Source organism: Halictus rubicundus, chromosome 15 (genome assembly GCF_050948215.1).
Source record: "Halictus rubicundus isolate RS-2024b chromosome 15, iyHalRubi1_principal, whole genome shotgun sequence".
In the NCBI taxonomy this organism is placed as follows: domain Eukaryota; kingdom Metazoa; phylum Arthropoda; class Insecta; order Hymenoptera; family Halictidae; genus Halictus; species Halictus rubicundus.
Window position 1 is genome coordinate 3,968,211 of NC_135163.1, and position 121,896 is coordinate 4,090,106.

General features: G+C 43.3%; 1 protein-coding gene across 2 annotated transcripts; it reads left to right on the top strand.

The window, feature by feature from the left end:
- Positions 1 to 4,841: 4,841 nt before the first annotated feature.
- On the top strand, positions 4,842 to 118,103 carry LOC143361522 (limbic system-associated membrane protein). Of its 2 annotated transcripts, XM_076800992.1 has the most exons (7): positions 4,842 to 4,866; positions 8,022 to 8,230; positions 62,141 to 62,251; positions 82,600 to 82,748; positions 115,341 to 115,496; positions 115,997 to 116,330; positions 117,739 to 118,103. In XM_076800992.1, the coding sequence occupies exons 3-7, from the start codon at positions 62,188 to 62,190 to the stop codon at positions 117,882 to 117,884; spliced, it is 849 nt and encodes a 282-aa protein (XP_076657107.1). In that variant the 5' UTR covers positions 4,842 to 4,866; positions 8,022 to 8,230; positions 62,141 to 62,187; the 3' UTR covers positions 117,885 to 118,103. The 2 variants fall into 2 exon arrangements, with proteins under 2 accessions (XP_076657107.1, XP_076657108.1); XM_076800993.1 differs by lacking the exons at positions 4,842 to 4,866; positions 8,022 to 8,230 and adding an exon at positions 36,196 to 36,262.
- Positions 118,104 to 121,896: the final 3,793 nt, after the last annotated feature.

The following is a 121,896-nucleotide window of genomic DNA, read 5'->3' on the forward strand; positions in this document are numbered from 1 at the left end:
TTTTCTGGAGGGGGTCGTTTCGCCGCAATTTAAACAACCGACCGCCCCCGTTGCAACCTCATTGAACGCGTAAGTTCCCACACGCAAAAAGAAACAGTGCCCGGCGGAACACCGGCTGCGAGCTAAAAGCGCGGGGAAGAAACATTTACAACCGTGACGTCCGTCGCCCGGTTTTTTTTTTTTCGTGCTTTATTAAACGTCCGAAGGCCATGCGACGAAACGAACGGGGCTTCGTTTGGCAAAATAATAAACGACAGGCCCGGCGACAACCTGGCGACTGTGTCAAGTGCTCGTGGCGTTGAAACACTTTTTCGCTTTGACGTTTGCGTTTCCGCGTGAGAGCACCCTTGTGATCCTTTGCGTCGCTCTTGTTATTATTTTCGTTGAACGTATCGAGGGATTATTCTTCGGCTACGCTGCACCTTGAAATCTTAGGCGATTGCAAAAGTTCGCGCACGATTTGAAAAATTATTTCTCCATATATGTCGCCAAGCTCTGGACGATAAACGTCGCTGAGTTATCCCCACTACCGCGGGGTATACCCCGTGAGGGGCAACGAAGCTTGAAAGGCCTCGGACGCCGAGGAGTGCAAACATAACACGGTTCGGGTATGCCTCCTGGACGATATATGTCACTGGCAAGGCCCGCGTTGTTGACATATATCGAGAATCCACTATGAAACACGAACGGTTACTACTGCTTTTATTTTTTAAAAATCTAGTCACAACGTTCGGTGTGTTATAACGGAATCGCGTTATTTCATATTAACATTTATGAAGTCTAATAAATCAATGAATTTGATCATATACATTGAAATAATGAAATTATACTATAGTCTAAATAAATAATTAGTGTCTTGTAATCGCGAGAGGTTGTCGGACAGAACGGCGAGCGTATCATCCGATCAAGATTATTTTTATAAAAAGTAGTATGCTTTTCATTTTGGTAGAAAAATCCGAGTTTGTTCTGGGTCGTGCAGCTCAACAATACACTCTTCCCTTGGTCTACCACTCTAATCTGACCTACTGCCCCATTACTGTTTTGTTGCTCCTTTTACGTGCAGAATCTACCTTGCAAAACATGGCCTGGTTAGTTTAAAACACTTTTTACGAGTTCGTTGTCGGCCCTGCTATTTTCCTGCACGAGACGGAACAGGCCAAATAGTGGAACAATACCAGAATCACGTGCTCCGTTCTCTGGCGATCGCATCGCCAATTCAGGAAGTTGTAACTGTAAAAACGCAAACGATTATACGTCGAGTCGCCTGAGTGCGACATAGTTGAAATTACGTTTCTCGGACGGTTAACGAAAGAGGCGCGCTTGCATTTTGCTTATTTGAATAGTTTCGTTGGACGGCGAACATGTGTACTGCAATCGAAATCAAGTGTCTGACAGATCGCGTTACATTGAAATCGCCGACACAGGTTTCACCGAGGGAAAGTCATCAATAACAGTTGCGAGGAACAACAGGTTCGATCGGCAACAGTTTTGGACGACGCACATTCGGTCACAATCGCAAAAAGCTGGGCAAAATTCCTGTATCCGTTAATCATACACTATCGATTACGGACAGAATGGTTTTCTGGGCTCGTACAATATATTTCTGTTATTACTCGTTTGCTGGAATGAGAAACTATCTTTTTCAAACTACAAAATTACAAAAATTTGTGCGAAATGCGGAAGAATGCAAGGATTGTCGCCCCTTCGGCTCACTAACCCCAAACAACTTGAACTATACAGTGAATTCGCGATATATGTCGCCGAGGTCTGGATGATAAATGTCGCAGAAATATCCCCACTACCGCGAAGTATAGCCCGTGAGGAGCCAAGAAGCTTGAGAAGCCTCGGTCGCCGAGGAGTGTAACATAATAGAAAGAATAGTAGGATCTCGTGGGCAGCATTTGTCGCTCTGACTTTGACTAATAAAATATAGGACGAATGTATCTACACTCCTCGGCAACTGAGGCCTCGGCGACCATCGCTGTCCTTTTCTACGTTCGGCACGGATCGAAAAATGGATCTCGTGGAGAATAAACGCCATCAAGACCCGTGTTACCGACATATATCCTGAATTCACAGTAATGGACATAAAATATCAATTATCTCGTGCAGGATTGACATTTCGATCAGCAAGTATTTTTATACGCAGGATAAGACAAGGGATCGATTAGTGCAACACAAAAATTGGGTTGCAGTAACGAATACAGCGCAATTGCACCTCTCGTGTGCATCGGTGCATCGACATACAAAATGAGGTCATAGGAAATTTTCCTCGATTTACATTTTCTATTTTTACTTAAAGAATAGCATTAACCTGTCCCAGTTATTGCTACCCTGTCCAATAACTCCTTATTAATATTCGGACACTCTTTAGAAGACCTTATAACCTTATAACCTTATAACCTTTTTAATATTGGAACATACGACTCGGATTCTTTTCTTTTTTTTTTTTGAAAAGTCAGAATAATTAGTTTACTAGATGACAATTGGTAGGAATTACTAAGAAAGTACTAAACGTTGATTGTTTACAACTTTTTCATGTGGGCCTACATTGAAAATTTAAAAAATTCATTTTTTAGTCCTTTATGAATTATACATATTCTGAATATTCATCACACGTATTGTCGTCCTTGGCTAAAGACAGCAGATTATATTATATTAAATATTATATGTTATATTATTTATTATTTATTATATGATTATGTTATACATTACTCGAAAGCAGATTAGGTGGAGATCGAGCGAAATAGCCGATTGGCTCGAGACAAATTACAATTTTTCTCCCCACTCCGGTCCGTTTTAATTCAAATGACGTCATTTCCCCGTAACTCTGATCTCACCTATGCCCGCCGCAAGGGTTGCGGAACAGCACTGTGTAAGAGAGTTATAGCAATTCGTCGCATGTTCATCGAGATTTAGCAACATCCCGTGGCGTTCCACGTTAGCTCCGTTTGGCCAATGAGGAAAGGTCGAAATCAAAACAGCAAAGTTAAACAAGCAGAACAATGAGTAGGAAGTACGTTGAATCCCGCGACGATGTTTCGCAACGGAGCGGCGTAACGCGGCGCGAATCCCGAAACGCGGCAAGCATAACGTTAATTTTCTTGCGGTAACGTTCCTACACGGACTCGTAGCTGCAGGTATTATTTGTGCAGAACATATTTGAGTAAAATCAGCAGGATACGATTCGGGAAGGCGAATTACAGTGAGTAACTTCAACATTCAGACACCGCCAAATTTTTACTCTGCGGCGTTTGTTCGTAACGAAAAGATAACGCGCATGTTCAGGTGCTCGGTCCAGTTAACAATGGTAACACAATTTATTTGCACGATATATATACACAGGGTATTAATAGAATGTCGACGAGTAGGGGTCATCGGTGAAAACACGTGTCACTGAAATATCGTCGATGTAAACATTGTCGAGCAAGTCTGTGTTGGTCATGTCATGCGGGCCTGTATTTTCATACGTGAACATACATAATTGATGTTATTCGGCATTCAAAAACAAAACTGAAGAAATATGAGGATTCCAATGCCGATGAAACACGATGGGAAGAAATTGTTGCTGAAATTCGGTATTGGTAGGTAAACACAGAATCAATGTCGGTGAATTCACCATGTCGATGAATTAATATTGTCGGCGAAATCGATGTCGGTGAAACAAGTGTCGATGTAAACATTGTCGTTGCGTGAATATTGTCGGCGAAAGTCATTGTTGGTCAAATGTTGTCGATTAAAGCATTGTGGGTGAACTGATTGTCGGTAATTCGAGACAAGTCCGTTTACCTCGGTGTTTACAAACCGCGTTCTAAATACTCGATATATGTCAACAACACGGGTCTTCCCGGCGTCATGTATCGTCTAGAAGACATACACGAGCCGTGTTATATTCACACTCCTCGGCGTCCGAGGCCTCTCGAGCTTTGTGGCCACGGTAGTGGGGATAATTCCGCGACATCTATCATCCAGGCCTTGGCGACATATATAGAGGAATCACTGTATCCTGATCCTCCGCTCAGTTCGAGGCACTGTCAAAGAGAGAAGGACCAAAGGTGGTCGTCTTTGATTTCACTGTACTTTTGCACGGTGGTACAGTCTTTTCTCGATATATGTCGCAAATACGAGGTTGATAAAAGTCGCAGAACTATCCCCACTACCGCGGGCTATACCCCGTGAGGAGCCTCGGACTCCGAGCATTGTAAGGTCGCGTGGAATAGTATCTCCTGGACGATATATGTCGCTGGCAAGACCCGTGTCGTTGACATATATCGGGAGAACACTGTAGCACAGTTTTCTTTCGGCGTAAGTATTAATTGGCACAAAAATTAGAGCTGAATTCGAGGGACCCACAGGAGATGACATAAACTATTATCTGGCAGAGAATTTGGAGGTAAATTCGAGGGACCCAAAAGGGGTAAAGAAACCCCTAATTCTCGGGTGACTCTTCCGTGGTGTCCTAATGTTAAGTTTACTCGGTGTAGAATCCGGATGCACGCGGAGCGGTCCGTGATGCGCGCACCGGTCTCGCGGAGGCGTCGGGACGCAGGCGTCGAGCCCAGGAGCGTTCGTCAGTCGTCGGCCGAACTTGAAACAAGCGGCTTCGCGGCCTGTTCCCACGCGACGCGACGCCCGCGTCCGTTCCTACGCGCCAAAACGCCGACACACCTGCGTATCTGGAGCCAAACGCGCATCCGCCGATTCCAAAGTGACTCGCGACCTATCTTTTTATCTCGTACAATACACACACGCACACACACACACACACCGCAGCTACCTGGGAATCTTATGCCCGCGGAATTTATTTCTCGGTCGGATGCGTGTCCTCGGCTCGTGTACGTCCGGCTTACAGCCCATCAATCCACGGTAATAGACATCTCGTGTGACATCTTCTCGTGCAGCTCGCATTGTTTTCGAGGAAACGATACCGTTGCTCCATTAACTAAGGAAATTGAACGTGCTCGGTGTCGCCAGCCAGAGATCTGTGGATCGTGGATCTCCGGCGATAAAAGTTGAGAATATTAGAGCTCTCGTACACCTTGGTTCGTTTAGGATGGTCACGGGGAACGGTTCGACGGTTCTTTTGTTTGCGATCGAGACAACGCGGCGCGATTTTGAGTGCGAATGCACTGTACAGTCGACCCTTCTATACCGTGATCCCATTTATTTCGATTAAATGGTTCCGATTGGACACGGTGGAAAAATTGCGACGGTTCTCTTTAACGCGTTTGCTATCAGCGTGGCACACGTGCGACGATCAGGATTTCGCGTATCACGTAAATTAAATTGACTTTCTCGTTGTTTAAAATTGTGACGAACGACACGATGTTCGGGGAATTTATAACCTTTTTGTAACAATTTTTCATATTCTACTAGCGGATACATTGCGTTCGACAGAACATTGTAACAATGAAAGCACGTCGATGAAATAAATGCTGGTAACGAACGCGTTAACGCGATACTCTTATAGTGCGATTCACCACCACCACCCCCCACCCCCTTCGACTACCCTCGTATAATACGAATATTTTCACCACACTGTTTCGTTGACAGAAACAGAGAATTCCGTGCGCACAATAATGCAAATGTCGTGCATCGCTGTTCTTACTGAAAATCAATTCTATTGTCTGCTGACAGTATCTCATTCAGGGCGCACTGATGTAATTATAATAATGCATTCTGCAAAATACATTTCCGTTGTTCATATTACTTTTAGATCACGTTCAACGCTGTTCGATGCAACACGGTCTGGATATAACGCGAGACATATTTCTGCGATTTGCATTAATTCTACACGTTTTGTTTAACGCGGTTTCAATGCAACGCGCAACGAATTAACCGTGTTATGTCGCGGTTGTAACTGTACATAGTAGCGCTCTCGCTGAAGCAGATATTGCGAATACTCAAAATTACAATGGACGATTAGGGAATCACCGGAATTGCAAGTTAATGTACAGGGTGTCCCAGTATCGATGGTAGAACCGTGGAGGGGGCCGATTCTACACGAGAAAATAAGTCGAAAGTAAAGGAATACAATGTTTTCACGATATATGTCAACAACACGGGTCTTGCCAGCGACATATATCGTCTAGGAGATACTATTCTTTTATCCACACTGAACGTCGTACCCGTATTATGTTTACACTCCTCAGCGTCTGAAGCCTCTCGATCTTCGAGACCCCTCATGGGGTATACTCCGCGGTAGTGGGGATAGTTCTGCGACTTTTATCTGCCAGGTATTTGCGACAAATATCGAGAAACATTGTAACATGTAACATTTTTTCCTTTGTGGCTTCGTTTTCGAGAAAATCGAGTTTAAAGATCCATCGGGTTTGCGTGCTCTAGTACACGCAGTAAGTAGAATTGGTTGGTCATGGTCAGACGCGAAAACGTAGCTTCGGATGAAAAAATTTTATTCTACACTTCCGAGATATTACACCCTCTCTAAAATTCTACCAGGACACCCTGTATACTCAACTACCAGCGTTACGTGAACAACGTTAGTAGCTTCCTCAAATGCAACACAACTTCTCATGAAATATAAAAACAATGCCACGGATAAATTGGAACTTCTCTGAATAGAATGCGTCATATTAACCATGGATGTAACTTTTGTAAAAATTTCTGACTTTTTCGAAGTCCAATTTGAACCCCTCTGTATTTCTTACAGTTCGCGCATTCTCAATTGTCTAATCTCGTAGTTCCTACCCCTATGCAAAATCTGGAGAACAACAATTGTCATTCTCCCGCGTTGCGTTATAAAACGCGTTCCGTGCCATCGTTAAAAATAGAACCACTCGATGCAGAACGCACTGTGAGGACTACGTCGTCAAACATAATCTTATCATTTCGTTAGTCCTGTTGATGAGAGCAAATTACGTTTCGCGGGTACGTCGTCCAATCATCAGACACGCGTTTCGCCCATGCGCGCGCCGCCGTAGAAATTTATTCCCGTAATTACAGACTAATTGTCTCATCTCCACAGCGGCGCGCAACCGTTCCCACGCATACACCGTTAAAGTGAAATCCATCTGACCATAATTATCTTAGAATTGCCGTGCAGCTTGCAGGCGCGTTGCACGGCGCAAAGTTCCTAACGAGCGTCTCTCGCTGCGTCCTCGTCACTCTTTCGAGCGAGGACACCCGAACAATTTCCGATCGAGCTACCTTGTTGCGGAACTCCCTAACTTCTGCAACCCGCTTCGGGATGGTATAACCGAAGCGTAATCGAGACGTGATCTACCATGGAAAAATGAATTAAGAGCCGCCATGCACATTCTGTTCGTAATATACACGCCATTCGGTAGATGAACATTCGGCGGTTCCTGTCTGATCATCGCGGGACTATTCTACTTGCGACGCGAAATCACAGATTTTTCTGTAACAAATATTTAAAATATTTTTTTTTGGAATATTTTCCTGACCCCTAGACTATGGATTTTATTATGAAATATCGAAGAGTTTATTTAGAGAAGAAATAAATTTTTATATATCTTTCATTTCCAATAGTTGATACTTTTATAGTTGATCAAACAGCTTCGTCCTTTTATAGCATTATTCTGCAAGTCTCGAGTCTGATCATTACTGGACGCTTTCGCTCGGGATATAAAGGTTTACAGCTTTAAAACATGGTTTAGTGATTTTTACGGCTGACCGTTAATAGAGATTTCTACTTGAGACACAGCCCATTTGATCGTGCCACTTGAGTACTCCTGTGTCTGAACATTACGATCGATAATTTATAACGCAATTTGCGATTCAGACTTTAATAGCCGGGAAACTATAGCCATGCAACCGTGCACTATGCTGTCGCCAATATTTATCCTAAGTAGAAATAGTGTTCTAGGGTCAGACACATCAATCGATCCCGCTAAACACAGTATTACACACCGCCGTTTGTAACGCTTGTGTTACCTCTATTTACCTATTCATTTATTGAGTATTTTCGCGTTATCATTCTTCGCGGAACACGATCCACAAGAACCACTTAATCGCTATCTTCCGTGAAATCGCGTTCGCAGCCGATGGTAGTCGCATCGACGCTGAGATCGGATTTCGATCGACACGTTTGTGGACTGTAAAGCCTCGATTGTCTTCGCAAAAGACACTGGGACAGTGTGCGCATACCGTTCGTCTGAAGAAACAAGCTGTGACACGTGGAATGGACTAACGAAGGGAAGAATAGCAACCGACTGGACGCACGGGTCACGATTTCGCCGAGCGATAACCGGTAAGAAATCATTCCGCCCAGTCATCGCATAACCCGCTCGGCTCGTTTGCGTCGTTCGTAAAAGGCACGGAATGCTCCTTGTTTTTCAACGGCGAGGCCGAAAATTTTTCATCCTGAAAGGGGCCGACGTTCGAGCGCGTGCTTGGCCGAGCGAAACAAATTCGAGGAACCTTTTTTTCCCCGAGAAAAAAAAAAAAGAAATTAATCCGCGCACCGTAATTAGCCACGAAAAGTGCCTTTCCCTTGACGCGTTCCGACCACCTTATCGCGCCGCTTACGCCACTAGTTACCCCCTTCAGGCGTTATGACACTGCAATTACATGGAGAGCAAACTTCTCGCCACAAATTACAACAGCCCCGGAACACATGGGACAAATCCGATATAACCGCGTTCCACAGATAATAAAGAAAAACTTTTCCACGGGGTTCCTTTAACCGCGTGTTGCCTGCACCGCTCGCTTGCGATGGTTTTATCAATTTATAGATATCGGGAACTACGTAGAATCGAGTGTGTGTGTGAATTTCGAACCAGTGATGGTCACGGTCGAACGCTTTTGTAATTGAAGTACGCGTAAAATACCGAATACAGTGTTTTCTCGATTTATGTCAACAATACTGGTCTTGCCAGCGACATATATCGTCTAGGAGACACTATTCTTCGATCCACGCTAAACGTCGTACCCGACCCGTATTATGTTTACACTCCTCCGCGTCCGAGGACTCTCGGGCTTCGAGACCCCCTACGGGGTATGCCCCGCAACAGTGGGGATAGTTCTGGGACTCTTATCGGCTAGGCATTTGGGACATATATCGAGAAAAGACTGTACTTGTAACGCGGAGTAGGGATATCAAGTAGTGGAGTGTAGATACCTCAAGTTCCTCTGTGTCATCTTCCCGTGGACGAGAAATACTTGTATAATGTTTATTCGATATATGTCCAAAACTCGGGTCTCGTCAGGGACATACATCGTCTAGGAGATACTATTCTTTGATCCACGCCGAAAGTAGAAAAGGACAGCGAAGGTTTGTCTTGCTATTCGATAGAAATGACAAATGTTTTCAACACTTTCTAATGACATAATAATACTTTTTGTAAAAATAATTTTTAATTTATTCTATATAATTAAATTTTTCTAAGTCATTTTTTTTTATACTTGCATACATCTCGAATTCGAGAAAGAAATAAATGACAAGTTGATGATGTATTTGTCATATGAATATTTTTTAAATGCGCTTTGCCGATCACAGGTTGAAAGGATGACGAAGCGATCGCAGACGAATCGGAGGAAGCCAACTGATTGCACATATCGATTCGATGCTATCAAAACCGATATCTTCTTCTCCGATGGTTGATCATTGTTGCTCGGTACCCCGAATTCCCGATTTATTTCCGATAGCTCTTTCGCGTAATGGAGAACCATTTATCTCGCGATGCATCTCGACTGTAGCTAGCAATTCGACCGTAATCGATGCCATCTGCCATTATCGCGCGTTAACCGTGGCCTCGGTAAATCACCGGATAAAATATTAACGTTTACCACTGTATCCTTGCCGCGTGGGTAGCTCGCCGCACGAATCCGAGGGAGCAGTACGATTCGATCCTGAAGTATTCACCACTGTCGTCGCCAAACCATTATTAGTGTCAATTTCGTATTTACGATTCTATCGAAATTCTATTCCCCCGATTTCCATCGACACCCGCAACCGTGCGACACCTACCGACACGAACGAAACATACTGTGCTTCGCTTTTTCAGCTGTAATTGCACACTGTCAGCTTTATTGTTGCAAAAGTTCGCGTCCGATTTGAAAATAAAATGCAAGTGGTTACACATTTACGCGATAGATTTGTTCGGCAAGTACAGTATTGTCTCGGTATACGTCAACAACACGGGTCTTGCCTGCGACATATATCGTCAAGGAGATACCTTCGCGACGAACCCCTCACGAGGTATACCTCTCGGTAGTGGGGATAGTTTTGCGACTTTTATCAGCCAGGTACTTGCGACATATATCGAGAAAAGACTGTACACAAAGTCCCAGAACTATCCCCGTGAAGGACAAAGAAGCTCGAGAGACCTCGGTCGCCTTGGAGTTCGCGCGAATCAAAGAATAGTATCTCCTGACCGATATATGTCCATGGCTAGACCCGTACTTTGGACATATAACGAGCAAACACTATACATGGTACCTGGTAAACGTTATTGTAGTGTAGCTCTGTTGTTATTGCAGATAGGAAACAATTGTGGAAGCAGGTTTTAATAATGCGTGCGAAAAGTTAGTATTACACTTTCGATCGCCATGAAAAAAGTTTCATAGTGAAACCCACTTTCAGATCCAATTAATTCGGGGTAACTTTGACTATCCGTAGAACGAAAGTTTTCTACTTAAAAATTTGAAATTTCACCCGACCGACAAGAGTTTCATTAATAGCTCGTGTTGCTCTATAAACAAAATAGTTCGGTGTCCGGTCGTGTTCGAAACGGTCCAGAATTTCATAAAATTCTTCTCTAAAGTCTACGTAAAAATTTGAAAAATTAACTTTATTTTGTAACTTAACCCACAGTTGGTTTCGTTGGATGATCCGTAACAGATTGACGATCAGAAAATTTGCTGTACTTTTTGGACATAAAACATAGCTCTATGTGCTGTATACAAATGTTACTTCTGTTTCAAATTCTGAGCATTCATTAAATTGTCAACTTGTTCATACCAACTAAGGGTTAATACGTGTTCCTGGCGAATGGGAACGCGAGAAGCAGAAGACAGCATAGCACACTTTCGATTCCGCATCGTATAATATATTTAGCACCGTTCGCCATTTTCAGGATCACAAGCGTCACGTGACTTTCGGAAGCGAAGGTTCGTCTGCTCGCGGAAAGTAAAATGCATTATGCAGGCTTCGGTACATGTTTCGGCCATTTTCTATGGCGTTACGGGTTTCTGTATTTTCTCTCTCTCTCTCTCTCTCTCTCTCTCTCTCTCTCTCTCTCTCTTTCTCTCTCCTGCACCGTTGACTTCCTCCGCAGTTGCACACCGCTCGTATTCTTTCCTTCTTACGCCCGCGTTCCGGAAGTAAACGTTCCGCACACATTCGACCTCCACGATTTTACGCGGGCCTAAAAAACCGGCTAACCCCCACCTCCCTCTCCCCCAGGGGACACGATTTAGCTTCCTGTCTCTCGGAAGGGAAAGAGAGGGATCGGCTCGGGTTTCCCCGTACTTCCGTCACTCGGGGATGAAAATAACAGACGTTACGCGCAGCGATTAGAGGGGTGGATCATCCCCTTTTTCCGGGACGGAGCAAACAAAACCCTATGGCTGAACGCGGACGCGTTTTTGCTACGGGGACCACGGTTTCGGTCAGAACGATTCCCCGAGTCCGTGAACGGCGAGATCCCGTTGGAACTCCCCCGGGAATGAAATTAATTTCATTCGAAGAACCGTCTTTCGGATGCTGATCAAATCTTTCGAATTAGTTCAGTCTCTCCCGTTAATTCCACGCTTACAGAAAAGAGAAACATGAGAGTATGATCAGGTTTTGATTCTGGTCTACATAATTTGTAAGCCACTGGAAGGGTGTAGCCGGATAAGGTCAGTAGTGCCCTCAAAAGGATAAAAAAATAAATTACAAGTTGATAATATACGTGTCGTATATTTTCCGCAATGCTTTTCTGTTTTAAACAAAGTAAAGATCACCGGTCCCGTGTGCCGATTAGAATTAGCCTAACAGATTCGAGCGGCGTTAAGCGCAAAATCACCGCCGAACGGAGTTCTCGTGGCGAAGACAAATTACGATCGGGAAGAATGGTCGAGGGTCGCGCGGCCCGACACGATTTTTCACGTTATCTCATCGGGCGAGAGTTCTATTAAGAACTTGTCACCCCGAAGAATCTTGAATGCATCGTCAGGACTCCCCGCAGTTAGGTATTACTCGAGCCATCCGCGGATTAATGAAACGACGAGGAGAACTGTTCGCCGTTGGAACTCGCCGGCGAAAGTTTACCACCCCCCGAGCCCTGCCCGCCCTCCGGAACTTATAGAATAGAAATCCGGTCACGTAGAGGACATCGGGCGGGCATTATTAAATTGTACGACACCCCCGCGTCACGAAATTATGTATTTCCCAGCCGCCTTCGCGCGAGCCGTCGCTGTAAAAATGCAATTGCACGCCGCTTGCAACGATTTCTCCCGCTAGTAAACTTCGCCTCGAACATTCCTGCAACGTCCGTGCCAGGGGGGGGGGACGGATGCGAACCAAACTCGCGTGTTTATTGTAACTAGGGGCCGCCTGTCGATAAGTTGCAACCGGGTCACTCGTGGCGAACGATTTATTTTATATGTTTTTTTTTTCTTGTTGAAACCCCTTACGTGCGACTTCGTCCTAAATCTTTGCGCAACCATAGTGTGAACAATTTTCGTTCCCGTGCAATACGATTCGATCGCTTACGACGGATGTTTCGCCGAGAATTATTCTATCGCGGGTTTTTATGCGAAGTAAAAATGGTTCGAGCCGATTGCGAGCAATGAGAGCAGATTAGATGAAAATTGCTTTCTTTAAACATTATAACGAGTTCTGAAATTCATTTAATGCCTTTTCCTTCCCTCGTCCATGTTTGCCACAAACGCTTCAAATCACCAATCTATTTATTACTAACTTTCGTCTTATATGTTATGTTCTTTATTCCGAAGGGACAATTTTCGTTTTGGTGATTGTTTTTACGGACGTTTCCGTGGATCTTATCCATTCAAGAAATTTACCACAGCTTTTACATTTCATCATGCAAGTGTCGCATGGTGGTGCATTGTCAAATGCAAATTATCCAAAATTTTCGTTGACCGTCATCTGCTCAACTAATTCTTCTAGAATTGCAGAAAAATTGAAGTCGTTTTGTTCATTTGCGACAAAGTTATACTGACTTGATAACTGAGGTCTCACTATATTTCCAAAATATCCGCGGAAACGAAGACGAGTGTATACAAATTTCCACGGAGCCCGTCAAAATGGCGGATCTCAGACTTTTTCGTTCACAATGCCTGAAGTTACAGATGCATTTTCTTGAGAAATTTTTTAGTACACTTCTACATTTAAGTACACAATAACGAGATCTAAATAAATGCAATCCCATCGTTATTATTACAAAGGGAATCAGTCTCGTTTAGGGCTCGGTAGTTCCAACGTTAAAAGAATCGTCTCTGAAACCTGGATCACATTTACAAATAATGAAACTTGGCGAAGCGATGAATGAGGACAAAATGTAAAAGCAGAAGAAGGGAGCCGAGCGAATATTCGCGATTTAGGGAAAATATTTAATTAGTTATCCGTGAAAGGCGCGCCGGCATTTGCCGGGTTCTCCATTAAAACGGCGGCTGCACGTCTCTCTGTGGGGGACGGGAACGGAACCGCGGAAGGCATTCACAAAGAGGCAGAAACCCGAAAACTAGGGACAAAAGGAGAAGTATTCGCGGCTGAAAAAGAACAAAATAGAGGCGGGACGCGTCCGTCTCCGGCGTCGACGCCGTGTTTTCGCCCGGATCGGACCGCTTGGAACGCGAAAGAGCGAGGCCGCGCGAAGGAAGACTAGGAAAAGCTCGAAGGAAGCGGATTCTGCAGGAAAATTTGAATAAAACCAGGGGACGAGGCGGGGGACGGCGTAGCCCTTCCTTCCTCGTCTGCCACTCGTCCTTCCAACCCCTTGCGTCCAAGAAGTAATGCAAGTTCCGCGCTGGAAACTCGTAAAAAGCCGTGGCTAGCTAAAACCGGCGGCGGCTACTAGCTCCACGACATCCCGACATCTGTGGTCCGAAATGGAGCTCCTCTTCTCGCCCTCTTCGTCCGCTTGGAATTCAACTACTCCGACCAACAGACTTCCGCCTTTCCCTTGTCCGTTCGCGTCATCGGACCGGCACGTTGCACACACTCCACCCTGTGTTTCGCAAGAGCCGACGCGACGCCACAGTGCGCATAATCGTCAAAACGCGGACAAATTTTCAACATCGCTAAAAATCGACGAATTTTAACCCCTTTCCGTGCCATTTAGTTCGACGAAATCCGGGCCCAAACGGTAGGGCTCAATGCGCGGTAAACAGACCAGAGTGATGCTCGAAAACAGTAGCAACACTAGCCGAAATGTAAATACCTGTGATACAGTCATTTGTAAATCATTCCACGACTCTGACTCGTGACGTTTACATTTGGCAGATTTTCAGTCCACGAGTCGTACTCGTGATGTTTACGTTTGTGCCGAAATCTTCATCACGAGTCAGACTCGTTAAAGTACGGGAAGGCGTTAAAGTACACGTTTCTGAATGTAATTGCATTTTGGCATAAAGATAGGCTACCGTAGGCTATCCAGAATTTTTTATGAGAGCTCAAAATACAAATGGAAATGTACGTCTTACATTGATCGCATTCGCTTCTCGAAGTTACAGTGTGCACTCTATACGGGATGTGGCCGATGGTACAACCGGGCAGGGGATGATTCTACATATAAAACTAAGGCGAAAAAAAGGAATAACATTTTTTCATTTGACGCCTGGTTTTCGAGGAAATTGAGTTTAAAGATTCTGTCGGTTTCGCGTGCTTTAGTATATGCAGGAAGTAGAATTGGTTGGCCATGGTCAGACGCGTCAGACGATTCCTGGCTAATAACATGCGTATTTCCTGCATTTTCAAAATCGGTTTTCTCGAAAACGAGGCGTCGAACGAAAAATTGTTATTCGTTTTTTCCGACTTATGTTTACATGTAGAATCATTCCCTGCCCGGTTGTACCACCCGTCCGGCCACATCCTGTAATATGTCCCAAATGCCTAGCCGATAAAAGTCCCAGAACTATCCCCACTGCCGCGGGGTATACTCCGAGAGGGGCCAAGAAGCTCGAGAGACCTCGGTCGCCTAGCAACTGTAACTTCGAATTTATCCAGTGGATCAAAGAATAGTATCTCCCGATGTATGTCAGTGGCTGGATTGCCACAAGACTGACTGCATAGTGTTGAAGAACGTTCTTCGAGTCACAAATGTAATAGTTATGAGGGTACAATATTTTAACGTTTTCAGAAACGTTTCGAAGAAAGATGAAACAGTTTCTTTCGTGATGAATAATGCATAAATAACAATTTTATGAATTTGTTCTGACGATGTCGGTCCGTTGTGGTGACGTTTTCGTTGCACCAACCGGGGTCGCCCTCGGGTGCTCGTTCTCTCGACAGACATGTCGCGAAAAACTGACGGAATATTTGCGACCTAACTTTGTAATGGTGGATGCTTCGGCGAGCTCGACGCGACGCGAAGTTCCCGGTTCCAAGGTTTTTCCAGCGATCGATCGGCGGAACGATAACAATTGGAACGTGTTCCCTCGGTTTATGCGAGCGACAGCCGACACGGAGACTTTTCTTCCGCTCCTGACGACGTTTACACGTTCCACCACTTGTTTTACAGCGAGCCATTCGTTGGCGGTGGAATCATTTACTTGTGTGTCCTCGATGGTTGGAATCCGAGCATGCTTCGTGTCGTAGTTTTTTTTCAGACGACTGTGGTCTACACTACTCCAGGAGATAAATTTCAAAATATTTTCCGAGAAATTCGCGTTGTCTTTGAACGTCGAAACTAATTCTGAAATTAATTCGGCTAGAATTTTGTGGAATTTTTATGGAAGATATAATTAAAGATGATCACCAGAAAAACACAAAAGAGGTAAATGCTGGTCTAAATAAATTATACCTTCTGCTTGAAGTTAAGATATATGATCGAGAAATTTTCTTGAATGAACTATACCGTTTACGGTACAGTTAAACGCATATTGCGGTCGATCGTCCGTTGTACAGTATAACCTCGATCTAAGCGCAACTGGGCTACGCGATCTTAGTCGCTTCGCGTATCCCCTCCACTGGGAGCATACAAACATCAAAGCAACTACTAGTAACCAACGTGTTCAACATGATTCCTAACACCAGGTTTGCTAATATTTTTAATTTACGATTATTGCAAAGATACATCCACTATTCAAAACATTTATTTCTTCCTGTATATATTATATAAAATATGGCTGAAAATTTGTCAAATAAAAAAAATTGTAAAACAGTCACTCTCAGTGCACCGTAGACCCAGTGTTGAAACTGAACCGGTGGACCCAATAATAAACGAAATACAAACAATAAGAAATAAACTTCCGTTCACGAGTCTCTCGCAAATCAAGATCAGTTCTCCTTTCCATCGGCGAACCTACCTGAACGTGAAACATTCAAAATACGTTAGGCCCGACATGTGAAACCAAAGCCGCAATTTGAATAAATTCTTCGGGCCACGGAAGCCGGGATGAATAAAGTAATTTCAAGAATTTCGGCGACGTCGTTGCGGTTGATTTAGCGGTCCGTTTCGCGGGTCAAGCACGCGATTACTATCCCCCGGCCGTTCGAGCGGTTAGGTTCGAGGGGGGGGGGGAGGAGGGGGCTGCATACGCGGACTCGAAAATAGGATTGCAGCTATTAGGTCTGTAAGATTCCAGGGTACGGAGCTCGGCCAGAAAGAGTTTCCCTGTATTTTCTATTTGCGCGAGAAGGCCATAGTCGTAAGGAAGGACCGTGCGTGGCGAACGGTCTCTCGGCTCACCGTGGTACCGTCCCGACATTCCCGGTTATCGTTTCCCTCGAACGGTCTAGCCTCGTTTATCCGTTATTCGAAGTGGAATATTCTGTTCGGCCGCGATGTCCATAGATTTCGCCCAGCCACTTTCTACGACCGCGGCCGAAAATCCTACGGTACACAGAGTGGCCTAACGTCGTCGTCGAAACGCGGAATAATTCATGGTGTTGTTGTTGGTTATGCATTTTTCATTACGAAAGAAACACCCGACGATGACGTTGCAATGCTGCCTCAATCGTGCCAAACTTTTAAATATCCCAATTCAAATTTTCCATTCGAACAGTTGCTTATCAATTGTTAACACGTTAACTGCCACGTCAGTCACATGCTACTGACAGTGGTTTTTCACTAGGTTTAGAAATTCATTTTCATTGTGACATATCCAGATAAACCTTTAGAATTCAAAAGGGTTAAGACTTCATCCCCTATAATACACTTTAAATTTCTAGTTTCGGTTTCATTAATTAAATTACACTGATTTCGCGAGATTCTCTGGGATTGATTTTTGGCACTTAACGTGTGAATAGTATTTATTAAGTTTGAAATTACACAGAATCGGAAAACCAGGTTGGAAAACAGTCGAAAATAATACAGTCCTGAATAAAAAGTCAAGTTTAAAATCACACAGAATCGGAAAACCAGGTTGGAGAATATAGTCGAAAATAATACAGTCCTGAATAAAAAGTCAAGTTTAAAATTACACAGAATCGGAAAACGAAGATGCAAGATATAGTCGAAAATAATACGGTCCTAAATCAAAAATCAATCTCCGTGCATACTGTATCTATTATGACGGACGGAGTTCAATACGCTGCAATGGCGACCATTATTATTCAATGCTGTGGTCCAACGGAGAAATCCACCTGTCAATTTTACTATTAATTCGAAATGTCCCGGAACATTCGCAGAGACCTGTCATTACTGGCGAAACATAGTTGAGACAGAACGGAAAGTTCCGCGACAGGAAATTAACTGTGAAACTCCTAATGGAGCGAAATTGGTCTAGCTCGTATCTGATGCGTAATCTTTATCTATCCTTTCACTTCGATTCAATCAATTGTCTTACCGTTTCGTGCGAGCGTCACAATGTCACGCGACTTATCCGATACTGGTTTTTTCCCCTCGATTCGAGTCAATTCCCCTGATCCGACGACTCTGGTTCGAGCACGTCTCCAGATAGTGGCTGCGTATTGAAAATGATTTCGATAATATCTCGTTAACTATAGGACATACGAAGGTCAATACATTTGCACGCAGAATTTGATACTCTATCGATCGACGATACAAAAGATGGGCCATTCTGTTTGGAAAATCATTACTGTTCGGAAGATCTCACAAAATGTGACTTTGAGATGACCTTCACCCACAGAGACTTCTGTCCCCCTCCAAATACGATAACTTTCTCTGCAAACATTTTTTTCTATCTGTATAAACGGCAGAGTTAGGTGAGGACAATCTGTATACAGTGTTTACTCTATATATGTCCCAAATGCCTAGCCGATAAAAGTCCCAAAACTATCCCCACCGCGGGGTATACCCCGTGAGGGGTCAAGAAGCTCGAAGACCTCGGTCGCCGAGGAGTGTAAGGTCAAAGGGATCAAAGGATAGTATCTCCTAGCCGCTATATGTCCGTGGCAAGACCCTTATTTTGGACATGTATCGAGTAAAAACCGTATAGAGTAGTTTTGAACCGTTTTTTGACACGTTATGCGACAGTTTGCTGGTAATCCTTTCGTTTGTTTTGCGAGAGCCATCTCGATGATTCCGAAAATGGTTTGGGCGAAGTTTGACCGAGTTTCCGCGGAATCAGTGTCGCGGCTGGAGCAGCGACGAGACCATAAGCGTGACAGTTGCGAACAGGCGGCCGGCAATCGTTTTCTCCGGAGGATTCGTTGTCCGTCCAATATCCAAGCTGGAATATTCCATTTCCTAGGGTTTCGCACTTCCGTTCTCGATTCAGCTCGGTCATCGTTTAAGTCAGCCACTCGATGGCCACCCATACGAGGATCGTATCCCGCACACGGTCCGGATCATCTTCCAAGCTGTCCGCTCCAGTCGCCATTCGAGGCAAGGAACCCGCGAAAAAATTGCGGCAGTGGCTGCGCCATGGGTTCCGGGATTCGAGCAAGCGGACCACCGCCTCGAACGACCCGTTCGAATCTAATAGACTACGAGTTTCATTCGACCCGGTTCTGTCTCTGCGCCGTGTTAGCGGGATCGCGTTTCCTTCTCGGTGACCCTTTTCGCGAGAAAACTCGAGACGCTACATCTTCCATTCCAGGATGAAGAGCAGGATAAGCCCGGATAGGATAGTCGTGTCAGTCTCGTGTTCGCGATCCCGAGATTCGCTGACTATTAAATTTTATGGTAATAACTAGACTGCGGGTTTCGTGCATGTAGTAGTGTAAGACGGAAAGTGGGTACGTGCGCAGCGAACAGATTAACGCTAAACCTGCCACGGTCAAACTCACCGGTTTCATACTTTACGATTATTGAAACGGTAAAAATTCGCTTATGGAAAATAGTGGAATAAATTTCCTTGTCCAAGCGTTTATTCTATTGAAAATTACGGACGATCTTAATAAATTTAGTTGATCAGCGTGGATCAAAGAATAGCGGGGCGACATTTGTAGCCGTGCACGCGACGCACCGACACGCAGCGGTCGATGAATTAACGCGAAATAGGATTTCGGCGATGTCACAGGCCGAAAGAACGATCTTTGTTAACGCACGATTGAATCATTCCCGTTTATCAACCGGCCATTTATAACGCCGTCGCAGCATAGATCAACCGATTAAACAGAGTCAGGCGAAATTCGAGGGGCGGGATGGGCCGAGCGCAGTGTTATTATGTTGCTGCGCGTCAAACAGCCGAGTTTTTAATAATGATATATAACACGCTGACCTTCCAGCAAATATCGTCGGCTGAAATTGCTTGCGGGAAGCATTTTGTTGAATTCGCGCAAATACAGACTCCTCTGGGGGCTAATTTGCAGAAACTGGAATCGGGGAACGCGTTGACTACCTAACTGGCCGCTATAAAAGTTCCATAACGCGAAGTAATTTTACCAATGGTACGAAAATTAATTTTTCGATCTGACCGAACAATTACGTCGCTCGGGTATAGGTCAAGTGGGTTAAACGTTCGTAATGTGGAGCGCTCGATTTCAAAAACTTGCTGAGTGCAGCGGAGTTTATATTTTTTTATGGGAACACAGTACAGTTACACGATTCCGACGAAACTCGTGCGAGGAGAGTAAACGGTGAAAAGAATAAAAAAGAAAGTGAAAATTGATAGCTGGAAAAAATAAAATCTAATAGAAACGGCTAAAAAATCTCCACAAAGTTTGACAATATTTGTAGAGCGTACACGATTCTCTTTCAATAACAGATTCTCAATGCTGAATCACCGGCATCTGCCCAGGGGCCGATTGTTCCCAGGGTCTAAATGCCCTCGGGGGCGGTCATTTAAAAAAGTCCGCAGAAAAGAATTGATTTTTTAAAAGTTCCAAAGAACAGGACACCCACCGTTCAAACGGGCAGAGCTGCTTGTATCGACCACTCTGATCTCGAGGAACGCTTGTCGGGGTTCTAACAAGGGGTCACGTGGCGCGCGTACGTAAACTTGCAACCCTCCCGCGATCGGTATCCGAGCAGCGATTATCATAAATAGCATCTCGGGCCCGTGAGAATCGGTGTTTGAACTGGCAGCCGGGTCATAGGCCGAGCACGATAACGGCGGGAGATATCGATAGGGAGGGGTACATCGGTCTTACCGTGAAAGATTTCATTTCGAGATAACACCGGCTCTCCTCGTAATCCCCGCGAAGTCGCAGGAAAGAACGACCTCTGCTAGTTTCCGGAAGATTTTTCCACGGCATTCCGCCCCTCTAACAGGGAAATCCCATCGGGGGCCGCTCGCGAAACTTTTCGCAACGTCCCGCTCGCGCCGATTCGATTCGATCGCGGACATCGCGTCCACGACACTCGGTATCGATCGCGCCCGTGGATCCTTAAAACTGAAACGGAACGTCGTGCACAAAGCCAAGCCGTTACATAAAGCCGAACGAACGAACGAACGGGGGGTGAGTCGTAGTGTGTAGCCGGTTAAATGGGTCACGGGCCACTTGCCCACGGGATTTCAATGACGACCGAGAACTGGAAAAGTCGGGGCTTTTCCTTTAAGAGAATACGCGGCGAGCGAACGCCGAGTTGGCACGTTCGGCGAGGACGTGTCCCCTCCCTCTCTCCTCCTACACCCACCGGATAACACGCGAATATTTTATTAGGCCGATGATCGGCCAGAATCGTCTTCCGCAGTTTCGATTCGGGAGAATGATAGCTCCCGCATACCGGACACTGTTTAATAATATTGGCCCCTCCGCTTCGGTCCTTGCATTTTCTCAACTTAAGGGCCCGGAATAGTCACGCGACTTTTTAATTAAGAATATCCATTCACAGACTCTTGATCCGTCTTGGTCCTGATCCGACGGCTCTTAATGACTAAACTTGTCACATTTTTTGCTCTATATTATCGATATTATGAATTCTGACGCAAGACAAAATGTAGCTTAATTTGTAGCTGGAGATATTTTCTAGTGCCCGCTGCTCTCGATTTTATCGAGAAAATTCCATGGCATGCACATCGTTAATTTTTGGCCTACTTCTAACGCTTATATTATCAAATACCCGCATAATCTCGGCAGCTCCTGACCAGCGCGCACTAGATTGAACCTTCCTCTTTCGAATGAGCCCTTCACCAGCGACAAAATATTCTTGTATAAGGACGAAAACTTGAGGCACGTAAAACCATTTTTTGACGGTAATGTAGTCACTCTACCTTATCGCGAATCTACCAAGACCGAGCCCTTAACCGCTTATACAAGTGTGCCCAAAAAAAAAACTGATTCTATCGGTTTCCTTGTAAAGGTACGCATTACATATAGTTTGACAACCTTTCTGATCGCTTCTCCGTAATCTTGTGCATCAGTTTGTCGAATTGCATCGACCTGTGAATGCCTCATTATGCGTTATTAGCAAAATAAAAATTGTCCAATTGTCGGAAGCAGAATGTGAACAAAAGTGTATTTCCTCTTCTAATAATTTGAAAAATTCCAGAATAATTTGCCATCATCAATCAATTCTAGTAATATCCTTTCAGTTTTACATTTGACCAATCCATTTTTGTCATAAATGCATAACATCCTCAGTCCAGTTATTAGCGTGCCGGTGATCATGAAACTGGTGTAAGTCAAAATTCCGAATAAATTGATCTGTTTAATTGTCATGTATAGACAGATGTTTATGCAATTTGCAATTTTCTTAGAGGTACTTTAAGAAAGTGGAGTCGAATAAAATTTTATTTTCAGTGGTAGTAACCTTTGCAGACCAGAAATAAATAAAAATTCTACTAGATTCTGTGGAATGTTATATTTTAGCATTCTTTGAACATTTTCAGAAGCCATAAATGCATAAAGATCCGCAGTATAGTCACGTATTATGTTCATTGATTTTACTAACAATTATATATTCTATCGAAAAATCATGTATTTATGTATATATCAAACCAGTCTCAAAGGCCCAAATATTATTCTAAATTTAAAGTCCAAATATTGTAATATATTGTGTATAAATGTTCTAAATCCTTGTGAATGTTTTAATATTATTTTTGGAACTTATAATTATTGGTCTTTCAGCACCGACGAAAACTTTAATTTAAAATGGCTCTAAACTAGTCCCACCTGATAGGATCTATTAACGCGCGTTGGCTCAAAGTCGACAATTAAATTTTCTTCCGTGTTGCTGTTCCCAGGTTCGTTTACATCGACAGACAGCCGGATCTGTTCCGCGGCTAGTGCAATCAACGAGATACAGGACACACACGAAAAAAAAGAGTGATCACGGGCGTAGGAGTGCAATCAAGAGCACGAAACAATGGACAAGTTGAACGTTTAATAAACCGCGTGAAGCCTTGACCGCAGAAGTAAATTTTGGTTACTGAAACATGAAACGAAGCAATCACTGCTAACAAGTATTTCGACACTGAATCATTACCAAGTGGCTGAAACTCTATCCTCCTCCGATCGACCGACTTTACCAAATAAACCGCGGGATCTGTCGAAATCCGTCGGGTCAGAAAGTTTAAAAAAGAAATGGTCTCGACAATCTTCTTCCATCTTTGTTTCTCGATTTATCCTCATCCTTTAATATTCACGGATTTAATAGCACGCAGAGTACAAGTTTCTAATCAAATTTCTAAGAATTGACTCGCAACTAGTAATTTCTACTTTTTAGCCTTTCACATTATCAATAAAATGTTCCTTAACAATTTCTGGTAAACAGTAAATCGTTCTTAATAATATCACTTCTAAACAGCAATTTTTTATGCAAAAATAAAAATTTTCTCTGGCAACAACCCAGGAGCTACATGGACATTCATTCCATTTGTTAGGGTTATGAATAAACTAAAAATAATACAATATGTATAAACTCTTTAAATGTTTCTACTGGCTCAGTAAATCGAATTGTACCGTACAGTAATATTGTTGCAATAATTTCCCATGCAACACAGTAAATCCCTAATTTCGTCCGCAGAGAGCAGAACGGCCGGGAATAAAATTCTGTTTATAAGAATGTTATCAGATGACTGCAGCCGCGTCTAATCGGAGCACCACTAAAATTTGATACAGCAAATTTCCACCAATTTCTTCTTTCACGCCGGCATAGCGCGACACAATTATCCCCCGAATGGGACGACCCCCCGGGTTTTCTCTCTGGCCTCGGCTATCTCTGGTTTCGCGGGAGCATTCAGTTTCGCGACAGTTGGCTGGCCGTGGTCCCGCGTTAGTACATCGCTGTGCCGTTGTTATTCCAAGTTATCAGAAACACCGTGCTTATCGTCATGGCCTGTTAGCCGCGCCGGAGTGGGCAAATCTAGGTGCGCGGCTTTAATAAAACGGCCCGATGGACTGCACGCTCCCGATGCCCACTGGCCACCGTATCTCGCCCTTTATTTTCCGGCGAGCTCTTTCGCGAATTCATTTCCCCCGTTTTTAGAACTCGGGCGTCCGTCTTCTGCTCCCGTTCGCATAATTAGGCTACGCGGGGCGCTTTAATTTCTCCCTACCCCCGAAAGAAATCCGCCATCACAGTGATTTCTCTATATATGTCGCGGAGGCCTGGATTATAAACGTCGCGGAATTATCCCCACTACCCTACGCGGACTTTAATTCCCCCCTACGGAAAGAAATCCGCCATCACAGTGATTTCTCTATATATGTCGCCCAGGCCTGGACGATAAACGTCGCGGAATTATCCCCACTACCCAACGCGGGCTTTAATTGCCCCCTACTCCCGAAAGAAATCCGCCATCACAGTGATTTCTCTATATATGACGCGGAGGCCTGGATTATAAACGTCGCGGAATTATCCCCACTACCCTACGCGGGCTTTAATTGCCCCCTACCGAAAGAAATCGGCCATCACAGTGATTTTTCTATATATGTCGCGGAGGCCTGGATTATAAACGTCGCGGAATTATCCCCACTACCCTACGCGGACTTTAATTCCCCCTACGGAAAGAAATCCGCCATCACAGTGATTTCTCTATATATGTCGCCCAGGCCTGGACGATAAACGTCGCGGAATTATCCCCACTACCCAACGCGGGCTTTAATTGTCCCCTACTCCCGAAAGAAATCCGCCATCACAGTGATTTCTCTATATATGACGCGGAGGCCTGGATTATAAACGTCGCGGAATTATCCCCACTACCCTACGCGGGCTTTAATTGCCCCCTACCGAAAGAAATCGGCCATCACAGTGATTTTTCTATATATGTCGCGGAGGCCTGGATTATAAACGTCGCGGAATTATCCCCACTACCCTACGCGGGCTTTAATTGCCCCCTACCCCCGAAAGAAATCAGCCATCACAGTGATTTCTCTATATATGTCGCGGAGGCCTGGATTATAAACGTCGCGGAATTATCCCCACTACCGCGGGGTATACCTCGTGAGGGGATTCGGACGGCGAGGAGTGTAAACATAACACGGCAAAAACCGTGTTGTTGACATATATCGAGAATTCACTGCACAAAAAAGCAAAGCCGGGGAGTGGGTTGGGGAAGGAACGGATTAAAAATTAATTTTCATTTAATGAGCGGTGATATTTCTCTTCGCCCTCAACCGATACCGAATTTCGCTTCCACCGTGATACAGATTTATTATCTCGGCGAATCGGGATAGAATTTCTCTGTTATTTTATTCGAACGCCGCTGGTGCACACCCGCCGACAACATAAATTCCGAAACGCCGCCACGGTGACAGGCTTCCTCTAACTCCGTAATATAAAACTTCGTTACCGCGGACAAAAATGGTGGCCACGTTGTTTCCATTTGTCGGGGCCGAGCCTGCGTAATGTTTCCGGACTCGTTGTCAAATGGGTAGGATCCTAACGCTGACGCAGGCGGTTCTAGAACCGCCGTCGTGAATAGCGAATAAGTCTCGGAGAAACTAATAGAATCGAATGGATTTTGCCTTAGCGTCACGGGAATTATTTGACCGGACAGTCTAAAGTTCAGTTCCCAGTTGAAAAATTGATCGAGAGATGTTTCGTTTTCCTCCGAAGACATTTATTATCCACACCTCGGCGACATACATCGCGAATTCACTGTATAGTCCAAGTTGGTTGGGGTTAGTGAAACGACGGGGCGACTAGAATGTTACTCAGGAGGGTGACCTTGACTACATATGTCGAGATCATTGGTCACTGAGTCTTATTATTCGAGAACTATATCTGCTCCCGGCGCTTTACAGTTTACGTACCACTGTGTAAGTGGCTTCAATAATTCGCTAGTAGTCTTACAGTGGGCGTAACGGATAAATTCATTAGTTTACAAATTCCACCGTGCCGTAATAGTTCGAAATGTTCATCTCCCCCTATCCAGTGAGTGCTCTATTATCTATGGAGGCCGTCTCACCTCTATTATCCGATCAAATGTGTGTTCCCCGTCTGGCTCTATCGAATCCAACGCCGATTGAACGGAAGTCGAAATGACCATGAGGCGGGGGTGCGCTCGGACAGCCGACCATCCCCGTTTTTCGGCGGAACTCAAGTAACGGGTGTTCGTTGTGTTCGCGACTTGATATCCATTATCAAAGTTCCGAATGTTTGGTTTACGAGTGTTTACCGGCCGGATTTCGATGGCCGGGCTCGTCCGTTAATGGGGAGCTAACGATTTTCTGCAACGCCATTATTCATCGTCGTTAGTACCATAAAGTTCGGCCACGGTCGGCCGGGCTAATGGCGGGGTTGCGCCCAAGTAACCGGCCTTCCCTAAATCGAGTATTATATCGTTCTGCTAACGTACGACGATAATTTGTCGTCAGTGGTCACATGGGAGGGTGTGGCGGCAAGTGTTAAGTCCTGCTGGACTTACGGTCGGCATCCTCTGTTTGTCTTTGCCTCCTGAAAACTTTATATCGACGCAGCGCCCGCGACCGAGGATTGACGATCTAGAGCCGATCCAAGGAAGAGCAGACTCCCAGTCGAACTGCATGGTGGAATAGCGTCGTAGAAGGGGAAGGATAGAATAGGGAGACAAGATGATTGGATTGTCGATGAGGTCAGGGTAATTCTGGTGGGAGCAATCAGTTGTCCAGACCTATGCATGATCAGTGGATCGTTGAAAGTATTGACAAAAATAATAGAAAGAATGCGCTCGAGTTTACGAATGTTCACAGTACTGTGCGCGTTCCTCTCTTCGATGTTGAACTTCCTACTCGGCAACCATTTAAGCGTAGTAACACCGGCTACCCTGTGCATCCAGGAGATAACAGGCTCCCGCAGCTCATCAACCGGCGAAATCTGCGGCGCGTTACGTAAGCCGCATCCAATTCGTGCCAACGAGAATTTGATTTCCGAATGATCTCGCTAACAACGGCGTAAGACTGAAGTAGACGGATAGAATGTTCTCGGCGGGATGCCGGCGGGAATAAACCATCGGTAATATCGCGGTAACGCTGGCAAGCTGATCGGTGTGCGGACGCGCGACGCGGAAAGCGGAAGTCCGCGGTTACCAATCGCGGTTATGCCGGAAGGTAAAATCGAACGCAAACATGGGGGCGCAGTACCTCGTCAAAATTTGCTCACCGCATATTTGTCTTGACGTGGCCGGTTATTATAGGATGATCGAACCATTGGGCAAGTCGTACCCGCCCGACCCGACCCGACTCGACCCGACTCCGGTCCAGGACTGGTCCGAGACCAAAGAAGTGTCGAACATGAACCGTGATCCCACGCCGCGAGCACGTACCCCGCGCCGCATACGCGTGACATAACCGCGCGTCCAGCAATTTCCCTGCAACTCCGCCGATTGCAATTTAAGGCCGATTCAATTAACCCAGTCGCCGCGCCGATTATAATTGCACGGATTCCCTGCCGTTTGTCCGCCACCTTCCCCCCCCCCCCGCTATTTGCATCCCCTGCTCCATCGAGCCTCGAATTTTCCGCGCGCTGAAAAGAGCACAATTAGCGGCGCTGGCTTCGCCTGTCTACAACCCCACGTCGATACCATTGGAAAGATGTGATTTTTTTTGCTGAACTGAGTGGAGCTAACTCGTGTAAATTTAACCGTGCACTACGAAAAAACGGCGCGAGTTAATGTAACCACCTAGTAACTAATAGAAAGATAGTCGAGTGAGAAACGGTCACGGTCACGGTTCCGTGGCGGAATTATCGTCGTCGTGGTCGGAGGGGTTCCGCGCGGAGAACAAACCGCAACAGACGGGACGGTTAGAAGAGAAAAAAAAAAGAAGCGGAATGAAAAACGCCGGCAAAGAAAGCAATCGTTCCGCGAATCAGTTCATGCCGGTGGTAGGAAACGCCGGAAGGGGCAGGTCGCTCGTTTCCGGCACGTGCTGCCGAGAAAAATTTCCAGCCGGGCTTTCCGCCTTCCAGCGATCCGACGTTAAGTTCAATCAAGAAAATTGCTACGAATCCAATTTGGTGACTAGGGCCATTTTTATTGTTCTTGTCTGCCTATGTCTGGCTTCCGTAACGAGCGAGCTTCCCTAGCTGTTCGGTTGTATTTAACGGAAAATAAAAAGGTGATTCGGTAATTATCCCCAGCGGAATTATGAACTCCGTTACAGTCACCGGTCGCGTATTCATGATACAGTCGGTGATGAAATTATCAGAGCCACAGAAAAAAAAAACGTGTTTTTCTCCGTGTGATGGATAATGCAGCTTGCAGTATTATTAAACATATGTACACTTGCAGTACCTCGTAATGTGCTTCATGATAATAATAAGAATCCAATGTGGCTGTCCTTCGTTTAAAAATGGATTACTTTACCGTACACTCGTCGATCCTCGTAAGTGACATTAATATTTCATCGCCTAATGTATGAAATATACTGTTTACTGTAAATTCATCACAGTATTGTTTGTACATAGTATACCTGACATAGATCTACAAGACACATATTTTAAATTTTCACTACGGGCTCGAATAAAAGTTCTTTATTTTCTCATGTAATTCCTATCAATTTTCAAAAAAATTTTTTGCACATCATCTAGTAAATCAAATGGTTTGGTTCAATTTTGAAAAAGTTATTCTGATTTCCAGGACGTTCGAATACTCTCGTGGGCCATTGTAGATACATAGAACAATGTAGTTGCAATGTACATAGTACAACGCAACTACACGCTGCAGATAATTGATTGACTCGTCCTGGTGAGAGCAATCAATTCCCTCAGAATTAACCGAACAAGTTTCGAATCCGTCGGAAAAATGTTTTTTTTTTCCATGAAGCATTGCGTACATGGTGAATACGTTTTTGCATTTTCATAACGGGCAAGAGCGCAGCGGCTGCTCACTATTTTACCCATGCGCGTGCATTTTATTATTCAGCGCAGGCTGCCTAAGCAGGAGCTAACTCCCGCCTTCGGGCTTTCATAAGACGGTGGCGACGAGAGAGATTTTCATGGTTCCTGAAAAGTGTCTGCAATAATAATTTGCCCTTCGAAACGTTCGACGAAGTACTCCTTGGAATGTTGAACGCGAGCAACGACAATCGTGTTTACCAAAGAGAAGAGATTGTGTTTTAGTCGGGATCCGTTGTTGATTTCGTGAAAAAATTTCACGAATTTCTGCCCGGACTGGCGAGGTCCGCCCTCGCGCAATTATTTCAGAACGCAATTTTACTTAATTATAATAAGCGCGATGCACTGCAATGTCAGCCGCAGGATTCCGCCTCTTATTTACGGCGCGCTTCTCCCGAATAATTTGTATTTGTTGCCCTTCCCTCTGTCCTGCTACCCCCTGTTTTTCGCTTCTCCGCCGAGCTTTCTTCGCGTAAATTGCGTTTCACGATTTTCGAGCACCGCCGAGTGCATCATTCCCTCTAAATATTCCGCTATCCTATCAATTTAAACACTCCGCTCCGCTCCTTTTTCCAATTTTTTGGAATTATTTCCAGAAAAGACGATAACTTTGTTAATATTGGACCTTACAACTTGTATTTGTTTTGTTTTTTTGAGCAGTTAGTAATTTACTACATGACGCGAAGGTGAAAAATATTCTTTCCATTCATTCCAGCATCGTTCGATGGCAGGATGAATCAGTCCCCGAGGTTTGACGATCCGAGGATTCTTATTGGTAGTTCATTTTCATGGCGCACCCGTCTTGCCGATCTTATGCAAATCGGATCCCTTCAAAATTTATCGCCCCGTTATTACCAGGACGGAGATGAAGTGGGAGCAGCGTAAATGAGCCGTAAAAAACCGAGCTTCTGGTTTACATATTCACGGATGAAGAATGGAGTCGATTATCAGAATCCGAGTAGGCGGGGAGGACAACGTGGGTCATCGGTGACCCCTCCTCTAAGTTACTGTTCAAAGTTTTGACTTGAAAAGAAAGTGAAACGCTTCAACCGAATTTCGTCCTCAAATATTATGAATATTTAAGACTATACATACAGGGTGACTCGCCTGATTTTTACAGTTGGTTTACGGTCGCCATTACGTAGCAAAAATATTTTTACTGATTTCTTAATGACCCCGAGATGGGGCACATTATTAGTTTGTTTGTAGGTGACATAAAAGTTAATGTGCGTTTAACTTTGTTACCTTGTATTACGTCACTTTTTGAACGAAACACGACAATGTCGTTGACAAAAGCGTGCCAATAATTCCCTAAGGCAACAATCATCACAGCCGAGATAATTACGACGGCAGAGAAATATTATGAAGGTACGACAGAGTTTAGATCCACGTAGGAACAAGTCCATAACTGGAAAGAAACGGTGAGCTATTCATTATTTCGCAGCCGGCATTCGTTGACCTACTTGCTATTAAGTATCACGACCAGACTTCTCAATTAGTTTCCACTCCGCAATCAGAAACTTGAAATTTTAACCATGACGAGACAAGCGAACGTTCCGCTTGCTATGAAATGCATGCCGGTGCCATTCGACCGAAATGATTAAGCAGTTCTTCTTGTTTCGAAAGGTGGACGATTGCGTCGTTCCGACACCGTTAACGTGCTTAACCTCGTAAAAACAACGAGACTCGACTTAATTGGATGTCTAATTATTTATCTCGCTACTGGAAATTAACCTTTGGGCGCCGGGTCGAGTGCCGACCGAATATCGACAGCTGCGGAAATGAAATGGGTCGAGTAAAGTTCTCCAGGAATCTGAAAATAAAAGAGCCGACCACTTTTCCCCAGATTTAGGCGGGTGTTCTGGCTTTGAAGTTTCAAAAGATCAATTTCTTTGCACCCCGTACAATAAACCTGAAAATTACAACAGTATTTCTTGTTGAAAACACTTCCATAAAATTTACATTCTGAAATCGGACGTTTCATCATATGCAATGATCTAATATCATTTAGAATTATTAATCGGGGAATCTTAGCTACAGAGGTACGTATGCAAAACGGAAACAATTGAAAGACTTTTATATGCTTGCATATGTAGATATTCGCGCCGGGAAACAAAAGAAATTAAACGTTACGATTAATGTACTCTCGTGTCACAAAATATGGCGCGTCTAGCGTTAAGAACGTTGAGGATTTGAAAACATGCGCCGAAGGAAAATGAATATCTATAAAGTAAGAAACAATAGAAAAATACAAATTACTCACGAAAAGACTACTGGAGGTCGAAGAAACTCGGATACTAGCCATCCACGGACAGATTAGAGCACACTTTTAATAAATAAAAACAAAGCACAAAGGAGAAAGAACATTTACTTAAAAATAAGGACAAGAAAGGCAAGAAGAACTAGACCACGAAACAACGGCAAGCAACAGAGACGCGCGACTCCAGCGCCACCTGTCGACGTCTTGAACATACAGTCCACCATCTACACATTAGCTAAAATAAAATTCATGATTTGATTTCTATAATGACATGTCCTATGGTATTGTCGCGGGCTGTAGCAAGCGTGCGATGCGTATTTGTGGTGGAGAACCGAGTTCGCGGAAATTCTTAAACGCCGCAACGGTAACAGGAAAAGTCCAGTGCATCTTGATTGCGGTTAATTTGACTTGGTAATTCTCGGTCAGCGGAAACATTTTAACGTGTGCCGAGGGGGTCTTGTTTGCGGCGAGCTGTTGATACTTTGCACGGTCGCCGGGAACTTCTCGGCCGATTGCGCGGCCCGGAAATCACAGGCGGCTGGTATTCGTCGTCGAACAAACGCAATATCCGGAAAAGAACATAAGTAATGGTTATTGCAGCTGCGAGGACTCGGAGGCGGGTACGACGACGCGACGCGACGCGGTGCGGCGAAGAGAAAAAGTTTTAATCGTTCCGGCACCACGGCCGGAGCAGAGGTATGGAAATCAGGGAAAGAAGCGAAGGAATTTCAAGACTGTCGTTTATTGTGCTTCACGGGTACGCGGCCCGTGAAATCGAGAGAGGAACAATGTCTCGGGTTACTCCTAGATTTTACCGAGGGCACCGGCCAAGCAGAAAATTACCGCGTGATATTGAATTCACGCTCGCGCGTCATGAAAAGAAATTCATTGAAGGATTCGTTTCCAAGATGGCGTCCGCCCGCGCGTAACACGTCGCACAGTGGTATCAAATGGCCAAAAACCGGCAAAAAATCTGTAAAAACGAAACTATCCAACGAATTTGGTTGAAAATTTGTATAGAGATTGCCACAGGTGCAACGCTCATTTGGCAATATAATTTTTTTAAAATAGTTGTTAAACATTAAGGGCTAATCGGAAATCTCTGTTTTCTGCTCATTTTGGCTCGTTTTGGGTAGGTATAATATTGAACTATCTTTGTGTAAAAAATCTTGAGACCCTTTGGCCGCAATTTACTTAAATTTAAATATCAAAGGGTCTGGAAGGGTCTCAAGATTTTTTACACAAAGTTCGATCAATATTACACCTTGCCAAAGCGATTAGTTCCAGATCGAAGCTTTTCAAAGTATTTTTTGTATTCCTCCATAAATAAAAAGTGAGCGTAACGCAAAGAGGCTTCAGGTTAGTCCATATTACTTAATGTTAAACAATTTTTTTTGCCACTTGATAGTTGAAGCTATTTGTAATAACCCATATGATTTTTAGACCACGAAGTATTCAATTATAGGCGGAGTAATTACATAACCGTCGCACTGGAAACTGGTGGAATTCCCAGGAGAGAAGAAAGGGTATTTACCATGGGTATATCTCCGTAAAAAAATTTTTTTATACATTATTTTATACATTTATTTTAATTTTTTTTTTTAATCGAAAATTTATAAAATGGATTTTTTGCCGCCTTGCATCACTGTGCGCCGCACTAGTGAACACCGAATTTTCGGGATTCTGTTAACGCCCGAAATTTCAGCACCCGGGAACGGCCAACACTCTTCTACGAGCATCGAGGTACGTTTAATTGAATATCGATATTTTATTCCATTAACTAAATGGAAACCGTCCTCCCCGTAGTTTCTCCAGTCTGATAATTTCATACAATTCACTTTCGTCACTTTTATATCGGTTTTTATTCGATTGCCTTTTTAACCAATCAACGCATTTATTTCGGTAATTTCGTAGGATTCGTTTATTTCTTACTGTCTCGACCGTTCCGAACTTTTCATCGATATTAATTGTTCCAGCAATTCATCAAGCTTCATTGTTCGTTCTCTCTGTCGAGTCGAGTTCGCTCGCACTGATTGTTTCGTTTAATGCGTCCGTTTTGAGTAAATTGTCCCATTTGCCTGCTCCGAGAACTTAATCAACCTGTCTATTCCGCTAGTTCGTCTATAACACTTGGTCCCCGTTTCCCGTCTTCCTCTCTCGATCAATTTCTAAATTGATAAAGATGAAGAGCGATACTATTTTTAGAACTGCTGCAACATTGAAGGTACACTCTCGTCCTTCCTTCGTAATCTAAAAACCTTGGATCGCCGAATAAACTGCGGATTTGCGCAATTCCTCCCGCAATCGTCACGATTCGCGTCGGGTTGTGTGTTTACGCTGTCTGTACAGTGACGTCATCCTCGCATAGGTTTCCTAGAATTCAACCGTTCGAGCGTGCCTAGGCCGTAACTTTCAAGAGAAACATAAACTTGGGGCGGCGTTAGCGGCCCGGTTTAAGGAAATCCATTCCGGTCGTTTTGTCAAAGTTACCCGATAGCTAAGTTTCCCCGCATTGGCTGCTAATAAACCGCACGGCAGCTTGTATCGAGCGCGACCGGATTCAGGAACGTGTTGTGGAAACAAGATAATCCGCGTTGCACATTGCCGCGTTTTCTCGAAAAGCTGGCCAAAATTCAATTTTCCAAGTACGGTAATTCCGGGGAAGATGCCAAGCAACTGTAACCTCGAATTTATCCAGTGGACCAAAGAATAGTATCGCCTGGACGATATATGTCCGCGGCTGGACCCGTGTTTTGGACATACATCGAGTAAACACTGTACATCTTTTTTTCCACGAAGAGGAATAATTTTAGGAGGCTGCGTGCTCAAAAGTTCAATTCACCCTAATATACACAGCGTCCAGATAATTTCGTTGCATCTACTGTGCTTTATCTCTGTCGATTCTCGAATCAACTCGATTATTTCGGATATTAGCAGCTTAAGAGCCGCGAGACTTTTGATTGCCCATCGTTATTAATCCTCCACGAACCAAATTCACGCTACAATTGCTATGTCGATGCACAATGGACTCGATAGCGAAAATAAATTTTGCCTCGTCGCGAGATACCAACAGCAAAAGATTATTCGGTGTAACGTTGGCTTCGAATCGTTTACATAAGAGTTATCCGTACCGGGATTTATTGATCGATACGGTGCAGTCCCACGACCCAACCGGATTCGCATGGGATTTCAACGACGGACTCTCTCTCGTCTTCCGTCCTGCACGCCCTCCCAGCCGACTGGCTCTGTTTCCGTTTCTTCTCTCGCGTGGCTCTCTGTTTCCCGCGCAAGTCGACCATTCGATTGGGGTCAGACACTCGGATTTCACACGATCTATAATGCAGACCTTTCGAACGGGATAGAATACGAAAGAGGCTGAAATGAGCACGGGCGCGAAAAATGGCGAGCCGGTACGCGCCACGGGCCGAACGGCCGACGCTGAAAAGCGTGAAAAGTCCGACGTACCCACTTCTATTCTAATTTCGCGAATGCTCCCACTGTAAAACTCCGGAGTTACGGGATCTTCGGCTATTTGCGCACTTCTCATTTCGAGTACAATAAAACCGCGACAAAAAATCGCAGATCAGCCTTTCAGAGGTGATCGCAGGCGAGAGACTTCCCTTTATAAGGTCACGTTGAAACGAACGTGGATGAAAATTGTTTAAACTCCGTACTTTAAACGCGTTCAATTTTAAAAGGAGAAAAGCGATCTTAGTTTCCCGTTGTTTTTCGCAAGATCGGTCAAATCGTGTGGAGTATACAGGGTGGCTCAGCTATTGTTGACCACGTAAATATCTCCTAGGATATACACCCGAGTATCCTGAAAAACAAAATTTTTCATCGGCACATTTTATCCGTGAAACGTGTATTTTCCATAATTAATCTCCATCCAAATATTTCTCGCAACGAATAATAATAATGACGTAGATCAAGGTGGTGAAACGCTCTGTAAAGTAACTCGCGATCGCCGAACGTTGTCAAAAAGCGCCGACGAAAAAAAAAAAACAGATCAATAAATAAAACCAATTTGCCGTACGTACCAATTTAGCACACAAGGAATCGTCGAATTTGCGGTAGCATATCACGCGGTACCAAGCCTGCAACCGAGCCCGGTGCATCATTCAATCGGGTCACGTCCGACTCGACAAGAATTTAGATGCGATTGGTGAAAAAAAAGCTGTCATTGATATCTCGGAAACGAGCGTACGCGCGACGCGCGCGCGATATTTTCACGCGGATTCGACCGTCATCGTCGTAACTGCACCCCCCACCCCGCCCCCGGGCCTCGCGGACAGCCGCGATTTTTCCCCAGCAATTTTCTATAAAAGCGCGTTAAACACTCCAACCGGCCGCCACCACAATACCGGCGAAAAATTTCTATTCGCTCGATTTCGATTCGATTCGAAGTGGTTCCACTGTACCGAACGAGACCGGTTGTTACACTTTGTACGACCATCACTTGCCCTATCCCCTCTCTCCCTCGCCCGTCCCCGCACCCGCGGAAATCTGCGTTAACTAACGCTTTATTCCACGGAAACTGAATAGAGAATAACACTCCACGCCGAAACTTTGTCGCCGTCATCGATGCGGCCGCATAGTTTCGGTCCGTGTAAAGGTTTCGATGGTCCCATTCACCGATCCAACACACCCGACCGATTCGCGAATTCATAGTTGCCGTAAAACCTGCGAACATTTATCAGAACCATCGAGACGAAGGAATATATTGACATTTTTCTAGAATTAGAATGTGATCTAAATAATTGAATAAAAATAATGACTTTTCCGTACTTACTGCTCAACAATGGCTCGCCGAATAGATGCGGCTGCTTCCACTATGTTCACTCCGACTTTTCCTTCGGCACGTACGTGTACAGGAGAGCGTAGGAATAGTGACTGACCGGTGCAGCGATCGTGGGCCTCGTGCCGAAGGAAAGGGTCGGAGTGGGCATGGTGGGGACTGACTCGCCGCGCAGGCGCAGAAGAGAACCAGCCACAGCTGTTCCGCGGGCCATTGTTGAGCAGGCCTCCTTACAAGAAGTCTCGCGAGGCGGTACAGGGTGGGGGTCCCCTCCCTCGCTCTGCCTATCACCACCGTTGACCTTCCCGCGATTCCAATGTTTAGTCTTTGACGTCACACAGTACAGAGTACACCCGAGGTCAGTGCGGATCCCATTGAAATCACCGACATTTCGTCGTCTCCAGATTTGGCGAAAACGGATTTCAATCGACAACTGCTTCAGTCGATGTGAGTATTAACCAACAATTTTTCTTATGGCGATTGGTATACAGTGAGGTATAAAAATATAATATAGCAATGCAGAAATAAAAATAGCTCGTGTTTTCTAAATTATTGATCACTAGACTGCGGATTTTTATACGAAATGAAAATTGCAACAAACTGCAGTGAAATAGAAATTTATTTTCTTTAGTATATTGAATATTTTTAAATTGTTCTGAGTGAAATAGAAATTTACTTTCTTTAGTATATTTAATATTTTTAAATTCTTCTGAGCGAAATAGAAATTTATTTTCTTTAGTATATTTAATATTTTTAAATTCTTCTGAGTGACATAGAAATTTACTTTCTTTAGTGTATTTAATATTTTTAAATTCTTCTGAGCGAAATAGAAATTTATTTTCTTTAGTATATTTAATATTTTTAAATTCTTCTGAGTGAAATAGAAATTTACTTTCTTTAGTATATTTAATATTTTTAAATTGTTCTGAGTGAAATAGAAATTTACTTTCTTTAGTATATTTAATATTTTTAAATTCTTCTAATGTTTTCACCGTTTTAAATCACACCTGTCCATTTGTGTCACAAATGCATAAAATCCGCAGTCTATTGATCACATTGACATAAATTTAAATGTGCATTGTACAGTAACATTAATAATAGCAAATATAGGAAAACAAAATTCAACTGTAAGCCTGTCCTCTGCAACTCATTACATAATAATCGTATTAATGCTAACAATTCGTCGGGACAAAAGTATTCGTACGCTACAAGTAATGGTTGTTAATCTTTTGATCAATACTTCGTAATATAGCCATTTGCACGAACAGCTTGTAACATGTTTCGCATTGAACGTGTGAAATTTTGTATTTCAATCTCTTGATATTTGACTGCATTGCTCTTTCAAAATCCTTTGAAGTTGCTCTCTTTTGTCGTAATACGGTGTTTTCGTAATTGGTGAGTTTGCGCTGTATGTGTTCTATCGGATTTAAATCCGGCGATTGCGGGAGAGTGGGTAATTTGCGAGGGGTATTACATAAAATCCATCGACGCGCTATACGGGCAGTGCGCTTGGGATCCTGATCCTAAAGCAAAATGTGTTTCCCTACTAAACTAACTAACTACTATGTCAGCACCTTGTTGTAAATCGACATAATATGCTCGATAAATAACTCCTTAATAAAGCCGCGGAGAACATTTTCGCAAAGGGAAAAGTTACTTCAAATGATCTCTGGAATTATTTCCTTGAAGGGAGTAATTCCTGAGGTCATTCGAAGAAACTTTTTCCTTCGAGAAAATATTCTCCGCGGCTTTGTTAAGGAATTATTAACGAAAAACACGGACCAATCAGGGCGCGGCGACAGCGAACGAATTCCGGCTCGGCCAATGGCAACGTCGCGCTCAGCGGGACCTGCCGCGCTCTGAATGGTCCGTGTTTTTGGTGAATAACTCCTGAACGAAGCCGCGGAGAAAATTTTCGCAAAGGAAAAAGTAACTTCAAATGATCTCGGGAGTTATTTCCTTCAAGGAAGTATAGTATAACATTTTTGTATTACCTACGCGCACGTTGGTAGCCAACGACGTTTCTGGAAACGCGACGACGGCGAAACGGCGGCGGAAAGAAAAATTCATTAGAGAGCGGGGAAACGCTTTGACAGGTAACGCGCGTTCTAGTGTACACTCATCAGAATGTATTGCCGCCATAAATCTATTTACTCTCGGGGCACGTAATAATTTTTCATAAACGAACGCAACCGTGTTTCTGCGCTGCCACTTTCTTCTCGAACATTACATTCTGCTTTTTATTACCGGCGCACGATTCAACGCGTCTGAAAACGTATTCGTGTGCAGAAAAACGTATGTGGAGGATTATTTAACGAAATTGTCGCTGATAAAATTCATATAAAGTCGCGCACGGTACTTCATGTGCCACGGCTGGGAAATACGTATTTGGTCACCGATATCATTCGCCGCGCATGCACCCGGTAAAATGAAAAAGCAAAACGTTGACTATATCATATTGGCTGCTTTGCCATTCCGCTCTAGTTGCACGTATTAAGTTGAACCATCGCTGAAAAATATTTAAAATCGCCGTCATCATTTTTGCATATTTTCTGCTGGAAAATACCGGTCCGTTTGTCCGTATGCAAATAATACCGAGTACGATTACGTGTATGTTAACGTTTTTCGATACGCAAAGAAACGAAGGCTGAGCAAAATTTCAATAATCGTACAAACATCAGACGTGGAATAAAAATCTCGTACGTTTCCAATTTAATTGAAGTTTCCGTACTCCTAAAGATTAGACTGCCGATTTTATGAATTTATGACCAAAATGGATAAGCGCAATTTATGGCAGTTATTTATAGCAGTTATTTACAGATTAAAAGAATTTAGAGTATTAATTTATTAGTATCAGCTTGTCGAAATGAATGAAGCAAGAAAAATATTTCTATTTGGCCCTCGTTTCTGGTAAATGATGCAACAAAATCCGCAGTCTATTGATGACTTTTTGTCCGAATTCTGCCGACAGAATTTGTTTACCCTGTTTTTGTGTCGAGCGTTTATTCACCCTCGGCGTCTGACCTGCGTAGTATAATCCGACCCTCATTCGCTTTTGTCTCTACGTAACAGCTGTTATTTCGGAGCCATTAAAATTGAATGCTGCAAATCGGTTAGGAAGCGCTGCGCCGATTTATAGTATTACGGAACAAGTACGTGACAAGTTGAAAATTGACTTTCATCGTTTCGGTTCGACGACAGCAGTTTATATGTATAATACGTATTGCTAATCCGTGTGTTACTTGACGACAGCTAGGGCGGTTCCTCCGAGTTACGTAGTACACGTATAAGAGGTTTTAATGCGTTTAGGAGGGATTCGCGCAGCGTAACTTTCAAAATGTCGCGCAGTTTAGAACGGGCCCGTGTTTACCCCACCTCCATAATCCAGCCGACCCTACCCTAATACGTCGGCCAAAGCCGACCGCAACACCAGACGTCGAGTTTGCCATTACAAGCACTAAATCCCGTCAAACCTATCGGGCTTTGGCTCCGCTTTGCTCTACGCCCTTTGCTACTTCCTCGCCCTAAGAATTTCCATCCTGCACGTCGCCCGCGCGCGAACCATTTAGGCTGTTAACGAGAGAAGGACAGTAGGCTTATAATCTCTCTGAATCTGTTTTCAGAACGTCTCAAGTAGAAACTCGTTTTTGTTTTAGTGTTGGTGATTTTATTACACAGAGAATGTAGGACCGTTCGCAGTAAACATTTCTGAGGATATCTATATACATTTCAGTACCCTTCCTAATTTTTTTTTTGTCGAGAAAGAATCGAAATTCATGGCAGTTCATGCTTACAAAAAAGGGTCGTCCCTTGGAGACCGCGATCCTGACCGCCCTACTTATCTCAAATAAAAGAGAACTATGGAAGTGAATCACGTGGAAGTATATTAATCATCGTGAATGTGCCTATAGTCTGAACCCAAATAAGTAAAAAATTTTAATTACATACAAAATGGAGCCTCAGATCGATTCTGTAAACATTTTTCCGCTTTTGGTACGTTGAACGAATAGAACAGTGTTCTTACATTTCTTCTGCTAATAATAACCATAAAATAAACTTGTTAAAGAGTTCGAAAGAGGTCATTCGGATTCAGTCGGAATACGCGTTCTATTCTACACCACAGAATTAAAACAGCGGTGTTCCATTCCTTCTTCGGAGACCACAAATTCACTTACAATACAGTAGCAAATCCGTTCTAATATTATCTCGAAAAATCCGAGAAGAATAAACGAAGAGAGCTGGCGGGATTTAAGTCGGTCTATCCCGCAATCTCGGAGGACGAGGATCTGGACCGCGTAACAAAGGAATGGGGGAAAAGGTTGCCCCGTGTCTATTAGAAGGCAGCGAGGGTTTTATTAGTCAGCCGATAACAAACGGGGAGTTTTACGTCGAAGTGCGCGCCCATGATTCATGAGCCCTTCAGGAATGATGAAGAGAGGATTTCAGGTTTCCCGTACGTACCCCCTGCGAACGGGTTCCAGGTCCTATGTATGTATACCTTCGACGAGGAAACCTCGGGCAACGTATACGTGTCGGGCTGGGCTTTCGGCGGAGCGTGTTCAGTTTCTTGTACGATAAAATTAGACAACGTCTAAATATATGAAAAACGCTTTGCAAAATGGTACTTTCTGTCTAATGGAACTTATTAGACACATTTTTTTTTGAGCCATCGTTTATATTCATGGGGTGAAAACAGCCCCCGAAGTTTGGGGTTGCAGCAAACATTTGGTCGAAATTATTAGAATCAGAGAAGAGTTTCAGATATCAAAGTTCTATATTTTTTAATAAGGAGTCCGACTGTAGATATCGTAATTTGTTAATCTGTTCTGTTAATTTTCCCAATCAAATGTTAATCCATTTTCTCGAATATTTGTGTGCGAGACGTGCAACCCTAAATACAAAATACTTTTTTTTAGAAAACTTGGTTCCTCTAACAAATTTGGCCCCCAGCAGTAAGTAGAGAGTGAAAAGCAACGATAAAAAGATTTGACCTCAAAAATCATAGTCGAGGTCAATTTGCGCGGGTAACTTTCTTCGACAAATCTCCTCCGATCGGGAGGTGTTAGAGTGACGCTATAGTGGTCGTGACGTATAATTTTGGTACACCCTCTACTTCCAATCTATACGAAAGAAACACCGCGATGGTACCATCGATTGAATAGTGTTCCTCGCGAGTTCCCCGCGCCGTTCGTTCGTCGATTCGACGTTCCGCAATCTCGAGGATTCTCTTTGCCGCGTCTGACACTGATAGGGTGCGCATCCCTTCGAACCCGCGACTCGAGGAATTTAAGAAAGCAGAGTACAGGTCCCGGGACCGGAGGGTGCGAAAGCATGGCAACGGTCGGGGAGCGCAGCATCCTTAACGAGATGTCGCTTGTCAAATAAAATGCCGACTCCCTGGGAGGATTGGAACTACGAGGCGCGACGCGTCGCCGCGCGAGAATATACGTGTCGCGAAAGCAGACCGAGCTATAGAAATAAACACTCCGACAACCGGAATAGAGAGGATGAATATTGTTCCGTGTAGAATATCCACTCCCACGGCGAAGAACGCGATCGACGATCCATATTGTCGATCGCGAGTGGCTGTGTTGATCGAGGGACGTCGATGAAATCAGGTCAAACCCGATTGGACTGAAATTTGACAAGGTTCTGGATTAGGTCTGGGTTATAGTCTTGCTAGATGTGTAGATGAGTCTCTGAGCTGCTCGATCCCCAATATGGGGGATACAGGGTGGAATTGCACGGACCATGAGGATACCGGTTGGCATAACCTCAAATTTCGAAAGTAGGTGGTATGGCTCGGTCCCAATGATTGGTATCCCTTACACTGTCGGCCATTTGACCCGCGTCGCCAGATCAGGGGAATTGACTCGATTCGAGGGGAATACAGTAACCCCCTCTCTGCCAGTACCGGATTAGTCACGTGACGTATGCAGGACAGAAACGCGTCACGTGACCGGGCAGTGGCGGAGGCGTTATAATTAGTATACTAGGAAATAGGAATAATTATACCCAAAGGCAACAAGTTATAAATAATTGTAGCATGATCTTACTCTTTAATGGTCACTTACCAGTACATTCGCCATACTACCATTCTTTGGTACACTGAATAAATCAGCGTATGCATTCAGTTTTATATCTCGACGCGGTGCTTAAAGTATTAATTGTTGGTATACGGTCTTCCTACGCGTAAAGTAGATTTATTTATACACGCGTGTTCGGAGTAACGCGAATAGAAAGTTGGTCACTTCGTACGTGATAGTGGATTAAGACTGACAGATGTAATTGGTTTTGAATCTTATGTTTAAAGAAATTCTACTGCTACGATCTCGCTCGCGTATATTTCCGGTGACACGTGTGTATCTTTATTATTTCCGTTGAAAAATGTCTAGGACTGACTGTCCACTTTTAATGCGACAGATAAAATGCATGCGACCCAGATAAGCGGGACAATTTTTATAGAGGTTTAAAAGTAATCATCTGAACAAGATTCGCACACTAAAAATAAAACATATAATAAATGTTGACTTGAAAGTTGAAACGACAGCAGAGTACACGTAATTTATCTGCAACCTTTCACATACGTAACAATTCGACAATGTAAAGATAATTATTCAGTAAAAGCAGAAATATACGGTTACAACTGGTCAACAATTCAGAGTATAGATAATCATTTCAAAGGCTACTGTATCAAAAACTCAAAGCCGTGCTCGGCCAATTACAATCGTCAACATGAGTTCATCGTTATTATTATTATTATTCCGCATAAAGCAGAGCATTGCAATTTTAATTACAATTTAAGCACATCAAATACAAATTGATAATGACTTAACATGCGACTGTAATAATACCATTCAAAATATTAATTACCGTCGTTGGACGGTATCGTGTTTATAATTCACAGCGCGTTAAGTGAATCGAGCAGAAACATTATGCCGCCGTCGAATGTAGACGAGCAAAATGCACGAGAAAAGATATTTGAATTGCGTCTCGTTCGACGCCTGAAAGTAAAACAATTCTGGATCGACGATAATCAATGAATAATTAATGATTTCGTCGGGGGAATAGCGATTCCGGTGTGCCCGTCGATTCTGCCGCGGAAAAGGAATTCGTTATTCGCGCAATCGATTTAACAACGTACAGACTCGGTTTCAGTTGGCCGGCGTTCTCGATTCGATCGTAAAACTAATCTGCCGCGTCCTCGATTAAAAAGCAACGCCGCGCCGATGCCCGGGCGAATTTAACGTGGAGACGTTAGCGCGAGAGTCGATTCGATTAACGTGTACAGAAGAGCGCCGAACGAAATTTCGGCTGTGCCATGCTTACCGAGTGCGCCGGCGATACGGTCCATTAATTTCTTTTTCCGGCGTCGAATGAATTCTGACTACAAAAGAAACAGAGCGCACCGACACGGCGCCCGGCGCCCGGCGCATGGTCATTCAAACGTAATCTCCTGGCAGCGACGCGAAACAAAGCAAGACTAATATAAATTGTTTCAGCGAGCTCAAAGTCGCTAGAATCGCTAGGAGTTTCCGATTTACAATGGTCGCTCAACGCCGAAATATTCCTTGTTCCGAGAAATTACTTGTGACTGCGAACACCGAAAACGACGATTCCCTTGTCCAATTTGATTCTCTAGTTAGTTGAAACGATTCGAGGAAAAACGGTTCAGCGACGATAGCAATTTTGGCGATGATCCAACAAGTCACTCTCGAGAACGTGAATCGATCATTCTGGGATTATTTTTTAGAGGGGAATTATACATATCGATAACTCTTTCTCGTCCTCGCGAGAAATAAAAATGTCCCGAATCGGTTGTTGGAAGCACCGGGGTCGAATAAAAATGTTTTCCCTCACTCTCGCGAAGCCTCTCGCTAATCCCGGCCCCTATGTCTGCGACTATCGAACGTGTACCACCCGTTGCGAAAGACACCGAAAACATTTGGTAAGAGGGGGGAAGTGATAAAACTTGGTCGACGAAAGTTTCCTCGATACGATGTAAAAGTTCCGCGGCGGAACGAGCGTCGGCTTGCACGTGAGCGATTGTAATTGCGCGACGTGATCTCCGACGGCGCGGCGTCGAGTCGTTCGTCTGGATTGCGATCGCCGCGAGAGCCAACGGTGTAATCAAATTCCACGGATTTGCAATTACTTCGAAAATTCATGGCGAACGCCCGAGTTTAACGGCGACGCGTGACGACGACGAATCAAAGACCTTTCTTTATTCAGTCGTACCATCCCCACTTCTCTCCGGCTTCGGCAAAGCAGAGTCGGCTGCTAAACGGAGGTGGAAGAGTGGGGCATCATGCCCATTACTTTGGCACAGGGGTTGGGTCGGAAGTGGGGGAACCTGCTCCCTCCCCTAATAGGAGAACCGTCGCATTGGTAGCGGGGGTTCTCTGGCTCCCAAAGGAGGAGAAGTTAGCCACCCCTGGTCTATATCAGGCCTGGGCACTTGTCTCCCACTTTGCCCTTCCCCTTCTACGACGCCATTCCCCCACGCTTCCGACCTGGTCACGTGACATCCTGGCAGAGAGGGGGTAACTGTATCCCCTCAATTCGTGCTCCCTCCCCTCATCTGGCGACACTGCACGTTTCAGTGGCACGAGGTAGAGGTCTCCCACTCTAACCTTCCCCTTCTACGACGCTATTCCCCCACGCTTCCGACTCGGCCCAATCACGCGACGTGTTTCGTCGTGCATGCCTCACAATGTCACGTGACAATTCCGGTACTGGCAGAGAGGGGGTAATTGTATTCTCCTCAATTCGAGTCAAGTCCCCTGATCTGGAGATACTGGGTCGGCTATCGCGGTACAGTGTTTACTCGATATACGTCCAAAACACGGGTGTAACCCTATATCGGTCAGGAGATACTATTTTGATCCACGCCGAACGTAGAGAAGGACAGTGAAGCTCTAGAGGCCTCGATTCGTGGCCCTCGTGGGACTTTTATCGACTAGGCATTTAGGACATATATAGAGTACACACTGTAATGGGAAAATGAACAGTATGTACTGATCTTTTGTTGTGTACATAAATAAATTACGTGCAGAGAAGTGCAGAAATTTAGAAGTATACAGTAAACACTGTACAGTACCGGCCAAATCTAGATCTCGTAAGGGAATCGTAAGGGCTACTATAGTGAGAGCAGAGAATGACGTAGCTAGAGTAAGGTCCGAGGCTAAAGAAGTCTGGGATGAGAAAAGTTTGCAGATGAGTAATTCAAGGATGAAATGGTGGTAAAATGTTTGTTTTTTTTTCACTCTTCATGTTTTAATAACGTTGTTGGACGTCCACACAAAATTCGGTGGAGAAACGGCGGGCGCATTGCGATCGATGAAGACGGACTCTAGACGCATCGATGGCTCGATCAGGCGAGCGAAGTATAGGCTGCCGATACGGGGGCATTGGTAACTTAATATAAAAGATTGCGACCGTCCATCGGCCGCGGGACGTAACAGCGCAATTACAGCGACCCGGCCTGGTACGGCTGATCGATAAAGTCCTTACCTAACAATTGTACATTTCAGTGAAATTGCTACTTGAGAGCTGCTTTGATTTCTGCTGTTCGCGAGACGCGTTGCAACACATTGTCCGCGAGACGGCTTTATTCCGCGACGTTAATATCTGGGTCAAGGATGCGCCGAGGAAAATGGTTCCGATGCGAAGAAGCAGCGCGCTAAGGAGGAACGGATAGATAATGAAAGCATCGTAGAGTCGTGTATTAGCTAGAAGTAGCAGTCGCTTCGTTCTCGATTTAAAATTCTATTTGAACGTGCGCGGCTCGAGTCTCAGACCTTCAGTTGTCCAAGCATACTCGCCGTGAATTTCCCTTGTACCTTATTCTACGGTTTCGTAATCGGGGATTTTCATGTACCACGGCGTAGCAATAGGAAATAGCAATTTACGCTTTCGTGACAGAAGCGAGTGAACGAAACTCGAAAAACGTTGGAAAAAATTAGAAACCGTCGCTATATTATTTCGAACACGCTAAAACGATTTATAGGAGAATTAATACAGTATAACTTCCGTTTCCCGAAATTGGTACAGAAAATTTTGATGTCGCATAAAATATTTGCATCTCTAATTAGGAGAGCAATTTATTCGAACTGCGCGGAACATAATGTGCATCGCGTTTTTAGTACTCTCGTGTTTTCCAGTCTTATCCGGGGGGGAAAAAAGAGCGTACAGCATATGGCATAGATATGCAGCGCGAAATAGAATTAAAATCAGTGCACCCGCGATCGAGGCCAAACGAACGAGGAGCGGATAATTATCCGCGTGACGCGTACTGGTTCATTAATATGAAAATACGAGTGGCACAAGCGACCGGGACTCGCCCGATTCCGAAATCCCCTCGATACTCGCACGTTTTAATTACCTATTATTTGCAAAATCCGATTCTCGCGTAACGAGACCGGTTCGCTCGCCGAAAAATCTCGGAAAAATCAAGGAACCTCGTAACGACGGGTACTCTACGATCGGCTTCCTAATGAAAACGAGCCCGGCGATCGTGCCGGGAACCTCCCGGAAAGTAATTGTATCGACTAGCCGATACCGCGCATGCCCCACACCGTCGAAGATAAACCGGAAACGACTGCTCTCCAAAATCGTTCGACAAGGAGTGTCGAAACTACATTCGTAAAATTTATACCGTTTCGCTCTGATTTCGACGATCTATATACTGTGCGTGACTCGGAAGAAGTCCCGTGAAACGCGGAGCTGATTGGTCAGAGTGGAAGGGGCACGCCTCCAGCTGCTCTATTGGTTAAAGCGGTTGCACATACTATGCAGCGTGTGACGTCAGAGCCTAAGCATTGGCCTACTGGAGCATCAGTGGTGGGGATAGGCGGAGCGAGCGAGGGTGGACCTTGTGCCGTTTCGCGAAACTTGTGAGACACGGACGGTACTGATGACTCACAAGAAGTCCCATGAAAGAAACGCTGAGCTGATTGGTCAGAGTGGAAGGGGCACGCCTCCAGCTGCTCTATTGGCTAAGACGGTTGCACATACTATACAGCGTATGACGTCAGAGCCTAAGCATTGGTTTACTGGAGCATCAGTGGTGGGGATGGAGACTTGTGAGGCACGGACAGCACAAGTGACTCGCGCTTATACAACAAAGTTTTCCGCGCTTATACAACAAAATTGGGTGTAACAGAATTAACGTGTTACTCGGAGCGTAATTATTGCGAAACATTGAACAGCACTCGAAAGAACCCTGTCCGATCCCGAAGCTATACAAGGATCGCGTGGTGCGCAGCGGCCATCAAATCGCATAACTCGATCCCTCACCCTCGTGCAAAGTAATAACCCGTTGACATACGAGGGTGCGCGAACTCTCGGACTAGATGAAGAGATCCGAATCGCGGATCGCACGGTGTCGAGGGGGCTAACGGCGCGAACAAGCATCCTCTTTCGTTATGACGTGCCGATAAATTCCGCCTCGGCAAGGGTTGCCGCCCCCGTTCGTTGCCTTGACATCGACAGCTCGTTACACCGTCAAGACGCTCGGCTGACGGCGTTGTATACATAATTCAAGTGTCCCCATGTGCGGCTTCGCCGCCACGTGCAGACGTTTTCACCCGGAAGGGCTTCCCCGCTCGCCGAGGAAACCTAATTTTCTCCTCGAGTAACCCGTTAACACCCCTGTTCGAATCCCACTTTGCTATTCCCGCCGCGTGACTGTACTAATTACTGAATCTCTGCCTTGAGGTTTGATTCGCCGGATCTTGATGGACTCCCAACCCTCTAAGAAAGCTATTGCACAGACGTCCCTGCTCTTCCTGGGCTGCCTCGAGGTTTTCGGTTGAAGTGTCCGTCACCGGGCTCTAATTAACGCTGGTGTCGTTTGGTAAAAAAACAACTTGCTCGTATCGATATTTATCGAATGCATATTGCTCTCTAAATTAATGAGATTTACTAAAAATGGCTTATTCTCTAAAAATTAATTACTCCTTTTCTCATCGATACCCTGTAGAATATTAACACCGTGTGCCTTAATCCCTATTGCATCGATTAATATCGCTATACACGATTGAAAACGGTAAAAATTGCAGTTACAGCACAAAGATCATGAAAACGGTAATTCTCAGTATTTTTAATTGTCAACAGCTCCGTACTTGATTCTTTTTTGACGAAATTATAATAGCTTGAAATTATAACAGATTAATGTTGAAATATTTTTTAGAGCCACTGTATTTTCCAGTGAGAATATTTTTCACAATTACACGAATACACGGTTGTCTATCGTATAAATCACACGTAATCCGAATGCATCACATTATTTTTATTTTGTCCCGTTTATCTCAGTTGCATGGGATGGATGAAATATGCGAAAATATTGCGAGAATTCATTATACCCGCAAACATGAATGCATATAATAAAACCTCCGGTTTTGACGCCTAAATACGGTATCTCCGAATGCTGGAATTATTTCGCAGTATCTCGAAAGACTTCCGCAGGAGAATTACATTCCCTGGTAGAGGTTCTAAGCATTTTTAATCCACGGTAGCGTTCTAAAATAAATATTTTAGCATTTCACGTACCAGTCTTAGGCAGAGCTCGCTCTGTACAATAAGAACCGTATGCGCTTCATAACAAATTTATTGCCGTGTGCTGTTATAAATTCATCTTCTCCAGAATTTCACCCGCGATAAAATAAAAACCTGCGTATCGCGAGACGAAATTTATGCATGTCACGTGTTATTTGAAGAATCCACGAAGAAAAATGAAACAGACAGACTTTCCAATCGCTTTACACGTCGAATTAAAGCTGGACGGATCCACTTTACGAAATTACGCTTTGAAATTGCCGTACGCCACGGAATCACCTGGTAATTAAATAAAAAAATGATTTTCCAAAATACTCAAATGCCTGGCCGACAAAAGTCCCAGTACTATCCGCACTGCCGTATGCCCCGTGAGGGACCCAGAAGCTCGAGAGAGAAAGTATAGTATCTCCTGGCCGATGCTTGTCAGTGGCTAGACCCACTTTTGGACTTACATCGAGTAAACACATTTCGTCGAGTGTTCTAGCTAGCTATCAGATAGAAGCCTGTGTTCCTGGAGCGGAAATGCGTATGATATATCGTTTCCATCAAGGGAAATGCAACAAATAGCTCCGGAGCGGAGAAGCTAAGTAGCCAGGAGGCGCAGGCCTGATCAAGAATTTAAACGGTCGATGCGCCGGAAAATTTCAAGAAATCGAAATAATTCAGCGGCAGTGCATTGAACGTGCACGAAAATCTCCATCGTTCCCATTTGGTTCGTCCGCGTTATTTAAAATTAAACGAGTGTTGGATGCACGGGAGGCCATTTGTTACCGTGCCAGTTTCCATCCCGGGCGCAGCTCGCGTACAGAGCGAACGAAAGTTAAAAGAAGAAAAATCCCTCCATACGTTACGGAACGGTGCGGCGCGGCAAGGAAAACGAAACGAAACCGTGCGCATGTAGGATATTATAGGAAGGACCCCCCCGTAACAATGGTATCAGCCGCGTCGCGAGAATGTATCGCAGTTAATATATCGGCCGGTGCTGCAATCGATAATTCGACCCGCTCGACGGTAAATCACGATTCCGCGTAAGGCTGCTCGTTCTTTCCGCGAGAAAAACTGCGAAAGGGATTAAATATTATATCGACGGTGCTCCGCGACGTGTGCAGCGGACCGTGCGCCAACGCTGTCTATCCTAGCTTCGCGCACTGCCACAGAAGTGCGCCTGCAAACCTCGATCACTGTGACATTATTCGCGAACCGTTTTATCAACGGAACGACCACTGTAACAAACGCAATCGAAACGCCCGCCGACCGAGAACTGTTCGTCAATTATCGAACAGACGAGCCGTTCATTTTGAAACTAAGTCCATTTATACTTGAATTGAGACATTTATGGGTTTGTGTTTCAATAACATTAGAAATATAGGACACGTGTCACACTGCTTAAGCGTATCTTAAAGAGTTAACCCTTTGCACTCGAGTGGTGACTCTGAAGCACCACTAGAAATTGTTGTGGCATTGTTTCAAAGAAATTACAACAAATATTACAATGTATTTGCGAAATTACAAAATTTGTATTTAACAGATTACTAAACATTTACATATTATATGTGGAAATCGGATCAGTTTCGTATGAATAAAATGAAAATATTCTAAGACGAAGGAAAAATTTAGTTTTAGAATGAAAATACCGCCGAGTGCAAAGTTTACAGTTCCTATTGAAATGATAGCAATTATTAAGTGAATAATAGGTGTTTTCTTAACACAAATCGAGTTAAGCCACTTTCAAAGTTAACAACCAGATTCGTTATAAAATTTGAGAGAGCCAAAGTCCATTCGACGTAATTTAGAATGCTTCAAATTGAGAAAACAATACTCAATTTACTTTATACAGGGCGGTCCACGCAACTTGCACACCTATATAACTTCCAAAGGATGCGTTGCACGAAAAAGTTTTGTATACAGAAGTTGCATGGTCTACAAGGGTACACAATTTAGTGTATTTTTTTACAGGTGGAAGTGTTTCGGAGATTTGAAGGTCGACTTTGTCTTTTTAAATGAAATACTATATTTTTTATACCAAAATATGAAAGAATGTGGAATTCTGATTAAAAAAGTATTGACCTTCATTAGCCCTAAACCTAATAATTAATTGATTAAGTAATTTCACTTTATTTCCTGAAAATTTCCTTCGCGTAATATCAGGTTAGAAAAATAAAAAGAAAATTAAATGATTTTTTTTTCTTTGTAAGAAAATTTTCAATTTACAATTTACTGCTCATCCACATTTTAGTAGAAACTGCAATTAGAAGTTTGTGCGCGTTTCTATCGCAAAATGCAAGCGCTTGAGTTCGTAAGATATAGAAACGATAGAAATTAAAATTTTCTCCACGATTCTGACCGATTGCAATTTTTTCAAAAAATTTTGTTCACCTCGGAAACTAATCCATCTAACATCTCGAAAGAATTAGTCGGTGCGGTCCAATCTTAAGAAAGCTATGGTCGTTTAAAAAGTGTCGGAATATCACTGTGACGGACTGTACGTTTTACTTGTCATAATGTATTACCGTGCAGCGAAGCCATAAAATTGTTTTCCGAAAAAATGGAGCACCGTGTGCGAGAACTAGTTTTCGTTTTACATATAATATTTATTGCCGTCCAGAAAATACGCCCCGGTCGGACAATGCATAAAGCCGACTCGAATTTTATTCATACAATATTTTATATTTAATAACCGTATCTGGAATCGTAAATAATCTGCGCGCTTCTTCGTCAGTTTTAGACGAGCAATGGATGGTATCCACGGCAGACCGCAACAGTGCAACGTACAATGCCATTTACAAATAGATAAAAAGAGAAACCCGTTAGAAATCACTGGCAACAAAAAGTTCATATTTTATTCAATCTGAATACAACTCCGTACGACACTCGGCATTTTATCGCGACATAAATCACGTTAGATAGAATCACGAAAATAGAAGCATTTTTGTTTTCTTCAGTTCGCTGTTGAATCGACGAGAACAAACAGCCCGACAAAATAAATCATTAAATATAACCGCTTTAGATGCGCCGGCGAAAGCGAAATATAAATCTCTCTATGCTAATACGTGCCAATATTGCGAGCACGGTTAATACGTGGAAACATGTTTCCCCGTATCCTCGGAATCACGGGCATGCAGTTTCGATCGTAATCAACCGGGAACCGTCACGCTGAGATGATACAACTTATTAATTAAAAACAACTTGTACTCAATCGTATCATTTTCATAACCTCGCGAGACGATCAATTCAATATACAGGCTGTCCCAAAAATGTACTTCCTCGAAACGGGACATTCCTGGGGTTATTTGAAGTTGAACTTCTTCCTTTGCGAAAATGTTCTCCGCCGCTTTCTTAAGGAGTTATTAACGAAAAACACGGACCAATCACAGCGCGTCCACAACGGCCACTCCCTCCTTTATAGCCGCGCTCTGATTGGTCTCGCCAAGCATCTCCTACACTCCTCCTTGTCGCGGTAGTGGGGATAATTCCGCGACGTTTATCGTCCAAGCCTTGGCGACATATATAGAGAAATCAGTGTATCTCGTTCTACTCTCGAATATTCCTGAACTTTCGAATAAACAAGACACGAAGATTCTGCAGAGACATCTAGGCGATTCACAATTCCCCGAACGATCTAGCAGCATCTTCGAAATAAATCCTCGGAGATCGTGTAAGCACGATAAGAATAAAACGTTGCCGAGATCAGTCTGTGTAATCCGACAAACGCACCTAATTGTCGTCGTCGAGACGTTAGCTACTTCTGCAACCTCCTCAATTTCCTTCCCCTTTGGCGACGAGAGTTCTTCTTGAAGACGCGCAGGCACGTTTCACCGAAAAGGCCACGTACCTCTTCGACGTCTTTCCTTTTTTCTCATTCTCTCTCTCTCTCTCTTTCTCATTCTCTCTCTCTCTCTCGCTCTGTCCCGCGTCTTTCGCATCCCCGGCAGCGACGAAAAGCGCGACAAATGCAAGAAAGAAAAGTACGTGACCCGCGATGGGAGTGTCCACATTTATATTTCCTCCTCTCGAGGTTTTCGGGCTCCTGCTTTCTGCGCTGACACTAATTTGCCCCGTTCCTCGTGTCTCCCGGTTTCTCTCGAGCCCGTCGTAAAATTCTAGCTCCCATCCCCCCCCCCGGTCCACCCGCCATCCTGCTCAAAGGAACTACGTGTTTTACATCCCGGCGTCGGAACCCGCCGCCGAATAAATGTCTAATGAAATTTAAATATTTCCAGCAAGAGGCCGCGAACCGCGTGAGAAATTCTTCCCATTCGTCTTTCCGCGGTGTTGCTGCGGTTACGCACCACTCGTACGGAACTTGTCCCGGATTGTTCTTTTTCCAGCGGACCGCTTCGACACTTAATTCCACCGCAGTCGTCTATCGCTTCTCTCTCTCTCTCTCTCTCTCTCTCTCTCTCTCTCTCTCTCTCTTTCTCTCTCTTTCTATACAACATCGTGGAAACGGTGGTGGCTAGGTTTTGTACACGCTCGTACGATTTGATTTCAAGTCTCGCTACACTTGGTGGCACGTCCACTGCTGCACCGTCCCGGTGGCCGTAACAATTCCCGAGAACGAAAACAGTTTATTTAATGAAACGCGAATTGAGCTGCTTGGATTTCGTGTAATCGTCGCTCTCTCGATCTCTTCTGTCTTGTAAATTTTTTTCTGGGAATGACTAGTTACAGTGATTTCTCTATATATGTCGCCAAGGCCTGGATGATAAACGTCGCGAAATTATCCCCACTACCGCGGGGTATGCCCCGTGAGGGGCCCCGAATCTCGAGAGACCTCGGATATCGAGTAGTGTAAACATAACAGGGCTAGGGTATGTCTCCTGCACGATACTTGACGCTGACAAGACCCGTATTGTTGACATATATCGAGAATTCACTGTACCTCGTCGTCATTTGTGTTTGCTATCGCCTATCGAAAATTTCTCATTTTCTTGCGCTCAAATTACGTACTACACACGTCGAAAATTAGTTTCCCCATTTGTTTTAATTCTTTCGTCTTTCCTGAAAAAAAATGTTTATTGTACACTGTTTGGTTACGCGTATCCGCGTGAAACAATTACCAGTATAAGAGGTTAGTTTAACAAGTAATTGTAAAGAAATATTAGAAAATGTCTTTCTTCTCTAGTACATAATTTCAATAAGTTAAGTTAAATTAAATTTGACTTAAATTCTTTTAGTCATTTTACTGTCTTTAATGGCATCGACTCAATCTTGATATGCTTCTCTAGTGCACAATATAGAAGTTAACGTTATATGCAGGTGTCGAAATAATAATGAAATAACGCGAATTGTAGTCAGATTAGTAGAATGCAGGTCGAACAAGTAGTGCAGGGAGGTCTATGGGCAAACAAGTAGATTGGGGCGGTGCATGGTCAGACAATTGGAATACAACGCGTAGCAATAGGATAAGTGGTACATGGCGACCTATGGCCCGACAAACGGACTAGAAGTCTGACATGATTGCACGTCGTCGTATTGGTCTGAAACGAACGAATTCAGTATCATTTTAATTAGTATGTGTACGAATGTAGCTACGGCGTGAACCAAAAGAAATAAAAGATCTCATTATTAAACGAAATAGTGAATGTATACGAACGATTAATGATCGAACGATTAACATTTGTGTACTTAAGGGTAGTTGTGCTCTTATAAACGAAGTAAAAAGTTTTAATTTGTATTTCAGAGTTTAGTTATTTTAATCTCTTTTCAGTTTATTTTTTATAAGTATGTTTTACCTTGGTATATTTTTCCAGTAGTTCCATAAATATTGGATAAACTGAAACATTGCACGGATTTCCACGGATTACATTTGTTTAAATTTTTCCTTATTAGATACGTTTTCGTAGTTCAACAAATATTAAATGAACTGGCAAAATAAGTATAAATATTTTTTACTGCTCTAATTACATTTCGTTTTCTCTTTGTATATTCGAAAACCAGCTTAACTAAAGTTGGTTTACATACTGCAATTCGCAACACGATTGTTCCAAAAGTTGGCTTTTGTGTAAATTACATCGATTATTCAGTAACTAATTCTGATAAATATTCGCACATATTTGCTGTTAAATAATAACTTTTTTGACAACGTGCAAACTCAATTTAATCAATTTACAAATACATAAATAAAATTCTTAAAAAATTATTTCATTATACCAATCATCAAAAAAATTCAAATACAGTATGGAAGCATTAAATGCTTCAAAGGCAAAACAGAAATTCAATACCGGAGAAGCGGGGATCGTAAAATAAATTCATCATCTACCGATAAAATAAAATTGGGAATAAAATTACGTTCGTAATCAATGATGATTCCGCTGGTGGTCGTATCTTTCCCATTATGTTTCGCATTTGCATTTTCAGAACTTTTGTTTGAGCGGCGCAAAAAACGCAGAATGCGAATGGCGTGTTTATTCCAAGCCATACCGTATTAAAATTTACCGAGAAACAACAGATTACCGTTATTCCCCTTCTCGTCGGAAATATTTGAAATTTACATTTCCGATTGCCGATCGATAAGTTTTATTCGCAGAAAGGTCGGGACGGTTCGCTGAAATTATGGAGATAATGCACAAACGATTCCGTATCGGGCAGGGGATTACTATAATAGATTAGGTAACAAACGACTAATAAACGAAGGGTTCGTGATAAACTGACGGTATATTACATCGAGTTTCGAAAATTTTTCAATCGGTGCACTCACCTCGAGAACCTTTTAATATTTTTTACGGTTTATATCTGTTCTCAACCTTTTTACTGATACAGATAAATATAAATATTTCAGAGATAAATATTTTTTCTCTTCAATTTTTCTGCTCTACCTTACATTTTCTCTGAATTATTTTAATTTGTGATGGCAGACGGTGCATCAAATATTTCAATTAATAAATTAAATTTAATTTCGTGTATTCGGCCAGGAAATACTATTCTTTGATTCTTGGCCCCTCACGGGGTATACCCCGCGGTAGTGGGGATAATTGCGCGACATTTATCGGCCATGCCTCGGCGACATATATAGAGAATCATCGTGGTATACTTTGATGTACGAACAGCTGTTTAATAAGCAGATTTTTCTTTGAAAACATGGCATTCAACGAAAAGGTTTCCTTCGCTTCGTTAAGTGTGTGAATTGCATAACAAACTTTGGGATTAACAAGGTGCACCCTTGTCGCTCGGCGACGCAATGGACGTCTCTTTAACGGTTGCAACGTAGACGACGGTGTCATTCTCTGCTTGAACGATGGTGCTGCGGTGTCATAGATCGCCAAAGCACGCAAACACTTTCGCGAAAACTTAACCAAAACTTAATGGAAAGTGTTGGGTAACTTGTGATAATCGGATTATACCGATACGAGGCAGTGAACCGTCCCGGTGCGCAACAACCGATTTGGAACTTCGTGGTGCTTGCATTATTTCAGTCCTGTGAAAATTACACGGGGAACAACAGTCTTAACAACAAATAATATTGCCGGAGTTTATACAGAGTGATCTTGTTTTTCATTTTGTAATCTTTCGAGACCTATCTTCAGTTTCCATTTATATGTCCAATGATGCTTACTTTAATCAATAAGTTTTATTTAGAGAAAATTAGGTTTGCTTAATGTTACTGCCATCAATCGGACATTTCATGTATTAAATTTAGTTTCAATAAAATAAACAACAATTAGCTTTTGATCAATTGTGCAACTCGCCAGTATTTGTAATGACATATTTCTATTTGTTTGATGGATCAAACGCATTGTTACTATTTGTTTCCAGGAACGAAAATTATTCATGACCTGGTCAAGTGTTTACTGTACTGTGTTAACTAATTAAATGTAGGATATTTTCGAGGATTGTTGGTTTAATAACACAGTACCGAAAACAGTTGCAATTATTCATTCATTATTCGCTTGTCTGACCATAGACCTATTCTACTTGTCCAGTAACTAGACTGCAAATTTTATTTAATGGTAACAAAGGTGAATAGATGAGATCCAAAGTTGAAGACAATAGAATTAGACTATTACACTATTTTTCATCAAAATTACTAAAAGAAATATTCTTTTTTAGTTGCTTCTCCTGACAATTAACATAGACAGTTTTTATTTTACATAAAGATCTGCAGATGACTAACAACATGTTGCCCCCATACCACTTGTCACAATTCAAGTCCGTTTGTCTGATCCTAGATTGACCTATGCCACTTATCCTTTTGCTACGCGTTGTATTTCACTTGCCTGACTATGTATCGTCCTATTCTACTTGTTTGCCTGTAGATCTCCCTACACTACCTATATCTGACCCCATTCTACTAATCTGACTATAATTCACCTTATCTTACTATCGTCTTGACATGTTGCCCCCATTGTTAACTTCTATTTATCATGCAATCATCTAAAATAACTAATATTTTGGACTTCCTACTTTTAAAGGTTTCTCAGTTGACATAAAACCTTCGAAATATTAAATTTGAGAAATTGAATTTTGCTGTGCGCTAGCGACAAAAGATCAAGGTTAACGTTTCGACCCCGGGGTCTTCACATACAGTCTTTTCTCGATACTTGTCGCAAATACCTGGTTGACAAAAGTCGCAGAACTATCCCCACTACCGCGGGGTACGACGTTCAGCGTGGATCAAAGAATAGTATCTCCTGAACGATATATGTCGCAGGAAAGACCCGTGTTGTTGACATAAATCGAGAAAACACTGTATGTGCATCGCGGCACCACTGTGCAATGCTTTAATATCGTTCAACCTTGGTCAGAAAGTCAGACCTGCACGTTTTTGTCCAGGCAGCTTGTTAACTCCACGCAATATTGCAATCTTCGTCGTCCAATAAAAACGCGTTAATGTAATCTTTAACGTTCTCGTCGGCTTAAAGGAATTGTTCAGGAACTCTAAATGCAATTACAAGTAACTAGCAAAGTGTTCCGACAAAGCCAACTGAAAGAGATTGTCAGAGGATTAGCCTCGTCAGATGGATTAGCAGCGGGGTCGACCCAGTGCAAAGAGCAAGTTTCAACACAAAGGACAAACTGTGTCGCGACGGTGTCGTTTCGTAGCCCCGGCCACGTCCGCCAATCGATAAAGGAGACACTGATAAACACCAGCCATCGAAGAAATTTATTTCCAACTCGGCAGGAGTTTATATCAATGAATGGGTGAGCGACGAGCATCGTACCGAGACAGCAGAACTCGCCGATAAGGTAAAGCTGGTCGCTTCTTCACTTTGCTTGTGTCCATCTACACCGGCGAGAGCAACCCTGACGGTTGTTTTCAGCTCGGGTGCTCGCGCCGCTGTAACGAACATAACTACCAGTTAAAGGACCGTCTAATTAAGTGCGGAAATTACGAGCACGTATGCGAACTCGGGGGAATTGGCCGGACTACGCGTCGCTTCAATCCAACCTGCGAAACTGTGAAACTCGAAACAACCGAGAAGGAAACGTACGGTGGAACCAAAAAGTATTTGATCACTAAATTTCCCAGTCCAGAGAAATTGTCCATGTTTGAACAGTGATGATTTCGTGGAAACAAATGATACAGTTATAATCCTGGTGTCATTTTGAAGCTTGGAGCTTCTACTTGTTACTAGCCCTCACTCATTTTTGCCTAAGACAATCTTGCACGACGTGACCGGTGGAGAACTGAAGATACGTTTTCTCTCGAAAATACTGCCAATTTTAAGCGTTCCTGAACACATTAATAATAAACAGATCCCTAAAGAGTCATAAGTTTTAATATAAAACAGGAGAGTATAACTCCAGATTGTTATCACTATATCTATAGGTTCGCAGTGAATTATATATGTCGCCGAGGCGTGGCTGATAAATGTCGCGGAATTATCCCCACTACCGCGAGATATACACCGTGAGGGGTCATGAAACTCGAGAGACCTCGAGGTGTGTAACATAATACGGGTCGGGTATATCGGTGTGAGACCAGGAGACCACTACTAATCCGATAACAAAACTTCTTCATTTTTCACTATTTTATTATAGGACTTTCACCAACACATTCGTGGCATTTTTCCAATGAAAATGATACCAAACATGATATAATTCCGATGATCGTTACACGTGTAAATAACGATGAAGATAGTGTCTCCTGGGCGATAAACGACATCAAGACCAGTGTTGCCGACAAATATCGAGAATTCACTGTGTACGAAAATCGGGACGCTCAAGCCCGGAGTACCGTAGCATAATCGAGACTGAACACAATAACCACGACGATCCAAGTCCTTGCATTCCCGCAGCCGGTGAATTAATTAGGAGATAGATCGGCGATCTGCAGAATAAAGCGTCGGTAGCTTGGATCGGCTGAACAACATGGGAACGACGCGCCTCTCCTCCCCGAAATTCCTAATTAATCCGCGATACGCGTATCCGTGATCGCGGAGCCTTATCGCGAACGAAAGCTGCCCGTACATTGTTAATGCCGATCGATGACTACGATTCGCATAGATCCGGCGTCGTGCAGCCATTCATCCGTTCGGGCCTATAGCGGGACAAGCGGGCCGTTCGTTCGGAAAATGTGTGTTCGGGATTTCGCGGTGATGTGCCGGGTATCTCGAATAAGCCAGGTAGACACCGGAGAGTGCCGCCTCCGCCTCTTCGTGTACCCGGTTTCACCGGCCAGCGGCACGGACTACGGATCAACCCGTGTTGCGAAGCCACTCGACCGATCACCTAACAGCCCCACCCGCTCTTAAGAGGGTGGTGCAAACCGTCATTTTGCAACCCTTGTTCCTACATTTTTCTAAAGAAATCGGACCACCATTTTGCATCGAGCACACATGTTTTCTATTATTTCAACTACACAATATACAGTGAATTCTCGATATATGTCAACAACACGGGTCTTCCCAGCGTCAAGTATCGTGCAGGAGACATACCCTAGCCCTGTTATGTTTACACTCCTCGATGTCCAAGGCCTCTCGAGCTTCGTGACCCCTCACGGGGTGTGGGTATACGCGGGGTTGCGGTAGTGGGGATAATTCCGCGACGTTTATCATCCAGACCTTGGCGACATATATAGAGAAATCCCTGTAATTTTTTGTAGTCGAAACACTTAACACTAGGTTTACGGAACATTAAAAGTGAGTATTTTACATTACTTTATGAAAATAAGAAGAATGTGTCTATCCAAGTTTTCAGCCATTTTTTCAATAATATACACCTAAGGAAATAAGTTTGTTGAATAATTCCACATGGATGGATCTTCACAATCTCAATAATCGTAAATTAAAAATATTAGAACCCGTCATTTTGACGGGTCCCGTAAACCTAGTGTTAAAATTGTGGGATCTATAATTCCTTGAAGGGATTCCTGTCGTTCTATTGGTCCGCAACAAAAGAAACGATGTAGCCTTTTTATTGGTATGAATTTAGTTATGTCATATTTTTTTCTGTCGTTTCTGATGCAGCAGTGGTTCATTTGATGAGTTCGCCAGAAATTGTAGGACGACCTTGATATTCTGGGTCAAGACGAACTCAGCCGTCGCGTCGGGGGGTTATGAAAATGCGAGAAAAGAAAAATCGGTTTTTTTTTAAGTTTTAGACAGAGAAGACGCTTTCCCGCTTGGTTATTGCTATTCATTGAAACAGCTGTGCAACCACCGCACCGGTTTCCGTTTTGTCGCCCACCTATCATATTCCTTTGTCACTGTATATCACCGGACAGATTATCCGATTTGTGAATTATCGGGAACCGATTCGCGCAGATTACGCGACCGGCAACCTCCATGCGCTGCGTCACGCCTCCCTGCGCTTCGTTCGAACGCAGACATTTCGAGTGTGGAGCTCGGAAACTGTCCAGATGCTCGGATTATTGCGTGCACTTCGTGTTACATCGGGGATTGCGTTGTCCTACCTCGTTACGTTTCTCATATTTTGCGAGCGTGTTTGCCATTTATCGAGATCGCGTTAGAAACCCGCGAATTTAGTCATCATTTGCCATACGGACGGCGCATTGTTCCGAAATCGCCAAATTATTTTAAAAAGAAACAATTTTTTGTACAGCTTCTGTATCTTGCAGAGAATGCAGAGAATTTTTATTTTCCATACAAATCCACAGTCTATTTATGATTCGCGGTTAGAATAATTGTTAAGAGACGACAAATTGGAAATAGTATTTATCGCTTGTTACGTATAAAATTGCTTGTACCTTCCGAGAGCTATTTTGTAGTAGCAGTATTAAGTTCCAGGTATCGGGCTACGGTCTGGCTAGATTAGCTTCCAATGGACAGGTAATAAACTTTATCGTGTGTTGGAACCGGCCCAGCTCCGCCTTTTATTTGACTGTCTAACGTTCCGCCATGCGACAGCTAATCGAAACACCATTCCACAGTTTCAGTTTACCGGTGATCCTCCACATTGTACATTCTTTTGCCACCGTATCAACTTCTCCATTATTCAATTTGCGAATTATCGAGGAACCACGAGAGACACGAACACTGCCGGGTTAGCTTCACCTTGGCAACCCAGAAATTTTTAACTTGTTGTTACATAATCCTGTAGATTTTGTCGAGAAAATGCCAAAAATCCAAGTTTTAATGTTAGGAATTCACTGGTTCAAAAGTTGTACGTGTGTAAAGTTGAGCGATTTTAAGTGTTTCTGGCAGCTAAGGGCGCCGCCATGTTGGTATGTACTCTACAGGTTCTAGAGAAGGATCGCTTAACTTTAAACACGCGTAACTTTTTAACCAGCGAATTTCTAACACTACAGCTTAAATTTTTAGCATTTTCTTGTCAAAATCTACTGGATTATATAAAAGCAAGTTAAAAATTTCCGGGTTGCCAAGGTGAAGTTTAACCGAACTACCTCTTTTTACATTTCAGCGTTTCAGGTGTAGCGACTTTCAGAACTTAATCGTGATTAATTAACGTAATGATGTATTGGCGCTCCGTTCATCTTCCTTAGAATGATCAATTAATTTTCTCTCGTCTTCCCGTTCGAACGTCTCGAAATCTACGAGCTCCGGAGCATTCAATTCCGAATACGACCACAATATCCGTGAAAACGTCTCGCAACGATCGAAATTTATATTCCGGGTCGATCTCGTTACGCGCAGATAATTGGCAATTAACGAATTCATAATCGTGCAGCTCGCGAATTGATGAAACGGGCCGCGCGAGAAAAATAAAACTCCGCTAGCTGCGTCACTCGTTTCGCGAGATATGATTAATTTCTATAAACTGATGCGTTTATGAATATTTATTTTCGCGTAAACGTCAACAGCGAGATACCTCTCGGTATCCTGATTTCTCTTTAACGACGAGCTTGATTAAAATATCTAATAATTCCTGTATCATTGTTCAAAATATTTTTCGCATTATCAAATTTGTTTGTATTTAATAAATTACTAAACATTTCAGTACTGTACAAGTGAATTGCACCATTTTCGTATGTACAGCATGCAAAAATATATATAGAAGGGAAATATTCTAGGTCGGAAGAAATGTTTCGTTTTAGAGTTAAAATGGCTTCGAGTGCAAAGGGTTAAAACATTCGCTTCGTACCTAATCGAGCCTCGGTAATTCAACATTTGGACACTCTATGTGTGAGTAGGTGTACATGAAAATAGGCGTTACGATGGCCCAGTTTCGGAAAAGGTCGATCGCAACATCGTTTTGAAATGCTCGTAAGAAAATGATGCGCGTGAATCGCGAATAATTCAGTTTCCGCGAGCCCTCGATTTCGAGAAGGATTCCGCGTTCGAGTAGCAGTCGGATTTCGCCAATAGATGCAACGATCGCACACTCATACAGATTTTTCTATTATAGGAGGGTTCATGGATGAACGCACGATGGATACATGAATCGAAGCCATCATGGGCGGACTCGAATTGATCCTCCTGCTGCTGGCATCATCGCGCTACCTCGTTCATCCGATCGGTGAGTCGAGCTTCCATTTAATGAATGCGCATACTCAAAGAAGAATTTACGCTCCGGGCCATTTTGTCTTTTTTTTTTTTTTTTTTTTTTAGTTTTTTCAAGCGACTCTACATAGAAACGCTTTGAAAAAAAGTGACATGGATTTTCGAAATTTTTCGTAATACCGTCGCTTGTTCCGCTTTTTTTTTTCTTTTTTTTTTTGCCTTGTTCTACAACCTGTCAGAATCGTCAATTCTCGACGGTATTAATTGTCGAGACATTTTAGTTGCGGGAGAAACCAACGGGAATTCTTAAGTATTATTTAACTCCCGGATTTCGAGGCAGAGTTGGGCAAAATTTTAGATGACTAACGAATAAAATGTTATTCGACACTATCGAATAAATGTCCAATCGAATAGAAATTTATTTCGATAAAAATGTATCCGAATAAGTATTTATTCGCACAGGAATTCGGAGAAATGATAGAATACAAAGCGTTTCTGTCGTAGCGTATCGACTAATTTCTTCCATATTAATTTTTACAATTAACTTCTCTTCAGTTTAACAGAGCCGCCAGAAATCCTTTTGGGAAACATGTTTTTAATGCAAAATGAACTTATTTACCAAATTTCAGCTCGATCGGATAGGACCGGTTTTCGGAACTATCGCCTTGATCCTTTTATTTTCCGATATTTTTTCAAATAAAATATTCAAATAAAGGGAATAACTTGTTACGGATACTGAATAACTATTTTCCGAATAAAATATTCGACCAGAAAGGGTTTATTCGAATAATTATTTTCGACGAATATTTATTCGGAACAATTCGAACAATGCTCAACTCTGGTTCAAGGACTGTCTCGCGTAATCTAGATAACAGTTAATACCAAAAACTCCGATGAGACTTGGAAGATCCAGGCGAACTATCTACCCTGTGACCATAATCGCGTGGTATTACATCGTTAGAAGATCTGTATCAATTCCTCCCTCGATCCACGTTCCTACAGATGTTCCATAATTTCGTATAAGTTCCACAATTCTATCGCCTAATTAACGACGAAAACAACTACAATCAGACTACTATTAGCCTGCCGACGGTCAACGAGAGCTTCCGAAAGGAGAACGTAACGCGGAGAAATTGGCGAAAGTTTTAAATTCGAGCGGAATAGTCGAAGAGGAAGCCATCAGTCTGGAGAAACTCGCGGCGCAGGGTAATAAACGTTGTCCGTGACGTCGAATAAAACTCGAGTCCACCGAAACGACGGGGAGCTCCCCTTTCGTTCTAAACATCCGCGGTCCGATCCCAAGATACGTCACTTACGAGCAGCTAGATCCAGCAAGGATCGCCGGTTTCCCCGGGCGGTTATCCGCCAGCGGGAAGCCGCCTAAAGAAACAGGCCTTAATCACGAAGAAGAGGAATGGACGAGGAAGAGTTACCCTCTCCCACTCCCCGGAGGTGGTCGGCTATCTTCATCCTGAGGAAACACTAGGCAGCGCACCGCCGCGGAACTTTCTCAATTAGTGCTCGAGAGGCCGATCGACCAGGAGCTCATTCGTATTCAGGATGAACCTGGGACCGTAGATGGAGTAGACCGATAGGCTGTGTCTTCCGCTCTGCACTCGCCCCTCTGTCAACCCTCTCTCTCTCTCTCTCTCACTGTCTCTCTTTCTCTCGACACTTTCTCCGCCGTTACCCCTCTTCATCGTCTACTCTCTTTCGCTTGACTCTCTTCCCGGGGAGTTTCGTCGTGGACAAAGGACCACGTCGCCGTCTAAAAGCGCCGGAGGAGCGTGGCCGGGGGCACCGATTAGAATCGCAGCTTTTAATTACTGTCGTTCGTCTGGATCAGTGAAGGGGTTCGATCGCCGATATCCCCGAATCGTTGCGGATACCGGTACCGAGCGACCGGCCGAAAGGGTTTTCAATAATCTCTTTAAACTGTGAAGGATTTCGGAACACTAATTGCTGCACGTGTGTGCTCGTTTGCACGGATTTGTGGACGCTCTTGGACAGTGACTCGCGTAATTGATCACACACACACACACACACAAGCTTGAAATCAGAGTAACTGTTTTATAATTGGGTCCAACGACTTCGATACCTCTGGAAAGCTAGGATTAGTTTGCTAGATGACGCGTAATGAACATTTTGGAAGCGAGCCACTGTATCTGCGGCGTTATTGGCGTGTAAGTCAGGTTTTCTATCATTTTTTGTATGCTCCATTTTTTTTGTTATTAATACGCTGAATACCGCACAGAATTTTGTGCGTTTCACGGAAGCTTCATCTATTTTATTTATAGAACCGGTCAGCGTTGTTAACTATTATTAGTAGATTGCGGATCTTTATGCATTTATGGCTTCAGAAAATTTTCAAAAAATGCTATAATATAAAGTCCCACAGAATAAAGGTCGCTACTACTGAAAATTAGATTGTATCTGTTTCTACTTTCCTGAAATTTTCCGATAAAAATTGAAAATTGCATAAACATCCGCAGTCTATTATTAGTTACTTGATAATGGAATTTTCACTTCACCCTATAATCCATTTCAGTGTTGACACTGAACCACCTAGCACGGTCAAACTTGACCAGTTTTCTATTTCACAATTATCGAGATTATAAAAAACGTTTTGACAGGAAATTACAAGGTCATCGCAAAGTCAAATGAATATTAGCATCTGCACCTCGAGACCCAACAACACTTGTCTGAAAATTTTCCCCGTAACGTTCATATTTTTCGAGATATTTACACGCGTCCAGATAAATCGCGCACGTCGTGTAAGTCTATGTAACCGTGCAGTACATTCGAAAAGTAATATACTACATGATAATGGAAGAGAAAAATTCCAATTCCGCGTCTGACTCGATACAGAACCGGAAAGGATTAATCGATTTGGCCTGTGCACGGGATTATATGCATATCGACTACACCGAAATAGAATTTGATTTCGTTTTACGGAGAATTAATAACACAAACATGTAGCACTATACGTTCTGTTCAGTATCTTCTGACTCGTTATTATAGCCCAAGGGGTTATAGAAAAGAGCGATGCCTATCAAGAACGTGATATACGGTATATACAGTGATTACTCGATATTTGTCAAAAACATGTGTCTATCGAGGGACATATATCGGCAAGGAGATACTGTTCTTTGATCCACGCCGAACGTAGAAAAGGACAGCAAAGTTCTAGAGGCCCCGGATCATGGCTCCTCACGGGGTATACCCCGCGGTAGTGGGGATAGTCCTGGGACTTTTATCTGCTAGGCATTTGGGACATATATACAGTAAACACTAGGGGCAGGACCTTGGGGTCTCGTTTCTCCGCCGTATTTCATATTCGACCATCTCCTCTTCAATTAAGAGCCCCGAGTGGGTACGTAAACAGTGTAGCGGAGGCTCGAGGAACAATTCTCGCACACCTTTTATTACGCCGTAACTGTCGCCATTAATGCTTATAAACCTTCAGCATCCAGCCAACAACAGATTCCTGATATACTAGCAGCCAGACCGAGCCGACGTCCGGGAGTAGATACAAGCGGTAAAATATGTCGGTTGGGGAGGAGGGGGAGGGGCGCCGAAACGGCGCGAAATAAGCTTAACGAAGATAAAGGTATCGCTTGTCCTGGAACAAGTTGCTGGCCCGGCTAAGAAGCGGAGCTTATTCCCCCGGTGTAACGATGTAGATAAATCTTGCGAAATTATTTCTCCGGGCAGCGCGTTAACGGGCAACAACCGGTTTTTGTCGAGTTTTCGAGCCTGGACGAAAATAAAAGGAGCTCCCGATGGGGTGTCGGCAACGAACGCAACGCGAAAGCTCTTCGAAACACGCGAGAGGAACGCGGTGCCGTGCCGGGAAACTTTACCTTCCCCTTTCGATTCATCCCGCTCCTTGAGAATTTCCCCTCTGCGCGGCCGCTTCTGGATTAATTTTCTTCCATTACGTCGAAACTTAGGAATTAATGGAGAAATCAGAATTAATAGGAGCAGTCGGTTGAACTTCACAAGAATGGACTAATGAAACTATTCGAACCGCCCGGGCCCCGGGGTATACTTCACGACAAAACGATAAGTAGCCGCCTGTGGATCTTTGTGCGCTTATGACAAGAAAGACTTAAAATTATTGAAAGAAGAAACGCGTCGTTATTTAGCTCCGCGTTCCATACAATCAACGTAGAACCTTTCTTTTTCACTACAGGTGGGAGAGAATTTAAGGGGTAGTTCTCCATGAGAATGTAAGACGAACATGAAGAGTAAAAAAATTGTGATTTCGGCTTCATTTTTTAGTTATTCACAATTAAAAATCCGCCTGAAATGCGGCAACCCGACCGTCACTGAGGCGCGAGACTCTGTGACGTAAGCAACGCACGCCTCTGTTGGTCGGGTTGCCGCATTTCAGGCGGATTTTTAATTGTGAATAACTAAAAAATGAAGCCGAAATCGCAACTTCTTTATTCTTCATTTTCGTCTTATATTGTCTTGATGAACAATTCCTTAAATTTTCCAACGAAAAATGTTTCGATATAGATGATCCATAAATAATTATTTTCTCGACATGTGAAAGAAAAAAATCACAGAAGCGACAGATGGGTGGTAGTGGTATAATAATTTAACAATAGGATATCAGGGGAGACTGATATTAGATTTATTTCATGCAAAATGAATTGCACAATATATTGTTTAACACTAGAATGCAGTTTCTGCGAGGGGTAGTCGAGCGTTTTGTTTTCTGTATCTCTTTCCAGTCAATAAAAGACTCTTTTATTTTCAATGCTCTATACAGAATTCAAAGTGAACGGTTATCCTCTGTTTCGACACAAATCCTGTTTGAATTTTTTATGTTTCGTTTGGAAAAATTTTTGTACAAAAAAATGTCACTCTGTCACAAAAATTCCAGGAAAACAATTTATTTGAAACGTTTGCTAAAAAATATTTCTAGAATAAGAAATAGACTAAATAGTGAAACATGAAAGTTCGTATAATAGAACAGTTAATTAAAATACCAGATTCAATGTTTATTAATTCGTGTAATAAATAATGTTTGATTGTGTATCGCCTTAGACTGAAAAATTAAAATTGGTAAAATATTCAAGAAATTCTAACGTAGTTGCAGGTTGTTCCTCATCCGGTAGAATTATTATCGGAAGTGATTACATTTGAATTTACCCGAATTTCTTGGAATTTGACTATAAATGTTGCATGTTTGTGCAAACATGTGCATACGAACGACAACAGCAGACAGCCGTTGTCTTGTGCGAAGATAATGTACGTTCTCGTTTAAAAAAATTATTGTCCCAGAAGCTCTTTTTTAATTGCAACCAGGAAAGAGTTACGACGTGTACCAGTCGCGTAGAATACCTCGCATAATCTGGAACGCCATAATTATTCCGTGGGACCATGTTTCGTATCTCTAACCTTCTCTTGATTCTCTTTACGTCGAGCTTCTGTGATACATCTTCAAACGGTGAATGATAAACTAACAAATTTTCACAAGTCATATATAGTAATTAACAATTTAATAATGACGCAAATCAGGGTGGTAATATCCGGTGAGACACCCTGTATAGTAGCCCATATTAACCGAAAATGATATAACGTATTCTGCGATATGCAAATCATCAATTGTATTTCCTGAAACGCAACACGATCATCAATTTTTGAAATGTGAAATTTGATTCTTGCGAACACAATTGTATATTAATTTATGTATGTAATTCCGTGACAGAGTTAATTATAACAATTTCTGACGTATGCCAACCATTATTCAGAAGCCATATATAAATACGCGTCTGTCAGCAGTTAATAAATTTATGAAAGTAGATATTTCATTTTTGAAACAGTATATATTTAAACAATGAAATTATGAAATTTATTAAAAATGCGGTTTCATTTTTCAGTGGCTCGTGGATACGCTTTCGCAAAAAGTATTTAATGAAGCAAATTCGCAGTTTGCATATTTGACGTGGAGACAATTTTCATAAATAATAAAGGCAAACGCGATATTAATCCTGACACGTATAAAAAAAATTTCAAGAGGAAACATGTGTTCGCACCTGTCGCGTCCCGCGAAATTGTCTTAGGCTGAAATGAATGATGGTTAGTAAAAGTAGAAATGAGACTAGGATTACCACTGTATCATAAGTTTTAACGAAATCGTCATTGTTTAAACATCGACAGTTTCTCAAGACTAGGAAATTTAGTGTCGAAATAGTTTTTGGTTCCACTCTTCTACTTTGGTATCTCTTTAGGGGTAGCAGCGGCGTTAAAAGTGTAGATACAAGGGACGAGTTTCTGTCAATCCCCTCGACAAAATAAATTTCCTTGGCTCCCTTAAGGGCCCGGTCTTCGTAGATTCGCGATAAGGTAGAGTGACCACATTACCGACAAAAATAGGCGAAAAATTACGTTTTACGTGCCTCTCAACTTTTCGTCCTTATATGAGAATATTTTTCGCTGGGAAAGGGCTCGTTCGAAAGAGGAAGGTTCAATCTAGCGCGCGCTGATCACGAGCTGGCGAGATTATGCAGATATTCGGTAATATAAGCCATAGAATTATGCCAAAAATTGACGATGTGCATGCCGTGGAATCCAAGCATTTTTATGCCATTGGATCAGTTTTCTGGATGAAATCGGGAGTAGCGCGCACTAAAAAATATCTCCAGCTACAAATTGACCTATATTTTGTCTTGATTCCCTTTGAAATAAAGCCAAAAACTTGAAGCACGTTTCTGGCGTCAGAATTCATAATATCGATAATACAAAAAATGTGACAAGTTTAGTCATTAAGAGCCGTCGGATCAAGACCGAGACGGATCTAAGTCTGTGTGTGAAGGCTGTGAATGGAAATTATACAACGGTTACCGACCTGCTGACACTGAAAAAGTCACGTGACTATCCCTTAAAGCAGTCACGAACATCGAAAACCTACGGTAGCAGCCTGATCAGCTTCATCGATCGACGGACGAACCGACCAATTTTCTGGCATGATGCTGAATTATTAAGCAGAAAACCGGTCAGCGCCCAAGGGGTGAGGCCAACCGTTCCCACCAAATCAAGCAACACGGATCAATTTTCGCGTTAGCAATCCTGTTGCAGTCGGTAACATTGCACAGTTGGAACATTGGCCATTCGATACTGGCGGATCAACGTGGCCGACAAAAGCAGGGTGCAGATGGAGAACGTAAATATACGTTGAACGCTGTATCAATGCGGCGACCATACGTGACATATGGGCGCGTGTACTTGGCCGCGTACAGGCACCGTGACCACCGGTGTACGCTATATCGTCAGCTCGTTGGCGCAAGTTTCAACTATCCACATTAGAGTGAGCACGATCGATGCGTCGTCTAAAGGGCTTTGACCACCGGATAAAGGTCCGGATGAACTTTCCATCCCTCGCGCTATAGAGACTGTCCGCGGTCTACACTCGGAATGAGTGCGCAATGGGTGCGAAATGAAAGCGCATCTCAGAGAATACAATTTTCAATTTATTTACAAGGAAATTGCACACTCCGATTTTGGCGAAACTTTGCATAAATATTTCTTAGACCCATCCAAGGATATAGCTGTAATTCGTTCGTGCCCGTTTTTCACTTTGCGCGAGATATCAATTTAACCTAAACCGCCGTCTTTCATCTAAACCGGCCTTTCCATATGCGTGCTTGTAAGTCGTAAACAACAAAAGTTATGAAAATATGGTTGAAATAAAAGTTACGTCGTTTCTTGAGGTCACGAGAAAATAGTAGCCCTACACGATACATGTCACAGCACGGACCCGAGAATCCGGCATTTAGATCAAGACTTCTCAGTTTACTATGTTCTTTTAATATTTCTGGTCCGTTTCTTGGTTGCGTCACTTATTTGAATAAGTAAATGCACTCGAAAATTCCTAAATTGTCTACGTGAGAAGGAGATAAACAATTATTGATCAACTAATTTAGAGAGCTGTACGCGATTCCTGAAATTATTGATTAGAGTTACCTTACAGATCTGCATGGCTGCCGATTTGATTACACTTCCAGGGGGGCGTGCAGCACAGTTTTCCAGTAAATTCTCTAAACTGCGAACGATATCTAACCGGATCACCACATCAAATTCTGTTAGGCAGCTGCTTTGACTGGCGCCGCTTATTGCATAACAAACTCGCAGTTTCATTTCTGCCCGTTCGAATTGTTAGTTTCTGGAATTGTTGAAATTCTACTTCGCGATACTGGACTAGACTGCCTAATCAAGGTTTTAAGGACCACTTAACCGTTATGGTTTCATCCTATCGATCGACCAGCTCGACGGTGCTACTGACGAGGGTGATTATCCTTTTATAACCGCGGCCATTGTGAATTACGCTTTCGAAATGATGTACTATCGTGTGCCGGGATCGGAGCTAGGTTACCAATACGCGTTAATATCGAATTGATCTATTGTTAATGATCTTCGCTGCGAAAGCTTTTTAACGCGTCCTACCATGATCGATTTCGGATCGCAGTAACGCCTCGATATGTGTGTATGAGATGTGCATGGAATTGTGAAACATTTATGACCACTTACGCGGAGTACAGTGTTTACTCTATATATGTCTCAAATGCCTAGCAGATAAAAGTCCCAGAACTATCCCCACTGCCGCTGGGTATACCCCGTGAGGAGCCAAGGGATTAAAGAATAGTATCTCCTATCCGATATATGTCCGAGGCTGGACCCGTGTTTTGGACATATATCGACTAAACACTGTAGGGACCTCTGGAGGGACGAGAGTGAGACAATACTAATTCAGTGGTACAAATTTTTTATTTTCATGAAACTTTGACCAACATACAGGGTGTCCCACGATTCACGATTATTCAAATCGTAAACATGCTTTCGCGAGAGATGATAATAATTCCAATAAAAACTGCGCAAAGTATGGTGCTAGGAGAATGTTTGCGCGAATATTTGGAGCACGTTCGTTTCCATAAACAGATGATCTTTTTAGTATGTTTCTTCTTCGCGACGTCGTTCAAATCCTATGCATTGTTGTTTCTTGACGGTACAGAAATTCGATTCTGTACTCGTTCCCGATTGCCTTGAAATCAACTTTGCTCGCGCTTCCTGACGAGATTGAAATCTTTTTCTTTTTTTGTTTATTCATTCATTTCGGTGTATATGCGCGTCAATGTGAATACAAAGAAGACAAATACATATCTCAGAGTACACGTATAATAAGTTCGATAAGTTAATATTGGCTCTAATGAAACACTGCGAACGGAGAACAGGCACAATGAGAAAAGTAAACACGAAACGTTGAAGAAAATTATTGTTCTAGGAAAGTTATTATAGCTGGTGCTTCTAAATCTCGTTATACTCCGCTCTAATTTCAGAATGCTCGATAATTTCGTATACATATACAGTTTCATTACACATTAGTACATGAACAAGTACTTCATCGTTTTGCAAACCGTCATACACTTCTCAGAAATAATTTTGCAAAATATCGTCAGTTGACATATCATTTATTCTCACTATAGAGTTTAATTTAACAATATTGTATTTTATTCCTAGTTTCATGTTTTCTTAATCATATATTCGTTTGCAACATAGATCCTTCCACTTGCAAATATAAGTATTCAACGATTTAATTATGTCCCGTTGCTGAACCGCGAATTTTTATGTAAAATTAAATTTCATTCTAGGAGTAGTACCTCCTGGGCGATATATGTCCGTGTTTTGGACATATATCGAGTAAACAGTGTATTACAGTTAAATAACTGGTCCAGGGTAGTTTGTGTAAAAGTTACGAGAAACGCGAGAGCAAGGAAGATTTATTGCAACGGTGGGCAATGGAGGAAATCTTACGTGACTGATCGAACATCCCCGAGGAAGCTGCGGATAACGAAAGTTTGAAAAAGGGACGGTCCACCGTTGTCACGTAATTGGACAATTTGCAAAGATGAATTTCAAGGAAAGTTCGAACGTCGCGAGCATGGTCGAGCACGCTCGTCCAGTTCTCCCCTTTCGGAGTACCGGTAGGATCCTGTAGGACTCCGCGGGTCCTAGGAAAACAGCGGAAATTGAGTCATTCTTAAGGATGCAGGAGAGAGCAGCACGGTCTCTCGCTCGGGCGTTCGAAAGTAGCCAATAACGATGCAAACAAGTTTGCTTGGACCTCGGCGCGGGAAATAAGAAACTATTTCTTTCCGATAAGGGATAACGAGTAGTTCGCAGTGTCGACTTTTTTTACGAGAAATTTCTTCCGCCGTCGAACTCCTTTCTGACGCGGTCTGTCCGCCAATTCCTGGCAGACGTTACGGTCGATTCCACGGCATAATTTTTCTTTCAAAGAGACGTTACACGCCGGACGATCTTATCAATATTTACTCGACGCACAATTTCGCTGCAACATTCCCACGCTGCACGTTTCGCTTCCTGCACCTTATTACCGGACAGTAGATTTCCTGTACGTATACGCTGACAACAGAAAGGAAGGTGATACAAAAACATGTAGACATTGCGACAGTCATAGAATTTATATTTTTGCAATTAAATATTCATCACGAAAAGGTACACAATTTTATGGTAATTATTCGGAATAATTCCTCGACTATTTCAATGACCTTGAGATATGTTATCAAGATCGTCATTCTGAATCACTTTCTCGGATTCATGTTACCATCGGACGGCCTTGGTTTGCGTGATACTTGTAGAACACTGTTAGGATGACTATAACGAACTCCACCTGTTTTCCAATGACCACATTTTCCCCTTAGTTAGGTTAAGTATTTTAATTTTTGCTGGAGTTGCTAAAGACCACGGACGGTTACGCATACGTTTCCTCTGTCTGTGACCTTGAATGACCTTGAGTAATTATAGTCACCGAACGAAACGAACTATCATCGTAGGTGTTCAAAAGGGTGTGGTTCCGTTTTAAAAGAACTGAGGTAACCTTGAGATCTTCAAAAAATTACACGAAAACAAATAATTTTATTTCCTCATTGAACCATTCAACCTTATCCTGAAGACAATTGACGTAGTAAAACGACACAGACATTTGAAAAATAAACATTTCGTTTCAAGCGTTTCAATTTTTGTCAACAACGACTGCCGGAACCGATAAAAGTATCTCAAAAACACCGAACAGCCCTGGCATTTTTTAATATTTTCTTCCGGTAAGAACGGCGAGTAAAGTTAAGAGTTACTGCTAATATCGCCCGTAAAACCGGAGGAATTTTTCACTAATTAATTGCCGTTGAAAAAATTCCCAAGAACGTAGCACGTCCTTGTACAGGCAAAGTGGTCTGCCCCTTTAAAACAAGGAGGCCCGTTAAAGGGATGCAGACGATTGACATCGTTACTGCCAAGCACACACACACACACACACACTCATACACAGAAACACGCTTTTTAACCGAGCCGCATCGCCGAAACGAAATTGGCAAAGAAGTTGCAAGTGGTTCCGGGAACGCGCGGTATGCAATTCGGTTGGGGGGTAAGTAAAGAGCTAGGAGGGGGGGGGAAGAGAGAGGAGTACTCGCAGTGTTCCTTAACGAAAATTCCGCCGGCACGGTAATGATGAGCAAACTTAGTTTGCGAGTGTACAAGACCAAATATATTCTCCCCGTTGCGATCCCCCGACCATTACTCCTGCATCACCTTCCCTCGTCTTGTTCGCGGCCGATGTAACAAAGAAGATGCTCCGTAGCGGCGGTCGTTTCCATTAAAGAGAAATTTTCTTGCGCGGAAGAAACGGGTGAAGACTGCCGGGAATGGGGCGGCGAGTATCCTCCAGTTCTAAGTTGCGACGGTTCCCGGCGTTTTGTTCTTCCGGCCAGCAACGGTTTCCTTTTATGAGGAGCTACGAGCGCCGCGGAATAAAGGGGAAGATCTCCTGCGGTAAAGGTGTCTCTAATTCAAAGTGCGCTCTCGCACCGGTGGCCGCGAACTGTACCGGTTGAATATTTTACGAACCTTGTTTTCTTACGAACGACGATCAACTTGTTCGCGAGACCCTCACGCAACGTCATCAAGACTTAGCCCCGGTGTTTTCAGCAGCTCCTCCGGGCGTCCTACCGTTTCATTGTGAAATCATTTGCTGAGCTTTAAACGCCCGCGGGCTTTCAAATGATATACGGTTTCCCAGTAGCTTTCAATTAATACACCGCGGTCGCGCCTACTGCAGACGCTCCACGGTGTTCCATTGTCTCCAATTCGTTCGTCACTGTTCTTCAAGCAGAATTATACGGAAGGGCGATGAAAGAGGTGAGCACCGTTGTTCGAGGATTATCTTTGATTCCCGAAACTTTCGACAATTCTGATCAAGATTTCGAAGAAAAATACAAGATTTAACCTTAGGACCATTCAATTGATCATTTTTAGGACCTTCGTTTATCAATTTTTTATTTTAGGAGGTATTTATTTCAAAATTTCGTTTAAACGAGGTCATTATTTCCAACATTATATTGGGTGCAATAACTGAGTACTTCCGATCTGTATTTTGGTAATTCTCTAATAAATCCTGTCGTTTATCAAGCTAAATTATTTGAACCCAGACGAAGGAATATAGAAATATTATTTGCAAAACACGAAGCGAGAGAACTCGCTGGAGTGCGAAGATTTAATTAATAATTGACTTTGCACGTGCTCAAATCACCTGACCAATGAAAGATCCTGTGTCCCCAAACGATTAGTGATCGTCGTGCTGTGGCAACGAGGTAGATCCTCGGAGAATCTGATTTCACGAGATCTCCTAACATATTTCGAGTTGGAACGACACGTTGCAAGAACGCAATATTTTCTGGAAGAGAAGCACGGGCGTCGCCTATATTTGCGGACGTTCCTAACAAGTTGCTAACGTCCCGAGAGAATGCGTAAACCTGTTGGTAATCTTCAATAGTAACGTCGGCGATGACGTCGCGAAACGTTCGCGCTGGTTACACAGTCTTGATCCACAAAGTAAACCACACTGTACCGTGTGACGGCTTGCGATCCCATGGCAGAAGCAGCAATGCCTTTGTGGTAGTAAGGCCTCTGTCGGTGTAAGCTCCTCTGTCTTCTATGTCATCCCACATAACACGTAGTAATATCTGTTCCCGGAAAGGCATGCTACAAGCGGCCGGAAATGTCATCGTACGGCCGTTTGATTATTTACCTAAGGGAACCGGCGCAAAGCACGAACGTACAAGTGGATCCAAAAACTGAACACGAAATTTCGGATTATTCAGAAATAATTCAGATTACTTAGAAATTTCCGATTATTCGGAAATTGCGGTGATAATTTTGTGGAAAATAACACTATTAACACGTTGACTGCCGTGTCACTCATATGTGGGTGACGGAATTATTTGTCCATGTTTTAAAATGAATTTTTACGTTAGTGTATTTATTGTACCAAATTTGATTAGAATCTGTAAAATTCCAGAAAGTTGGAGGACTACTCAGTATCATACATTTAATTTTTTTCAATTTTTATTTCATTAAATAACACTGATTTTATGGAATTTTTGAGGTTTCTAGTTGGGCAGCCAAAGTGTTAAAAAGACAACATTAAACTCATTTCAGAGTTTGAAACAGTACTTTTGCAGACCATCGTTCATCTTCTCTAGGAACTTTTAATCGAGAATGCTCCAAATTGAATCGACTGTGAAAACAAAAAAAAATTTTCTGAATTAAAACTTGCGCCCGACTTTTTTGGAATAAAAATTAAGAACAAGTCTTGTCGTGTTGAGCTAAAAATTGTGCAAAATCTGAATAAATTCTGTAAAGCAGCACAATAACAGCCAACACATCTGACATTTACATGAGCTATAGCATTCATTATTTCCTGAGCGAGCAATTCCGATGAATACCGAAATACCTTGTCTATAATATAGATTCCCATGAATGTGAAATATTAATTAAACGTATTCTGTCCCCGAGTATTGGTGGCGAATATTTTGCATACCCCCTAAAAAGTTCATTTCGTGGAAATTTGACCGTGTGACATACACAAAAGTGTAGTATGCTTTGCTTTGAATTTCAGATTCACTTTGAACCCTTTAGAACTGCACATCTGGATCATCGCTATAACTGGCATTCCCAGCGATCTCAATAAGACTGAATTCAATTCCTATAGGATTTCGACAACAATTTTCGAACGAGAGAATTTCCATTTTGAAACGGAATTAAATTTATTTTAAATATTCAATAACGCTGATAACGTGGCACCGCTTGATACCCCCAACTGATTAAGCGCGATTTCGATAAACGCGGTATGGAATCTTCGTAAAAAGGATCCATTAAAGGATTTTATAACGATCGTTTGTTTACGGCAGTTCAATTTGGCATGAATCCGTAAAATGACCGCGAGTGAAATGCATTTTGTTTGTGCGCTCGTTTCGGTAGCCGTGAAGCCATTAAAACAGTATTATTATTGTATACGCGGTCAAACGGAGATATTCTCCTCCGCGAATGATCGCGACACGGAATGATTCAGAGGTCAGTTTACGCGTGATCTGCGATACCGCGATCGTGACAATAGCACAGCTCGCAAAAACAAACCTATCCCGTGTTCAAATCGACGTTTTACCAAACAAAGTCAACACAACCCGGAAAGCTGAGGATTAATTAAAGGACGCAATTTAGCCGCGATTCAATCGATATTTCATTACGTTTCAATTTACATTCTGCAGACACCGCCCGACCGAAACCGTAGATCCAAGGTTTATAATGAAACTGCGGATAGTTATGCAAATTCCATCTTTTATTCGTTATTTTCGAACAAAAACAGTGAAATGCAAAGTGGGAATTATTAGAGGAATTAAACGTTACTCTCCAATAACCTCAGAGCAAAAGGAAAATTATTAGAGAAAAAGAAATAAAGGTTGTCTCCCAATAATGAGAAACGAAAAAGTTGTTATTCCGGTAACGAGCAGCGAAAAGAATATTGTTACAAGAATTAACGGTTGTTCTCCGATAACGAAAAGCAAAAAGAAATCCACAATATAAAGTCAAAAAGAAATCTACAATATATTCTCCAATAACGAAGAGCAAATTATTAGAGAAATAGAAAGGTTGCTTTCCAATCATCAAAAACGAATTGAAAGTTGTTAGAAAAATTAAGCTTCTAACATAAACAGTTACAAACATTGACAGTTCAAATTCCTATTGCATAAACAAAAATTCTTTCGCATACGTTCGACGTGGATCAAAGAATCTCCTGGACGAAATATGTCCCCGGCCACACCCGCGCGTTGGACATGTATCGAGTAGACACTGTACTGTTTGTGCAGTGTTATTAATGGTACTAACTGTGAATAGAGCTTCAATTCTAATTTAGCCATGTACGGTAACGAGCAAAACTGAGTCTACACTATTTGAAGCAACACAACTTCAGCTTCTTTATCTGAGCCTGTATTGAAAATTTAAAGAATGTATTTGATTCGCTCGAATAAATTGTATCCCTGCTGAAAATTTCACCGATATTGGTTAATCCGTTTACGAGTTACAAACGCTTAAAAGTGGAAAAATTGCCATTTTTCACGATTTTCGACTTAAAATCGCACTTTTAATCGTTTATAACTCGTAAACGAATTAACCGATATCGGTGAAATTTTCAGCATGGATATAATTTATTCAAGCGAATCAAACACATTTTTTACATTTTCAATACAGGCTCAGATAAAAAGGCTGAAAAAACCAACTTTTACTATTTCTTTTGCGATTCCGACCAATTCAAACTTTTTTCAAAAATTTTTTACACCTCGTCTAATAAACTAATCCTTCCAACTTCTCAATAAAATTCAAGTCATTTGACCTGATTTTTAAAAAGTTATGTTGCTTCAAATAGTGTAGACTCAGTTTAGCTCGTTACTATATATCTCAAGGAAGAAAACTATTCGCAGTTGACAGTACTAATTGGCTACAAATAGCAAATTCGGTTCCCAATCTGGGTCCAAAAGGTAGTCTCAAGCGTTTGACGGAACCGTGGAATTTTTGTCTCGGCCATTCCCGGCATGCTCGTTCCGGCAGAGACATTTCGCCGCATCCGGTGACTCGGTCCGTATTTAGAAAAATCTCTTATCGCCGGTAACGTGCATCCAATTTGAGATACGGTTCGCCGACACCGAATCGATGCCAAGCCACGTCCCGAAAGCACCGTGCAGAAGGATGCCCTCGGATTGATGGCAGAAGCGAAGAGAGTAGCCGGCATAATTCCGTCTTGAGGGAGTCAAAAACAAGAAGAAGAAGAAGAAAAAAAGAACGAAAATCGTGCCATTAATCAAGAAGAGACAGCAACGATGATAGAAGGAGACAGCGAGTTGAGGGGAGGCAGGCGAGAGATTCGCAGCCCCTTTGCGAATATTGCAGCTGGCCAGATAAGCCGAGCTAACCCCGAATTACCGGGGCCCTCTCTTTGCCGGTGCAAATTAGCAGGCAGACACGGCCGGGAGCAAGTAGAGGAGGGTACAATTTTAAGGCACTCGCTCTAATAGGTAATGCAATTTAAGAAGCTCGTCAACCCTGGATGGCAGCAGGGACCGGTAGGCAGATGGCTGTCGGTTTGGTAGGGTGAGGAGAAAAGGAGAAAGGGGGGGAAGGGTGGTGGTGGTAGCAACCGAGATAACCAGCAGCAGTTGAGTGGTGTACGTAGTGTGAATCTTAAATTCTGTAGCAGCCGCAACTGGCTTGCTTCCGTCTGCATAGCTGAGTGAATAACTTCGGTAATTACCGGCGACCTAGTTGCGACCGCGGTACCACGGTACCACGGTACCACGGTTTACATTTCGGATCTGACCGTTTCAGGAACCGGATCGCTTCTGATACGGCGCCACCGATTCGACGAAGAACCAGAACTTTTCGAGTGCGAGCCAGCAAAAACAATAGTAAGCAAGCAAAGAGGAAGACCCGGCGCCCAAGCGTTTCCGGCTCGGTATCCCGGTTAAGTCGAATCCGACCCGTTCCCATCGAAAGACAGGAAGAACCGATTTGTGGTGCCGCGACGGGCGGAATTTGTCGACGATTTAATGCGTTTAATAAAGGGGAGACGATGCCCCCCACCCCCCGGACTTGGCACCGGTATACTCCGGCCCGGTTCAATCAGCATCGGGAGCAACGACTTCTGCGGTCCCCGGTGATCGCCCGACGATATTCCCGGGTAATGCAATTTCTTGAGTTTTCGGCCGGGCTCCAAGTCGTTACACGTACGTTACTCGATGCCGGAGACTTTCGGGTACACGGGAAACGCCGGCGGCGACGCGACGCGACGCGACGCGACGCACAGTGGGCAATTTGGACAAAATCGGATTCAAAATCGAGGAACCTTCGATAGGAATGAGGTAGAGCGATGAAATTTTTTTTAAATGAAAGCTGCAACTTTGTAGAATATGGGAAAAATAGAGAGATTATGGTACGAACGTTTTTTAACCTCGAGAAAATTCGTTAAACGCGAACAAATTCAAGAAAATTTTAGTTTTTCCAATACCACGCGCGGAAAAACTTTTTTTTTTTAACATACTATACATCATTTCCCATAGATTTTTTCACGCCGATTTCAAATCTGGTCTCAAAATTTGTCTACGACCTCAGGATTTTGCAAAAAATAGATTTTTGTGACAAAAACTAATGAAGTCATTTTTTCGTTGAAATGATTGGATGGTGTGAAGGAGTATTATTATAATTCGCGCCTTGATTCGACAGTCATCTGACGCGAGCTCCTGAGTGAAGGAGGGGCTAGATGCGTGCGCAAGAAAACAATAGACAACTATGTAATATGGCGATTTGTAACGCGGAACGTGCAGAGCACGTGTTTCTGTAATCCAATTTAATCTTTATTAGAATAAACGCACACGTTAAAATATATATCCACGCATCAACTCTAACACATGGCAATAATCTCTCTATTTTTCCCATATTTTACAAAGGTTCAGCTTTCATTTAAAAAAAATTTCATCGCTCTACCTCAGTCCTATCGAAAGTTCTTTTTTTTTTAATCCGATTTCGTCCAAATTGCCCACTGCGCGACGCTACCCGCGCGACCCACCGACGACAAACTCTGCACGGGATACACGTCGGAACGAGTACCGTTGCCCCCTAAACCGGAAGAGCGAGCGACGCTCCTGGAAATCGAGACACCCGGTCTCAACCGGATGCTGTAAAAAAACCACGGCGAAAGAAGAGCAAAAGCGCAACGACCCGAGCTTCGCCACGCGCAGAGAAGGGACGGATGACAACGCGCGTTCAAACTGTTCGGGGACTTTGTTTATTACTTTGCAAAAGAGGTGAGAGCGATATTTATTCCCATTACTACGGAATTTACTCTTTGAGCAGTCAAGAAGCTCGGTCACCGAGAAACGTGGCAAGATATAATTCAATGGCAATACAGTCTTTTCTCGATATATGTCGCAAACACCTAGCTGATAAAAGTCGCAGAACTATCCCCACTACCGCGGAGTATACTCCGAGAGGAGCCAAGAAGAGGCCTCGAACGCCGAGGAGTGTAAACATGATACGAAGAATAGTGTCTCCTAGACGATATATGTCGCTGACAAGGTATTGGCCATAGATGTCAGCACTAGGAAAAGGGAAAGATGTCAGCGTTACTTATGGGATGACCTATGTAGAAATTAATTCGGTACCAATTTCAAATAGATTCGGATTTAACGTTTACGTGTAGATAAATCATAAATCTTTCATACTTCGAATATCCACCGTTACTATTAACAGAATTCTGACGCCATGTCGAAAATTCGACAGAAACCAAGACTGGACAGAAAATCGCTCGATCGTAACAGGACTCGTCAATTGAAACGACACAAGTCAATTTGAAAATGTGTTAGTGCAGGATTTTTCGAACTTTTGAGGACTTAAATTAAAGATGGAATATTACATTTCGGCATTCACGTTTAAAAAGACATACGATACCTTGTCGAAAAATCGGTAAAAGCCGTCAGCAGAGATAAAAATCGATTTAAAGAGGATCTCTCAAGTTAATTTTTTCACGTTTAAGAGCTCGAATGAAAGGTGGAAGATGATATATTTAAATACAGTCATTTAGATTTAATGGCATTGGCCTATATGTCAGCCATCTGACAGCTCCTTCCTCGAAAATAGATTTACACAACTCGTCTAATTAAAAATCTATATAGCTGCCCGTGTAATGATAAATGTGTTAAAGGAAGGTGACATTTGAGGTAATGTCGGTTCAATTCGTGTCATCCGAAACACGTGACAAAGTTCTAAATTCATAATTCTTGGAATGCTTAACACGTTCACGGACCGTAAAAATTTCAGTGAGCTGCAAAAATAGACAGGCAATTTTTCTTGAAACTAGTTGTACTATCCGAAATCTGATTAGAAATAAACAATAATAATAAGTTAACTGTCATTAGTAATGACAAATGAAACGTATATTAATTACAAAAACAAATTTCAATTTGAAACGTATATTAATTACAAAAACAAATTTCAATTTGAAACGTATATTAATTACAAAAACAAATTTCAATTTGAAATGTATATTAATTACAAAAACTTAAGGTTGTATAAAATTAAATGAATAAAAATTGGCTTTAAAATTTGAATGCTGTAGCATTCACGTCATTTTGCATCACTATGAAAATGAATGCTATAGCATTTGCGTCCGCGAACGTGTTAAATTTCATGTTAAAAAATTAAACAAAGAATCACATTCTTCATAGATTCGCAGAGAGTTTTATACGAAGACACGTTTCCTGTGCCAATACTTTTGCTCAGCGCTGTACATGTCAAAAAAACTCTTGGATGTTTTCAGTGATATAGCCTGCAGATTTACAATTCAATACGATAAAAAAAATAGCCGACGATACAAGTCGAACGAGTTTAAAAGATACTTAAAGAATATACATACATACATACATACGACACGGAAAAGAGGAATCGTATATACGAAAGTTTTGAAAGTATGAAACCGAGATAATCGTGGGTGGATATCATTCTTTCCGACTGGCGTGGCACTATATCACTTTTATAGCGCCTCTAGGAGAGATCATCCTCCCATAAGCCACCGTTCCTCGGAGTTTCTCCCGGCGATATTTCACGGCAGCTCGATAGCGCCTCTCGATGCTTAAAAAGTCTATCGGAAATTAGGTAGTAGAGATGTCCGCGATCCTCGCGTTCTCGTTGCACGGCAGACGCGAACAAAACTGTCCGGTCTCTGCATTAGTGTCATCCAGCGGGGAGGCATAATGGTCGGTCGTAGAATGGCGTACGCAGTCGTCGGAGAACGAGACAGCTTCCACTCGACGAGCGTGGTGAGAGGGGTTCTTTTTACGCGGGTTGCGATACCGTCCCACTAATTTCCTCCGTCTATTTCCCGTGTAACCCAGATCCATTGACGTATACAGACCGGGGACATGTACTACACACGGCGCTTTTCAATATTTCCAGATGGCGCTGCTCGAAACGAGAAGCCGGCCGCCGAGGAGACTCGGAGCCAGAATAATGTCCTTTCTTCGGTGGCTGCACCTGCCAAGAATGTCCTGGCTCAGACCGGAGGCAACGCCATGCTACCCTGCAGATTCACTGGCCCCGGAATAGTGAGTACATATATGCCTGCGTACGGGCAAATATATGCGTTCCAGATGAGGTACACAAGGGAGATGGCTCGCGTACAACCGAACCCCATCCCCCATCCCCCATCCCCTTTCCCCCCTCCCTACCGCGTACACGGTGAATCTCCTAACTGGATCACCTTGAATTATTCCGTTGTCGATGAACCAATCGAATTTGTTTTCGTACCGCACAATACAGTTCGCTTGCTTCAAAAAGTACTTCAACCAGCCGAATAACTCGGCGAAACAGAATCGTATGACAATAAACGCAGACTCGTTCCACTGTAACATTGAGTCGGGATGAAGATCTCGAACGGAATCTACTAAATACAGTTTACTCTATATCTGCTTCCATATTTTAGTTTTATACGTTTTTTCTGTCCTTGACCTTGGATGACCTTGGACTAATTATAGTCACTGAATTCCTAATGAAAGGGACTATCATTGTAGGTGTTCAAAAAAGGGTGGTTCCATTTAAAACAGTCAAGGAGACCTTGATATCTCCAAAAAAAATGACATAAAAACAACATCTTTTTTTGCATCGTGTCAGCCCCATTGTACCATTCAACTTTGTCCTTACCATATTTTACGTATCTTTAGAAACAACAAAGATATTTGAGGTGCTAACGTTTGGTGACTCACCCTGTATATGTCCCAAATGCTTAGGCGATAAAAGTCCCAGTATCCCCACCGCTGCGAGCTATACCTCGTGAGAGGCCAAGAAGAGAGACCGAGCAAAGAATCTCCTAGCCGATCTTCGTCCGTGGCTGGACCCGTGTTTCGGACATGTATCGAATAGACACTGTATACACAGTGGCTCCGGGTTAGACTTATTGTAACTGTTATAGTTTCGTAAAAGAGGATCATACTATAATAAACCGGTACTCATTTTAATTCAACACTAAACGTACCGATCTATAAATGTAACAGATACATGTTGCCTTACAAAAATGACAAGATTTAATTTATTTAGACTTTGCGCGATTCTTATTGCAATGCGTGGTCTACTAAAGATATTTATTGAATCATTGCTCGTGAAAGCATCTTTATTTCAAAAATTGTCAAATAAAAAATCTAGAACCGGTCATTTGACCGGTGGTGGTACGTTTAGTGTTAATGATGAAAATTGTTTCGCGGCTAAGTTTGAAGATTGAAGCTTACAGCGACCCTCTGGAAGGTTCATATAAAATTTTATTCGGTTGTTTTACGAGAAAGAGGAGCAAACCGTGTAGAGACCTCGTGGTGCGATACGAATTTATTTATTTAAAAAATGATTGTTCGTTATTCTGAGTTACATGTGCCGAATACCGTTGAACGACACGCCACGAAGAAACGTTGTACACTCTGACGCCAGGCTGCTGCGCGTCCGTATTATCCACGGGCCACTGCACACCAAGGAAATATGCAACACTGTACACAAGTTTGCGTGGCATTGTGTAAAGCGGGAGGGTACATCGATAAACAGTCGGGTCTCGCAGATTGCGAGTGTACAGAGGGGAGCGAAGCATTGCGCATTCCGAAACCGCGCGCGTGAAACGCGCCCGCTCAAAGCCGCGCCGGGGCGAAGCGTTCTCTCCCGACGCTCATACACCGCCGGCGACGTTGCGCGAACGTTTTTCGCCTCGCTTCTAATTCCACGGGACGCACCGGTGCTCAATGGCCCCGGGGGCCTCGTCTTTTCAAAGATCTCTCAAAGACTGGCCACCGTCTTTAAGATTTCACGTGTGTCTCGGGTCGGAGGGGAGCCACGCTTTCCCAGCTTCGGGCCGCGTTCCCAGTTACCCTGGACGCTGTTATCAATCAAAAATGCTAAGCACTTTGACAAAACAGGTAGTGGATAGTTTGCAAATCATGAAAAAAAAAGGAAAAACGTGCTAGATGTCTGTCAGAAACTATGCAGGGTGTCCCAAAATGTGGGGTCTTTGTAGGGGTGATTCCTGAGGCAATTCTAAGAACCTTTTTCCTTCGCAAAGATGTTTTTCTTCGTTAAAGCCCACACCAACGGACAATTGTTCGCAGAACCTCCTCGCGACTCCGCTCATGGGACCGCTCATTGGCTCCGCCCTTACCTGCCAAAAATGCTTAAAATCGCTCAACTTTTGGAGCAATGAATTCCTAGCACTAAAACTTGGATTTTCGGAATTTTCCCGCGAAGATCTACAAGATTCTATTGAGAAAAGTTAAAAATTTCTGGATCGCCAAGGTGAAGTTCTTACAACGTTTCTGGTCCCGTTATAGATTTTCTGAAACCTTCGTATGGAAAGCTATTTGCCCTTAAATTAAACTCTCGCGCTGGTGAAACGTCGTTGCGGAGCACCGTGCGTCGTTCTCGAGATACGTTTCCCGATGTCCGACCTTTCGCCTACGTTGACCCCGGCGTGGCCCGAGGCGTGCACACGCTGCCGGCCCGATCATTTATTAATGGGCTGGATAATGCGGGAAAGACGGAGCGACGCGGAATGGCCAATTCTAAAGAGCCGGCTGGACTTTGCGGCAATAACTGGCGAATTGTGCGAGGAAAACAGCGCGGATTCGCATTGACGTGGACACGGTAAACCGCTTTGAAAAGCTCTCACGATATTGAATCATTTGGTAACCTTTTTGTCAGCGAAACTGTGCAGCTCAATTTCTTTCGTATTTTGGGAAACACGGGAGGCAATGTTCAATGTTCCACGGTTCTATACTTCATTTTGTCATGTATATTTGAACTGTTTCGCCAGAATTAATACGCCGAGGTTGTCAAGCATGGAAAATTCTTTAAAAATCGTACTAATGAATCGTCAATTGACGCGACGGTGCACCTGTGCGCTCACGGGGACAGACTATTTCAGTCTTTCTTTTTAATACTGCATACAGTACAATTCGTCAGCCGTGTTAAGCATTAGTGAAATTTATTTTGCTGCTGCTCCGCGACTTTTCCGTTTCTGTCAAAGCCGAATAGTCTGTTTTTACCTTTGCAAGATTAACCCTTTGCACTCGAAGCCATTTCAACTCCAAAAGGAAGCATTTCTTCCGAACTAGAATATTTCCCTTGTATATGTTCTTTCATGTTGTACATACGAAAATGGGGCAATGTACTCGTACAATACCGAAGGGTTTAGTAATACATTAAATACAAACAAATTTAATATTGTAAAAAATATTTTGAATAATGATACAGCAATTTTTAGTGGCGCCTTGCAGTCGCCATTCAAGTGCTAAGGGTTAATAGACGAAATCGAATACCTATGTACAATGCACCTATTGGGTCAGGATTTTGTAGAATACTGTACATAATTCGCTGAGAATTCACTGTACTATGTTAGGCTGCAAGTATTGGGGGGACCCATAAGTAATCAATTATTTTGAAACTTTGTAGTAAATTCAAGTTTTTATTTCTTAATTTATTACATTATCTCCATCGTTATCAAGCACAGTTTGCCATCTTTCCTGCAAATTTTCCACCCCCCTCTTATAGAAATCCAGGGTGAAGCAAAATATAACTCGAGGTGCCTCCTTACATCTTCTACAGAAGTGAATATTTTATTTCTTAAATAATGCTCCAGAGATCTGAAAAGATAATAGTCAGAGGGAGCAATATCCGGTGAGTACGAGGGTTGCGGTAAAACTTCCCATTGCAATTCTTTGATTTTTTTTTCTGAGTGAGTTTTGCTGTATGGGGCCGAGCATTGTCAATTTGCAGTATTACACCATTTCTGTGGACTAAAGATGCCCTCTTTTTCAATAGTTCTGAATACAGCCGTTGCAATTGCTGACAATACAACTCAGCAGTAACTGTTTCTCCAGGTTTCAACAACTGAAAGTGAATTATGCCACGACAGTCCCACCAAATGCACAGTAACACCTTTCTAAACGATAAGCTAGGTTTAGGGGTTGATATCGCGGTTTGATTTTCAGAAAGTCATTGCTTGGACGCTTTATGTTGTCATAAAGAATCCATTTTTCATCTCCGGTAACGATTCTGCTAAGAAATGGATCTCTACGAAATCTGGATAGCAACGAAGTGCAAATTGATCGACGAATGTTCTTGTTGGTCTCAGATAATTGATGCGGTACCCATATTCCTTGCCTATATGCCTTTCCCATTTCGTGTAGGTGCCTTTGTATAGTTGACCACGTGGACCCAAGGCTTCTCGATAATTCTTGTATACTTAATTTTGGATCAGCTTCCACTAGAGATTTTAGGGTGTCGTTATCAAATTCAACTGGTCGTCCACTTCGAGGCCTGTCGGAGGGATCATAATCACCAGCAGCAAACCTTCTGAACCAACGTTAACACTTGTTGACCTTCAATACATCTCCATGAACATCGCAAATTTTCTCTGTTGTTACCGTTGCATTGAATCCCGCATGAAAATGAAAAAGTATGGAATGACGAATATGATCCTCGGAAGGTACGGACGCCGCCATTTTATTACAGGGTTGTAAAAAAAATTATACTTTTTAGAATATTTTGAACGCAGGCTGCTTTACCGAAAAACTGTAAAAGAATACGTGGGTCCTCTTCAACGATCGGTACAGAATTAAAGTTGGAAGTTACTAATATGTTGGAAGAAATCAATTATAACTATCATGATATGTCAATTAGGACGTAGCTCAACAGGAAGCGACGACGAACGGAGTATAAATCACAGGACGCAGCGTCGCGACGCGCCTAGGAAATCCTAGGTTGAAACGCGGTGGTCTCCGCGCGGCGCGTTCGGCGCGAGCGTGCCGGTTAGCAGTCTCGCGCGGGCAACGCGCAGAACGCCGGGAAATAGGCGGATGAAAGAGGGATGAAGTCCAAGCCGGGTTCGTCGGGGTTGAGAAAACCGTGCCCCTTCCGTCGGGAACGTAATTTCTCGTTATTAATGTTGCAAGCGTCAACGCGCCGCACCGTGCCGTGCCGGGAACGGCACGGTTCCCCAGCTCGGCAGCCCGATCCGCGCCACTAGCAGACACGGCCGGAGAAATTGCCGTGGAAAATTTGTATTTCCCGCGAGTATGTACAATGAGAGCGTGATTAAGATTCATGCTGCATTATTCAGGACGTAGGTGGGCGGAATCGTTCCGGCATGACGTAATTTTATCCGCAGCCCGCCCGACCTCGGCCCGGTTGATCAACATCAGCCAAGAATATTATCGTCTTCGCGACAACTTCTCGCGGCCTGTTGTCCCGGGGTCGAGGCCCGGTACCAATTAACGCGAACTCGCCCGGAAACTTCTACGACCGTGTTTTTATGTAAAAAGTTCATAGAACGGTTAAAGGAACTCGGCAAAAATTCATGTGAAACTGCCCGAGACCGTGCTGCTTCGTATTTCGCGCGATAGTGGTTCTATGGATCCCTCCAATTTTTCAATCGGAGCTTATTTCAAGAGGGGAGAGACCAAAGTAGATTTAGAATACTCTTTTTAGAACTAATGTCGGGCTGCGTTCGTCGATGTACTAAGAAACGCATCATTCTATTTAAAAAACCAAAGTTGACCTTCATACGACCTTCACGCGTCCACTAACGAGAACAACTAATTACACCAAGAAACATGTTTCGCTGCGTGCGATAATACCGGTAAAATCGGGCGAGACACATCGTATAAAAAGAAATGGTACTTCAACTTTCACAAGGTTGTTGTTAATGAGCAGCTTCAAGATTCAGTCGCGAAAAAACATTTCCAATATTCTGAGAGACGTTTTAAATTGCAGAGGGACAACGTGTCTTGTCGAAAATCGAAAGTGTAGCGATCGAGTACTTTTCGGGAACAGCAACAGTACACACATACGCTTTGACCACTCGCGCAAGTGGTATAATACATTTTCGAGGGGCAGCGAGTGACGGAGGGATAGATGAAATTAAATAACCGGCGCATCGTGATCGATAGCGGTTTAGTTCTACGTGGATTGAGGCGCATAGAGGTGCAAATAATCGTAGACGAGAGAACTGGGACGTGGAAAAGCCAGTAGTTCATTTGCGAGAGAAATTGCACGAGAGAATCGGATTTCCCCTGTCCTTTAAGCTCGAGAACGTCGCAGCTAAGCTTTGACCGTGTCGCGGACCATTACCACTCGGGAAGGACACGCAGGATTGATTTTCCGTTCGACTGACGACAGAAGAGCTGCGTGTACCCAACGGTGATAAACGTTCCCATACAGTGAACCCTTTAAGAGACCAATACGTCAGCAATCCGAGACAGAAGGGTAACTTGCGGAGAAAAATGGTCGCGGTTGTTGCCCCAAATGGCGTTTCATGACCTTTCGAACGGTGATTATTGACGGAATACCGAACAACTTGCCTAGCCAATAACTAGCTGTTATTATTATTATCGCACCTACGTTATACAATAGCGTAACCACGCGATAAACGGTGCACCTGATATAAAATCGATACCCCCATAATACTAATAATCATGCCAATTAATCTGCGACGGGTTCTAATATTTTCAATTTACGGTAAATGAGATTCAAATTATCAACAAATTTATTTCCTCGGGTATATACAGTCTTTACTCGATATATGTCCCAAATATCTAGCCGTTAAAAGTCCCAGAACTATCCCCACCGCCACAAGTCGGGTGTATCGGTGTGAGACCAGGAGACCACTACTAATCCCATAACAAAACTTCTTTATTTTTGGTTCTTTTTTTATGGGACTTTCACAGACCCGTGTTTTGGACATATATCGAGTAGACACTGTATTGTGAAACGAATGGTTAACAATGTGGATAGTTATTTTTACTGTTCTACTATTTTTCATGTACGATTCTTGAGACTCGAATTATCAACGAATTTATTGGCAACGTGAAAAGTGAAGAACAATCTCGAACGTAATGTAAAATGATCGCTGTTGGTGCTGCGTAAAGCTTAAGGGTCAATTGCTATTGCAGAGTAGCTTTGTATGTTCTTGTAACACGTTGCGCGACAAACCCAACGACCACGTGAACAAAGTACACGAGATCAATTTTCACCAGTCGAGACACGGGGCGCAGGAGTAAATAGACAGACGAGAGCGGAAGTTGGACGGAACGCTGACAGGCAGCGCCGCCTGTCTAAGTGAGAATGTGATCATGACAGGGTGAGAAATCCACGCTCCGGGCTTGAGGAAACACCTCTCGCCCTTACCCTTTCTTTCTCCGACCGCCCTGCCGCGCCGGTTTTGTCTTCCTCCGGCCCTGCGTCAGCTCGCTCACCGAGCGTGTGCCGTTGACAGCAGTTAATTGCGCCAGCGTGAAATCAAAGTGAACCGGCGAACCGTCAACGAAAGAAAGGAAGAAATATCGCGAGGTTGGCTAAACAACCGCCACGATCTCAGACGTTCGGATCCACTCTCTTACCGAGAAAAGAATCCCTGTTCTACTTTCGGCGTGGATCAAAGAATCATCTCCTGCCCAATGTATGTCCATGACCAGACCCGTGTTTTGGACATGTATCGAGTAAACACTGTACCCCGAATGTCTACTCTCAGGTGGGAACGTCGTAAAGATTTCAAAGGAGAAACTACATTTAAAAATTTTCTCGAAGAGATAGGAATATCTGCAAATTATTTTTCCATGTTGAAAGGCACCTTGCCCAGTTATGGTGCCACTTCAGAGGCGTTCCCATATAAGACGACCATCATGGATTTGAATGGATTTTATGGGGTTTTTGGCGCGCATTCGAGTAAAATAATATAACTCCCGGAGTTCACGTCTTATACTCCATAAACGGGAAATATTCTGTCCGTTATTATACCGTTATACTCTTTACGCCTTCATAAAAGTGAGCGAGAATATGCTGCACATCCTCGTGAGACGAATGAAATACACTTTACATCGTCGCGAGGGCGAAAACTTGCTTCTCGTACCGCTCGTTCGGACAACTCCGAATACAATCGGGCTAAGTAATGTATGCGCCGGTCAGGATGACCGTTCAACACCTCCGAGAGCACCACGGGGAAGATTAAACGTTTGCACGACCCAATTCTCGCGATTCTGCGGCGGTAATTGCGCGGAACCCCCACCGACGTCTACGAGAACAGCCCAGCCCGCGGGGGCCAGTCGAAATCGCCAGAAAACCGCGAATCTCTAACTACATCGCCGCGTTAAATGTTGCGTACGATATTAAAACCGCCACTCGTTTCCGAACTCTCGGCTTCGAACTTTTCATTTCGGAAGCCACTCGAGCAACCCCTCCTCGACCGCGCCGCGCCGCTCTCGAGCGAAGGGGCGGAACTTCCCGGAGACTATGGGGGCGTTTCACCTCGAATTGGAACAATTATCGCCAATTAACACCGCTTCAATTTTGTTGCCGACCTAGGAAGCGCCATTCAGATGACCCTTCAACGGCAATCTTTTGTCAGCGGATTGTGGCACAACGTTTACCAGTTTCTGATTGGATTTGTTCACGGTGGATCGATATTCGCGGTGCAAATAATGTGGGGAGGATCATCCAGCTCAAAATAAGATCGAACCAATTAACATCACTTCTATTTTACTGCTACTTTAGGATACACCATTGAGATCACCCTTTCGAAGGACTCTTTTATGAGGATATTGTGGTACAACTTTGACTTGTGTTTGCATTTTTTGAGGTTATATCACTTGAACTTCAACCCCTATTGGTCTAATGAGCTGGTGCAGTTCCACACTGGGCGAGATGAAGTTTCCACCTAAATAAATGCAACAGAATTTACGGTTAGGGCTGAGAATTAATTTATACATGTAATAGAAAACGAAGCAGTACTTCGTACCACGAATTTCGGTACACCCGGCAGGAGCATAAAGTCTGCCGCGAGTTGGTCACGTAACCTATGACCCCCCTGGCAAACTCTATTAGACGTAGTCTATCAATTTTTCCATTCACGAATAGAACTGCACCCCTCAAACGAGATCAGAACACGTCGGGGACGGTCCCCCAGGGTAGGCGTTCCTCCGTAAACACCGTGCACGCCTGAATTCAGCTAAAAGTGCCTTCCAAACACGTCAACGTTAACATATTGGCTTCCCCGAGTGTGCTAATATTGCCCGACTTTGTGTGCGGTTCCTTATGCCCGAAGACACCGGTGACTTTCGCGTCCTCCACGTCGATTGCTTCCTGGTAGTTCAAAGGAAGTACACGAGGGGGAGCGAGAAAGAGGGGAGCGGAAGAGAGACAAGCGCGAGATATGTCATCGCAGTTCAATTATAGAACATCGCGATATCGATACGCCGCCAGTGACGAACGGTTAAGTGGGCCATTTCCGAGTGCTCGTTTCTTGTTCGCCCATTGTTTCCGGGAGGCTCGATTCGCCACTTTCTCGCGTTTCCGTGGATATGCGCCCTCGACTCGAAAAAAAGAAGTAGGCAAATACCGCCCGGGGCGGTAAACACGACCGAGAAATACGTCGACGTGTTTTCATAACGGAGGAGTCACTGAAGCCTGCAACGATACTCTTCTTAGAGCGCGCGCGTGCCAGATTTTTTTCAGCGCTTGTTGCCTCTTCCTCCGGGCCAAGCAACGTGGTTAAATATTACAGCCGGGAAAAAGTATTGTGCTTCCGCCGCCACGGTGAAATTCAATGTTTGCTCCGGAAGGAATTGAAACGAACTCGCTCGTTAACCACTGACACCCGCTGTCTCGATCGTTTACGGACGGGAGTTTTCGTAAGTGGAAAATATTTCATCTGCTGTGAATATTATTTCAATAATTGAACCGTTTAAATGACCACCTTTCGTATTTGAACAGTTCAATTGACACTCTGGCACTCGATGCTGTTTCAATCCCTTGCATACGAGGAAAATATCCTTTCCTATAATACTATAAAACTATAAAACACACAAGGAAACGAATAAAAATAATCTATTTCTAATGTTATTGTTACCACTTTCCTTAAACCGACGCGACGGTTCAAAAGACTTCGATAGTAACTGAAACTACGCTCTTCTAGCTGCGACAGTTAAACTTTACCTGAGGAAACCAGAAATTTTACACTTTTTTTATGTAATCCTGCAGATTTTTGCGAGAAAATGCCGAGAATCCAAGTTGTAATGTTAGGAACCCACTGGTTCAAAAGTTATGCGTATTTAAAGTTGAGTGATCTTAAGCGTTTTTGACAGGCAAGGGCGCCGCCATGTTGGAACGTACTGAGCGTCGCGCGTCGTCTAACGAGCGGAACCGCTAGATGGCAGCATATTCAGCCATAATTGTGCTACATATACACAGTGGTCCAGATAATTGCATTTTTGTGGTAATCGCATCACTGATTCCCCGTCCTCCCTGTTCAGTAAATTCTGGGAGTTAAATTATGAAAATGGTGGACGCGCAAGGAAGAAAATGTCCGTGGAACATATGAACTTACAAGAGGACCAAATCCTGATCACAATCAGGATACAAAGGCGCGAGTAACACGCAATTCTGAGGAATGTTCCATAGACATTAGGTTAGGAAGATGCGTACCTTCGCGTACACAAAATTGATCTCGCGTTTGCCCACAATTGATCTCGGTGCGTGGTGGAAACAGAAATGAACGTCGCGACATATACACCCGACGATACCATGCTACGAGAGCAATTCCGATTTAATGTAAATTCGTTGCTCGAGTATGATCGCGGCGAGTGGGAGACACATCGGCCCATTAACGCGCGTAATTGCGACAGTGTGCGTCGCGTTCCCATCGATTCTTCGCGCGTGGCCCGTGAAAGGCGTCTCGTTAAATGCTCGCTATTTATCTCGGACGTTTCTAGAAATTCATTCGGGCAAAGTAAATCCTCTAATCTTTCAGTCGAAAGTAGGTGAACGTGACTTCCAACGTCCCAATTTCTTATGCTCTATAGAAGTACGTCTTCGACGCGGCTGTCTGCGACAGTAACTCAACAAACTAAATGGGTAGCCTTAAGTTTGGATTACCACCGGAGTCTTAATACTCGTACACGTCTTCTGAAAGACATTGCAGCACTCCTCGGCGTGCGCCAGATTCCATTCAAACGAATTCAATCTCAAACGCGCACGAATCATCTGCGGAGCAGGAAATTTCAATGAGTACTGTTTTCAATTAAAAAAAAAAAAAAAGAAATGTCGAGCATCAGGTCGTTGCGTTTGAAACGATAATTATGCGGACTAGCCGATTTCTCACCTTGAAATATGCTGCCAAGGTCGTCTCCCTGAACAACTTTTTCTAGGTTTTTAGATTTTCCACTACAGGGAGCTTGCGACGATTAAAAAGCGTGCGGACGGTCGGGGTTGCAGTGAATAAAATGTTTAGAATTGCGATTTCTCGTGCGAGAGGCTTGAGAACGCCTCTTACGGTTAGTCTAAATTCGTGCGTTTGTAGCGCGAGTCATTTGAAGGATCCCTCCGCTGCACATAATTGGATCTTCTTCGAGGGGCACGGGAGAGAGATACGGTTCGGCGTTCAGTATCGTATAATATCGTGGCACTCGAAAGTAACGAGGCACGTCCCCGTGACTGCAGCAACGGGCGTCTAAGGCGCAAGCTCCGCCGACTGATGTATAACTGGGAATGCACGACGCGCATTCGCCTACAAAAGGACACCTAGCGCTGGCCAAAGATCGATTCGCACCCGGTTAGAATTTCAATTCGGTCCGCGGCGGAATGGCTCCGATTGCAACTGCTGATACGACAGAGAAACCGAAAAAATTCGATTGGACGTGCCGCGCGATGCAGCACAAAGCTCAATGATTGTAATCCGGGAGCTTGTTTGGCACGCTGCACCTCGCGCAGATAAAATAATAGAAAATTTCATCAGAGGCGCTGGATCGTAAAACAAACTCCTTCTTACCTCCCTTTATTCCTTTCTTTCGTCCCTTCTACGCGATAGGGCGCGAACGAACCGATGTAGAAACGTTCTGCTGCAGAAACATTCCGCCGATAGACGTTGCCCTGATAAAGGATCGGCGTTGTCGCCGCCGTTCCCGGAAATGGCCGAGTGTTGTGCAAATACTGGCTTAGCAATCGTTTTATTTAACGCGATATTCTCCTCGCGAGCGAAGGCGTAGCACGCTCCGAAATTTTTGTAATCAACAGCCCTCTGATAACACGATATTCTGAAAACACTATGACGCCATAGTTTTACAACCCGGTTTCCAAATAGCACAATTTATTATCGAAGCGTCTACGGTACGAACGTTTTCGTCACACTGCTTCATTGACATAAACAGAGAGTTCACTTTAGAGCTCAGTGTTTGCTGTATATATGTCCCAAATTCCTAGCCGATAAAAGTCCCAAAACAATCCCCACTGCCGCGGGGTATACCCCGTGAGGATCCACGGACCGAGGCTTCTAGAGCCTAAAGGATCTCCTGGCCGATGTATGTCCCTGGCTGGACCCGTGTTTCGGACATACATCGAGTAGACACAGTATTTCGTGACTGATACAGTGGTACTCTCCAGCTTTGGATCGGTGGAGATTGGTTGAAAAAAAATTGCAGGATAATTGACCTTCACCTTAAACGTCAAGGTCAACATTCTCTCCGTCTATCATGCAGTATTAATCGCAAGGAGCAAAAGTCTCGAAGGAACCACGAGTCTCGAGTCAACCCTTAAAAAACGACTTCAAAGTTTCGTAAACTATTTTATTCCGTTTGTTGACAGGGTGTGTCAGAAAATAGTACAAACGTGGAGGGGATGAATCTACACGAAAAAACAAGTGGAAAATGTAGAATAACTTTTTTCGAGAAATTACAGTTTCAAAGTTAAACGCACACACGCGTGCTATTGAATTGGGATCGGCTGACGCGTCTGATCAATAACCGACCAATTCTACTTACGATCACTAGGCACGCGGACCTGACGGATTTTCAAAGTCGATTTTCTCCGACACGAGGCGTCAAATGATACAGTTTATTCTAGATTTTCCGAGAATTGAGTGTACCATATAGAAATTCTATTTTTACCTTTTTTTATGTGCCTTCGATGAACTATATTTTCGTATTTTCGTGTATTATGTATATGATCTCTTTGTAACATCTACGGAGACTCTACGTAAACTCTCTTTAATAAACGTACGAAAAATGAGTACTTGTACTATGCGACATTAATTATACAGATTCTAGAACGTTCCAGGAGAACACTCTTTTAATGAGGTTCCTTTTCAAAGAAGCTCGGCAGGGAGGGATATCTTTTGAAACGAAGCATAGAAGTTCGAAGATGATCTTTTCGAAAAGTTGTTAATCTTACTATGTACTACATTCGAAATTGGCGTACGGAAGCGATTGGTCGACGAATGAAAGCGGATTCGCATGGCTATTCAGGATCACGAGGAGCCGCAAAAGTTTTTGTCTTCCGGTATCGGGGAAACGTGTACCGTTCTCATAATGCGGAATCTATTCCCGCCGGATTTACGATACGGCTGTTCTATACTAAACAATTTTTTTACGGTCCAAGTTGTATAAAGAGAGTATACGAGCCATCGGTCGGGATGAATTTTCTCTGGCGCGCGCGCTGCTGTAACCCCTGTTTAGGGGAATTTTTTTACTGCTTCCTGGCGGCTGCGAGGAAAAAGAGCGCCTTTTGTCCCGTGAAATAATGCGGACACAAGGAGCGTTTGTTCTGTTATTGCGAGAGATTAAAGCGTCTAAGAGGCGATAACAACGAAATCGCGGGTATAAGCATAACACCAGACCAACAGATACAACAGAGGAAACACAGGGTGTCCCAGTATTTATGGTGCAGCCGTTAGCTCTGAGAAAATAAATCGAACACAGTGTTTACTCGATATATGTCCACGGGTCTACCCAGGGACATATATCGGCTAGAAGATGCTAGTCTTTGATCCACGTCGAGCGTAGAAAAGGACAACGAAGTCCTCGGGTTGTTTTGGGACGTTTATCGACTTGTGACATATATCGAGAGAAGACTGTGATTACTTTACTTCTCTATGCTTTACCGTCTTCGTCAAGCAATTCAACGTACCTACAAGTTTCTCACTGCTCGGTGGACGCATAGTACATATTTTTTACAACTTAATAAAACCACTAAAGAGAGAAATAGATAGCTAGCTAATTCTTCTAACGTTACAAACAATTTTAACTCGTTCGGTTGAATTTTAAGAGAGTTATAGGATTTTTAAATATAATCGAGCAGTTTTCCCCACGGGTGTCGACTTTTTACAAATGTTGGACACGAGGGAAACGCCGGGGATTTTCACAAGTTAATTTTCCTGAAAACAAAGCCTCGAATGGAACAGATTTATTCCGTATTTTCGATTTATTTTCTCATGCATAACCACCCCCTCCACAGTTGTGCTGGGACACCCTGTACATTCTTTCCGCCGAACTTTTTCATATAATGGAACGATCCCCTCGACCATACGTATAGGCGAGTCACCATACCATGTTTAATATAGGCGTGGATTCGCAAGGGGGAGCCGGGCTTCTTCCCATCGAATATTTTATACGTCACAAACTGTATATTGCCTACGCTTGTCGATCCGAGACAACCGCTGAACCCCATTTCACGAATATTCCAGGGAGTTCCCGAAAAAAAAAAAATGAGCTTCCCGAGATTACACGGTTTCCGACCTTGGCCCCTTCGATATAGTTGCAGAAGTCGCCCGCTATACTGCCCGCCCCCCTATTCACATGATCTCCTTCAAGACCGTGATGGAAGAGGAAAAACGAGGAAGAAAAGCTCCATAGAAAGACGGTGTCTGAGAGAAACATTTATCCAGATTAGCGTTATCAACCAATTTGATGCGACGTAGAAAGCCGTGGCTATTGTTCATAGATCACGGATATGGACGCTTTATTGTTTTGTTTTTTTTTACGGTTACCAACTTTACGCGTAAACGAGCACTCGAATAGAGACTCACGCAACTTAACTTCCACAATTGGTGCACGATTCGAGGATGAAAACATTTTAAACTGTGAGACAAAACAATTTGAAAACCTCAAGGTCACCTTGACATCTCTGGAAATATAAGGCCTCAAAAAATCGAATTTGTTTCGAATGGCCACCCTCGGATAGAATAAAGTCCATTTCAAACGTGTATATGGGAAAAAGATGGTCAGAATGTTGACCTTGACAGCATATTTCAAGGTCATTAATGTTGACTCCCTGAAACTGCATAATTACCAAAATTTCTTTTACGTGTCTACGCATGATTCAGTTCGTAGAAGTTTCAATTAAAAAAAATAGTGTGTCCTCAGTTTCCCACCCCTGCTATATCGTGCAAAAGTATTCTAGGCAAAAATGGACGAGGGTCTGCGAAAGTAGAGGCTTCAAGCTTAAAAATGAGCACATTATTGTTCTGTTATATTTTCTTATATTTATTATATTTTTAGCTTGGCGCCATAACCTTGGCTCGAATAACCTGAAGTTTGACGACGACGGGAGCTCGGTTCAGCTGGAGACTTATTTTCATCCGCGGCTCGGTATCGGTATCGGACTAGCCAGAAACGTTTGTATCGGTCCCGGCGATTGTTCGGCCACGTAGACAGGAGGCGATCGTGTGTGGCGTGTCGATTGTCCGTGCACGGAACCAACGAGGGAGTGTTTCAGCATTATATTCGACCGTTGTGCCGAGTATAAATTTCACGGTAGTTGGAGGCAATATGAATATTTCGGAAATCGGCACACGTGCGTTCGAAATCCAGGAGCAAACCCCGCCGGGGTGGGGGTAGGGTTGCGCAACTTCTCCAATTTTCTGGTCCAGGTAACGAATTGTCTCTGGAACGCGGCGGAAAGTTCATCTTCGTCCAGGATTGCCGTACCGATGAGTTCGTGCTTTCCGGACGGTCCAATCAACTGCCCGATAAAGATTTTGTATCGCTCTCATTCGACGTGCGAAAGAATATTAGAAGAACGACTAATTTTCAATTACTCCGCTGATTACATCAGTCTCGAGCATTCTCTCAAGTTGATTGGAGCCGGCAACGTGATTACAGAGAGTAGTGGACACGGCGCAGCGCTAATTTAAGTGGCTGTCACTTGGCGCCATCCTCGCTGTTCACTGATTCAATTGCAATAACAAACGCTATTATAGAGAAGAAACGCTCGATGCGCGCGGAACGATTAGAGGCCTTAAAACCGAGTGATTATCCGAGGACTTGGAATACACACAGTGTCCACTCGATATATGTCCAAAACACGGGCCCTGCCAGGGACATATATCGGCCAGGAGATATACTATTCTTTGATCCACGCCGATCTTAGAAAAAGAAAACGAAGGACCCTCTAACCCCCCGCGGCAGTGGGGATTGATCTATGACTTTTATCGGCTAGATATTTGCGACATATATATCGAGCAAGGACTGTAGTTATAAAGCTCCTCAGATTTGATTTAATCACAGCGAAAGGGATTCAGTTTCCAAAATAAGTGGAAACGGAACGTTCAAGGAAATTAACTTAACCGTGTCCTGGTGGGAACAAGAAAATTTTAATTATGGACAAGTTTGATGCAGTTTCGGCCCCAAGTTCGAAAAGCAGCCGTTCTCGGGGTGTGTGTTAACGGTCGATAATTTTGAATTGACTCGATCGGTGCAGCGTCCCGAAACTTCCGAGACTGTATTGATACAGAGAAGCTTCTGGCAAACCACAAATTGGGGAAGCTGCGCCGAACTTTGGTGGAATGGGGGCGGCGCTGCTCAGCGCTGCGCAGCGCGGCGCAGCGTCGAGCCTCGGCAGAAGAATCGAACTATTCGACGGGAATTACAAGACCGATTTAGCATTTAACCGAACGGTTGACTGGATCGCGTCGGTAAATGGTAAAACACAAACTAACCGAAAACCGGATTAACCTATTTGCCGACACGCAGCCCCGTAGATTCGCTCGCTGAAACGACGTTGGCTTATTTATAGAAATCGAGAGCTATACCCCCGATGTAGGTACAGTGATTTCTTCATATATGTCGCCAAGGCCTAGACGATAATTGTCGCGGAATTATCCCCACTACCGCAGGGTATACCCCGAGAGGAGCCAAGAAGCTCGAGAGACCTCTGTTGCCGAGGAGTGTTAGGTTGAGGTGATTCCAACGGAATACAGTGATTTCTCTATATATGTCGCCAGGTCCTCGGTGATAAACGTCGCGGAATTATCCCCACTGCCGCGGGGTATACCCTGTGAGGAGCCAAGAAGCTCGAGAGACCTCTGTTGCCGAGGAGTGTAAGGTCGCGTTAATTCCAACGGAATACAGTGATTTCGCTATATATGTCGCCATGGCCTCGGTGATAAATGTCGCGGAATTATCCCCACTGCCGCGGGGTATACCCTGTGAGGAGCCAAGAAGCTCGAGAGACCTCTGTTGCCGAGGAGTGTTAGGTTGAGGTGATTCCAAAGCAATACAGTGATTTCTCTATATATGTCGCTATGACCTAGACGATAAACGTCGCGGAATTATCCCCACTACTTCAGGATATACCCTGAGAAGAGCCAAGAAGCTCGAGAGGCCTCGGACGCCTCGGACTGTAAACATAATACAAAGAATAGTCTCTCCTGGACGATATATGTCGCTGGCAAGACCCGTATCGTTGACATATATGTAGAATTCACTGTATACACTGTTCTGTGCCCGAATTAACGAGCCACTCGAATATCCGCCTGATACGCATAATCGTTTCCTGACCAATTGCTTGTTATTTGCGCGCCGAAAGCGAACTCTGGAAACCCGAACACGTTGCATTGACACACGCACTCATGAGCCGAGTTAGAAACTGTTCGTGCCGCCATCGAATGGAAACGAACACTCTGCGGAACTTCAATCAGTATTCTCTTTGCCGTTCGACTGACCAGAAATAAAGAAACCGTCAGAGTAAACAGAAATCGGACGAAGCTAAAGCGCAGAACGAATCCAAACCGATGTCTATTGATCTATGAGACACCTGTACACTTTAATGTACAGGGTGTTCACGCGAACACTAGATCGTTGCTCTTGGAAATATTGGGTTGTGCCGGAAAGCTCGTGCCGATTTTTAAGGAAAACTCGAACGCAGTTTGTTTGTTAATTTTTGTTTTTGTCTGCGTTATTCTTTCCAGAAATGAAGATCACCTTCAATGTTGCTAATTTGTTTCGAGGGAAGGTACAGGGTGGATTGACGTCGTCGTTAGTCACGACAGTAAATGCAATATTTTTTCGTTCAGATGGACGAAAACTGAGGTGGCTTTACTAATTAATTTTTCATAATGCATCAACTAAGATGGCCTTGAAATCTCGGAAACTCCTCTAACGTGAAAAAGAGTATTCCAGCCTCGTTATTGCTCATTTTGTGTCGTATATCTTTCGTGTAAAATATTTGTGGTAATCTTCGAAAAGAAGAAAACTATATTTGGACGATCAGATTTATTACTTGACCCTGTATGTGCCCCGGGACCATTCTATCTGGTTCACGTTCGAACTATCGTCGTGTCTCGTTGTTTCCGCGAATATTAAGCAAAGCTATTGTAGATTGTCGGGCGGAGTACTGTTCGGACATCGTGGCGATAGCTTCGGTGATAATCGAAATTCAATATCGAATAAACTTTGGTAACGAACTGCTGCGAAAGGAGGAAGTTCGTTCTGCGTGCCGTGCCGGCGGATTATAAAAGCGGGTCTCTCGCTCGCGTAAACGGAACTATTGTTGTTCGATCTCGACAGCGTGTCTTCTTTCCATTACGTTCCGCCATTAAAAGTCCTCCTGGCAGCCGATACCGTTGGAACTCGACGGCTCGTCGAGGCGGCGCAATTTTTCGCCCTCCCATCGGCGCGATTACGTTTTTTAATGGGTTTTTAACCCGGCAAGTTTTTACTGTTTGCCTCCACCACCCCTCCCTCCGCCCTACCGTAGAGCAGCATCTGTTTTCTCTGCGGAAAACTCAACGGAAAGTTCAACGGTTTGCGAGGAAATCGCCGCCATATTGCCACCATATGGCACGAGCCGAAACGTTTCGAGAGGAGTACGGCGAAACGAGAGATACACGGATCAGAATTGTTTCTCGATCGACTTTACAAAGTTCGCGCGGCATATCAGAAATGTTCTGTCGTTTTATTTTTATTTTTTTCCCTCGTTACGACCCGAAGCAATGAAATCTATAAGCTTAATGGACGCCGAGCTGATATTTCCTTCTACGACGGTACTTTGGGCATTTCAAGGTGCACGCGAATTCCCGAGAACCTCTTCGACGTTTGAATGTGTGTGCGACGTTGCTGCACACGGATAAAGACGCTGTAAGTGTCGCCGAACACCGATTTGCTGGTGCGAAATAAGACAATGGTGGACGACAGTTTAACTCGGTTAGCTATAATTGCAATGCTTCGCATATTATGAAACTACTGTGGAACTGCATTTACAGTGATTTCTCGATATATGTCAACAACACAGGTCATGCCAGCGACATATATCGTCCAGGAGAGACTATTCTTTGTATTATGTTTACACTCCTCGGCGTCCGTGGCCTCTCGAGCTTTGTGACCCGCGGTAGTGGGGATAATTCCGCGACATTTGTCGTCCAGGTACCGGCGACGTATATAGAGATGTATATGAACCTGTCGGGAGAAGAGTTGGTTCGCACAATCGAGTGACTCATATGATAAGAGTCCACCTGTCTTCTACTGCTCACTAGGCTCATGCTAGGTCCATGGTGCACCCTAACGCGGGCGTCCTAACAAGGAAAATTATTTATAATCATGGATGATTCAAAGGTTAGATCAACAGTTCAGTGATTAAGAATTTATCTTCTTAAACTTCGTCTTTCTCGTCTGAAACTTTTGTCCATAGAAACATAACACTGCTTCGCTCTCCTTTCGCATAACCTTCTTTATCGATACGCACACAACTAATTAATCCGTCACTGAAAAATATAAATAATCCATTTGTGTGTTCTCCATATGAAAGAAATAACTGCTTGGGATATCCAGGGGTCGCGAATTGTTCTTCTTCGTTCAACTGTAAATCAACTCGGACAAATGGGAAAGAAATACAGTAACAGTATACACACGAGCGGAAAAACATTCTGGTTATATTTCAGCGAAACAGTGACAGTTAAATAAATATACGATTAATTCGCAACGCGTGCCCGACTCGGACATACAATAGCGCAGCGGATAGTTTGCACGGATCGCTTCGAGCGGCTGATTGGCAAACGAACGTTCGCAATAGTTACACGGTGTGGGAGATATTTGTTATAAATTATAAGATAGAAGAACGGGAACACGGCCAAGGGGATACAGGCGTACAATAACGGAGTGACGGGCATCTCTGCAGACACATGTGGAACAACAAGGCCGTCGTTTGCAAACTATCAGGACAATTTGTGTTATCGATTGCGCGCATGTATCGAACAAACAGAATTGAGTTCTACGCGATGAAACGGTCGGATAGGAATATTCACTGGACACAAGACTATTCGAATTTGAGGACAGTGGAACGGTGGTAAACAGCTTAACGACGTTTCTACATAATTACACTCTCGGTTCAATCAAGCTTTCTTCGATTGCATTGCGTCTCTGTTCTGCGTGTAACATGGTAATTTCTAATTAGAGAAAATCCAATCTAGCAGTTAAAACTTCGGTACGCGATTAATATGTTTCCTCATACTGTCAAAATATATTTCCATAGTGATAGTAGCAATTTAATCAGGTATGAACCAGAAATTTAGTGTCCCAGCAGGAACATAAATAACGATCATAACAACTATTTTACTGCTGCTCCGAGCTTCGTATAAACAACGCACCATATGGAAAATACGTGTAAAATTAGTCGCGTCTGATCTTCTCTCGTTTGCCAAATCGTGTAATTTCGGACGCTAAAAAATCGAAATTGATGTAACAGTATTACCTTCATCTGTCAATATTTGCCACTCAGCAAATACAGTCTCTACTCGATAAATGTCTCCGTAATCTTGCCTATAATTGTCCCAGAACTAACACCACTACCGTGGGATCAAAGAATAGTATCTTCTATCCGATAATTGTCAGTCCCGTGTTTTGGACAACTGTCGAGTAGACACTGCACTTTCTACCTAATAACCTACCAACTAATTACAAGAAGAAACACTGCCCTAGACCCCTTTCATCATGATTACCGAAAGTCCTACCTTTGTGCGTTAGGCCAAATAGTATTGAACAGTATTAAACCAGTTCAAAGGTAATCATAAATATTTGAAATATTCGATAAGAATGATTAAATTCAATCGTATTAAATCTCTATCGCAAACAAGGAATCCTTTTTAGTATTCCGATCGAGGCCGACGAGTTGGCCTGATCTTTTCAGCTCTAAAACTTGGTTCCCGGCATTAACCGTCGACCGGTCGCACGGTCATAGGTGAGCAGTAAATCTCGTCGAGTCGCGATAGACCGGGGGCTGGTAGATGGTGAAAAAAAAGCCCATAAAGTAAGTTCACGGGCTGAAGATAACCCGTGGCTCCGTTCGGCTCGTACATCGTGGCAGATCAAAAAGCGTGAAGGAGGCAATCGATATGGGGGGTGGGGAGGGACCCCCATATCGGGCGGCTGGACCTAGCGATGGGCATGATCCTTCTGACTTAATATCGATAATCCTGATAGCCAAGTATGTTTGTCTACACATTTGTCAATATTTCTCTTTCAATTTATGGGTTTAACACAATTGTCATAATCTGTATGAAACGCTCACAAAATATTCCAATCTGATCCCGTTTGCGATAGTATCGATACCAATATCATTCGGTATTCATTTCGACGAGTAGGTATGAGCATCAGCTGCAGATAGCACTTTCTTATTCAATACGCTTTGATTATTTCGCATAAGTATTCGATTACCGAATTACTTGAAAACCACCAGTAGGAATTGGATCGCTCCCATCGCTAGCCGAACCAAGTCGAGCCGAGCCGAGTCGGGCCGGGTGCCGAGCCACGCGGAAACTCGCGATCCTTTCGAAGATCTTTTATTCATGGCGAATTCCCGTCGCCTGGCTTTCTCCCTTGACATCCTTCTTCCTGCGTGCCGCGAAAGATCGGGAAACCGAGTGAAACCCGAGTCGAGGAGAGAGAGAGAGAGAGAGAGAGAGGGAGAGAGACACGCGGGATACTGCGAGCCGCAACGTCGCGTGCTCCCGACGCGAATAACGCCGCATCTTGTCCCTCGGTGAACGTGGAGAGCCCTCGAAGATCCACTCAATAGCAGCCTGCAGTATAATGAATGGGGAATCACGTGTTCCTCGGCAACCCGCCCACCCCTACACGCTCCAATGGGAAACGGCGGAGGAATCCGTCGCTTTCAACCCCTTTCTGTCGCTCGAACAATCAGTCGCCGAAGGGTGAAACATATTTCGCCGTGACGCTATTGTAAGACAATCCCAATCCCGCGAGCACCATTTCGGTCAACTTGTGAATCGGCTCGGAATTGCTAATTGATACGGCAGCTTATTAGCCATCTTACACTTACGATTTGTTTCAACGCGTTAAGTGCCAAATATCAAGCCCAGAGATTCTTACAAAATCAGAGTAATTTAATCAATGAAATCACAACTAGAAATTTAATAATATTATAGGGGATGCTGTCTTAACCCTTTTGAATTCGAAAGACTCCAATAAAATTCGGTCTATCTGGATATCTCGTAATAAAAATGAATTTCTCAACTCAGTCAAAAATCACTGTCAGTCGTATGTGACTGACGTGGCAGTTAACGTGTTAAGGGCACCGGCAATACAGTGATTTCTCTGTATATGTCGCCAAGACCTGGACCGTAAATGTCGCGGAATTATCCCCACTACTGCAATTCACTGCATTGCGCGCACAGTAGTGAAACTTCAAGTCAGAATACTTAAAATTGTAGGAGTTGTACTTTCTTGAAGAGGTACACGAAGAAGCTAGTCCTTGTCTACAGCGATTTGAAGAAATCAATTTTTTTATTGTCACAGTTATTTGGACTCGAATACGTAATTTCTCGTCTAAATTTTCAGACAGAGTAATTATAAAAATGTCTACAGCAAGAAAAGGTTTAGGTAAATGTGTCACTGAAACTGTGTGACAGATTATGCAAAGAGGGAAATTATGCTAAAACTTGAAATCGATCGGATGAAAATTGTGGAAAATATTTACGCTACTAAAAATCTGTATTTCAGACCGAACAACCTTGAAAACTTGGATTCGTTCCTTTAATGGTAGAAGCAATTTTTTAAACCCCCAGGTTAGCCTAACACCTTGAACAGTTTACTCGCCATTGTCCTCTGAAATTCGGCTTTCAGCTAATAGCAGCCAATTAGTGAACTGCTTAACGTTACGCACGTGCAGCATGCGAATAGCACATCAAAGAATTATGAAATGATCAGATAGAATAGAATTGAATACGGTGATATTGCACTATTCTAAATCAGTTGTGTTGCTCCTAAAAATACTACTATTAAACCGGAGAACAATGCACATTGACTGGCATGTTGGCGGGTAGTTATCCGCTGATTACAATACACGCTGTTGTTTCCCTTCATTAATAGGCGAACCGGTTGGTATAATGGGTATAACGAAATCATATTTCGAGGTTATTGATTTTGCCAACCGTCTGTCTTTAAAATTAAAGCGAGATTAGTCAACTTCACCGTAATTAGAAGTCAATATAACAGCTCTATAATTAGCGAATTAAATCGAATAACGAATGTGCTCGTCATATAATGAAATGAACATATTAATTTTTTAAGGAAACACAATTTTCTATACAGGGTGAGGCACTAACTACTACTACCTACCAAATCCGAACATATCCGAAAATATGATAGTAGCAAAAAAGTTTTGACATGACCTTTGCTGACCTTCAAAGACCTCGTTGCACCTCGTTGGATTCGTCTCAGTAGCCGCTATCAGAAAACAGGTACCAAAACATAGCATTCTATATAAAAAAACAAAGATACAAAAAAACAAAGAGACACCTAGGAAAAAAAGAGTAATGCCATATTGCAGCCCCCGTTGTCCCATGCATCTTTTGCTCCGCAAACTTTTCTGCTACTATCATACTTTCAGAGTTATTGTAGGTGGCAATAGTTAGTGCCTCACCCTGTATAAAAGGAATTGTCGACATTCTCTTATTTGTTAACCGTTCCAAAATTACGTAAACTCCCCCCAAGTTTCTCGAGTTATTCCTCGCACTTAACATCACGCATGGTCTCTTATAGCGGTGGTTGTTTACATTTCAATGGACCAGTTCCCAGCACCTTTTAGACTCTCTTAAGTTAGGGGTGGAGGTCCATAATAATCGTTTAGCTTTACGAGACTTGTCGAGTTTTACGACCAGACACGCACTACACTCTGCGCCCGTTTTACAACCTGGAAGGATACGGTGCACCATATTGGTTCATTACCATGGATTAAGCAGACTAGTTAATGATATTAATGAGGAACATCAGTGGCCGGTATATACTTCGTTCGGAGAGAATACGTTTCCGAGTCGCGAGCGCAATTAAAGGCAACTGCTTTGCAATGGCGGCACTTTGCGACAGGATAGCCATTTTAGTAGCTATAAATTCCCTTCTGGTTATAGCCTGTCACACGTACGTCGTAAGAGGAAGTAGAGGCGACGTCGTTCGATCTGACGTACATGCAATGATAAAGTTGCACCATGGACTTAACCGAAATCGATGCACCTTGAAAGTAATCAATTATTTATTTGTCACGGAAATCGTCATCCACTCTTTCCTAATCATAAACTTTTCTCACCGATACCCAACACCCAAAACTGATCACCGATAAGTTGCAGATCTGCACGCAAAAACGAAAGTTTCCTGCATCGACTGCAAAAATAAAATTAAACTTCATATATATAATCTTTACTCGATATATGTCGCAAATATCTAGTCGATAAAAGTCCCAGAACTGTCCCCACTGTCGCGGGGTATACCCCACTGGGGGGCCACGGTCGCCGAGGAGTGTAAGGTCGCGTGGATCAAAGACTAGTATCTCCTGGCCGATATATGTCCCTGTCTAGACCCGTGTTTTGGACATATATCAAGTAAACACTGTGATTTCAAAGGAATGCTCCTTTCAGATTTTTACTTCTCGCTGTCTTTTTCTACGTTCGACAGTGTATCAAAGAATAGTATCAGCTAGCCTATATATGTCCCTGGGTAGACCCGTGTTGTGGACATATACAGTGTATTAAAGAACAGAGTAGTTCGACGGTATATCAAAGAATAGTATATTCTATTCGATGTATGTCCCTGGGTTGACCCATATTCTGGACATACAGTGAATTCTCGATATATGTCAACAACACCGGTCTTGCCCGCGTCTTATATCGCCCAGGAGACATACCCGAGCCGTGTTATGTTTACACTTCTCGGTGTCCGAGTCCTTTCGAGGTTCGTGGCCCCTCACGGAGTTATAGCCCGCGGTAGTGGGGATAATTCCGTGACGTTTATCATCCAGGCTTTGGCGACATATATAGAGAAATCGCTGTATATCGCGTGAACACTGTGTTTCCTATGCGGAATACTCTCTTAATTTGTCAGAGAAAATAGTGGACGCTGAAATATACATCAAGCTAATGCATTTCTTTGTGACCAGGTTTCCCGTCGGCGCCGTGTATGAATTATATCAATTATGTCGTCAAAGGGGTGCTTATTAATCCCGTTTCCATTAGGGAATTGCCCGGCTACGAATCCACGTTGAAATGAAACGAAAAATCTGGCCTCGGGTTAGGCATCGATCTTCCCGACGACGCGTCGCTTAATCCATCATTCCTCGACATCATAAGCACGTATAATTGAAATTTAATCTGTTCACGTTGCGATATCGTCTTGATAAACAGTCCGCCCATTGATTCCCGCTGTTCCCGCGTCTACCCTAACCTGAGCGTCTTCGTGAAAACGTTGCCTAATCCGCGTGATCCTCGACATCTCAAATTCTCATAAGCCGGCGGGAATTGATTCTAACAAATTGCGAGAGCCGCGGGAGAATTCGTTAAACCGTCGAATTAATAACTTCCGCGCCCGTTACTTTTCAATTAAAGAGCCCGTTCCCGCGCATGATAATTAAAAGTTATTTTTATACGAGCGCGTGCCGACGCGCGAGTACATATCGCGATTACGAGCAAAACGATACACAAGCCGCGCTTCCGCACGGTCTACCCGGCCGCGATATATTTTCGATAAATGCAACTTCGATTCCGTAAATTCAATTTTCGAAAATAACTGTGTATCCGTTGCGGTCGAGCCTGCTCTCGGGCTTTTTTCATTTTTTTAATTAAATCTCCATCGATTCGAGCTTCATATTCTGCGAGGTTACCGGGTGACATATACTTTATAGAAGAGATCTATAATAATAGGAGTTCGATCTACAATCAGCTTGTGTACAGTCTTTTCTCGATATATGTCCCAAATATCTAGCCGATAAAAGTCAGAGAAATATCCCCTCTGCCGCGGATATATGTCCCTGACTAGACCCGAGTTTTGGACAAATATCAAGTAAACACTGTAATTTCAAAGGAATACTCCTCTCAGATTTTTACTTCTCGCTGTCTTTTTCTACGTTCGACAGTGTATCAAAGAATAGTATCATCTAACCTATATATGTCCCAGGGTAGACCCGTGTTGTGGACATATATCAAGTAAACACTGCTCCTTTCAGATTTTTGCTTCTCACTGTTCTTTTCTACAGTGTATTACAGAACAGAGTAGTTCGACAGTATATCAAAGAATAGTATATCCTATTCGATGTATGTCCCTGGGTAGACCCGTGTTGTGGACATGTATCAAGTAAACACTGCTCCTTTCAGATTTTTGCTTCTCACTGTTCTTTTCTACAGTGTATTACAGAACAGAGTAGTTCGACAGTATATCAAAGAATAGTATATCCTATTCGATGTATGTCCCTGGGTAGACCCGTGTTGTGGACATGTATCAAGTAAACACTGCTCCTTCCAGATTTTTACTTCTCACTGTTCTTTTCTACAGTATATTACAGAACAGAGTAGTTCGACAGTATATCAAAGAATAGTATATCCTATTCGATGTATGTCCCTGGGTAGACCCGTGTTGTGGACAAATATCGAGAAAACACTGACCCGAAATAATAAGATATAATTCGTGGAGACTTGTTCGAGTCGGGAAAAAAGAAAACTATGTCACGCGAGTTTCCATTTTCCACAAACTCAAGCTCTCCTACCTTTTAGCCGGCGCACAGTGTGACGAATGGCCTTTTTAGCTGGACAAAACTCTAAATCGCCTATTTTTCTATATTTATCGATTAATATGTTTACAGTTGTATAAAATATGAATAATTACTAATTTTTTACAACATTTAGTTGGTTTTTGTTAATTAAACAATATACTTTAAGTGATTTATAATTAAATAAAAAATACAACAAAGTTAGTAATGGATCTATGTAACACAGAACGATTTAACAAGTAGTAGACATTATCAAAGAAGACGTCATTTTTAATTAGGGACAAAAACAATGTAATTTTGGAAAAATTATAGTACATGTTACTTTTTGGAGATTCAGATATATTCTAACGGGAAAGAATTATTGTTTGGTTTAGTATAAGGTTTCAATTTATAAATAACAACTCTGTTTCATATTATTGTTTTCTATTTTAATAAAAATATAAATAAATCAAAAGAAATAACAGAGATCAAAATCAGTCCTCAATAGGAACATTCGGTTGCTAAAAACTAATAACTTATAAACTAATAACTTATAAACAAATGTAAATAGAATATATCTAAACGTGTTTGTGTTACGACAAATGTTTGGGTTTACGACTGAAGAAACGAAGTTTCATACGAAGAAAGTTTAGAGGAAAACTCGGGGATCTTATCATTGTTTATTCCTTCAATATACAATGAATGAGACTAAACAAACCGCTAACAATAAGTGGCGACGGCAATCGGCATGTGATTGTCACGAGCGTGTACGTAAAACGACGTAACTTCATTGTAAAAATTAGTATAGTTGCGCAACGTTGCACAAGCCAATTTTGGTACTAAAATAAAGTAGAGAATCTCTACTTTATTTATATGTAAAAATCATCGCGTGGTGCGACGTGGGGCATATACTAATTCATTAACGAAGAGTAGTAACGTGGGCGTTTCTGTGGAAAAATAAGTACCGCCTTTGGCACTTAACTTACAAAAATAGAGGAATGTTATCGATAATTTGGAATTACTAAAGTGAAAATACATGTTTTGAGATGTTATATCCATCATATATAGGAAATTTAAACACTCCTTAGTACATTTTAACATATTTCTAGCGCGTATGGAAATGTGCCCATTCATTTATAGGTTAGGTGTTCGTTTTTTAGGTGAAGTTTACACGCTCTGTAAACATACAACAAAAGAATTTCAAGTTTTAATATTCAAGGGTTTTAATACATGGTTATTTTAGATTATATTAGCACAGTTAGTTTTTCTTTATTTGAAAGTTACTTTTGTCCAGCTAAAATGGCCATTCGTCACACTGTGCGGCGTAAGGAGAAGTTGGCGCGATGGCGTCCTCCGGGCGTACTTAAAAATCCTCGAAAGGAGAAAAGGGCGAAATTAAATTTGAGAAAATATTTTCAATCCTTTCACCTGTGATATCTGGCGGACTTTTCTCGCGTCGATAATTTCACAGGTGCTTTTTCACCTGGTGGTGGCATAGCTCGGGTCGAACGCGAATGGATATCCGAAGGATTTTTTCGTCGGGAGGACGTTAATTAAATGGCGACCGAGAAGACCACGCGTGCACAGAATGGACTGATTAATGGAGCTCGGTCGGACGGAAGAAGAATTATTTTCGCTTCTTTGCTCGTGGGTACGAACTCTGTGTAAACGCCGCAAAAAATCCCCGTTTCACGGATCCCCCGAAGGGTTGTTGCTCGCCGCGACTACCAGTGACCGACCCGAAATGATCCATGGGACAATCGTGATCGACCTCGGGGGTAGCCAACCCTGTCGCGGGGTATTCGCGCGACGAACGAAATCGCGCGGTTCGAGGGAGCGAGAGAAGATCGAGTGGCGCCGGTGATTGCGTTAACGGACAACGGGAAAGGTAGACGCTGACTCGTATAATACGTCGCGGCAGTTCATTATTCAGCTCGTTTATGCTCGAGTGCACTCGTCGTGACGGCACTCGTCGATCCCCGGGCCTGCATCAGAAAATCGCGAAACCCACTTGCCGCGAACGTCGAGGGCACTCGACAAAGACAATTAAGCCACGCAAGTGGTCCGGTCTCCTTTTCCTAGCGCATTCGTTGAGAACAGACGATCTTTCTACGTTTGTCGATGACAACTTCCGGCGTACTACAAAATTATACCGGGAATTCTAACACCGACCATTCAGCCTTTGAGCGCGGGTTCACTGATACAACCAGATCGTGGATCTCTGCGCTAACTACGTAGCTCGGCCGCTAAGCTAATAGTAGGTCAGCTAATAACTCACTTACGCTCTAACTTTTGTTTCAAAAGGGATACAGCGTTTACTCTATATGCAGTGTGTCCCACGAGCTCCGTCCACTTGAATATCTTGGTTATTTCAAATTTCAAACAATACGAGACAACGTCACGTACAGAAGTTGTAGGGTTTAAGAAACTACATAACATGGTGGAAATGATATTCTTGCAAGTGGAGGCGTAGAGAAGATATAGAGGTCACGTTTGTTTTTTTAAATGGAATGTCCAATTTTTTATGCTTCGATAGATTGGCGTAATCTGAGTATAAAAGTACTAAAGCGTATTTGCCCTAAAACCTACCGTTGCTCAGATATTTGACTGTTTTCATGAAGAATGTACATTTATTATGACATGTAAAGGTCAACCTGACGTAAACAACGAGCAATCTTTGCTGAAACACGTAAGTTTTAAACTTGCACATTTCATCCGCTTCAACATGATTATTCTTGCTCAAGATCATTTCAAGGTCAAAAAGGTGGTATCCACTAAATTCAGTTTTTTATTGTCTATTATTATTCCAATTTAAAAAAAATATCGGTGACCTTGAAATTTCATTAAAAAACACGACATAAAAATTTTTTTCTTCACCATTATATTGCCCCCCTGCAATAGTGTCACTTTGTCCTCTGAAGTTTTCTGATAGGGCTGTAAATACGAAAGATATTTAGGTGTTCCCATTTATGCGGCACACCCTGTATAAGTAAAGATAAATAGTATACTGTTACGAGGTAATTTTGCGATTTCTTTTGCGTGTAAAGAATAGTAAATATTTCTGAAAGGACGAAGCCATTTTCAATGTAAAATCGTTTCACGGAATGAAAAAGAATGTTCGTGATTAGTACGCCGTCTAAAGGTTAAAGGAAAGGGGGTACCATAAATCGTTTATTGCTTTTTTTTGAGGTATCAAAAAAGGTTGCGTGTTCAGAGAAATTTCAAGCTGCCAACGCGACGAGACTTTAATCTGCTATTTATGCGTGACGAAGGGGGTGGGGGAGGGGGGAGGGGGCGAGAGCAGAACCCAGGCATTTCTCACGCAAATCGTCTTTGCCAGCGGCCGTAAGAATAACGCTAGCCAAGAAATGAAAACAGTATTACGGATGGCTAAGCCGGATGACGATGTTTCGTACTTACGGAAGAGGAAAGGATTTATTATTAGAGCTACTTTCCTTCAGTTTGGATGGGCCATAAATAATGCAAGGGGAGGCAATCTCTCGAAAGAGTATAATATTTACTGTCTGGAGGATACAACGGATAGAGCCGCGGTGCCTTTATTAAAGATGCGAAACTTCTTGGAAGAGGGGCTCGTAAAAAATTAAAGGACTCGCGAGGGGAGGATTAACCTCGCGTTCAATCCGCGATACACGCGTAATGGCAATCATCGTGGATGAGCGGTTCAGAACCATTTCTGTCGTTGGTGACTGCGGATCTTTATTACGGGTTCTGAAAATTTTCAAAGATTGCTGGAGCATCAAATTTGACAGAATTTAATACGATTTTTATTTATTTCAGATCTACGAAGACTACCACCCAATGAGAATCAAATTTTATTTGACTCCGCTTTCTTAAAATACTTCTACAAAAATTGCAAATTGCGTAAACATCCGCAGTCTAGCGATCAGTTTACTTCGATCCGTCATGTGAGTAGCAGCAAGTAATTAAAATTAATTACCAAATTCTTTTTAAAGCCTGAAAATGTGTAGTGATTCGAAAAGGTATGATCAATATAATATGTTACGTTATAAATGCAATAAGTACATACGAATATATTTTCACGACAAAAATTGTAACTAGTATAAATAGACTTCTATTATGCTAGAAAACTTTATCGAGCATAGCATCCATCGACACCAAAAACCTACAATTTAAATTAAGATAATGAAAATCACGAGCACGTCACGAAATGCTAACAGCTAATGCTTCACGATTATTCCGTAAACATTTACACATACTTAAACTGGTATACATTAAAAAGTATAATGGTACACATTGCGTAAAAGTTTTAATCCCCCTGTGGTGTCTCTCATAGTTCATTGTTTTTCATGGCTTGCTTCAAAAGCACCGGATTAAAATACAAGACCGAGTAAATGCAAAAATAAAAAGTGGTATAAAGTATGGTAGTGTTCTTAGTGTTCTCTGCGGTTCAACAGTAGCAAAAACGAGCTTTTCATTTACTATTTCACTAGAATTTTTTCATTCGCTAAGTTCATTTACTAACGCTACGAAAATAACCAAAATAATTCCACGGTAATAACACCACCTGTTAGAAACGTGTCGGGACTTTTCCAAGGACGCAATAGAGAACAGTCTCCAGAAATTTCGAAAAGACGTTCGAACGTTACCGTCGAGTCTCGGGCTTTTAGACTGGAATTTAACAACGCACTCGGGCCCTGCGTATGAATCTCTGTTAACGTTATTAAGCGCGTACCGTGTACTCTCCTCGAGCGATAATGACACGCAGCAACTTTTCCCCGCGAGTGTCACCGGTGAATTAAAAAAGGGCGTCGCGCGCGCGCGGTGCGGCGCCGGCGGAAATGCAAGGGGCGTTTTCAAGTGCGACGCTCCGGAATCACGGAGCCGGGCTCTTCGCGATCCATTTGTCCGTACAGCCTCGTCAAATTGCGTTTCCGGCCGAACCTTCGTGGTTCGCAGCCCCCCCCCCCATCCCCCCGTTCGCCATTTAAACTCGCAATTCGTGCGAGCGGTACTCCCGCGAACGACGTTCTGCAACATTTATGCGACTCGCGGGAGCCTCTGCAAGAAGAGTCTCGGCCCTCCTCCTCTGCAACATGCTCTCCGTGTAATTGGCGCGGAGTCGTAACGCCGCGGAAAAGAAACCGATTCGTAAATAATCGCCTGACAGATACCTTTTCCAACATCGATACGTCCTCTATCGTCTTCCGCGTCGCTTGACCCCTCGCGACCCCGACCCCTTTACCTTCGAAACCAACTGGAAAATGAGTAAACAAATAGATAAGTAAATTATATCCTCATAGATATGGAGGAAAATTATGCTAATGACTCTCGCTCTCCGGTGGCCGTTGCCATTATTGACCCATGCACAGTGATTTCTCTATATATGTCGCGGAGGCCTGGATGATGAACGTCGCGGGATTATCCCCACTTCCGCGGGGTATACCCCATGATAACTAGGGTATGCCTCGTGGACGATGCATGTCGCTGGCAAGACCCGTGTTGAGGACATACATCGAGAATTCACTGTGTCGTAAAGTAATCTGTACATGATTCTGGAGTCGAAATATGTAGAGGTTGAAATTAATTTGACACTAACATTGAACGTACAAATGTTGTTGTTCTAGGTGACCTGGAGCAGACGGAGAGATAGACAGCTGCTGACAGTGGGCAGAGGCACCCATTCCATCGACACGCGTTTCATGGTTGTCCTGAATGATCCAGACTGGAACCTAATGATAAAGAACGTGAAGAAAGAGGATGCTGGACTTTACGAGTGTCAGGTAATGCGTAGAATAGTGTCTTAAAATGTCGTACAGCCGCTGAAAACGTAACGAACGGTAACGGTAAAATTACGGGTGACTTATGTGACAACCGGATATACCAAACATTGCAAAAACGACACTATTCTACGCCATTGTCGGGTCATGTAAAGGTATTAACAGTCATGAGCACACTTTCTCGTGACATAACCTTAACGGCTAACACGAAGCGAATGTACAGTGTTTTCTCCGATACATGTCCACAACACGGGTCTAGCCACTGACATGTATCGGCTAGGTGATACTATCCTTTGATCCACGTGACCTTACATCGTTGACGGAGGTCTCTCGAGCTTCTTGGCCCCTCACGAGGTACTCCGCAGTGGTGGGGATAGTTCTGGGGCTTTTATCGTCTAGACGTTTGCGACATATATCGAGAAAACACTGTGATCGGATGATTTTGTTGAGACTGGTTGTTCTGTTTCGTGGGGCTGACTCGAAGGGTTTTTTCGTCTGTTTAGATACAAACTAACCCGATTCAGAAACGATTGATCCAACTGAACATCACGGACGCGTACTCGACGATCCCCGGTGGGCCGAATCTACACGTGAAGCAAGGATCCAGCCTCCGACTGGAATGCCAGCTAATGGCTTCGGCGGAAGCGCCCAGCTTCATTTTTTGGTACCGACAGGGTCACATGATCAATTACGACAATGAGCCGGGCGTCACGGTCGAGGCAACGAAAAACGGCTCCATTCTGACGGTTGACAAAGTGAAGCTCTCCCACGCCGCCAATTACACTTGCGTGCCAAGCAACGCCAAGCCTGCCTACATCATGATCCACGTGATTGAAGGTCAGTGATCTCGCTGAAACGATTATTCATTTACACTTCCCTTACCTCCCCCCCCCCTGTTAGGTTCATACACAAAAGCAGGCCCTTTTGGAAAATGTTTCTGGCCTGTTCTGTGAAGTTAGTTGCAGGCGCAAAGTTAATACGGATTAATTATTAATATTTCTATTAGTTTTTGAAAAAAGTATGTTTATTACGCTAACAGTGATGTCCCCTTTATCGCGTATCTGTTTAGCATTGAACGTGCAGTCAAGTGTAACGCAATTGCGAATCGTAAACATAATTAGCAAAACAAGCTCGGTTCAAATACTGAAGCCGATATGTGTCTAACTGTTGATATTCGATTAGGGTAATAATGAGGCAAACATATCTAATCAAAACGTAATGAATATCGATTGTGAGAATAGTATGGTTCAGTGAGCAGAGTTCTTGCAAAATAAACTACGTAATAACTTGCAATTATCACAGACACATAATCCCAATAAGCCTAATATTGACTTTCCACGGCCCAATATGAAATGGTTTTTTATAATAGACTACTGAAGAACTATTTAACGATGTAGTACCAAAAAATTAGACTTTTAAATGATATCCACTATACACTCTATTAAAAATTTTGATAAATATTACGTTTTGGGGGCCCAAATGACCTTGACCTGTTTTGTTTTGATTATGATTTTTCACTTTTCCATCTGCGCCTATGATAAAAATTTTAAATATGCCTTTCATAGATCTAAGTGTATGCAATTAAAATAACAGCGTATATGTTGGAACAGTAGTTTTGCATAATACAGTGTTTACTCGATATATGCCCAAAACACAGGTCTAGCTCCGTGGCTATATGTCCGTCATATATAGGCTAGGAGATACTATTTTTTGACCCACGTGACCTTCATTCTTTCGAGACCGAAGTCTCTCGAACTTCATGGCCCCTCGCGGAGTGGGGATAGTTCTGGGACTTTAATCTGCTAGGCATTTGGGACATATATAGAGTAAACGCTGTATATCGAAAAATTTGCCATAAAGTTGTGATAGATTTTTGAACTATTCACAATGTCACTTTCGGCCTCTGCTAATTTTGACCCCGGTCTCCCCGTATCAAAACCGAAAGTTGCCTGCACGACTCTCCCATACCCGTCTCGTTGCATTCGGTCAACAACGCGTTAAAATGCCTCCACCGGAAGAGGAGAACCGTCCGCCGTCGTTATCGTCCGATTCCAACAAAACCGTACGCATCCGGAAAAAAGAAAGTAATCCTTTCGCCGTTCGAAAGACATTTTTCCATATTTTCGCGTCGTCCTGTTGACCCGTCAACATCCGGTCCGGCCTTCTTTCAGTTTTCATCATAAACATCAGCTGTTATTCCAGCCCGTGGGACGGTTAATTTTTTGTCGTTCTTTTTCTTTTCCAGAAGAGGAAAAACCAGCGGCGATGCACGGCGGCGACCGACGGAGTACGGCTCGTCGGGCGTCCATCAACGTCATGTTGATTTTTCTGAGTTTCCTCGGTGTACAGTGCACGAGCCGCCTATGTCTGCAACATTCCCGCGTCACGTGACCAGCCCATCGTGCCAGCATCGTCGCCGAATTAGCATCCGCCGGGAACTATGAACATTTCCCGACACCTTTCTCGTTAGACCAGCGGCCGCACCTGTCGCCGCCTTTTCATTTCGCGACCGGCGTCTTTGAGCGATTCGAAAATTGGCCACGGCACGTTTCTCCTCCGGTGTTGGGTCGCGGGTGTCGTTCAAAGTTCGCGCCGTGAACGCGCGCGAAACGGGAGACTTTGCAAATGATTTCATCGGGAGGGGTTGGAGAGGGGAAGGGCGTCGAGTTTAGTTTATCTAAACGGCGGGCCGATGAAACGTCGACTCGACATAACGATAACCAAGGAGGAACGGTGTCTGGGTTCGAATGAACGCGAAACGCGATACAAGGGATTCATGACGACGACGAAGACGACGAAGACGAAGACGACGACGTTTCAAAGTTACGAAGCAGTTCGAAGCCGGGACAACTTCAAATTTCGCGGATAGAATTCGGGCCACGGTGCAACATTCAACGCTGTCATTAGAGGAAGACACGAAATTGGACGGCGGCGTTCCAGTTCGTCGAGAGAGAGACCGTATGCGCGTCGTTTAAATTCTCTTCCGTTACACCTCGAAATCCCGGATTCCGTGATACCATTGTTTCGCTCTGCGATTTGTAACGCGACCATTCGGAACGTCTCCGAGCCGTTGGAACCGAGCTTGAATACGGCACGTGTCTCCGCGGAATTCTGCAAAAATGTACGCGCGACATTATTCGCCGCAAATTTTCCTCGACTCGAACGAGTCTGCTCTCCCGAAGAGAAAGGTGCTTCGCGATATCTCCGTGTCGGGGCTCATTGACGACCGACTGGCGGACTCGAATGATCCCCGTCTACTTCCAGCAGAATGATCCCGCCGCGGTAATGCGAAAGACGCGACGCTATAGACTGAATACCGTGTACTCGAGTCAAAGGAAGTACGTGTCACGCTTTCGGTAACAAGCAGCCTTTTAATGTCAACGCGACACCGGGAAACTGCCTGCGCCAAGAGTCGACGCCTTTCGCCGCGCTATTAGCGCGAGGAACGTTCGATTGTGCCCGCGCTAATTAAGAAAAGAAAAATAACGCGAGACGTTCAGACGACGCCGGTTGCACCGATGCGCTTCGGCAAGCGTCGCCGCGCCGTGCGCATTCACGCTTCCCGGAACGCTCCTTTGGCGTGCGCGAACGTTTTGCGAATAAAACGAGCGACAACGCGCGTCGCCGACGAACCGAAAGGCCGACGTCGTTCTCGAATCCGTATTTAATGTGTCAAAAGTTTTTCGCCGCATTCCCCCCCCCCCCCTAACCCGGCATTCGAGCAGCGGCGAAACAGGCTCGATAAACTTGAATGCGCGCGGAGTATGCGCCCATTTAGGGTAGTCCCTAGCTGTAGGATGCCCCACAGGGCTCAACAATTTCCTCTTAGATTTGTCTTGTTCTAGCCTCCTAAATCGTGACACTTGACGAGAAAATTGTGTGTGTCAAATTTGGAAAAACCATGTTTACTCTGTATATGTCGCGAAAGCCATTGCCGCGGGGTATACCCTACGAGGGGACAGAGACCTTTCGAAAATAACGACAAGCTTTAGGTCAAATACGGTACGGGTTCCCTTTGTGCAATCACAGTAGAACCTCGCTAATTGCAACCACGTTTATTATACAAAATCCTCTAGTAACGACGCCCACCACGAGGGTTGAGTGTCCAAGGTACTGGAAATCATGGCGAGGATTGTGGTGACTACGTAGAAACAAAAAAACATTTCGTGCAACGAGCGAGGTTCTACTGTACTTCCGAATTCGTCGCACATCATTTTCCCGCCGAGCGTCACAATTTAGGAGGCTGGGACAAGAAAAAGTGGAAATTTGGTAAATAAGGACCACCCTAATGGCAAGTGACACGCGGCTACGGCTAAGTGTCGCGCGCACGGCCTATTCACGTATATTGTCGTACATGCACCGTCTCTCGTATAAATACTGACAGGCATTGTCTTAAATTTCTTTCAAACGCGACGGCCCGCTCTTCCTCTTCCACGCCCTCGATCTTCTCCTCCAATGATGGCCCCCCGACAATTTCACCTTTTGTCGCGAACGGACGATTGTACTATGTACCACGGAGCCCTGCGGTCGTTTTAATTAACACTCCCGTAACGGACAGTCGCTATCGGAAACTCGGTGTCGCGTTTGCGACAGTTGCACGCCATCTTCGCGGCTGCTACCAGATAACCGCTGTTCAACCGTGACACACGAGGTCTCGGGACTGCGAAATCGTGTGCATGGGCCACTTGCATCCAGAATTTTATTTGCATTCTCAATTTTTCTATACGCGTGAAATACTGTGAAAATTGTAAATTTCGTTTTGGCCGTCGCCGGTCACTTAAACCCTTCGCTAATCAATTTTTATTTATTAGTTATGAAGACGTTACAGAAGAATTTAAGAACATCGTTGCACTGTTTTCAATTTATTCAAAATTACTTGTAACAGGATATTTTTATTCAATTTCTGTTCCTGGCATGCAGTCGGCAATTTTCTATTTTGCAGAAAAATCCTCAGTCTTTTCTGTTCTGTTGACTTTTTTCATTAATTTCATAGTCAATCAGGTATTTTTAAACACCTTTTTGAGGTCAACGTTGACCTTCCTATTGGACCTTATGAAAATAGCTACTTATTTTAAGTGGTTGCTAGAAATACAGTGATTTCTCTATATATGTCGCGAAGGCCTGGACGATAAACGTCACGGAATTATCCCCACTACCGCGGAGTATACTTCGTGAGGGGCCCCGAAGCTCGAGAAGCCTCGAACGCCGAGGAGTGTAAACGTGTATCAAGGCTCGGGTATGTCTCCTGCACGATACATGACGCTGGCAAGACCCGTGTTGCTGACATATATCGAGAATTCACTATACAAGAGTTTAAGTGGCTCAAAATGGACCTGCCATTCGACGGTTAAACGGTGATTGTATAAACCTAGCATTTTTAATGGGTCGTTTTATTATTTATAATAACAAAATCTGTTTATAGATTCTATTTTTGTCGATGGTTACACAGCTGTTATCTTGAATTAAAGAACATCCGCGAAACTACGGAACACAAAAAAGTGACCCATGTTGTTTGGTATTGACACAAACTTGCGCGGTTTTTATTCGTGAATTGTCAATCAACGGTCAATTACGTTAGATTAAATTACGAAGTGCAATCGTCGATCGTCCCATCGTGCACACTGTTTTCCAGGAAGCGTAACAGCCGTTTTATCAATTTAAGAACACAATCAATGTTTCCAGGTAACATTAAAATGCTCACCTAACGTATTAATGTGATCAGTGTATATACATGTATGTTAATTCTATAATAAGTAAGCGCAACGTCTAGATACAGCATCGGGAAGATAATTTCAATTTTCCTCAATTCGAACGCAGCCTTGCTGCTAATCTTCTTTCGCGTGGAGACAGTCTATAATCTATGATATCGGGACTAATCTAATTCCTCAAGTTGCAAACCTGCAATTATGACCATAGACCAGCCCACACATTGTTCGTTTTCTGTTAATTCTCCAAAGAAAATGTTCTCAGTATTTTTAAAAAATCCTTGTCGGCAAAAGGATAAATTTCGAAACTATTAATTGATATTCGACTAAAAAATCTCTCTAGCTAAATTTTTCTAGTAGAGCTCTAGTTGTACTTGAACAGGGGAAAAATGAGATTAATCTTTCGACAAAAAAGTGACTAGAACGACACGACACGCTGTACCGAGAACGTTAGTGTACCACCGAGATACAAGGATTTTATCGTGTCTTTTTACATAAAACGAGATAATGCACATTTCATCGGACAAGCGTACGCGGTTTCTACTAATTAGACCGATTACCTAATTATTTATTAACGGCACCTCGCGGAAGACGCGACGGTTTATATTGACATTTACCGAATCGATGTGCTCACTATCTGTAGCGTTGTAGAGTCTTGCTAGCCGCAGTTCAACATTTTCAGGATCGTGTTAATTGAC

Bases quoted from the DNA above. Each gene is read 5' to 3' on its own strand.
- LOC143361522 (XM_076800992.1), top strand. From the start codon at position 62,188: ATGGGCGGACTCGAATTGATCCTCCTGCTGCTGGCATCATCGCGCTAC. The intron at 115,497-115,996 runs GTAATGCGTAGA...TCGTCTGTTTAG, and splicing joins CTGGACTTTACGAGTGTCAG to ATACAAACTAACCCGATTCA. The intron at 116,331-117,738 runs GTCAGTGATCTC...TTTCTTTTCCAG, and splicing joins CATGATCCACGTGATTGAAG to AAGAGGAAAAACCAGCGGCG.